At 39.4% G+C, this 144,179-nt stretch overlaps 1 protein-coding gene across 1 annotated transcript; it reads left to right on the top strand.

Annotated features, from left to right (window-relative positions):
- Nucleotides 1–69,434: 69,434 nt before the first annotated feature.
- On the top strand, nt 69,435–110,357 carry Herpud2 (HERPUD family member 2). Its single transcript, XM_051196915.1, has 8 exons — nt 69,435–69,726; nt 86,884–86,961; nt 89,439–89,552; nt 90,950–91,101; nt 104,874–104,996; nt 107,945–108,268; nt 108,903–109,017; nt 109,471–110,357. Exons 1-8 carry the CDS (start codon nt 69,580–69,582, stop codon nt 109,630–109,632), a joined length of 1,215 nt encoding a protein of 404 aa, XP_051052872.1. The 5' UTR covers nt 69,435–69,579; the 3' UTR covers nt 109,633–110,357.
- Nucleotides 110,358–144,179: the final 33,822 nt, after the last annotated feature.

Here is a 144,179-nt window from a genome sequence, read left to right as displayed (position 1 = left end):
TGAGGTCAAACCTCAAAGATAAAAGATTTGGATTTGAGTTAGTAATTTCCCATTTGATGGAAAATTTTATCTCTGAGAATATAGAGGATCAGTGCTGAGAGGGTGGCCATGAGACCACAGAATTAGAGGGTAGGCCAGCGGGCCAAGGGACCATGGAGTAAACTCTCTGAACTGGCTGCCTGGAGAAGAGTGTCTGAATTCATTCTTCATATGTCACAACTCCAGCATTCCTCTTCAGAGCCTAGACTTGGGCTTCCAGAAGTTGAAGCATTCAAGTTCAAGCATCTGTTGTTTCTGGATGGCTTTAAAATTCCACTGCGAACTCAAAAATGCTCAAATTGCAAAGCATGTCCTTCTGCAAAGTTTGTTCTTGGTGTTTTCCCCCCTCTCTCACGAATTTTCCAAGAACACTTCATTTGGGGCTTTGACTTCTGTTTTGTTTCTCTCCATCTAGCAGAGACAGAATGTATTTCTTCCACACAAATCCCAGTTTCAAAGACAAAATCTGGGGCATGGAATGCCTTTCTCTGCTGAGTTTATCCTTTATGTTCTTGGAATGCTCTGGAATGTATGTAAATACTTTTAAAAGTCAAGATTCTTTAAAAAAAAAAAAAAAACTGTTCTTGGACTTACCAATGCTTGGCTCTTCCATTTCTGCTAGTACATTGCAAATTCCCACAGGAATTTTTGGAAAAAGATAACCGAAATCTGATAACGACTAAAGGGCACATGTGACATAAACGAGCTTCTTTTTCTGAGACCTCTTTGCTTGTGTTGTGGCTTTTGCCATTCCATGAGACTGCAAGCAGCAGATGGCAGGATGCATTCCTTATTCTGGGAGAACAGCCTGAAGATCAAGCACTGATGGCTGGAGGGTCTTGCTTATCTACCCCCAACCTACGGAACTCATTTAGAGGTAGAGATGAGCAAATAGTTATGAGTAGTATTTTGGAGGAGACTAGTCGATTGCCAGAACAGCTGGAGTATGAGGTCCTTTAGAAACCATTGGAGTCGGGTTATTGATATAGTGATTCCCACTTTTCAGAAAAATGACTCTTGGCATTGATTTCCCTCACAAAGTCATAAATATAGAGAAAAAACCTTGCGAGATTTTTTTTTCCCTCTTAACTCAGTAATGACCATAAGTTAATACCACTTGTGCTGTCCCAAAACCTATGGTTATAGCAAAATAAACAAACCCTCCAAAAGGTCTTGGCCCTCAGGGGGCCTTAGCAAGCTAGTAGTTAATTCTTGGATCCTTACTGTCTGTGCTACTCCCATAGCAGCAGACTCCTATTTTCTAGTCCTGTGGGTCATTAGCTCTAATCTTCCCTCGGCCCTTCTGACCCTTTTATCTCCAGATGCACACACAAGTTTTAAATCTAATCTAGCCACTGCCTTTCTGGACAGCCCATCACAACTTCTGGCTCTGCTCTTCTAAGAAGAAATTGTGATGTTTGGAAGGCTGCCCATCTTAGAGCATGCTCTGTGGCTTCCTATTTTCCAAGTTCTTTTAAAAAACATTGTGCACAACTTAAGGGTCTATTCCTTTTTAGAAATCATTACAATTCCTTATCTGTTGGCTGGAGAGGATAACATAAGTCTGTATTCTGCCTTTTATTATTATATTTGTAAACACTTAAAATAATCTTCTACTGGATTCCATATTCCTTGACAGAGCATTTCTTTTTATTTTCTCTATGGATGCCACAGGCTTGGCACTAAGAGTAGGAGACTGGAACTAGACCTTACACAAGGTCAACCTGTACCTGACAGCTACCTCTGTAGTGACTTGTATGACCATTGGGCTGCTGTCTGGTTCCTATAAGCATTTGTTAAATAATATTATGTATGTGAAACCATGGAACAGTGTGTTTATAGAGACAAGAGTATTGGTGATTAGAATTATGTATCTTTGTGCTGAATCAAGGAGAAAGTGTAACTGTGACCTTGACAATGTTTGGAATGGAAAGAGTGCTTCTATAAAAGCACCAAATCAAATCTCTTACATCATTAGCACATTTATACAAAATATGTGGCCAGAGTCACAGACATTTCAACATTGCTTTATAAGTTAACGATTGCTATTCATCCAAGTGACAAAGGCAAGAACAGCCCCAGCCTGAACAGTCTAAGTTTGGGATTGAGTCTAGCAGCTGGGAATGACCTTATGTTGTCTGGTGTATGACTGTCAGTTATCCTGCTTATCTTGGCAGTGTGGAACTGGCAAGGCTCTCTGGCAATGGAAGTCTACTGGTTCATGGAAGCCTTAGAAAATTCTGCAGAAAATATACATAGATCAATATGCTTGCTACTGAAAAGAAAGGAGGGGAGGAAGGCAGGGAAAAGAGAGAGAAAAACAGAGAGAGAGAAAGAGGCAGAGAGAGAGAGAGAGAAGAGAAAGGGAGGGAAAAGGGGAAGGGAAGAGGTGGGAAAGGATGGAGGAAGGCATAGGAAGAAAAGAAGGGAAAGGACAGGGAGGGAAGCATGGAGAGAAGAGAGGGAGAGACAAGAGCCAGACAGAGATTTTAAGATACCTTGTTCAGGATTTAAAGAGATTTGATTTGGGGGCGAGGATGGGAGTAGAGCAATGCAAGGTCTCTCTGTGTATTTGTATCCCAAGTAGGCCTAGAGTTTGCCATCATCATGCTCAAACTCCTGAGTTTTGGGGTTACAGCAGTACACCACCATGCTTGGTGGGACTTGATTTGGAATCTTCACGCTCAAGCTATGTCATTCAAAGTAGGTCACTTACCTCTCTTGGTCTCTGTTTCCTTATTTGTACAAAGATATTAAAAGAATACTTATGTAATAATATCTTCCTGAGGACCAAATCAAATTATGGCAGGATTGGTTTACTAGTTCACAGAAACCTCAGAGAATTTGAAGAAAATATACATAAGCCAATATATTTGATGCTGAAAAGTACAATAATTAAAAATAAGCAAGTTGTTCAGGATATAGTTAATAATTTGCTGCATTTGATCAACTCCTTTTAGATTATTTTCTTTAAAATGGACATAGATATATTTTAACTCTATTTGTTCCCTGATGATTGACAAATAAAAAAGGAAGGAATAAAGAAAGGAAGGAAGGAAGAAAGGAAGGAAAGAAGGAAGGAAGGAAGAAAAGAAAAGAAAAACAACAATCTACCTTCAATCCTCAGTTGATAAATTCCATTGCTTCAGATTTTGCCTGGGGAGACTCATATATCTGACTGAACATATAATTTTATATTTGTGTCATGAATTAACATCTTGCCAGTTCTCTCATATACATCCCCACCAAGTCATCAGTCCAGAAATAATTTGATTCTCAGCAGCTGACAATTGTATTCTAGTAAAGATTTCTGAATGAGATATATCCAAAGATTGAAATTAGTATGTGAGGATGGGGGCAGCATGTTTGCTTTAAATTCATTCTCTGTGTTAGTTAGCTCTCTGTTGCAGTGCCATATCCTGAGATAAACAAAATAAAGGACTAAAGATTTATTCTGGCTTGTGGCTTCAGAGGTTTTGGACCAGGGTCACTTGGGACTGTGTCTTGGGGTCTGTGGTAGGGAAGGCATCATGGTTTGCGGCATGCAAGGAAAGGGGTTTGCTCACTCCATGGTGGCATGGAAACAGAGTAAAGGACTAGAGTCCCAATAGTCCCTTCAAGGGTACAGCCCCAACCATCTAACCCATATTCTTTACCTACTGAAGTTTCTACATCCTCCTGGTAGAACTGACATGAAGGACAAGCCATTGGAACATTCCATATTCAAATTACAGCAACCTCCACTACCCTTTAAACTAGAGAGCACCTCCAATTTGACACCTGCTCAGCACTTCACTACTCCAGATATTCACGTAGTGTTACAGTTCTACTTCAGCCAGCTCTGTTCTTCTCTGATGTGGATCAAGCTGGGCGTGCAACAGCAGAAGCACTTCCACCAGCCCATTTGTGTGATGTGATTCTCTACTAGCAATGACACGAAAGATGAACATGCAAGGTCACAAGCTGCCACTGTACTGATCCATCTGGGGCATTAGGGTCACCAATCTCTCTCCAATTGAAAGTAAAATTGTTGTCTTCCTTCAGGACAGAATTCCAAGGAGGAGGAATATATATGTACCCCATAAACATACTCATCTTTTCTGAAAGATAATTAGCAGTACTATGCAGAGGCAGACATGATAATACATGCCTGCAATCTCAGTACTGGGGAGGCTGATACTGGAGCATTGTGAGTTCCAGGCTAGCTCTGCCTACATAATGAGTTGAATGTCAGCCTAATATACATGGTGGGACTCAGTCTCAAAAATAAATCATCAGGGAACACATAAAAACATGAGGTTTGTATAGATCATAGCAAAAGTCTCAAGAGAAGCAAGTCCTGGCCCTGAGGTAGCACAGCCCATGTGAAGAAAGGACTAGCAAGCATAACATGGTATTTCATTTCACTATAGTAGACTGCTAGGAAATCTCTGGAGGCCCTGACAGCTGCATCTTGTCTTTAATATGAAGCCAGGCAGGGGAAAAGAGAGACTCATAATTCACAAGAGGCACAGCCCTGAGAAAGCCACTCTTCATATCTGAACGAGACATGGTGGGGGGTTGCTGCTCTTCCAGTCCAAAATCAAGGATGCTTTTTGTCTTCCATCCTTTCTTTATCAGCTGTCCTCATGAAAAGATCATTTATAGGTTGTAGATGAGTACAGCAGAGCCAGCTTCGTTCTCCCTCTTTTCTTGCCCAGATGCTGCTGCCATGTGAAAAGACCCTTTGTTAAAGACTGAGACAGCAGGCATTGCTAGGATAATATCTTAAATCATTCGGAGGAGGAGCATTTTATCTTGAACCAGTGTGAGCCCCATTTTTGTTTTGAAAGTAGTTCTGCTGCTTACTTAAATATTTTTTTAATAAAATATTGATAGACTTGTGTGGCAATGAGGTGTGCTATATGATCTCTTTACAGCAAAGCAGAATTATGGAAAGCACTGGAGATGTTGATGGAGTGTAACAGGTACATTGTGTGCTTGCATTTCATGCATACCCCCATTGGAATCTTTGCAGAGTCCTGTAAAGTGACTATCATTAGCCTCTCTTTTAAGCATGATGGGTTGAAGGAATCAGCAGAGGTTTGTAGACAAATAAGAGCAATAGAAATTGCTGTAAGTTAGGAATGGGCGTGTGGGTACAAAAGTCCTACTTGTTTATTAAGTATATAGAGTTAGAAGAGGTCATATTCTGCAGGGACAAAATTCTAGACTTAATATTTTAGGCATGGCCAGGCATGGTGGAACACACATACAATCCTAATACTCTGGAGGATGAGACAGGAGGATTGTAAACTTGAAGACAGCCTGGGCTACAGAGGGAACCTAGAGGTTGTATTGCTAAGGTTCTGCAAAATCCAGAGTCCAGTTCCTGTGGAATATGCATTGATGAGCCAAATAAAGAACAAACCATAACCCCTCCCCACCACTCTCTTCCTTCTTCCCCATCTTCTCTCCTTCCATCCTTCTTTTTGGTGTATCTGCTTATTTATAGCTTGGGTTTGTCAAAAGCACAGTTTTATTGAATTCAAGGCCAGGTGCATTCTGACCATGTTATATATTAGTGAAAGAAAGCAGAAGGTATAAAAAATTACATTAGGATAAAACAAAAATAACCCCTCCCAACTCTTCACAACTTTATTTACTTCCATGATCCCTAGGTTAATTCAACTCTTTGAGGCATGAACCATGAAGGAGGAATCTGCCTTCAGGAAACATTGAATTTCAATAGCAATGAAGCATAATTTCTCATTGGCTACTGTCTTCTGCCTGCAGGGATTAATGGGGTCAATTGGAAGCTATTCAATTAGGGCTATCAGATTTGTGTCCCACTCTTGTCCTCAAGGACATAGGTCACTCTAGTTTTAGGGCACTTGAGCTGATGGTTCTGAAAGCTCCAACCTCTAGCTTAACCAGTCTTTGCCTGGTGTGAATGTCCAGAAATTCAGTGGATCTATGTTCTCAGCATGATTTTATTTACTGAGAAACTAAAATATTTCTGATCATTTAGTAGGCACTGTATACTTTAACTTTGTGTGTGCTATTGTAATATAATCTTCACAGAGTCCTGCACAGTAGTTATTATCAGCCCTTCTTATGGATGAATAAACTGAACAATAAAGAGGTTAATAGCCACCCCACCCACCCACCAAGTTCTGAAAAATTTAAGCTTCCTCTTCTCCATCCTTAGTTCATTCACTGCCGAAACTCTGAAGAAGTAATTTTCTTCTCAACTGATGGAATTTTAGATTTAATGAACTTTTAGAATATGCAGCCAAGCAATACATTTTACCTTTCAGGGATGATCTCTGGCCCTTTACTGTTTAACCAGTCAGTGGTCCTTAATCAGAGGTTAAGGACTACTTACCTGGTGGATTTGAATATCAGCTGAGCTCAAGTGAAGCTATGACCTCCACATCTCCCTTCTCTGTGTACCTGTGGATTGGAATGGGCTTCATATGGGACCTTTCGTATGTGAGATCATGACAGCTAAAGCAATTAATGAGCTGTCTTCCCCTTACTCTTGGAAACTAGTGCATGCCACTCGTGTTCTTGGAGCTCATTCAGGCTGTTCTCTGTTTACCCAGTCCACTCTATGGGTGGAACAGCAGCATCTCCAGTCTCTCTGCCTCCCATAAGAGATGCATTAGGCACTCTAATGAACTCTGGTGTCTCTAAAAAGCACCAGATTCTTGAAGCTGGAGGCTTGGGGAGAAAGTTGATGTGGATTCTAGTCTATCCCTGAGCTCCTTTGCTTTGGTTTTTTGCTCTCACTGCTCACTGCCATCTTTATTTCCCAAATGCCTTCTCCAAGTTGAGAAAGATAAAATTCTCATGTTAAGTCCCAAATTAATTAAATTACAAATTAAAATAAATTTGCTTTTAGCATTCTACTTCTCTCATTGAACCTTGAGTGGTTCCTTATACCTTTGGAAGGGTGCATTTTCCAGATCTTCAACTTCCTGTCTGCTCTTAGGTAAAACCTACCTGTGAGCCTGCATTGCCTTCACAATACCAGCTTTGTTCTCCAGGAGAAAGGTTCTTAGAAAGCTAGATATGCAGACATTGTACTGGGGAGAAATGTGCACGGAATGAGAAGCAGTGGGAGTCTGATCACAGAGCAGACCCTGTAAGTCTCCCTTGGGTGGTGAAGAAGCTCCAGCATCAAGGCTCCTCTTAGCAGTCCCCATGTTGGGGGGAAATGACCCAGTGTAGTCAGCCTTATTCAGTTATTGGCTGTGACCATACATAGAAACCAAAGGAATGCACAAACTGAGGGTGGGGGCTTATCAGTCCATCAGTGTCATTCTTCGACTGTTTACCAACCCCTGGGGGGATCATTTTCAGGCATTTTCCTTTAACCATTTAGCCCCTGTGAAAACATCATGGGAGCCCTGCATGGATATTTACATACTGTATGTATATTTGTGCTATATACCAGAAGGAGTAAATTTTTTTTCATTCTCCAAGAATCACTTTTTGTTATCTTGAGGACAACGTATCTTCCATTAAGAATGCATGTACTAACTGGGTGGTGGTGGTGCACTCCTTTAATCCTAGCACTTGGGAGGCAGAGTTAGGCAGATATCTGTGAGTTTGAGGATAGCCTGGTCTACAAAGCCAGTTCCAGTACAGCCAGGGCTGAAAACCCTCTCTCAAAAAACAAAAAACAAAAAACAAAAAAAAAAAAAAAAAAAAAAAAAAACCAAAAACAAAAAAAAACAAAGCAAAACAATGCATGTTCTAGATGAAAAGCAATGTAATACACAGGTACAGTGGTGCCAGGATTATTAAAACTAACCATAAAGGGCATTTGCAGCCTTGTGAGACATTTTAATATGGACTGAATATTTTGTTAGGTGTGACTGCGTTATTTCAACTGTTAAGGAATTTCTGTCAGTTTTATAGGTGTGGATAGATGTAAAAAACAAGTAAACACTGGGTTAATGTCTTAGTTCCTTTCTATTTCCATGAAGGGATACCATGACCAAGGCAACTTATGAAAGAAAGCATTTAATTAGGGGCTCATAGTTCCAGAGGCTAGTTGAGTCTGGGACAATCATGGCAGGAAGCAGAGCAGCAAGCAGGCAGGCACGGCGCTGGAGCAATAGCTAAGAGCTTTCATCTGATCCACAAGCAACAGGCGGGGGGGGGGGGGGGAGAAGAGACTGGGCCAGGCATGGGCTTTTGAAACCTCAAAGTCCACCCCCAGTGATACATTTCCTCCAACAAGGCCACACCTCCTAATCCTTCCCAAATAGTTCCACCAGCTAGGAACCAAGTATTTAACTATATGAATCTATGGATGCCAGTCTCATTAAAGGCACTACAGTTAGTGAAGACAGATCTCTTTATTAATGATGGATGTGTCATGCCCATATGGAGGTGAAATGAGTAACAGCATTTGTGTGGGGAGGTCTGGATTTGGCATACCAAGAGAGCAGACACAATGCAGTTTCTCTTCAGGTGAACTGGGATGTACTTGAGGACAAGTACAAATGTCAATAGAGAAGGCTCAGAAAATATTTACATGAATCCTTTCAGATTTGGGGTGCTTCATTGCCTGAGGAGTGAAGACCTGTATTATCAAATAACATCATGAAATATTTACCATCTTCTTTATTTATGATAGAAATATTAATATGCCAACTGAAAATATTCAGGGTTACATAACTTAAACTTTTCTTTTGGGGATTATATAAGCAAAATATTTGAAGATCTCTGGAATGGGATGATACATTTCAAGTGAAGTAAGCCAAATCTTCATGTACTTCCCTAGTCTCTTTCCCCCTGAGGAGCCTGGAGCTAACTATAGGCACATAACACACCTGGAAGATCTCAGGCAAAATAACAACCATTAACTTTTGTCAGGAAGAACCAAGTTTATTTCAGCAACATTTTTCTTTTCTTTTTCTCAGTGGTAGATTTCCACTGTCACACAGCTCGGTAGCAGGACTCAAGAATCTTACATAAAGATGCAGCTGCTTCCTGTGCCTTCTCTATCTGGAGTTTACAAACCCCACTCTTTGGTTCTACAGCCCTCCCACATCTCTGTTACTGCTTGCTGAAGGTTAGATGAGAAATCATTCCAAATGCTAAAGCATTAGGCTTTGTTTCTTTTCTTTTTCTTTCTTTCTTTTTTTTTTAATTTCTTTAGCTCTCTCTCTCCTTTCCTTCCTTTCTTTTTTTCTTGATGTTTCTAGTCAGTGTTAGATTGAGAAGTCAAATGTGAGGAGTCTTTTTTTTAAGATATGACTAATTATAGGCATGCTGTTTTATGGAAAGTATCTAGATAATTTCACATAGCACACTTTTAACCAAAATCTCTTTCTTAAGACAGAAGCATCTGGCATAATATATGTTCTTGTAGATTCCTGGTAAATCTGAGCTTTCCAAGGCACTTTGTTCTCTACTCTTCCTGGTCTTAACTAGCTGGTCCTGCATATCATTCATATTACTGATGACTCCTCTGGTTATCTAGTATTGGCCTAAGTGTGGAACATTCCAGAGAATTTCTGCCCTCAAGTCAGAAATGAAACTGTAACAAGGTCCACTTGTTGCAGTCTTGGGAGATGATTAGAACTGACTGTCACAGTTTGCTTGGGCTGTGCCCTCAAAATCCCAGGCTTTTCTCTTACTTTACCTAAGGCCTATATTTCCTGCTGCTTGCCAAGCAGATTCTTCTTGGTGGCCCATCATGATGCCAAACCCTAGATTTTTAAATAAAACCACTGTCCATTTTAACACACCTGGAAAGGGCTATTTAATTAGATATTTTCCATTGATACTTCCCATGCCTTGCTTAAAAGCTTTCCATGATTCAGCATTGTACCCAAGGCAAAATGTAAATCCTTGCCCTGCTATTCTAGGGCTAACACTCTAGTATATGGTCCATTTAGCATTGTCCACCCAAGTGCTCTGCCTAATTCACTCTTAGTCAAATGTTCCCACCTTCTGGAATGTTCTAGTTACTTTCTTCCATTTTTCCCTATAAATATTTAAATTTCTGTTTAAATTTACCTTGATTATCAGATTTCTACTATTTTTATGGCATTTCTGTTCAACTGTCACTACATTTTAAATTAATATTACAATAAGTCATCCCACCTATCCCCCATGTGTCTAGCCCATTTCTGTCTTATTATTTTATTATTATTATTTTATTTGTCTATTACCCATACCACTTACTACTGTACATAATGTGTTTGTGTCTTGTCTATCTGCCTACCCTCCTACCATAAGCACCATAAAGACAAGGATTTTTTTTTAAACATTGCTGAGGATCTAATTCAGGACCTTCTTTACCAGCGAGTTGAAGCCTTCACCCATGTATAGGGATTTTTTTCAAGTTCTGTTAATAAGAATCATGGTCTACTCTGGTTAGAATGGGCTGTAGTACATATCAGGGTCACAGTAGGTATTTAAGCATGAAATAAAAGAATGATCGAGCTCTACGAGATATTTAAGGACACTTACAATGTGTCAAACACTCACTTGAGATTTGAAGAACTGGTTATGAGACAAATTCACACTATCTTAGGGGGGAAAGGTAAACTCAAATGAAGTGTTATCAAACTGAAGTGGAGCAGAGTGAAGAGAAAAGGAGCCTTGTCAAGCCTCTACCGTGAGCTAGGTCCATTCACCATAGCTGGGATCCATTTAAGACTTACAGAATAACAGAACTAAAGGTTCTATTAGTTCTAATTTTGCAGATAAACAAAGATTGAGACTAAGAAAACTTAGATATTCTCTCCCAAAAGTTTTATGCAGCAGATGGTTAAAATCAGAAGGCATAAATCTAGTTCAGCTGATGTAGAAACCAGTATGCCTTGCAATATGCTGGGAAACACCTGCATTTGGCTTGACCTACAGAAGTCCTTATGGGGTGGATGATTTGAGTAATTTATGAGACATTTTCAACATAGAAGGATGGCAGGATAGTTACTGTCTGTATAAACTTCTAAGCCCACACAGCCCACAAGGCTCTCACACTCTTTCTCTGACCTCTCATTCCCTTCTAGAATACAACACTTATTCAATAAATATTTATTAAATATCTACTCTTTGCCAAGAAATACTTTATTCTCTGGTGCTTTGGAAGTGAATAAAACCAAGTCCTTGTTTCCATGGAGACTTTACTCTATAAATATTTTGTGTGATATTGTGAGAAAACAATATTTTTGGAATAGGGTGATGACCCCATCATATTCTAGTTGAGGACATGGGGAGATCTGTTGAGCATGCTGCATTTCAGTAACTACCCAGCTCACCAAAACGTGTTGTCATTGAGTTCAAATAAGATGAAAACACTGTACTGTGAAGCACCAGATACAGTAATTTGGTACTCAAGAACATAATGAACAACTATTTCACATGCCATTAAAACTGTAGTAATTATTACATGCTGTTAATTGTAAGAACTATCCATCTCAGAGATGCCAAAATATGCAAGAGTAATTATGCATTTTAGAATTGTGACTATATGGTATGAAAAAGCTATTCTTATCTTTCCCTGTGGTGTCTAACATATGGTAAATGCTCTGAGAGGAACGACTTTAGCAAGATACACTGAGGTAGATGATGTAAGTGAGAATCCATTGCTTAGAGAACTTTTAATGTTCTTTCTAGCTTTAGATTCTATGTTTCTTTTCTTTTCTACCCCAAACCCTCTGGCTAAGTTACTATGCAGCCATTTTCTCTTGTAGAATTTGGGAGCTGCAGCTCCATTTTCCCTGGGTGGGTGGTGAATGGAACCAGCATGCTAGCTCAGAACACCATCTGCAGTCTATTGTGTGTGAGAGTCATGAACTGTTTAACAAGACGGTGTGTCCAGTGAGCCTGGCTCTCCTCTTGATTTAAGCCTCTCCCTATTGATGATTTGCTAAAAACTTGGGCACTAGTACCTGGGGCTGCAGCACACACCAGCTGCTTGGGAAACTTAGTCAAGAGACTTGTGTTTGAGGTCAGCCTGGGAAACCCAGACAGATGTCTCTCAGAAGAAAGCTGGTACTTCATGAGAACATAGCATCATGTTTTGGTGAGCAGGCCAGTTACTGAGTTTTGGCAGGGCTATCAGATCTCCCCCATGTCTTCGACTAGAACACAATAAGGCCAACAATCTAAGCTAAAAACAATGCTTTCTCACAATACCATACCACATATTTATAGAGTAAAACTCCATGGGAACAAGAACTTAATCACATGGGCATTGCCCACCATGAACTAGATCTCACCTTCCTTTTCCTTCTCTCTTTTTGTTCCCCTCCCCAACTCACAGATCTATAACTGTGATTTTCTTACATCAGCTTCCTCCTTTTTGTATGACCTTCATTATCCCTCTCTCCTAAATAGTAGATTGTTCCCCGTTCCTCCAGAATTTAATTCTAAGGATTTTTAAATATCCAGAGAAGACAAAAACTTTAACAGCCTTATCCCTGCAATCTGCATTCTAAAAGTGACTTTTACCTTCTGTCCATTTACCCCACATCAGTTTTCATAGCCACACCTTGATTCAGCAGCACTCCATCTTTTTGGCAAATTTCAAAGGAAATGTTGAACATTTATCCTTTGTATCCCTAACAATTTTAGTATGTATATCATCAACCGGAATTTGGTATTTGTTCAGACACATTTTATCTTACAGAGTTAAATTTAAATTTGACAAAACACATGCACCTTTAGTGTATGATTCCTTGGCTCTGGACAAATGGAAGCTTCTATGTAACACAAATACTTAGCAATATAGAGTATATTACTATTATTCCAGAAAGTTCCTTTGTATCCATTCTTTTGTTCCAACAACCTCAGTGGCAACTACTATTCATTCTTTCCCATCATTGATTAGTTTTGTCTTTTTAGCATTTCATATTGATGTAGTCATACACTGTTCTTTGGATGTTCTTTCACCCAACATCATATTTTCAAACTTGGTTCACACTACTATATTTATCAGCTTTTGTTTTTTATGATACTGAGTAAAGGTCCATTGAGTGACTATTGCTCAGTTTATCTGTCAGTTAAAGTTGCTGTGAACACATCTGCATAAGTCTCTAGAAATACTTCCATAACTCTTGGCTATATATTTAGGAATAGAATTTTTGGGTCATATAGTAAATATTTGCTTAGTCTCAAACAAACTTTCAGACCTTTTCGCAGTAGCATAGAGAAATTAGAATAATACAAGTTCTCTCCTGATGGGGGATGTCCTTCTCTATATATCTTTCTCTTATTGGTTTATGAATAAAACACTGCTCATCCAATGAGCAGGAAGACAGGCAGAATGAGCAGAGGAGTAGATTTCGGGGAAAGGTAGGCAGAGGAAAACTGTGAGACAGTCGCCTTGTAGACCACAAAGGAGTAAAAGGTCTGGACATTCTCCAGTAAGTCAAGACCATGAAGAAATACATAGATTAGAAGTTATGGGTTAATAATTAAGAGACAGCTAGTCAATAAAAAGCCCAAGCCATCAGCCAACAATTTTATAATTAATATAGCATCTGTGTGTTTATTTGGGGCTCAAGGGCAGAGAGACCAGGCAGGACAAGAACATTCCGCAACACTCTCCACTTTTGTTGTTGTCAAGATTTTTTTTTCTTTTCTTTTCTTTTTAAGAGACCTAGCTGTTTGTAAACATTATGGCTTTAATTTGCTTTCCCCTGATGACTAATGATGTTAAGTATCTTTATTTCTAATTGGTGTGTGTTTGTGTGTGTGTGTGTGTGTGTGTGTGTGTGTGTGTGTTATATGTCCTAGTTTGGTTTCTATTGCTATGATACAACATTGTCCAAAACCAACTTGGGGATGAATGGGTTTGTTTGGCTTACAGGTATAGTCCATCATCAAGGGAAATCAAATGGAAGAACTCAAGGAAGGAGCCTGCATGTAAGAATGGAAACAGAGAATGGAGTGGTACTGCTTACTGGCTTGCTCAGATAGCTTTGTTATACATCTCAGGATTGGAGTATGGCATTGCCAATCATTAATCAAGAATGTGCCTCACAGACATGCCCACAGGCCAATTTTATGGAAGCAATTATTCAGTTGAGATTCCCTCTTTCCAAGTAATTGTAGTTTTAAGTTGACAAGAACTAACCAGCTTCTTTGTCAGTTATCTTCCTCTCTCACTTCCCTTATCATTTGAGACAGGGTCTCTCAATGAACCTGATATCACCACTTGATTACATTGGTGGCCAATGAGCTCTGGGAATCCATATGTCCCTACCGTTACCAATGCTAGCTCCACATCCCTTAAGTGTATTTTAAACCTAACTTCTTCTTAAGTTGTGGATCATGACCCCATATGAAGTTACATATTCAAACATGGGGGCAAAAAGAAATTGGCAACAGTAAAAGATCTCTGAATACCTAACAATCAGAATTTAATTCAAAATTAAACATGCAATGACCTAGAGGTATTTCTGGCAGTGCCCACCTGTGTTGTATTACAGGAATTTATTCAGCCTTGCTTTGGAATGCATAACCTGAACACTTTACATTATGCCTGTTATCACATAACACAACTACAGTGAACACTTCCTGACACACTTCAGCTCCCATTCAAACTGTTTTGTTAGAAATTGCAGAATTTTTATTGTATATATGAACTTTTCTTCTTTTTGAGTAACACAAGTTTGTTCTCCAAAGACAAAAAGTATCAAGTTCTTACATCATTGCATCATACTGTATTAGAATGTTAGACTTTTAAAAAATAGTTTTTATTTCATGTTTGAGTATTTACCTGCATGTATGTATTACACCATATGCATGCTTCCTGCCCTCAGAGGCCACAAGAGGACTGTCCTGGAACTAGCTCTTGTAGACAAGGCTTGTGCCTCTGCCTCCCCAGTGCTAGGGTTAATGGCGTGCACCACCGATGCCTAGAGAAAGATTACTCTTTTAAATTGCAGTTTGAGGATTGAGGAAAGGGCTCAGCTGGTAGAGTACCTTCCATGCAAGTGTGAAGACTGAGTTCAGATCCTCAGTGGGCATGAGGTCATACTTGTAATTCTAGTACCTGGAATCCAGGTACAAGAGCTCCTACAGCTAGATGGCTACTTGTCCTAGCTATGTGGTTGAGCTCTGGTTCCAACTGGGAGTCTTCTTTAATTATTTCCTACTTTACTCATTAAGGCAAGGTCTCCCATTTGGCTTGGACTTCCACAAGTACATGTGCCCACACACATATGAACATATTCACACATTCACACACCACACACAGAGACACATGCAAAAATATTTTTAAGCTATTTGAGTTGTTGTTATGAATTAAATAAAGTTGAAAGAAACCAAAAACATTAAATGAATTTTGACTTGTGGTTAGGATGAGTTTTCCAAAAAATTTCTGAAATTGCCCTAAACTTATATCTGTCATTTTCTACTGTGTATTTACGTGAAATACCATTCTCAGCATCGAAGACTGCAAAAGGAACATGTCAATCATCTCTGAAAAATGTTGAAAACTTTCTTCATACTGGAGTATAAAATACTTAGCCAAGATTCAACTATTCATGCAAAAATAAATAGGCATTCCATTTCATTTGTTTTCCCACTGTGCTAAGTGGTAAAATTATCTGTATACCAAATTTTTAAAATACTTTTTTATGATTTATTATCATATCTGTTTGTACTCTTATTTTATATACCAATATGCCTGAGAGTATATAGAAATTTGTTAGGTGAGAAGGGATAGTGAGTGGCAAAGTTGATGAAATCTGGTTTTAAAGTACGTTGAACTATCTGTGTATCATCTATCATGAAGCCAATCCAAGTTGACTTTTTAAGTTGTTTTTCTTTAGACATGGATGCACTTTACTTATTCTAAATACTAAGTCTTTGTGAAATACATGTTTGAAAGCCTTTTATTTAAGTTTATGCTTTGCTTTTACATTCATATATGATCTGTATTTTAAGCTTTGGCCTTATAATGTGGCTTCCGGTCACTCTAATGGTGTCAAAACAGTTGTGATGCATTGGGTTGACCATGAGAATGATGAGTTCCTCTCATTTGGTGTTCCTGAGGTGTAGCACAAGACAAAAAGATGCATCTAAGAATCATCTGTGTGTCTGGAGTGTCTTAGGGGGCTTTTGACCCTCTCAAAGCTGATCATTTTTGGCACTTTTGGGTGACAGCTATGGTTGAGACCCTACTGATGGTGCTGCTTCACTGTGCTGAGATCCAGAGACACAAGATCTCTAGTCAGTTTGGTGAATCTGATTTGCCTCCAAATGGGTTTGAGTTGCCAAGAGGAGCCTGCCCTCCATTTCTTTCTAAACTGTTTTCCCAACATTCTGTTGGGCTCAAAAAAGAGAAAAGGTTATGGAATCACACTTTGCATGTAGTATTATATTTGTTTCTGTATATGTACACATATTTACTATATATATATGTACATATATATATATATATATATATATATATATATACACACACACACATATATATATTGGTGTTTCAAGATAGGTTTTCTCTGAGTAGCCGTGGCTGTCCTGGAACTTGCTCTGTAGATCAAACTGGCCACAAACTCACAGAGATCCTTCTGTCCCTATCTCCCAAATGCTGGGATTAAAGGCATACACCACCATGTTCCTACTACATAATATCCTCTTGGTTACAGAAGTAATATAAACTCATTCTCAAAACTATGATAATACAATAGAAAATGGGGAAAGTACAACCGACCGTAATCTAGCACCTAGAGATAAATCATAACATTTTTGCCTGTCTTGATTTTCGGTCACTGCTCGCATTTTACCGACTTTGATTTTCTTCTCTTACCTGGAAAATGTTGAAAATATCCCCTCACAGACAATCTGTAAGAAGAAAAGACAATGCATGCTTTCTTTAAATTGCTGTTAAAGTATTTGTCAAAAAATAAATCTAAAATTAATGTAAGTTCATTAATTGATGCCATTAAACAGTATGGAAAGTGAATCAATGTTGAGGGACAGGCTAAAGAATTTTAGCCATGCTGGACAGTGGTGGTGCATGCCTTTAATTCCAGAAGAAGGTGGATTTCTATGAGTTCAAGGCCAGCTTTGTCTACAGAGTGAGTTTCAGCACAGCCAGGGCTACACAGAGAAACCCTGTCTCTATCCACCACCCCCCAAAAGGATCTCAGTCATCACCCTATACACAGTCTAAGCTGTGCTATTTCTTTTATTAGCACCTTGTGAATTTTTGGTGGTACTGCCAGGGATTGAATTCAGGGGCTTGCCCATGCAAGCACTCTAACAATGAGCCTCGTTCCTCATCAAACCTAGAGGGACAGGAAACAGATCAAGGTTAGAGGTACATGTGATGTGTGCTTCCAAAGGAATAAGAAGAAATGTTGAAATCATTAAACGGTTCTATATTATAGCTATGATGATAACAACAGTTATGTGTGCTGATCAAAACTCAGAGAGCTGTATACCACAAGGGTAAATTTTATTACATGTAAATTATACTTCAATAAACCTCACTGTAAACAATACCCCTTTCTATGTTCTGAATTTCCTCATTGACTTAGAATCAGTCCTTTTAGCTCCTCTCAGTTTCCTCACTCTATCTTATCTCTTTCAGATTCTTGGGGGCATTTCACCTTTTTGATGCTATTTTGAGTGTTTCTTTAGTTCTCCTGTAAATTGTTAGACTGGATTCTTTGTTCCCAGTTTCTCTACTTTGCTGCATATTTTATTTGCCATTTGAATTGACACTCTGTTGAGCCAGCCTCAGCTGTGCCTAACAAAATCTCAGGCTGTTTGGCTTGCTCTTCTGGTGCCAGCAGAGAAGTCTGCTTAAGGCAGCTAATTATAGTGAGTGAGATAAGAGAAAAGTTGATCCAGGGGCCCTGTGTCTTGGGCTAAACAGAAGTGCTTTAAGATCTAGGTTGTTTCTTCTCTGTCAACAAGGAACTTGGAAAAATTTTTATGCTCAAAAATAAACATAGCATAAGCTCACAGAGGAATTGTTAAGCTGCTTTTGGTAGCTCCTTTTAAAGTTGTTTCAGCTATTTGAGAATGTATGCTAATCATATATCCTGAATTTTCTAGGGCAGTCTAGATTTCAAATATTCCATTCTCTAAAACCTCATAAGTATAGTTAAAATAGCCAGTAATGGTGGTGCACCCCTTTGATCTTAGCACTCCGGAGACAGTGGCAGGTGGGTCTCTGTGAGTTCGAGGTCAGAGTTCCCAGACAGCCAAGGTTACACAGAGAAACCCTGTCTGGAAAAACCAAGTGTGTGTGTGTGTGTGTGTGTGTGTGTGTGTGTGTGTGTGTGTGTGTGTGTGTGTTTGTGTGTGTGTGTGTGTGTGTGTGTGTGTGCGTGCATGTGTTAAAAGTATTCACTCATTGTTTATTTATATTTCCATTCTTCAGTTATTTACTGTCTACCCATTATGGTGTGCCAGGCTTCCTAGAGGGCTGTGGAAAACTATTGAGAAAATTGCACCTGAGAAGTTAATGTCACTTAGACTGGAGGGTGAACAAGCTAACAAATGCATTCAGTTGCTTCAGGTAATAATTGCACATGGGTGAAGTTCAAAACACTTGTATGTCACATAATAGTGTGAGAAGAAGCTTAAAATGTTATTGTCTGTGTGTTTTTATTTTAATATAAGAATTGAACAGGATGCTCAAGAGATAGCTGATAGATTGGGAGTTAGAATCTTTAATGCAGAAATTATTTATCATTTATTTGATGCCTTTACAAAATACAGACAAGACTACAAGAAACAGAAACAGGAAGAATTTAAGCACATAGCAATATTTCCTTACAAGATAAAAATCCTCCCTCAGTGCATTTTCAATTCTCAAGATCCAACAGAAATATGGGTCATTATGGAGGCTGGTCAAGTGAAACAAGGAACACCAATGTGCAAAATTTTTGTTGACATTGGGATTGTAATGATTAGTGAAATAAACCACACACAGGTGGATGTTGTAGAAAAAGGACAAGAAGTCTGTGTCAAATAGAACCTATCCCTGGGTAATCTCCCAAAATGCCTAGAAGACATTTTGAAACTACAGACATTCTTTTGAGCAAGATCAGCAGGCAATCCATCAATGCACCCAAAGACTGGTTCAGAAACAAAATGCAGAAGAGTGACTAGCATCTTATTGTGGAGCTGAAGAAAGCATTTGAAACAAGACAGAATTTGGAGTAAATGTAATATTATGCTGTGATATTGCCAGTGGAACAGACACATTTGGATGCTGATGGACTTATGAGTCTAAAATGTTTTCCATGAGAAACCAAGCAACTTACACTGGTTTGACAGTGGTCAGTTCCCTGACCCACTGTCCAGAGTACCTGTACTCACCCTCCCTCAACACTTGACTACTGTTTTAAAGTTTGCCCTTCCTCAAATTTTACAAATATAAATCTATTTCAATTTTATACTGATTAAATCAGTCATACAGTATTGGATTAACAAAAAAAATGTAGTAATGACATAACACAATTTATGTGTCAGAAATAGTCCTATGACTGGCATGATAATACTACAATGACTACTGACAACAGCTGGCATATGAACTCTGCCAAATGCCAGAGTGAGCATTATTCTTCCCACTTCATACACTGGAAAGAAAGTAGATTCTAGAAGAGATAAGTGAAGAGAGGTAGAGCTGGTCAGTACCAAGCAGTACCCTCTTTTTCAGGACACACAGCTCTTCATTGTTGACCTGCTTTTAACTGTATCAGGTGTGCATTTGTTAAACTCTCTGAAGCCACAGAAAAGCAAAGTGAGAAAGGCAGAAGTGATTAGGATGCAGAGTAACCATTGTAATCTAATGTTTTGCTGTAGCCAGAGCAATCAGTTTCGATGACCATGGGGCCATATCTCTCACTATTTATGACCATTCTGGGGTTCCCATCTGCTTTAGATATACTAGCCCCATCCTAATGAGTTGCCCTCCTTGTGGAATTTCTTACTTCTGGACTTATCCAGCCATACAGGAGTCCTTTATCCTTTTTTCTTTCTTATTGAATACTCTCATACTGGAACTTTTATCAGAGCAATTAGTTTTGCTTGGAAGTCTCTAAACAGACCTCCTGCTTTCTCTCCTATCCCATTAACTGCATCTCTGACTCTCCATACACAGTGGCCCCTTCAGAAAGTCTATCCTTGCTGACCACCCCTGTTTACATATGTGTACATCTAAACCTGCATTGTCTCTTCAAGGAAGCCATCCCTAGGTTGCAATCAATCTATAGCTAGCTAGGTATGACCTGATTGGGCCACACTGTCTCCTCCAGTAAGCAGATTTAGGAAGGCAGGGATTCTGCAGCTTTACTCACTATTTTCCTACTCTCTAGCAATTCAGACAAAGAATAGGCACTCAAAAATAATTATTGAGGGCTGGCAAAACTGGGAACTCAGCCATGATGTAAAACCATTTAATCATTGCAAACTGTGATGATAATGACACATATATTCTCAAGCAGCTGAACAGCCTTTCAAAAGGCCCTACAAAAAGTAGCTATAACAAGTTCATCCATGGCTCAGTGATAGAACACCTGCTTAGCAGGCATAAATCTAGAGGTTCCATCCATAACACTGAAAAACAAAACTCTTGAGAGAAACAGAGCCTTTAGATCTGTCATTTCTAATGTCCTCACAAGCTCAGGGTAACCCATTCTGCTATATCCAGGATTCTGAGCTTCTTCTACCTTCTAGTTCTGTGCTTGTATACTTGTCTCTGATGTTGGGTCTCTTCCTGGGGTGCTGGGAAGGCAGGTTTGCTACTTTCTTCACCATGTGAGCTGAGCACAGTGCCCACAAAGCATATGCCTTCAATATATCATAGTTGATAAACAAGTGTGAGATCTACTGATTTAAAAGAGAGTGATTCAAAAGTCAGAGGGTAGATATTATCAAAATTGGCTCATTATTGACAGAGTCAATTTTATATAATTTAACAAACCATCTGATAGTGTCATTGACAAGTCTATGATGAGCAAGTCACTATTTCTGTGAACAATATCTAAAGAAGCATTCTTGCTCGCCTATTCCCCTTCCTGTAACACAGTTCTCTGGCCACCAAGGTAGACTATTTCAGTCCTAGGCAAGGGATGATTTCTGCACAATCAAGTTACCTGAGCCCTCTCTAACAGGATCTCTTCCAATGTCATTACAAGAGTCTTTTAATGAGTTCATGGATCCAAACATTTTCTTAAGACAGGCACAAGAGGGCTGGAGAGATGGCTTAGTGGTTAAGAACACTAACTGGTCTTCCAGAGGTCCTGAGTTCAATTCCCAGCAACCATATAGTGACTCATAACCATCTGAAATGAGATCTAGTGTTCTTTTCTGGGATACATACAGAGAGAATACTGTATACATAATTAATAAATCTTTTTTAAAAAGGCACAGGAAGAGATTTTAAGAGATTTGTCATAACTTGAGGCTATTATCCGGCTCTGCTTGGATTTCTGTCTCCTGGTTGGGACCTTGAGTTTCTTGGGGCTCTGACGAAGAAGTTGAGCTGGGTAGTATATTCACTTTGGCTCAGTGCGTTGTATAGTATACATGTCTATGTATCAAGTCATTGTTTGTAGTTCTTATACCAGAACAGCTCCCTGGGACTACCTCTGTTGCTCACATGACAGATTATTTGAATTGTGACAACAAGATGGTGGTCAATATAAAGGATACTTCTGTATCATATGCTTTGGAGCTGTCAGTATGGGACTATGGGTCCTGGCTTCTCTATCATCTGTGTTTTTCATGAAAATTACTTTTGGCCAACCCCTCCCCCATTCCAACTTCCCAGGTCTAGCTAGTGGAGACATCAACTTCTGGTTACTTATCCTAGCATATTTCCAGGTACCATCTGCAATACTGTCCTCTATTGCTTGACAATGTTTCAGTCAACACTGGGCCACATATGCAACTATAATCTCACATGCTTATAACAGAACTGAAACATTCCAACTGCTTTGTGATATTTAGCTGCTGTAATTTATGTAATATAATGTATTAATCAGCAATTTGTGGCAGTGGCAGTGTAGACAAACCCATTTCATTTCCACATGTTTAAAAGCAAGAACATATAATTATGTGTAGCAATAGGTGTGTGTGTGTGTGTGTGTGTGTGTGCACACACACGTGTACATATATGTAAAGGCCATAGAACAACCTCAGCTGTAATTTCTCTGGTGATGTCTACCTTTTTATTTGAGACAGTCCTGGAGATCAACACTGGCTTGGAGACCATCAGTGAGGCTAGGCAAGCCAGCCAGTGAATTAGAAGAATATGTCCATTCTGTCTCCTCAGTGTTAGGATTAGGAGGTGCACATTCCATTGCCCTTTCTATTTTACATAGACTTTTTTTTTGAGGGGAGGAGGTTAACTTAGGTTCTTGTACTCCCAAAGCAAGCACTTTACTGTGTTATCTCTCCAAACCCAGCTTATAATACTTGATAACAAAAATAAACCATGTCATTGGTTAATGTGTTTGTGACACTTTCATTATTCTAGAGTCTATATGCTTTCTAGCTATAATTAAGGAGCTGGAGAGATGATTCAGCAGGAAAGAATACTTGTTGCTCTTGCAGAGGACCTGGGTTCAATTCCCAGCACCCACATGGCAGCTAGCAACCATCTGTAACTCCAGTTCTGAGAGATCCAATGTACTTTGCTAGCCTCTGCAGGCACTATGTGCATATGCACACAGATACACAATGAAGACAAAACACTCTCACACACAAAATTAAAAGAATAAATAAAATTAATGTGAAACATCTTTGGTTATGTCTTTCAGGAGGAGCTGCAAAGGAAGCCACTATTGTCATAGGAGATGACAAAACTGCATCTGTTATTGTCCCCAGAGACTTTCCAGTGGGACAAGGTGCAGAGGGAGATGGCGACTACTTACCCAACACTGTGCGGCTGGTGATATATGATCTTTTTTTGTTTGGGATTTTGTTTTTGTTTGTTTGTTGGTGCATGGTCTTACTAGGTGTCCCAGGCTGGCTAGAAGCTAGTGATCCTTTGTCTCTGCTTCCTGAGTATAGGCTACCCAATTGTACAGTATTTTTTGTTTTTGTTTTGTTTTTTTTGTTTTTTCTTTCCCTTTTTTAAATAAAAGCAGCTTAAAGGTAAGAACAAAAGCTTTAAAAAATCACATATGCTATAACTTTTAGGTGTATAGGTCATCCCATCCAGTTTTGTGTATGCTTTGATGTTGATACAGTGAAGAAACTGTCCTTAGGATTGTCTTTCTCAGATCATCCATGCTAACAAACAAAATGCATAGGCTTCACCTGTCCTGATTGAATTTTGATGGGGCACACAAGTTCCTGTCAGGAGCAGTCTTTGTGGGGCTGCAATCAGAACCAGCCGAGCAGCTCTGGGTCTGTACCTGAGTGGAGGCATGTGGATGAGAGAAAAAAGTTCATACCTGAGTGGGGAGTGTAGATGAGGGAAAAAGGCTAGCTATAGACAATAAAGAAAAGACAGAGACAAAGAATAAAAGTCAGAGGGGCAGATTAGTCAATACTGAAATACCACGAATTTATTTTTATTTTTTACCACTTTTATATGTCTTATCCAAAAAGGGAAACACAGTATCATGTATATGGGACACACAGACTTTTCTTCCTCACTTATTCTAAGGGTTCAGCAACCACACCTTAGCTTCAATTTCTTTTTCCCTAGCCTTGAGGGTCAGGAGTAGCCACACCTCAGATTCAGGTATGTTGTTATTTAGAATAAGACAGTCAAACATCCTACTCTAACCACACCTTTGACCTTATGACTTGCTGAGGACAGTTTTGAACTCTCTGTCCTTGTGCCAAGATAGAATGCAGCCATCTTTATGGCACCCACAGGCTCCACCTGAGATATTGACACAATATCCATGGCAGAGCCTTCTGGCACCTTCCATGCTAGTCTCTGATTCCTTGCCCTCCTGATGTACCCTATAGAAGATGGCTCTTCAAGCCAATTGGGGTAAAAGGCTTGCTACTCTCTCACCAAGATTCTAAAGAACCTTCAAAACTTCCTGAACAAACAGAATTTTCCCAAGAGCAATGAAAGAATACCAACAGGGTAGGGGGTTTGGGGAAAAGGTAAGGAATTGGGTGATTTTTTAAAAAACTGTTGAATGAAAATCCATTGTGTTTCTGTACAACATTCATTATCCATTCATCTGTCAAAGGGCTTCTAGGTTGGTTTGATTTCCTTGCTCTTGTGACTAGAGCACCAATAAATATGGGTATGCAGTAATCTCTGTGCTAGGTAGGACATGGGGCATATGGCTGTGTGCCCGGGAGTAGTATAGCTATGCCACATGGCAGTTCTATTTTTAAGTTTTGAGAAACCTCCATATTATTTGTATAATAGTATTAATATGGGTAGTGAGAAAGGAGACTAAGAGAGAATAAAAATAGGTACTGAGAAAGGATGTGTGGGTGGGCAGCTAAAAGACCCATGTGACATGAAAGAGGAAAAGAGACTGGGGAGCTTTTAAGGAGACCAGGTACTAAGGTAAGGGCATCACATGTGTCATTTCTCAGCAGACCATTGCAGCATCTCCTAGTCCCGCATCCATCCTTGCCCTTTATTGTCCAGCAGTTTCCTCCAAGTTGAAACTTTCCTTCACACAGAGAGGAGGGCATCTGGTAAGATTCAGGCAGTTGGGGCAGAGAAGCTGGTTCAGTTGGTAAAGTGCTTGAAGACCAGCGTTCAACCCACAGAACCCATGTAAAAAGGATGAGTGTAGTGGCTGTGTTTGTAATATCAGCTTTGAGAATACAGACATAGAGGATCCCCTTACTAGTCATTCAGGCTAGCCTACTTGGTGAGTTTCAAGTCAGTGGGAGGCCTTGTCCCAAAAGTAGGGTGGATATCTCCTGATGATTGGCACTCAAGGCTGTACTTTGGCCTTCACATGCTTGGACATACACATGTACCCCCCCACACACACACACACACTCACCTGCACACATAAGTCTTAGGAAGCAAAACCCTCAGGGCTCGGTAAGCTTCTGAATATTACATGACTTGTAAATCCATGCCTGGATTACATAAGTACTAACAGTTGCTGTGGACAGGAGACTCTGACCTGCCCAGCTGCTATATTCCTTCAGGGAGCTGCAAGTAAGTGGCTTTCCTGAGTTCTCTCACATTCTGGGGTGCTCTTCTTGATAATGAAGCTGCTTCCAAGTCACCTAAGCTTCTCTAAGTAGACCTAGGAAATTCACTAAGCTAGACTTGGATGGAATCATGCGTGCTCAGTCATCAGTGCCCTTTCTGGAGTGAACTGACTTTCCAGAAGGAGTTCACGTCTTTCCAGAAGGAGTCACCCAGTACAGTTCTTCTCAATCCAAGAGCCAGAGAAGACCTATGAAAATGCAAGTCAGGCAAACCTACTGCTCAAGTCAACCCTGATCCCCAGTCTCCTACTCTGACTTCATTTCCCTTTATGCAGCCTCCACTTTCAGTGGCTTCAACCAGATTCACTATTACACACACACACACACACACACACACACACACACACACACACACACACACACATGGCTTGCTTGCTTCTACCTCAGGATCTTGGTGCAGACTGTTCCCTCTCCTGGAAAGCTGTCCCCCAGTGCCCACCTGCTGATGTTATATCACAGAGCTATATCCTCATTCAAGTACTCATTAGGCATGCCATCAAAAACAACAGCTCTCCCAAGCATACCCTAGTTTTTTTCCCTTCTAAAATAATGATGTGTTTGTTTATCCTTTTTATATAAACATATAAGCACTAGGGATTTCTTTGCTCAGTGCTGTGTATTTTTCTTCAAGGGCAGTACCTGACATATAGCAGGGATATGTTACATAGTTGCTCAGAAAACAGCTATTGGGGTGTTGGAGAGATGGCTCAGTGGTTAAGATCACTTGTTGCTCTTTCCAGAGGCCTGCAATTGAGTTCCCAGAACTGACATGGTGGTTAACAACTATCTGTAACTCCATTATAAGAGATCTAACATCATCTTCTGGCCTTCATGGGCACCAGGCATGCATGTAGTACACATATATGCATTCAGGCAAACAACTTATACACATAAAATAAAAATAAATACACCTAAAAATAAACAACACAATAAAAAATACAATAAAAAACAGCCAATGATGTAGACACTTGTATTTTGCCTTTCATTGCTGTGCCTAAATACTTGACAAAAGAAATTTAAGGGATTAAGTCTTTATTCTGGTACATAGATTAAGAATACAGTCCATCCAGGCCATGATGGTGCATGCTTTTAGTCCTAGCACTCTGGAGGCAGAGGCAGGCAGATCTCTGTGAGTTTGAGACCAGCCTGGTCTACAAGAGCTAGTTCCATGACAGCCTCCAAAAGCCACAGAGAAACCCTGTCTTGAAAAACCAAAAAAAAAAAAAAAAAAAAAAAATACAGTCCATCAGAGAAGCTAAGTCATAGCAACATGGTCTTGAGGTATCTGGTGGCACTGCACCCATAGTCAGGAAGTACACAGAGATGACTCTGGTGCTTGGTTTACTTTCACTTTTTTATTCAGTCTGGAATCCCAGATCACAGGACAGTGACCCTTACATTCGGGGGAGGGGGGTTTCCCTCCTCAGTCAAACCTCTCTGGAAACATCTTCATAGACACATGTGGAGGTGGGCTTCTGTGGTGATTCAAAATCCAGTCAAGTTGACAGTGAAGATTAACATCTCAGTGCTGTTAAGTTATGTGATGATGATCAAACTTACAGGCATAAAATCACTTTCCCAATTGCATGGTTAAGTGAAAGAGCAATGTTGAGTGGAACACATCTGTTACACAAGCTTGTATTCATAAGTGCCTCATTGTAACATGGGCTTTATCTTGCACAAACTGCTGGGCTCTGTGCAAAGGGATCATTTCTCACATATGCTTTTCTTTATGGCTAATCAGATCACTAGACCTTCAAATGGCCTTCCTGAGCTCGTGAGCATTTGTTGACTGCCAGAGATAGAGAACACTCGTAATACATGTGCCATATAAGGAAGTCCATTGATGAAGCATAAGAATGTGAACTTGTTGAAGTTTGCCTGGGGCTTCTGTTGTGGAAAAAGGCTGCTTGTTCAGCCCACAGTTGCCATCGTGGGCTAAGCCCACATGTGAGGACCAACAAGGCAGAGCTACTAAAAATACTGAAAATATAATTTTAGGATTAAGGATAGGCTGTCTGATACTCTCATGGTAGACATCATGGTACAATGGGAGTCAGGATTTTTAGGACTGATGACATTGTTTAATATTGAACTATATGTCAACACACTATTGGTTTTCAAGGCTGAGTTTCAAGGCTGAGTTTCTGAAGGTCCTATTCCAGACATGATGATATTAATGGATTATTTTTCTCCATCAAAAGTTGTGTGTATGTCTGTGTGTGCATGTACATGTGTATAGGTGTAGTGTGTCTATGTCAGTATGTGTGGGTATGTGTGCCTGTATGAGTGTGTGTGTGTGTGTGTGTGTGTATCTATATCTCTGTGTGTGCCTTTGTGTCTCTGTGTAAGCCTGTATGTTTGTATGCACACCTCGGTCTGTATATATTTTTGTGTGTCCTCCATTGTGATGAGAAGTAAATGAGGGAAGAAAGTCTCTGCGTAAATCATTAAGGAAGGGTAGTGAGTTGTGTTTTGAACAAGGTTGGTCTTGTTTTGATCATTTAACTCTGGAGTTGGAGATCCAAAGAGCTGTTAATCCTGTCCATTGTGATATCATTTTTGGAAGCTATAGCTGTCCTGAGCTACAGATATTCTGTTTATCACATTGCATCAAGGTCAATTTTTTCACCATATTGTGCTACTAGAGAATGAATCGAGAGCTCTGCATGTTCTCTGCAAGTGCTTCACCACTGAGCATATCCCCAGCCCAAGGCATTCACTTGTGATTCCCTATAAAGTCTAGAGTGCCTAGAAGTATGTGGCTTATTCATTACTATATCCCGTTTCTCTCTGTGTGTATCAAAGTACTTGAGACATAGTGCCTCCACTATTCCACCAAAGGCATTTGAAATCAGATTCTTGGAGTCACTACTGTTTCTGAGAAGATGTTCTGTGGAAAATTCTTCATTGTCTCATTGTCTGAGAAGGCTACTTAGTACTTACAGAAGCAGGAAGAGGAGACACTGATCAGAGCTGTCCCTTAGCCCCTCTTCACCAAAAGGTAAAAGAGACAATAACCTACCTTGAGACTGTTTGGGCTGCCCAGCCCATCACTTCATTGTGTTTCAGTTCTTAGTTTTGTGTGTCATATCATGGAAGAGCCAAGTTTCTAGCATCTCTAAATTGAGTTTTTGGTTCTATCAGCCGATATGCCTGTCTTCTGCGCATTCTCTGCAGAGCAGGTCATGCTTGTTTCCTGAAAAAGACCTACACACACCCAGCCTTGCTGTTCTGCAGAATGTCTGCCCTTTTCCCACCTACTGCTGCCTTATGGTGTCTGCCTCTGTGTTCTGCTGTATCCTTTATCCTGTGGCTCCAGCCTGCTCACACAAGCATTTATAAATGGGTTTTATCACTATAAAAATGGTAGGTGATGTATTTTAAGCATTACATATGCCAAGGTACTATTTATATGTTTTATTTTAAACTGACTATGTTGACCTTTTGTCTGCTGGTTCTCAGATCTATTTCACTGCACCCCTGTCCTTAGTAACTTTGTTTTTAGACCTGGCCAAAAGGATACAGTGGACACTGTATTGGAGCATGGAAGAATCAACTTAGGTGGATTTGTGCGTGTGTGCATGCATGTGTGTGTCTGTGTGTGTGTGTGTGAGAGAGAGAGAGATAGATAGAGAAAGAGAAAGAGAGAGAGAGAGAGAGAGAGAGAGAGAGAGAGAGTACAATACAGCATATATGTGGAGGTCAGAGGAAAACAACTTCCAGGAATTGGTTTTCTCTTTCTATAATATGATTTCTTTGGCTTGAGCTTAGGTCATCAGGCTTGGTAGCAAGTACCTTTACCTACTTAGTCATCCTGCTGACCAGGAGCCAGGATTGTTTTACTTTCTCCCTGCTTCAGATGGTACCTGTAGCATTTTGACCATATCTCCACTCCTAGTCAGATATCCCTTTCCTCCAAAGTTCCAACTGTATCTGGTAAGGGCTGCCATAGCTCTAGATCAGTGGTTCTCAGCCTTCTTGAAACTTTGATCTTATGTTGTGGTGACCCCCAACCATAAACTATTTTTGTTGCTACTTGTAAGTTCACTACTGTATGATTCATAATGTAAATATCTGATATGAGTCATATGACAGGGTCATTTAATCCCCAAAGATGTTGTGACCTATAGGTTGAGAACCACTGCTTAGGTGTTTCTAAGCACCCTAGTTTATAGATTATAGTAGCTTATTTCTTCCCTTTAGGCTCTAGTTACAGTAGCTTATGCCATTTCGGTGGAACTTCTGTCTTCCATTTCCTATTTAAATTCCCCCCTGCAGTAACTAGCATGATAACATTCTGGATTTATATACCATCACATATATGCATACAAAAACATGTGAGCATATGCCTTGCAGACACACATATGTACACACATATACATTGACAATACAAAAAAAGAACCTTGAGCATATGCTTGAAACAGTTAACAGCAGCTTTAAGAACTTGGAAAAGAAATAAAGACCAGATTGGTAGAAAGTTGCAAAGGTGTCTTAGCTTAAAAAAAATAGCTTTTAGGCTGGAAAGATGGTTCAGTGGTTAAGAGCCCTGCTTACTTTTCCAGAGGACCCAGATTTGATTAGTTACACATACATAGCAGCTCACAACTATGTGTAACTCCAGTCCTAGGAGATCCAATGCTCTTTTTTGGCCTCCAAGAGGGCAGCACATACAGGTAGATATACATGTGTCTTAGTTAGGGTTACAACTGTGATGAAACACCATGATCACAGCAACATGGATATTCAGTTTATACTTCCACATCACAGTTTGTCATTAAAGGAAGTCAGGAGAGGAAGTCAAGCAGGGCAAGAACCTGGAGTCAGGAGCTAATGCACATGCCACAAAGGGATGCTGCTTATTGGCTTGCTCCTCATGGCTTGTCTTATTACGCCTGCTTTCTTATAAAACTCAGAACCACCAGACCGTGGATGGTACAACCCACTGTAGGCTGGGCCCTTCCCTATAAATCGCCAATTAAGAAAATGTCCCTCAGGCTTGGCTATAATCAGATCTTAAGAAGGCATTTTCTCAACTTTAAAGTCCCTCTTCTCTGATGACTCTAGCTTGTATAAAGTTGACATAAAAGTAACCAGTAAATATATACATGTAGGCAACACACAAACACACACATTATAAAATAGCTTTATTGAGCATAATTAACATTTCTACAAACATTACATTTATGTGTGGATGTGTGTGACTTGAAATTTTATGGTTAGCATATGTCCAAATATCACTTATACAACATTAAAAATAAAGCTGAAGATATTAGGAGAAGAAATGGAGAACAGATTAAGTGTTTTAGCCTAAACCATAAGCCATGTATGGCAAGACTACAATATTCATTCGCTCACTCAGCAAATCTTACTATTTATTGTGTGCCAGAGACTGTATTGCATCCTGGCTATCCATTAGTGAGCACACAGGCATGATCTGTGCCCATATTATCTGCAGTAATTAAACATATGATGACACTAATGGTTGGTGATTGTAAGTGAATAGTTCTTCTTGCTCATAGTATTGAGAAATTAGGGCTAGCCTAATCAAGTAATGCTTCCTTAATGAAGTAGTTTATCAACTGAGTCCATTTCCTTTCCTTATTACCTCAGGGAAATGGACAGATAGAAGGGGATTGTCAAAGTCAGGGATTGCTTTCCTGATTCCTATTCTCACCTCTTCTTTACCTACTCTAAGAGAAATAAATAACAACAATCTTTCAGTGGGAGCCCATGTTAGGATGCCAGTTTGCTAGAAGCATATAGAGATTCTGTTGTGCATTCTAACTGGGCTACACATTCTACAGCTTGGCTACATCTCCAGCCCAACATTGTGTGTCTTACAGTAATTTACAAAACTGGCTAGCAGATGACTCAAAAGGTAAGGCTATCAAGGAGTCAATGGTGACTACTGGGCTTCAAGCCTACCTCAGTGGTAGAATATTTCCTTAGTGTGCTTAAGGCCCTGGGTTAAATAAATCCCAGGACAACAAAACAGCATCAGCACCAAAGCCAGAACCAAACAAAAACAAGACCCATTGGTACAAGGGTACCAATGTCAAGCAATCTCTAATCCTTTGATAAAGACAACTGATACCCCTATGAACATCCCAATGCAGAGCTGTCTTTATGGTAGGCAAGTATTCTGACCCTGAGATACACACTGAGCTTTATTTTACATTCTGAAAGAGAGCAACATAAAAATGTGGATAGAATAAACTTCTATTCATATATCTACTTGTATGCACTCCTTTGGGAAAAAACAAAGTTGAAATTTGTGCTAAAAATCTACCCATAGACAAGTTCCAATCTTCCTAAGTTTTGCGTTTTTCTCCTTTTGTATAATCTGATTCATTTATTTTCCTCTCAAATTTTCCAATTCTTAGGCATTTTGGTGATGGCTATAATCTCATTTTTATTGTAAGTCACCAATGTATCTTATTGTAAGGCACAATTTTCCCATAAAATTAGGTTAGTTGCAAATTTGCTCATTAATTGCAATTATAGTTTACATACAGGATGTTTGACCAATCTCTCCAGACTACATAAAAGCAGGTTACATTTGCCTTTGATGTCCAACTTACAAAAGTACGATAGGCTTTTCGCTGGACCTCAGTGCCCTCTGGCTATTTCTGGGCCTTGCCAATGATGTGTGTCATTCATACTTAAAACCTGCTGCTATGAATGCACTGATGTACCCACTCCTTCCCCTCCAGCTCTGGCTCCTCCATGTCTGCATGCTGTAGGGACACTGACAAAGTGTCTGTGCTGCCAGTGCGCACTGTGAAAGCAGCACTGATAGAGGCAAGGACTCGGCCCAGCATGGCCAAGCCTGCCAAGCGGGCCAGCCCTGGGGTTGCAAAAACAGAATGGGGTTTTATGTGTACTCCGTGGAAGTGTAAGATCAGAAATGGTGAGGCTTGGGACTGCGTATCTGAAAGGTTTCTTGCTAGTAGGTTCCTCACCTTCTCATCTGACTCTGGAAATAGTTGGGAGGTTAAAGATCCCAGTGGGAGGATCATCTACACCCTCACCAACACTTCTTTTGGTTCTTATCCATCCTAGCAACTTATGCTTGGCTTCATTCTTTAACTCACAAGATTTCCCAGCCATGTCAACAGATTCACACAGATAGTCTTGTGTCTGTGGTGGGGGTATGTGTTACAGGTGTCTATGCAAATGCACTAAGATTATGTTCAGCTTGCCAAAATAGATTCTGTGTAGTACTCAGTCACTCACATTCACAGGAGATGTTGGATTTTAAATTGATTGTGAGAACTGTCCCACCTCACAGTGTCTTCCTCAGAGGTAAATACATGAGCGCTCCCAGGACCTGTGCAATGAGAATCTGTTGTTGTGAGAGGCCATCACCAGCTCTTCCTAGCTCTTGTAGCAAGCAGAGGCATATAGCTGAGGTTTCAGGGCGCAGCTTTGTGGTTTAGCAGTGTTCTTGCTGGCGTGAGGTTTGCCTCAAAACAGAGCTTCTGCTGTTTCCTGGTGTGACAAGAGAGAGGGCTGGGGTGTGAAGTGGGGCTCATGACATTTGCCATTACTTCTTCTCACACTTACTGCATCCTTCCCACCAGAGATTTGGGCGTTTTTGTTTTGTTTTGGCTTGGTTTGGTTTTTAAATCAACAAAACATTCTCTTCAGAAGTTTTAATACAATTGATTTTTAGTGAGTGATTAGGCAGGAATTTTATCCCACACTTACTGTGGATTCACTCAGCTCCACTCACAGCAGAAACTACTACTGATAAGCAAACAGTCAGAGTGGATGCTTTGCTCAGGGACACAGAGCAGATCTTTGCTTTGATCCACTACACTGGCCCTCTCACCTCCATACAGTAAAAACCTGGGGCTGCTTTCACTTGATTAACCAGATTGTCCTGGGTGCACATTTAATTTAATTATAGCAAAGTTGGTAGGTTGCTATAAAAGTGGTTTCATTAATGAACAAGAATTCTAAAGGTAACCTCACTGAGTCATAATGTTCATTCTCTGAATGGAAAGCTGGGTTAAAAAGCTTTAAATCCTTCAAAAGCAATGCAATCTTTTTCTTTTTTAAATTACAACTGGTTACATTTATAACCACTAAGGTTAAATATAGAAATATGTTTTGTAAGAAACTGCCAAACTGTCTTTCAAAGTGGCTACACTGGTTTCCTCTCCCACCAGCCACCAGCCATGAATGAGCTACTCCACAACTCTTGCTATTGCTAGGATTTTTAGTTTTGGCCATCCTAATAGACACACAGTGGTATCTCATTATTGTTTTCATTTGCATTTCCCCTGATGAATATGATGTGGAACATCTTCTGTGTACTTATTTGCATGTGAATGTCTCCTCTCTGGTGAGTTCCTCCGGTTTTAGGCTTATTTTTCATGCCATTTTTTTGCTTTCTGACTTCCTTTATACTTTTCTCTCTTTTTTCCCTTTCCCTTGGGGGTGTGAGATTGACCTCAGGGCCTCCTGAATGCCAGGTAAGTACTCTACCACTGAGCTACATCCCCAGCCCTTGCTTTTTTCTTATTTTATTTTAAGAATTTAAGTACAGAAACTTAGAAATAGAAGAGGAGCTTTCTACTACATTAAGATACACAAGTACCTTTAAGAGCTACTTTGTAGTAATTAAAATCTAGTTTTACAATTTGTCATTGACTGACAATAAAGAATTGTTTACTCTAGGAAAAATGTAAAGATATGCAAAGTTTTGATAATCCTACAGGGCTGGGGGTTGTCAGACTGATGGTTACAGGTTAGGAATCCACACCAGGTGATGGGGAGCTAAGAGGCAGGGTGGTTAAGAATCCAGGTGTTGGGTTTAGAGCCCCAGTGTTATAGTTTATCAGGTACAACCTTGGGCAGATTGTTCAGTCCTATGGCTTTCAGTTTTCTAATCTGGAAGGAGTGGGAAGGATTACTTCCTGAGATGTACTGAATTTGGACGCTCTAACCCCCAGAGTGGTTGGATATGGTACTCAGAAGTAATGAAGATTTAAGGAGTCACTAAGAGTAATGGCCTGGTCCCTAGGATTGCTGTACTTAGGAAGAGACAGTGACTACTCTCTGAGGAGCACAAAGCACAGGCTGAATGAGCCTACATCGAGAATGGGTGCCCAACCCTTTGAATACCTTAGTTTTGGACTTCCTGTATCTAGAATCATGAGAAAGCAGTCTGTATTCTGTGGTATTTTGATAACAACCTAGTAGCATTATTGAGTCTATATTGTTCCTCGTGTGGGAAGAACCCTGAAGGCATAGCTTGGGGGGACACTGTGCCCTCCCTCCTGTCTCCCTCCCTCTCCTCTCCTTTTTCTTCTCTTTCCTCCCCTCCCCCCTCTTCTGGCCACCACAAGTGAATGAGCAGCTTTGCTGTACCAGGTTCTCTCCACAGTGACACTGCTTCATCCTAAGACAATGGTTCTCAACCTGCGGGCTGTGAACCCTCTGGAGGTCACATATCAAATATCTTGCATGTCAGATATTTACCTTACAATTCATGACAGTAGCAAAATTATAGTTATGACATAGCAATGAAATAATTTTATGATTGTGAGTCATGAGGAACTGTACTAAAGGGTCACAGCATTAAGGAGGTTGAAAACCACTGCTCTTAGACCAAAGGCAACAGAACCAGCCAATCATAGACTAGCATAACCCTGGAAACAGGACCAAAATAAACCTCCTCATAAATGTATTGTCATAGTGGTTGAACTCACTCTCTCTCTTTTACACACACACACACACACACACACACACACACACACACACACACACACACACGGGAATAGTTTTAGTCACGTGGTACCAGCACTGGGAAGCTCTATGGAAGTGTCGCCTGGCATTGTTAACTTCAGACCAGTGGTCCTGTGATTACACAGTATGTACACATAAACTGGACACAAGATAACTGAGTCTAACAAATATTTGAGAAACTAGTTTTCAATTAGTTAAGTGGGGAGACATTTTCATTTGAAGTCCAGCCAATCAGGCAGATAAATGAAAACATGCCAACCTAATTTAAGGCCAACATCTCAAGGCTTTCTTCCTTCTTCCATTACTTGTCAAATATTTGGATTTATGTCAGTTTAAGAAAAGGCATGCTTCTTCTTTCTCACTAATAAAACTCCAAACCAATAAGACATAAGTTGTGATAGGTCTTGAGGGAAAGTGAAAACAGAACAGGAAATATCTATACAGATAAAGGAAGCCCATAAAACAGATGGTACTTGTAACTGTAGGAATTCTCAGCTTATATGGCTGGGAATCAAGGTAAACGTCATTTTTAAAGCAGCAGATGCCAGAAAGCATAAATGTTAGTCTTTAAAGAGCCTTAATATATTCAATATTCAATTTTGCCTAATATATTCAACTTACAGATACCTGGGTCCTTTAATTTTCTGATAATTATGAAAATTAATTCAAGGTGATTAAATAATTTTCTGTGAAGGCCAGGCAACTATGAAACACAGCTAAATTCTTTCGATAAAGTTTGAAATATGTTTTTTATTTTCAAAGCATTGCCTTATAGGGGAAGAGGGAGAGATTAAGAGGCTGGAGAGCAAGCAGAAGAAACAAAGAAGCAGGAAAGGGGGAAGAGAGGAAAGGGGGGAGAGGGAATGGAAACAAGGACTTAGAAAGAAAATTCTATAAGCAAAGTAGTTCCATAGGTCTTGTCACATTCATCAACAAAGGTGCTCTGGGAGAGTGGAACAGTTTGCCCCATCCTCTTGGAATGTGTACGGGCTCATCAGCTGTGTTTAGTGTCATCTCATCCAGACCCAGGGGAGAACAGCTGTGAGCCAGTGTCATAAACATCATAGCCATCCAGGTGTGGAGATGTAGTACTCCATCTAATTATGTCAGCAGGATTTTCACTTGTGAATAATAGTTCTTCTTCTTTCTCCCTTTAGTATATGGATGAAGAAGGCCATGCCAGAACTGGGGGATTCAATCTCATTTACCATTTGTTGCTCTGCAAGTAACCTTTGTAGTGGAAATTACTTGTGGCATTCAGAACATTCATGTGGGGCATATGACAAATTGAGAGACATATACCCAGTCTCCTCCTTTCTTCTTGAGGGTCTCCTCAGGGGAACTATGCCCTTGTAGATTTCTGTACTGTAGTATTAAACAAGTAATGTTTAAACAAAGTCAAGGGCTGAGGAGATAACCCAACCCAAAAATGCTTGCCACCAAGCACAAGGACCTGAGTCTGACCTCAAGCAAAATCCACCTCACATGTGGACCTCAGCTGGGAATCTCTAATGTGTGTGTTCAACTTGTAGTACCTGTAGAAGCCAGAAATACAGAAAGAGGTCAGGAGAGGGGTAACTTAATGGCAGGGGGATAGTAGAATGTAGATAATATGAAAGCAGAGAAAGGAAGCTGGGATGAGTTTAAGCAGGGAGAGAATGAGAGGATGGGGGAGTTAAGGGGATAAACTGAACATAAAGATGTGTGAAATGTCATGTAGAAGGATGCTCTCTTGTAACCCAGTGAAATATATAATAACAAAAAAGAATTTGAAGGAAGATAACTTGCAAGGGAGTATATGCTGCTCTTAGATGCTATGGGTTATTAAACAAAAATCTTTATTACAGATGTGGGTGTCTCCTTATAAGTTGTTGGTCAGGAAGGCCCAAGAAGCCCTCAGCTAATATAGTCTCCTGCTAATCTTCTTGGTTGCCCCTAAAGCTAGATGATAAGACTCTATTACTGAAAATAGTACATGCCTTAGTTGTAACACATAAGGAAGTCAAACTGTAATTGACTGGATGTTTCCTTCTCACTGGCTAGCTTTCATAGTGCTAGGTAGTGTTATGCAGGCTTACTGATGAGCTATGAATCCTTTGAACCTTTCAAGGGAGATATGAGCACATTTGTGTAACATTGGCAGGGTTGTTATGTAACCAATCACTCTCTGATAGTTCCAATCCATGTGGAAATTCATGTCTCATACTATGAACTCAGTTAATTACCCATTTTTGGGAAAGTCATAGGCCCTAAATAAGAACTTACTACTATTTTATAGCTAAACTGTCATAGCATTAAATTACTTGGTAAATAGTTATATTTATATCCACAGAAAAAATGCTACTAAAGCTGATTGGTGGTTGCCTTTAATACTAGTACTTGGGAGGCAGAGGCAGGCAGATCTTAGTGAGTTCAACCAGTCTGGTCTACAGAGCAAGTTCCAGGACATCCAAGACTGTTACACAGTGAAATTCTGTCCCCCCCAACCCCCAAATGCTGCCATCAGCCTGCATTAGTCTAGCTCCTATTGCTGTGATAAGGGCCATGAACAAAAGCAACTTGGGAAGGAAACATTTCACTTCATCAACTCCAAGGTTACAGTTCATTATTAAAGAAAGCCGGGGCAGGAACTCAATCAGAAACCTGGAAGCAAGAACTGAAACAGAGATGGTGGAAGAATGCTCTTTACTAGCTTGTTCTTCATGTCTCACTCAGCTTGCTTTTTTTATACAACCCAGGTGCTCAGGAGTGGCACCATCCACAATGGTCCCTGTCACATCAATGACTAATCAAGAAAATGCCCTAAAGTCTTGTCTACAGGCAAATCTAATGGAGATATTTCCTAAACTGAGGTTTTTTTCTTCCAGATGACTCTATCTTGTGTCACACTGACTAAAAGCTAACCAGCACTCAGTCCTAATCAGAGAAACCTCCTTTTCTATTGATCAGTGGTAAATTCAGAAGCTCATGGCTTCTCCAGCTGCTGAGAATAAGTGATGGTTGAGTGCTTAGCTATAAATAAGACATTTATACCATTCTCTCTAATGCTCAGGGATGATTGCAGAAGAGGGGATGGAAAGAATGTTAAGAGCCTGAATACAGGGGGAAAGGCTGTAAGATGCCATCTTTTATGTAGGATACAGCCACTGCAATCATGTACTCACAACACCTACAGTCACTTATACTGTGTCTACACAGAAAGGGACTGTCAAAACTCAAGCTTGGATGGGGAAAGGGTTCAGAAGGATAATGACAAATTATGGAAGAGGAGAAATCATTGCCTTTAGTTATAGACCCATTATGATCCCATCAAACTTCAGTGGATAGTTCCAAACCCTGATTAAACACAATGGGTCACAAAACAAAACAAAAAGACATTAATCAGAGGAAGGGGTTGATAGGGAAGAGGGGATATTGTTAGGAATGGGAGGGAGATAAGAGAAGCTGGGGATGGGAGTAGTCAGAATATGTTATATACACATTTAAAATTGTCAAAGAATAAACTTAAAAAATACCTGAATGCAGTTGTGTGTAATAATAATCCCAGCACCAGGGTGCCAGAGACAGGAGATACCCATGATTCACTGGACAGACAGCCTAGCCTATTTTCTGAGCCCCAGGTTTTTGTGAAAATTCTGTACACCCAAATCAAGACAGATGGCACTTGAGAAAGAACAAATGAGGTTAACCTCTGAATTTCACATGCACATGTATACATGTGCAGAAACACTTGCACAAACACATACAAATCCAACATGTGTTCACACAGACATATGTGAAAATAAATCAATGAGTATGTATTTGTCGTCTACTGTATAACAGATGATGAAGCAGTAGAAATGTCCTTCTGCCTCATTGAGCATGCCTTACTACACTATAGATTCCTGTGCATTTTCCAAATGTTGTCGTATCTTCTGATACACCTTGTTCCCCAGATCATGCTTATGTCAGAAAGTTGGAGTAAATTAAAAAAAAAAAATCTTAGACTAGAAAAAAATAATCTGAAAGGCAGACATTACATATGTTTATTTAAAAGAAATTTTTTTCAGCCTGACCTAGTGACTGTGTCAGTTACTCCTTTTTATTCTAATTGTCTTTATGCATATGAGTGTTTTCTCTGCCTGAATGTAAGTGTACCACCACATGCATGCTGTGTCTGAGGTAGCTAGAAGTGGGCACTGGCCATCCTGGAACTGGAGTTAGAGATCGTTATGTGCTCTCATGTGGGTACTGGGATCTGAACCTTGGTCTTCTGCAAGACCAGCAAGTGCTCTTAACCACTGAGCCATCTCTCCAGCCCTGTATTGGGTACTTTTCTTGTGATAAAAGACCATGACCAAAAACAACTTACAGAGGAAAAAGGCTTTTTGGCTTACAGATTCCATAATGGCACTGGAACAGGAAACAGAGACCTGCACATAGGAAGCAGAGCAGGTGTACTGGAAGTGCAGCAAGGCTCCAAACTCCCAAAACCTGCTCCAGTGATGTACTTCCTCCAGCGAAGTCCCACAATATCCCCTAACAGTGCCACCAACTGGAGATTGTTTAAGTATCGGTGCCTGTGAGCCTGCGGGGTGGATATTTCTCATTCAAACCAGCACAGTAGCTTGTGCCTGTCATCTTCACATTTGGTAGACTAAGGCAAGAGGATCAGGAATTCAAGGTCATCCATATATACTATATATGTACACACACACATACACACACACACACACATGCACCTGTCTGTTATGGGATTTCCTAACCAGCTCTGCAACCACCTTGCCCCAAATAAACACACAGACACTATATTAATTATGAACCTGTTGGCCGGTGGCTTGGGCTTCTTATTAGCTAGCTTTGTCTTAATTATTAACCCATAACTACTAATGTATGCATTTCTACATGGTCTTATCTGACCAGAGAATGCCTGACTCGTGTCCTCTCTTCCTGGGCTCACGTGTCGACTCCTAGCCCTATCTATCTTCCTACCTGGCCAATCAGTGTTTTATTTATCAACCAATAAGAGAAGCATATACCGAATAACATCTTCCATCACCTGTCTCTAAAAAAATTATTTCTATAAAAAAGTATCTTAGTTACTTTCCTATTACCATGAGAAGACACCAAAGCCAAGGCAATGTATATAAGAAACAATTCAATTCAGAGCTTGCTTCAGTTTCAGAGTGAGTCCATGACCATTATGGTAGTGAATAAGGCAGGCAGGCATGGCCCCAGAGCAGTAGTTGAGAGAGACTTTTCAAACCTCAAAGCCTACCTCTTCTCACAAGGCCATACCTCCTCATTCCTCCCCAAATAGTTCCAACTAAGGACCAATTATTCAAGTGTGAGTCTATGGGGGGCAATCTCATCCAAACCACCACAAACAATAAACATTATCTCACTTTAACCTAACATTATGCTAGTCATGGAAGTCAAAGTGAAGCAAATTTCCAGAACAGACGAAGTTTATAACACCCATAGCCCCTGTGCCTTCTTGGGCTAAACCTTTACTGACGCTGGGTGTATACATTCTCTGGGTTTTAGCTATGACAGCCTCTTACCCTTGCACTTCAGAGGGGAGCATTTGAGACCTACTTGACAGGCTAGACCTTCATGCTCCATACTGTGTGTTCAGGAGCAGGCTATAAATATGTGTGCTTCCCAGTAATTCAGGCCTGCTCCATCTTCATTACCTCTAAGCAGACTTGAAACTTTCCTGGGTAATTAATGATTTACCCACCTATCCCCTGTTGTTGCTCTTACTAGCAGCACACTGCCCATTTGCCCCAAATCAGTTATAATCACCCACCCCCATTTTGAATTCCATTTAAGGTCAATGGCAATCCTTGGCTAGGGACATATTTGGGAAGATTCCTGTGACTTGATCTTGGTCAATTAAAGAAAAAAAAACATTTTAAGTGTGCGGCAGGGGGGCAGGGTGTTGGGAAGATGGCTTGTTTGGTAGAGCACTTTCTGTACAAGCATGGAGACCTGAGTTGGATCCCTGGCCTCTGTAGCAAGGCTGAACCAAGCCAGGGAAGGTTCTACAGTGTGACCCTGTTTCAGAAAACTAACAGTGAACAAAACATCACAGCATGGGCAGGGAGAATCACAGAAAACCTGCAAGTATTTCCTACTGTTAAAATGAGACTTGTGGTACTGTTCATAGAAACATAGGGAGCACAATGTGAAAGCTGCTGTGTTGCTGAGCTTTCTTTCTGGAAAGAACTGGCATTCTGAAGAAGGCAAGGCAGAACATGTCAGAAGTCTGTCCTCAGTCATGAATGCTAAGTTGTCTAGTCACCTGGCCATGAGACTATCTATCATAATCAAGTCTTCTTTGATCTATTTAGCATAGACTTCTCCTGCTTACATCAGGTAAACCAGAAAATTGTTGTTCTGGAAGGCTTGATATATCTGCCTATACCTACATAATGGAAGCCAAAGAATTTGAGCTGGTGGACTTGTGTGGGTTTCAACTGACTACTCTATAATTTCAGGAGGAAGAAAATGACATTAGTCATAAAATCACAAGATGGACGACACATTTGTCTATTTTTATTTAGAATTTTTATTTTGAGATAATCATAGCTTTGCATGCAGGTGCAGGAAGAAAGACAGATCCCATGTAGCTTCACCCACTTTCCCACAGTGTTAGCATCCAACAGTTAAAGCACAACATCCTTGGAGCTTACCATCTGTCCCAAAACAAGACTTATGGTTTGAGGATGAATTCCACAAAATCTCATGGGCTTTACTGGGAGAAATTTACAAAGCCAAAATAAACAATCAAAATGGAGAAGGGGCCAAGACTGTTTTCTGGACAGATGTTGGATGGGCATTCTAGGGAAAGAACTGTTTCCTTTGCTGATTTTTTTCTTACAGGATATGAATGACAACAGCCTAGTGGACAGGAAAATAATCAGACATTTGAGTAACATCATTCAGTATTTAAGCAGTAGTTTAGAGAAGTTGTCTGTGGGAAGTCAGCTGTCTAGCACCCGAAGAACTTAGGTGTATATGGAAGAAAGAAATTGGTTCAGGGAACAGTTTGGGTGTAACCTTGGTGACTTGCTGTCCAGGAAAAGTAGATGAGACCTATTAGTGTTGGCAGTCTTATCTGTCACCATGAGTCTTATATTCATTTTTATATTCCTAGAATGTGGTATGAAAGGTATCAGATAATTTAATGAATGTCCTTTTATGCCAATTCTTAGTGCTGCTAAAACATGAGCAACCAAGTTGTTCTCACCCCTCTTTCTTGGATCTGAGGAGGTTGATGTACATTGTCTTTACTTTGGATGAACCTCTCCAAAGAATTCACAGCTTTAAGAGAAGGCTCCCTAGATCCAACATGATCTCCTGAAATGGCATCCTAGTCACTTCCTCTGGCAATTCAAGCACCAGGCACTCAGTAACAGCAGGCTCTTCACATGGCATAGTCCTTCCAGAACACTCTTTTTAAGTTTGCAAGACTCGGGATTAGATAGGGAGCATAACTGAACTTTGACTGTTTGTAAACGTTTATGAAAATTCCATCTCTTACATAATTTCCTCCTAATTCATCACCAAAAACTTTGAAGATGCTCCCACAGAATAGTCTTATATCTGAGAAAACATCTTTGTTGAATACTAATGCATTTCATCTTCCCAACAAAGAACCAAGGAGTTTGAGACTTCTTTTGTGTAACTAATTGGAGCCCAGGATGATGGCACGTGTCTATATTCACAACACTCTGGAAGCAGAGGTCATTGTATCCTACAGAGCAAATTCAAGGCCAGCCTGGGCTATGTAAAACTCTGTCTCAAATAAACACAAAAAACATAAAGGCTGTATTTTGAGTAAACTATTTTAAGCTTCCTGAGAAACTGAAAATAACTAGAGGAATCCTTGGCTTCTGCCAACCCCACCCCCTCAGTAGTCTAGATTTGAAACTAGCAGCAGGGTGTGGTGGCACATGTCTATAATCCCAGCACTTGAGAAGCTGAGGCAAGAGGATAGCCAAGACTTTGAAGCATGCCTGAGCTACAGAATGAGATTCTGTCATAAACCCACTAAACTAACAATAAAAATCAATTACTCAATTAAAAGAAGAGGAGAAAGAAGAAAGGAAGGAAGGAAAGAAGGGAGGAAGGAAGGAATGAAGGAATGAAGGAAAAAAGACTATCAGCAGGAGTTGCCAGGCAGAGAACATAGGGTTGGTAAGAGCTTGCTACTTCTGCTAGATCTCTGCTATCAATTTACCTTCCTCACAGGTAATGAGTACTCAGCCTTGGCAATTATCTGGCCCCAAGCTCTCTTCTCCAAAGAACAACTAGTCCCAGCTCTGTTAAGAGAAATAAAATGATGCAACAAGCAAGCTGCCCTGTAAGACCTGTCCCTGGGATGTGGAACAAGTCATAAGTCTCCCTTAATGACTCCTTCTACCATGATTCTGCTTAATTTGCGGTGTAGCTATCACTTTAGAATGAAAAAAGAACCTCAACTAGGAGGACAACAGAACAGTAACTTTTAATATCTTCTGAAAGGGAAGGAAGTACTTTTATTACCTTCATCCATTGCCACAGTACTTTGAAAGGGAAAACTTCAAATAAATGGGGGTTTGGAAATCTGACCTTGGCTGGTATAAGAATAGAGAGAATCTGGTGCTTCTCAATTTCTCATTCAGGATCTCTGTGTTCCAGGAAGTGGTTTGCTCAAGTTTCTTTTCTCTATTTAGCTCTCCTGAATGCCAGCTTCAGTGCCCAGGCATCACTGCCAAGGATCCTGCTGATGCATTCAGCGGCCATTCAAAGAAACAGCCCTCCACACCGCCTCACATTTGGGAGTCTGTCTTACAACATAAAACAGGTGGAAGGACATTCTGCCTGGAGAGTTTTTCTGGCATGCTTTGTTGCTTCTATTGCCCAGGGCCAAGAATGACAAAAATCCTTTGTGTATATTTCGGGGTGGGAAAGACCAGATATTACTGTGCACAGCAGTTAACTTGCTGTTCAGACAAGACTCCTAGGGCAGCTGCTCTAACTTAGACAGCAATAACTCTCACATGTGGTTCTGCTGCCAGGATAGATTGATAGAAACTCTGAACAAATCATTTAAGAAATTATGCTTTCACGATAATGTTGAATAGTCTTGAGATCAACTTGCAGATAACTGGGTATTTGTTAGTATCATATCAAAGAAGTACAACAAGTATAAATCAACTAGGGTTGTGCTTAGACTTCCATTCCATTCGAAACATCTGCTTTTAGTAAAATCCTTAAGTTTTCTGTCGGCAAAAATTGGAAACGACACCAGACTTGAAATCCACAGCTACAGTTGAAGCAGACTTAACTTCTTATGTGCCAGTACTCACAGACTCACAGTCTTACTTAAAGTAGCATATGAGTCAGCTTCACAGTGGAATTAAAAACTCTAATTTGTGAACTATACAGTTTTTTTTAGCCAAAGTTTACTTATGCATGCTTAATTTTTTGTTTAACACATGTAAGTGTACACATGAGCTTTTAAAAATTTTCAGTGAAGGAAACATTAATATTTAGTTACTTATTAATATTTAAGTAGTTTTCAACTATTAAATAGTTATTTACACTAAAGAAAAATTACTTCAGTAGATAATAAAAACATGATTAGCTGAAATAATTCTTAGAAAGTGAATGTTTAACACAAAGTTATATGAATTTCAATATTCCCAGTTAAATATCCTCAAGACCTAGATCTTATCAATGTTTTGGTTTTAAAACAGTTTGATGGTTTTGCCTTGAAAAGGCCCAGGCCAAAATGGAGGAATATAATTACTCCTCTTCCAGAGGGAACAAAGGGCACTGATAATACCATTGTGGATCTTAAATCACCAAGGAAGCATAGAATTAAGACTGACATTGCTGGTCATGGTGGCACATTCCTGTAATTCCAGCACTCTGGAAGCAGAGGCAGGAACATCACTGTTAGTTCAAGGCTAGATTGCATTACACAATGAGTTCCAGGCCAGTAAAGGATACATAGTGAGGTCATGTCTTCAAAATAAAACAAAATAAAAATCCACTGTGGCTCATATTGACTTTCATTCTGTTTTGCTTATTTGGGGCTTGGGAGGTTGGTCAACCATTGAAGAGCTTACTATGCCAACAAGAGGTCCTGAGTTTGGGTCCTCAGACCACATGTAAATGTCAGGTCTAGTCCAGCCTTGTAAATTGGAGGCAGGGGATCTCCAGAATAGGTTGGCTAGAGAGACTTGCAATATGCTAAGTTCTGGGTTTGATTAAAAGACCCTACATCAAAAGAATAAGGTTGAGAACAGATGAAGAAGATTCCCAACATCAGCTTCAGGCCTCTACATGTGTATACATGTTCATGTGCACTTGAGCACACATGTTCACCTATACATATAAACATATGCAAACCAGAAGACTGAAAGTTTGAATGCTGCTGGATACTTGGACAGATTGACACTACCTACCATTTGGCTTGGCCTCTCCTTGGTACACCTGGGTCTCTCTTTTTTTCCCAGTACTGCTTCTACTTCTTCAGTCATAGTAGAATATGCTCTCTGCTAGTGTGCCAGATCTGTCCTGCAACAACTACTAATCTATGTCAGTCTTCTCTGTTATTCAAGATGCCCAAATGGGCACAACAGCATCTGCTAGTTCTGCCACCTACTTCCTGATTCTTCAACCCCCATGGTGTCTTCTGTCATCCCTTTTTACCTCTGTGAAAGCCCAGAACTGTAATACACTGGCTTTGTGCTCCTCTTGAAAGCTGCTAGCTTCTGGCTCATCTTCTGGCACCTTCACACTCACCCACCACACACTGCTAAAGCCAAACCACAGGTAAGCTAGGCTCTCTCACACTGAGGCCAACCCTTTACCCGACCCTTTGGAGCATGTCACTGATACTTAATCTTCCTGGAAGTCCAGTCTGAGCTTTCTTCTCTGTACCCTTTCTCGGTTTCTAGACTCAGGGCTTCAGGGAGCGCCTTCTCTCTTTTTGTTCTTGGAGTTCACAATGAGTAATGCCTCTCACCTCATGCTCCCTTTTAGTTTTGTTACAGAGCTAGGCTAGCTCAGTAGATTCCCAGCTTGGCCCAGATTTGCCTGGATGCTCTTGTTGCCACCTGTCTGTCCTCTCTCCATGATTACATCATTTTTTGAACAGGCTGACAATGAGGCCTCTACTCTGACTGCTTGTGGTATCACAATGAAAGTCCACAGATCAGAGAAAATGTTATTAAAGTTAAGCAGAGAAAATGGAATTAAGAAGGAAAGTACAATGGAAAAGGGATAAGGGAATCTAAGTGGGGTTATTAGAAAAAGTAATGAAGAGACATGGAAAGAAAGCAGCAGGAAAAGATGTGTAGGAACAAGATGTATTAAGATAAATAAATGCATGTAGCTGGGCGTGGTGGCTTTGATACCAGCAGGTGGCAGATGAATCTCTGTGACTTTGAGGTCAGCGTGGTCTACAGAGTGAGTTCTAGGACAGCCAATGATACACAGAGAAACCCTGTTTTGAAAAACAAAACAAACGAAAAAGATAAATGCATGTGACAACCAAGTCCTACCTACTCAGAGCCTTAACACTTGGTTAGTAACATGCCTTGTGCCCTATATTATCAAAAGTCATGGTCTAATTACTCACTCCAGTTAATGAGTAAATACTCTGGAGGTATTGATGAGAAAACTAAGAAAATTCTCCAATTCCATTAAATAGTGAAGTCCATGGGTATAAGGAAGATACACAGAAAAGGCAACTCAAAATTTTAATGTCTTTTTGATGGGAGATGTCCCTCTGTATGCTGTGAATATGTTTCTCTTATTGGTTGATGAATCAAGCTGTTTCAGCCAATGGACAGGCAGGATGTAGCTAGGCCAGAATTATAGGCGGGGCTACCAGACTAGGAGAATTCCGGGAAGAGGAAGAAAGAGTGAGTCGAGAGAGATAACACCATGTTGCTGCCAAAGGAGTAATATGCCAGAGCGTTACAGGTAAGCCACAGCCTTGTAGCAATACATAGTTTAATAAAAATGGGTTAATAATTAAGAGAGAGCTAGCTAATAAGAAACCTGAGCCATCGGCCAAACAGTTTATAATTAATATAAGCCTCGTGTTTATTTGAGACTAAACGGCTGTGGGACCTGACAGGACAGAAACTCCATCTCTATATATTTTTGTTTGCTTGTTTTGGTTTTTCGAGACAGGGTTTCTCTGTATTGCTTTGGAGCCTGTCCTGGAACTAGCTCTGTAGACCAGGCTGGGCTCTAACTCACAGAGATCTGCCTGCTTCTGCCTCCCGAGTGCTGGGACTAAAGGCATGTGCCACCAACGCCCAGCTCCATCTACATGTTTTCAACATAAATTTATCATACACCTTAGGAGATGATGTCACTGGTTTTAATGAAGTTGGATATTTTGGGAAGCCAAGTGCTAAAGGTTACATGATGAGGACAGTCTGCACGAAAAGTACTATGTTGACTTTCTAAATAAGGCAATGTAGAACAATTCCTCCTAGCAATTAATTACGGTTTTCTGCCTTGACAAAGGGTGGGTGTTGGTGGGAGGGGGAGGCTGCAAAAAGGCAAACTGTCACAATAATCAGTTTTTTTTTTTGTATTTTTGTAAAACTTTATATTTTTTCAAACACACCACTGGCTAAAGGAGATAATTTTCATATAAATTAACACCTGTGTATATCCCTCATCATACTTTGTTTTTTTTTCATACTTTTAAATTTAAGGAAAATAATGGTTTATACATTTTCTATGGAAATTATGGATACTATTGGGATTTTTGTGGGAAGAGGAGAGAGGGGCACAAAATTGCTTTTAAGCTTCTGATGTTTAGGAATAACTTCTCCCTCTCCCCTCCTACCTCTCTTTTTTCCCCTTTCTTATTTTTTCAGATGTTGGAAATTGATCAAAGGGCCTAATGTGGGCTAAGCAAGTGCTCTGCCACTGAGCTATATCCAGTTTGTATACTGCCCCCCTTTAGACAGGGTTTAGATATTTCAGGCTAACCTCAAACTCACTGTAACTCACCATGTAGTTAAGAATGACCTTGAGTTTCTGATCACCCTAACTCTACCCTAAGAGATCAGATTGTAGATATGTACCACAGCATCTGGATGTAATACTTTGGTGTTCTGGGTTTTTTTTTTTTTTTTTTTTTTTTTTTGGTTTTTTTTTTTTTTTTTTTTTTTTTTGTTTTTGTTTTTTGTTTTTAAATCATGCTCAACTAGTTTCTAAACTGATAGTAGTTTATAGCTATAATGATAAATTTTAAAATTCTCTAAAAGGACTGACATTTTAGTGTTTGAGAAAGGATTGAGGGGGTGATTCTGTAGGCAGTTTCTTTCTTGCCTGATCCTACAGCCGGTTAACTCCAAATAAACACACTGACACTTATATTAATTATAAACTGTTTGGCCAATGGCTTAGGCTTCTTATTGGCTAGCTCTCTCTTAATTACTAACCCTTTTCTATTAATCTAGGTATTTCTATGTGGTCTTGGCTTACCTAGAGAATGTCCAGACCTGTTACTGCTTCTGTGGCTACAAGGCCTCTCCCTGGCGGCTTCTCTTTGTGTCCTCTCCCCAGAATTCTCCTAGTCTGGTAGTCCCACCTATACTTCCTTCCTGGCTACTGGCCAATCAGTGTTTTATTCATCAATAAGAGAAACATATACAGAAGAACATCCCCCATCAGGGTTTTGTGGGTTATGGCTTTAAAATAGAGCCCTGTTGTTGCAAGGGAAGAGTTAAGAAACAGTGAGGGAAATGCCCAAAATCAGCTTCAGGTGACTTTTTATTTACTTATTTTTTTTCATGCAGAGCAGGCTGGCCTCTAATTCATAGAGATCTGTCTGCTTCTGCCTCCCGAGTACTGGAATTAAAAGCATGCATCACCACCTGGCTTTGCAAGGTGATTTTTAACTTACACAGTGGTAATCCTTATAATTTGTCCACATAGAACCCCTACAAATGTGATAATGAACCTGTGTAATTAAGTGGACCAGAAATTAGAAATATATAGCTACATAATAATTTAAAGTCATGTTTGCTCTGTCCTAGAAAAGTGAGCATTCCATTATACACTTTCCTTATAAATATATTCTAATAAAATTGACTTTACACAGAAAACAAAATTCTACTAAAAGTATATGACCTAAATATATATTTTGGGGTTTCATAATTTGTATTCATTTCATAGGTTAATCCTAATTATCATAAAACACCTGGTCTGATTAATTTGAGAGCTGAGGAAAGAGATAAACTGAATTAAATAAATTGTCTAAGGTTGCTATGTCAGAACTCAAATATAGGATCCCTAAATACCAGTGTGAGATCTCTTGCCTCATCTCAGTCTGAAGATTAGAAATACACTTACTGATCTCTGTATTTGTATGTGCACATGCATGTACGCATACAAGGGCATATACAGGTAGACATGTATTTCTGTGGGTGTTCATGAAGGTCAGGGGTCAACATTGTCTTTTGAGCCAACATCTCCCACTGGTAGCTGGGGCTTGCTTGTTAGGCTAGGCTGGCCAGCCACTGTCTCCCCAAGGGCTGGTATTAAGACATGTGCTACCACACTTAGTGAATCCTGGAATAGAACTCAGGTCCACATAGCTGTGAGGCAGGCAGTATGTGCTGTGTCCTGAATGGCTTAGTCTTGCAATCTGACCGTGGAGACTCAGGAGTGAAGGAATGATAGACACATATGGAAAACAAAATGTAGGATTGGGTAGGTTGTGCTGACTCTAAAGGAGGATACCTATTACACAACTACCAACCAACAACTCAGCTGTTTTATTATGAACAACACAAGGAGGAAGGGTCTCTGAAGGGGAGCAATCTCAGAAGAGACAGAAGAAAGGAGGGAGCTGTAGCTGATGTTTTATGTACACTGGTCTTAGCTAAAGGTCAGTTATTCATCAGCACTCCTAGTTGGGCCAGAGGAAAGTTTTGTCATTTACATTGGGTCTGAGGCATTGGACTCCTTGACATGGTTGTGCTCATATCAACAATACATATTGACTCAGGAATTAATCTGTTCCTCACACAGCTTTCATTCCCTATCTTCATAATACAAAAAGAAAAGAAGGAGAAGGAGGAGGAGGAGGAGGAGGACAACAACAACAACTTTTGGGAAATACTTAAATAGCTCAGACACTTTTAAAATCTGGTGGTAAAATCTGAAAATGTTTTTTTTCCTTAATCAGTTTCATCATAGCAAACAGATGAGATTAAAACCATGGCTGGTTCTGAAAATTATATGCAATCCCTCATTTTCTCTACTAGATGACACTTTTTGTATGTCAGAACCAGTGTTTCTCAACCTTCCTAATGTTGAGACCCTTTAATGCAGTTCCTTATGTTGTGGTGATCCCCACCATAAAATTACTTTCATTGCTACTTAATAACTGTAGTTTTGCTACTGTACGAAACAGGTTCCAATGCTCAGTTTTCAAGTAAATAAGCAAATGCAGAGAAAATTGAGCATTGGAGCCTATGGTGGTTTGAAAGAAAATGGCCCCAAAGGGAGTGGCATGATTAGGAGGTGTGGCCTTTCTGGAACAGGTTTGACCTTCTTGGAGGAAGCATGTCACTGTGAAGGCAGGCTTTGGGTTCTCATATATGTTCAAGTCATACCCAGTGAGACAGACTACTTCCTGCTGCCTGTGAGACAATATATAAGAATTCTCAGATACCTTTCTAGCACCATGTCTGCCTGAATGCTACTTTGCATCCAGCCATGGCAATAGTAAACTAAACCACTGAACTGGAAGTGAGCCACCACAATTAAATGTTTTCATTTAAAAGAGTTATTATGGTCATGGTGTCTTTTCACAGCAATATAAACTCTAAGACAGAAGTTGGTACCAGGGACTGGGGTGTTGCTGTGATAGGCCTGACCATGCTTTTGTTTGAAGGAATATCAACTTTGGGACTGTGGATTAGAAAAGCAGTTGAATGCTTTAAGTGCTGTTTAATGGACAATATTAGTGGGAGACAGTGGTGCTGAGGATGATTTGAGCTGTGGGAGCTGGCTCAGAGGTTTCAGAGGAGAGGAATTTTAGTATGTTGTCTAGATATTATTCTTGTGATATTTTGGTGAAAAATGTGGCTGCTTTTTGCTCCTGTCCAAAGAGTCTGCCTGAGGCTAAATTGAAGAGTTTTGGATTAATTCTGTTTGCAGAGTAAACCTCAAAACAACCTAGTAAAGACCCCATTATGTGGCTATTAATGGTAACTCTAGATTTATAATTAAAAAGAGCAAGCCAAGCAAGCAAAAATACAAAATGTAGAACAGTTTGAGGAAAAGGAACCAGTATGTAGAATGGAGCTAAGTCCTGTGTTCAAGGAGATAAACAGATTAGGAAATGGAATAAAGGGAGTGGTGACCTCAGGGTAAGATCCCACCCATCCAAATTTCCAACTTATGATAAGGAATTAAAGGAAAGCTTAGAGCATGGTGTGGTATTGCATGCCTTTATTCCCAGAACTGGTAAAAACAGAGGCTGGCAGATCTCTTAGTTCAAGCCTGGTCTGCAGAGCAAGTTCCAGAATAGCCAAGTTTAGACAGTAAAGGAAACCATGGAATAAAGGAAAACTGGCCATGTTCCAACCCCAGTAAGCAGCACAACTTGGCAGCTTCAGCCATGTGGTTCTAGAGTTAAGGATAAAAAGGGGTGAGGGGGCTATGAAATTTGCTTCCAAAACTGAGGAAAGCTTCTGAGACCAGACATGGTGTCAGGTGTGTCCCTAAATGGAGGCCTGTGGGTGCCATTGTGTGAAGCTGTGAAGTTGAAGCCCAAATTACCCTGGAGACCCCAAGAAGCTGGAGATGCCAGAGTAGTAGGATACCTGCCAAGGAAAGCTGCTTACAGGGAGTTGAGCCAGATCAAGAGAAAGAAATGTGTTTTAGTCTACAAAGCTGAAAGGAGTTGGAGATTTGAAGTGCTTTGACATTAGTCATGGGGACTTTGAGTTTGGAGTTTATCCATATGGTTTTCAGTGTTGCTTTGGTCCAGTATTTCCTCACCATCCTCCCTTCCCTCCATTTTGTCATGGTAATATATGTCCTATGACATATGTTGGAAGTATGTGATCTCCTCTTTGATTTTTATTTTATAGGTGATTACAGTTAAGAGATTGCATGAATCTTAGAAGAGACTTTGAATTTTAGACTTGTAAATAAGTTTGAGACTGTTATAGACTATGGGGACTCTTGAAGTTGGACTGAATGCATTTTTTCATTATGATATGGCTTCAAGCCTATGGGAGGCAGGAAGTGGAACTTGGTGGTTTGAAAGAAAATGGCCCGTAAAGGGAGTGGCACTATTAGGAGATGTAGCCTTATAGGGATAGGTGTGGTCTTGTAGAAATTATGCCACTGTGGAGACAGGCTTTGAGATTTCATATATGCTCAAGCTACACCCCAGTGAGACAGACCATTTCTTGTTGCCTGTGAATTAAGATGTAAGAACTCTCAGCAGTTTCTCCAGCTCCATGTCTGCCTGCATGCTGCCTTGCTTCCTGCCATGACGATAATGGTCTAAACCTTTGAAATGGTAAAAGCCACAATTAAATGTTTTCCTTTACAACAGTTGTGATCATGGTGTCTCTTCACAGTAATAGAAACCCTAACTAAGACAGTATACTTGGAACATTTCATGATTTAAAAAGAATGAGAGAATCAAGTTGCTACAGATGGGACTGAATATTTGCTAGGAAAGTACTCAAGTGCCTCTGAGCTGCACTCTCAGCCCTTGCAACTGAATATTCACAAAAATACATTAGATATTTAAGAACATTTAAACATATTTGGATTGTGGGGGATGTCCTTCTGTATGCTACGAATATATGTTTTTCTTATTGGTTGATTGGCCAGGCAGTAAGTATAGGTGAAGCTACCAGACTAGGAGAGTTCTAGGAAGAGGAATGGAGAGAGTGAGTGATGACAGAGATGCCTTGGAGCTGCTGAGGGAGCAAGAGGTTCAGGCATTCTTTTGTAAGCCAAGACTACATGGAGATACATAGATTAATAGAAATGGGTTAATAATTAAGAGAGTGGCCAATAAGAAGCCTGAGCCATAGGCCAAACAGTTTATAATTAACACAAGCCTTTGCATGCTTATTTGGGACTAAATGGCTCCAGGCAGAACAGAAACTTCGTCTTCATTTGGATCCAAGTTTTATTAATATAATTCTGCTTATGGTAAAAAAAATGATAACATTTAGCTCCATTCAAGATAAGTAGCCTAAATACAAATGATATTCTAAGGAATCTAGCCACTGCAAAGGATCCGATTCACAAAGACATTCTGATTCAAAAAGACAAAAAGATCCAGAAGTCATTGAACATAATGAAGCTAATGGGTGGATGTGGCTATTGCCACTGGGCTCCCACACTCTGGTCACATTGATTTATTTTTTGGCAGGAATTGTAATAATATTGACATATATATTATCCAGAAACGTAATTTGATCCACCCATTGGCTAGCCTATATCATCAAAGCTTCAAGTTACATGTGGATTTCTTTTCTGATAAAATGGTAGTTGTGAATCGCCTTCTATCTATGGCCAACCTATCAGATTCCTTATTCCACTCTTTTGCAAATAATTCTGTGAGTTACAGGGTATTAAATTATTTCCAGTCCTAGTGCTTATGATCCTAATTACTTCATATGTTTGAGTGTATCTAGAGCTACATATTATCCACCTTGGAACTCTATCTTTTGCTGAGAAGGTAAACTTGATATTTAAATCTCAGTTTCTCATTTGGAGTTCTGTCATCACCAAATTCTGTGTTTAGTTCTTCTATTAATAGTTTATAGAATGAAAAATGAATTCCCCTTTCATTGCTGTGTGAATTCAAATTCTTTTCATCTGACTTCACCATCCATTAGTTTCCCTGAACAGACAGGTAAATCAGCTTGCAGCCAACACTAAATTACAGTGAATACTAATGAAAGTATTCATATTTAAGGGTACTTCAAACTGTCACCATTTATATAATTTCTACAATGGCCCCCCTTTTAATGGAATGATTCACAATGATTTTCTTCAAAAATTATCTGTCCAACCTAGCTTAGCCAGGGCATCAAAGAAAACATAAAAACAAGGAAGGGGCCGGGTGGTGGTGGTTCATGCCTTTAATCCCAGAACTTGGGAGGCATAGGCTCCTGGATTTCTGTGAGTTTGAGGACAGCCTGGTCTATAGAGCTAGTTCTAGGACAGCTATGGCTGTTACACAGAGAAATGTTGTCTCAAAACAAAATAAATACATAAATAAATAAATAAACCAAGGAAGAGAGCTTTTCCAGGCAGTAGATGGTCACCAGGTGCTTCCTGTGTGCTTTGAAGATATATGGTCTTGAAAATCCCTCACTAGAGACCATCTCTGTAGGTGATGGTGTTTTCTTCTGCACATAATGCTGCTACCTGGTTGACACTTACTGTAAGAAGAAATGTAGAACTCCACTTCTATAAAAGAACTGCACTGCATGTGGTCTCATGTTTTTATTTGATTATTAGACTCTTAAAATGATAGCTATTAAAGTACAATAAGGTTTCCTTTCCTTGGTAAATGAAGTGTCCAGCTATGAATAAAAGGAAGAAAATATGACACATATAGAGAGAACTGTTTCTCAATAGACTATCTGGCAGTAAAATGCTGGGTCTTCTTAATTTAGAATTATGTGAAGCAACTGGAGACAGCTCAGCAGTTCTGGCATGGGATCTGGGTTTGAATCTCAGCACCTTATGGTCACCATGGTCCCTAACTTGAGCTCCAGGGGATCTGAGGTTTTCTTCTGACCTCCCCAGACACCAGACATGCACATGGTGCAAATATATGTGAGAAAAACACTCATACATATGGAAAATATTTTTTAAGTATAAAGAAAGGATATTGTGAATAAAGCTTTGCTCTCCATCTCTGCAAACTTCCACCAGAGATACTGAGTGGGGTGATGCAATGGAGACACCCAGCGGCTGGTGTGGTTAATGCAACAACAGTACATTTCACAGTGTTGGCTTCCTGTCTTCTGGGTGTACATTTCATCTTGAAAATCAACAGACATTAAATATATGTGTATTGAAATTTATTGACATAAAATAAATCATAAACCTATGACTTTAATGTCACTTAAAAGACTAGGCCTTCACCCAAAAGATGGAAAAATATATTTTAAACATAAATGTAGATTCCTTTTTCATCATTAATTGTGATTTAGGGAAGAATTCTTTAAGAACACTACTATTTGAAACTTGAGATTAAAACTTAAAACCTGAGGGTTGAGGAGATGGCTCAGTGGGTAAAGTGTTTTTCTTGCCACACAAGCCTGAGGACCTGACCTTGGGCCATAAGACCTACATAAGAAGCCAGCAGGGTGATAACTCTTTCTAGTCCTAGTATTGGGAGAGAAAGGTGGTCCATGGGGCCTGCTTGCCAGCCAGTCTAGTCTCACTGGCAAGCCTTATGTCCCAGTCTCTATTTCAGAAAATTAGGCATTTCCAGATAATTAAGAGCTAATTGGAGATGGTACAGTGGGTTAAAGTACTTGTTGCTCTTGGAGAGGATCTGGGCCTGGGTCCATTTCCCAGAACCCACATAATGTCTCACAACCATCTATGACTCTAGTTTTGGGAGCTCAGTCAATGTCTTCTGATATACATGCAGAAAAACATTCATACATAGAAATCTTTAGAAACAAAACAAAAAATCCCCCAAGGCGAATGTCTCTGAGAAATGAGACTGAAAGTTGACCTCCGGCATCCACCTGCATGCATACACACATGTACTCATGTGCCGGCTTACACATGTGTACCTATACACTATATGCACTCATGATACATAGACCCATATGTATATAAACACAACATATTGAAATGTCTCTATAAATCCACTGAAATTGTCCACACACAAAATATACTAATATCAAAGACTGTGAAAAACTTTTTTAATAAAGTACATTTTATTTTAAAAAGGAAAGGGCCAGTATGTTTGCTCATTGGTAGAAGCTCATGACGTGCAAGCTCACAACTTAAATTTGATCTTCAGATCTCACCTGAAGGAAAACTTGTGATGGTTGTCCTCCGACCTCCACACATGTCCACACATGTATATCGCACATACATATAAACACTAAAAGATAAGAACTAAGAAACTGCCGCTAAGTGAAAAAATAAAAGGGCTTAGCTTTAAAAATAGCTTTTATCATAACAAAAATTAAATAAATTCATTTAGAAGATTGAGAAAACATTAAAAAAAGTACCATGTCCACTCATTCCCATTACACACACACACATCTACATGCATTTCCTCATACAGCAATGATTTTCTAGGAACCTTACTGAACTGTTGCTAGAAGTTGGATCATGTTTCCCAATGGCCCATGTTTCCTAGGCTTGCTTCTCAGTTATTGGAAGAGGAAGGGCCCCCTAGGGGCATTAGAGGCTTCATCAGTAAGCCTCATAATGCATGTGGGGCACTGCAGGTCTACTCTGCTTTCCCTTTCACATCCTGCTACTGAAGTGTTGGGCTTTCCTCTGCACATGTGTTTACCAGGATCTACCATACTGTGACAGGCCCAGAGCAATGAGCAGCAGCCATGGACTTAAATGTGAGCCAAATTAAACCTTCCCTTTTAAACTTTATACCGTATTTGGTTATAATAGTGGGAATTGAAGACAGTTTTTGCAGTATTTTACTCCTTACATTATGAACAAGTTCTTAATATACATTTGTCTACATATAATTTTAAAAGATGTATAATTTTCCTCTGTATGGATATGTGAAGTTTTATTTAACAAAATAAAGCTTTGATGCTGGGCATGGTGGCACATGCCTTTTATTGCAGCACTTGGGAGGCAGAGCCCAGCCTGGTCTACAAAGCAAGTTCCAGGACAGCTCGGGCTGTTACACAGAGAAATCCTGTCTGGGGGTAGTGGTGGGGGCAAACAAACAAAAAACTTAGCATTAAACTCAGGGCTGCCTGCATACTAAGCAAACACTCTTAAGCTACATTTTCAGCACTTTTTAATTTTTTCTTTTATTTAGGAGCAAAATCTTACTATGTAGCCAAGTCTGGCCTTGAACTTGTGATCTTTCTGCCTTAGCCTCTCAGGTGACTAGAGTTATAGTAGCTAAATACTGCCAATATAACCAATGTTCTACATTAATTCACTGTTCACACTCCTCTTAAACTTAAGAATTGTTTAGAGTGAATATCATATACACCTTTAATGGTTTTAAAATTATGAAATATAGCATAGTTACAGTACATATACACTGTGTGTGTGTGTGTGTGTGTGTGTGTGTTTGTACAGAGGTAGAACTCAGAACTTTGTGCATGTTAGGAAAGTACTCTGCCACTGAGTTATCTCCCCAGCTCTACATATATACAATAATAAACAAGCTGGGTGGTGACATGAGACAAGAAAGGCTGAGACAGGAGGACTACCATGAGATAGACACCAGTCTTGGCTGCAGAGTGGCAGTCTCTCTAAAAACAAGCAATAAAATAACAAAACAACCAAAAAAGTGTATCTACCACATAAGTCATGAAATGCAGCATCATGATGCATCCATCTCTCCTGGATTATAGTTTGCTTTTGAGAATTTGAGCTGCATTATTAAATTATTGCCCCAAAGCATAATATTCATTTATATTCCTGTAGAGACTACATGAGGCATCCTGTTTATATAAGGGCTATAAGGTAACTATGGCTTATTGCAATCAGTGGTAAAAAAAAAAAGTAGATTAAATTTTATCCAATTTCACATTGACATTGCTAATGTTGTATCTTTATTCCTACAAAGCATTTGTAAATAGAATCCTGGTTACTGTGCAACCTTGTGATATTTAGCACAGGAGGCATTTATTGGCATATACCAATCTGTAATGGAGGCTCCTCTAGACCAGAAAGGTAAGCAAGTGGGTCAAACCCAATGACAACATCTGCCTCTCAGTGCAGGAATGGGATCTAGTTCATACTATTGAATCAACTTGTCATTTTTCCTTGAACTGCTTACTTCCCATTGTCAGAGCTTGGTGAGGGCTTAAGAGGAAAGGTGTCCTAGTGCCAAAGACCAGTTCTTTCATTGGTAAGGAACATTGATTTCCAAACTATGCATAGTTATAGAACTATGTACATATATATATATATGTGTGTGTGTGTGTGTGTGTTGTGTGTATGTGTGTATGTATATATATATACATATGAGTGTGACCATATAGAATAAAATTTGCAAATATACTTTAAAAAGGATTTATTGAGACAGGCTTTCATGTGTAATAGCCTTGGCTGTCCTTGAACTTGCTCTGTAGACCAGGCTGGCCTTAAACTCACAGTGGACCTGCATCTGCCTCCAGAGTGCTGGGATTAAAGGTATGTGCCACCACCACCTGGGAAATTTAAAAAAAATTTATTTTATGAGTGTTTTTTTTTTTTTTTGCTTGCATGTATTTATATGCAACACATGCATGCACTGCTCACAGAGGCCAAAAGAGGATGCTAGATATCTCGGAGCTGGAGTTACAGCCTAATATGGGTGCTGGGAACTGAACCTATGTCATCTGCAAGTGCAGCAAGTGCTCTTAACTACCAAGTCATCTTTCCAGTCTCTACAAATACACTTTTAAGCCAAAAAAAGACAAAAACAAACAAACAAACAAACACCCCATAAAATTCTGTATTACTTTAAAAATTCTGTATGTATATAATATATATATATATATACACATCCAATTATATATACATATATATATATCCAATTAGAAAACAAGAAATAAGAATTACTGCCTTAGATTGGTAAGAGCCCATAATAAATTAAACATTTTATAAAGTTATAAAAAACTTTCAAACAAAATTGTAGTCAATACAAAATCCCTTAAAGATGACTTCTATACCATAAGATCATGCCTCCAGAATGAAGATTTCTAAAGGAAAAAAATTTAAAGATTTATACGTATATAGATGTGTCCACATGTATGCAAGTTATGTATGTGTGGGTGCCTATGGAGGCCAGAAGAGGTTGTCAGATTCCTTTCAGATGAAGTTACAGGCTGTTGTGTGCTACTCAATGTGGGTTCTGGGAACTGAACATGGGTCATCTGGAAGAGCAGCAAGTGTTCTTAACTGCTGAGCCACCTCTCTAGCCCTTTTAAAGAAATTTTAATGATAACTTGGAGAAACAGTTTAGAAATAGGATGATCAAAGAATATCATCCCACATGAACTGGTTTTGACTTTCTGTAAACTTACCTACTGCTGTAGGCTCTTTGTCATCCTTATAAATGTCTCTGGTTCATAAGAAGGCTGCCTCAAGATTTCCTCATCTTTGAGCATTATGTTTTGATCTGTAATTTGCAGTGGAAATGAATAAAAGATGTCTGTGTTAGACAAAGAATGACTTTCATCGACACAAATGTTCCAAGCATGTAACACTTTTAGAAAATCCTAGACACATGTACAATAACTGTTACCAGATTAAAGTATTGTTTGCCAAAGGAGCTGCAAGAAGTTGGCTCTGTTAAGGCCAATCCTTAAATTTGAGACCATGCATAAGAGATAAGGATTAGGCAGAATGCTGAATCTTGTGGCTATTTTTCCTTACTTTTCTGGGTGGATAAGAAGCAACTTGGTAATCAGGGTGTTGTTTTCAGATGCACAAGACTCCTAGCAGATGTAATGTGTTACACCATGCTTTGGAACGTTGTCCATGTGGCAATTTTTAGTCTTTCTGCTTAACTCTGTATTGTAATCCCAACATGTTCAACATGTTCCCACACACTCTATTGTTTATCACCACACAAGAGAGAGGACATAAAATAGTCATACAACAGCTCTATGTGACTGTACCTAGAGTGATATTAAATAGAAATGAATGGGAAGTTAACAGAATTATAAGGCTAGTGTTCAATTAATTACTAAATTATTGATCCTTAACAAATTATTTATTTCTCTATAGCCCATGCAAAATGAGAATTATCATCTAATTGATAGTATTTATTATTGTGCAAAAAGTATTAGGTGGGAGCAATGGTGATATAAAGTTCAACATTTAACCAAGTAGGAGACAGGCATATTAATGAGCTACCATACAGTTAACTCAAAATTTCACTTTACATAGAAGCATGGAAGCCTCTAAGGATGTGGCAAGGGTAAGTCTGAAAGTGGCATTCAGGGTTTATCTTGAAAGAACTCAAAGAGATTATCCTGTACTAACACCCAGCACACTCCACATCTGCAATAGAGGTCCCATAACACATTTTTCTTTGTATTGCAGTGATTTTGGCTATCCATTCCTACAGCAGAACTAAGCATTCTTCCATGGCATTAAAGCTATTAAACATAAATGCCTTTGGGGATAAACTTGTGCATTTTTGAAGGATGACTACTGCAAAGGTTATGCTCAAGAAGCTGTCCCAGCATCTTCTAACACTTGGAATTCAATAAATTTTCACTAACTTGCATTTTCAAAGGCTCAGTTTACAAACTGTAGGAAGTCATGGAGAGCAATATACAAAAGAGATAAATGAAGTAAAATATGTGAGCTCCACTGAGAATGCTCTCAGAAAAATTTGGCATTGCCTCTTGACTATTTATATAACTATTTAAGTGGTTTGTATGGTTTTAGAAATGTTTTCAAGATGAGATAAAGAACATAAAGGGTATATTTGGATCACTGAATAATCAGAATGAATAAATGAAATAGGCTTCTAGTATTTGAAGCACTTGACTTGTTATTTCCCATTTTTTACCTTTGTCAGTCGCACTAATCCATATTTATTTTCCTGATTCTACATACATCTGGCCTTAGAAAGACAGTGTCCTTAGAATTCAGTATATATACCTTTGAACATCTGGTGAGCCTCCTTCCTCTGCCTTTTGAGTACTCAGAGACTTGTGGCATTGTGCCTGGTCTAGCCTTAGATTTTAGTTGGGAAACCACCACCATGATAAGGACATTGCAATGGTGATTACAAGTCAAATGGGAGACAGCAGTGGAGAGTGTGATGGAAAGAATGAGGCTGTCCTCAAGAATGGCAGTGGGCTGGGGATGGCACAGGCCTGAGTATGACTGTGCATGCCAGCCAAAGCTACACAGTGAGATCCTGTCTCTACATAGGAAAAAGAAAATGATCCAGTGGAGAAGTAGAGAATTGCAGGTATGAAACAGACAGCCAGTAAGTCTGGGGACCATCCTAGTTCATGTGTCTTACAGGGTCTGTTTCCATACAGGGCAAACTGAGTCTCATTTGAGTTGGAGGAAAGGCACTGGGTAGATGTTAACATAAAACATGGGAGAAATTGTGGAAAAGAGTGTGGGAAGGAAAAACTAGGCAAACTTGTTTGCATTTGGAAAATGGCTCCAGCTTACTTTAATATATATAGCTTGCATGCTTTTCCTCACTTTATTCTGCTCTTAGCTGGCAATACAGAAAGGACTGGGCACCTCCCTCACTCTATTTGTTTTTATAGTCACTGAGTGCTTGCCTCATTTTCTCCTACTGGATTGTGAACTCCTGGAAAGTAGATTATCCTTAGTTCTCTGTAACAGCAACTAGTGCAAACACTACCTTGCTTAGAGCTCTCAAGCTTCTCTGACTCCAAGTTCACATTACACCTCTAAAAGAGGTCCACTTTTTTGTTTTTGAGATGCTGTCCCCTAACTTCAGCCACATCAGCAGGTTCATCTGAATGGCATCATCGCCTTACAGTGTACCTGGTCTAGAAGGGAGAGTGATTTCAAAACTTCCTCAGTGTGGGTCCTCTCACTAATGCCATCTCAGCTCTTGCAGAAGGCAGTCCCTTACTCTGCAGCTGAGATACAAAGCAGCTCAGCATTATTTCGTTAGTCCTGCCATGCCAGGAAAGCTGTTGCAAATGTGGGCTGCTGCTGACTTCAAGCTCATCCAACAGGAACACCACTTTTGCTAGTAGAAAAACCTTAGAAGTTTTGAGTGACTTGCATTTTCAGGACTGATAGTTTGAGCTGGCTCAAAGCAAATGTTATATATCCAAAAATTGGATATAACTGTGCACCCAAGTCAGAAACTCTTAAAAAATTGAAACTAGGAGTGGTAGCATTTATTTCCAGTACTGTGGAGGCCAAAGTAGGAAGATTTCTTGAATTCAAGGTTTGAGACCAGTTCAGGCAGCACAGTAAACCATACATACATAGGCCAAAAATAAAATTTGTGTTTGGTTTTTAATAGTATCTCTCACTCCATGTCCACAAGAACTAAAACATTCATTTTCAGTTATAACAGACATATTCTAGACTCATGCTGTGGCTGGGACAGGGACTTATTTTCTTTCTAGAACTGCTCAAGAGCACAAGAGTCTAAGTTTGGCCATTTTACAGCTATTGTAATAGCCATAACAGTCAAGGACAACAACACTGAGCCACATGACCATTTGCTTCATTATCTCACCACCAAATTCAGAGGGAACTCTAATTGAAATACCCCTATATATCAGAGGTCTCTAGCACTACATCTTCCTGGGAAAGGACTCAGTGAAAGGATACGACTAAATTGATTCTCAGTTTGTCTTTATGTGTCTACCTCCTGAGGTCATCCCTGAAACCAATTCTGTAGTAGTCCAGGGTGAATAATAAAAAAAAAAAGACATATCATACAATATTTTGAACACAAAGGTTCAATTAAAAGAATTCCTACTTATTACAAGGAAATGGAGGAGCGAGCAGATGGCTAGAAAGGAACAAAACACTAAGGAATACAGGAATAATACATATAGAGATAGGTCACTACCCTCAGGACTATGGCTCAGTCATACAGAACCTCAGAGAGTGTGTCCCACTGGATATCCAAAGTTCTGTGATTATGCAAAGCTACTTAATCAGTGAGAGGGGCACTCATGGTATTCCATGGGGAAGCCAGGTGAAGGGGTCCAAGGAAGCTATCTGTGAAGCTGCCTGCAAGTTTGCCTCAGGATGAACTGGATAGACAGCCATGGGAGCTGTGGTGGAGCCTGGTGCTGAAAAAGTTGCAGATTACATGCACTGAAAGAGCCTGTCTAAGTAAGCCAGGTGGTGGTGGTGCACACCTTTAATCCCAGCACTCAGGAGGCAGAAACAGGTGGATTTCTGTGAGTTTGAGGCCAGCCTGGTCTACATAGTAAGTTCTACTCTTGAAAAATAGAAAAATAAAACATCAGAAACAAGACAAAACAACAACAAAAAAGAAAGAAAGGGAAGGTAAGAGAAAGAAAGAAACAAAGAAAAGAAAGAAAGAGCCCACCAGAGTCTCTTGCAGAAGACAAATCCCAGAACCCACATTGGCTCACAATAATCCACAACTCCCGTTCCAGGGGATCTATCTTATGAATTCCTCAGACACTCACATGACATAACACACACACACACACACACACACACACACACACACACAAATACAAGCACAACACTAATACATATAAAAATAAATTCTAAAAAAAGAAAAAAGGAAAAGAAAACATACTACCAGGTAGAGATCTCTCCAATGCCTTCTATTGGCAGCTTAAGTTCATGCCAGCTAGCAAAAGTAAGTGTTCATATGATTGACTATTTCTTAAAGCAAGCAAAGGAGGGCATATCTGAAATCTTACAATAATGTTAACTGGCCACTTTTTTAATTGAAAAAAAAAAACTCATAATGAGAACTCTATTTCACTGGCCTCTGAGAAGCACTGTAAATGAGCCAGATACTGTCCTGTAGGTAAATGGATATATGTATATAAAAATACAAACCTGTAGAAGGTTCAGGAGTATGTGTGCCCTGCATGCCTATCTCTGCAGGAAGATTAGAGCTACTTCCCCTCTGCTGGCTAGGGTGATAACTCTCCTCTTGTTTAAATTTAATGTCATATTTTTAATTGTATTTGAATGCTGCTTTTCAGCAACAAAAACAACAGACATTTGAGAAACAGACAATAGTTCTAACTGTAGGACTAAGACATCAGTGAAGCATCTGAAAGCCTGTCAGCAGAAGGGAGGGTAGCTGTGAGCCACTGGCATTCTTCCTGGACAGTTATACGCAGAAGGAGATGAGATGTGCTGCACTTTAGTCAAATATATTATGGTAGCTTGCCTGGAACGAGACCAATACACTCCATTTCTGGTTCTCAAGTCTATCCTCTTCACATCTTCTCAGGGCTAGTTAATGTGATCAGCACAACAGAGGTGAACAAATGATTTACAAGGTCTCTTGGACATCTTATTCTAGGGAAATCCAGCTGTCATGTGTGGGACACTCATGCAGACCTGTAAAGAGGCCTAAAAAGAGAAGAACTTAGGCATTAACCAATAATCCCTACCAATTTACAAGAGGTATAGTCAGATACTTGCAAAGACGGTCCTCTTTTATTTACTGAAGTTTTAGATGACTGATTATCAGCTGATGCAATACCATTAAGACCCTGAAACAGAGCCATTAAATAGCTCACAAAACTCTAACTCACAGTGCTTTCAGGTAGTTTATTTTATAATAATATTCTCAGAGAAAAGAATATGTCCCCCCACACATCATAAATACATGTGAAAAGAGTTTAAGAAGAATACTTTTTATTTTGTGCTAAGGATGAAGTTTAGTGACAGAGTGTTTTCCCAGTATGCATGAGACCGTGCTTTCCATCCATAGCACTGATAAAAAGCAAGAATAAACACATTTTGAATTAATCAAAGGAGAAGAGTAGGCTTAACAATGAATGCAAACACTGCAGACTTTAACTCACTTATAACAGCTGTGGCTGTTTATGCAACTGGCCATAATACACTGAAAACTAGGATTCTCCTTCCTCTGCAAATGTTTCCTAGCCCTTCAGAAATGTGGGAAGAGTGCCTGTGGTATTTGGGATGCTGATCTAGCTGCCTCTAAAATGTTTCCAGAAAGCTTTTCTTATGATGTGTCTTGTTAGCTATGAGTATATATATATATATATATATATATATATATATATATATATATATTTATATATATGTATGTATGTATGTATGTATATTTATTTATTTATTTATTTATTTGAGATGATGCCTCATTAAGTTGCCCTGGTTTTGAACTTTTCTTAAAATATTAATTTGGTTTTTTAAATTTATTCTTTGTGTCTTTCACATCATGCCTCCTGATTCCACCCATCTCCCTCTCCACCCCAAAATAAAATAAAATTTAAGGGAAAAAAGAGGGGGGGGGGAGGAAGAAAGGGGAAAGCTGTCATGGAAGCTGCAATGTGACACAGTGAGTCATTCAGTAAACCCTTTAATCCATGTATTTTTACATGCAGGTGTTCATCAAAAAGAATCACTGGTCTTGTTTTGAGGCTCCTGGTCTCTGCTGCACCATCAACACTGGGCCCTCACTGGGACTCTTCCTGGACATCCTGTTGCTGCCTTGTGTCATGGAGATCCTACAGCCCTGGGTCCACAGTACTGATAATCCCTCATACCCTCAACACCCTTTGCTCCAGCAGATCACAGATGGGGTGGATGTTGGAGGGGGCCAACCCATAACCCTGGTTCTGGGTCTGGGTAGTTGCAGGGTTGGTGAACCTTCCAGTTCTTCTCTGTCTTAGCCACCTGAGTGGGCTCTCCAGTTTTGCCCTGGCTAGCTCACTCCTTGCAGCAATGAGCACGGGGCAGGGCCAGTTCTCTGACTTTCATGACCTTCAGGTTGGTTCTCCCCCACCTACACCTTCATGCCTAGCTCTACTGTGTTGCCCACGTGAGGTGTAAGGACCATTCTCCCAAGTGCTGCAGCTGATGAGGGGGCAGGGCCAGCTCTCCTGCTCTGCTCTGACTTTAGGGCCAGTTCTCCCACCTGCCTTGGGTATTGATGGGGGTTGGAGGGTTGAACTCTTGAGCTCCAAGAATCCTCCTGTTTCAGTCTCAGCCCCACAGCTGGGATTACGGGTGTGTACCACTGGGCCAGCTCTTTTCCATCTTCCATAAGACAGTTTATATCAAACACCTGAGACCAATTAGGATTTTTAAAAATCACCTGAGACCAATTAGGATTTTTAAAAATAGTGCAGAAATGAACTAATTTTGATATACAGGTGTGTTGTGTGTGTGTGTGTGTTTTAAATAGCCCTGCATATGATTGAAACTTGAGTAGATATTTTATGGCACAGCATCATAAACTAAATAAATAAATGACCAGGATGGTGAAAGAAGCCAGATGGCCAATATCACCTTTGAAACCTGCAACTGCAAGATGTCTTAACACAGAGCCATTTATCCCAAAATAAATCAATCAACCAACCAGCCAGCCAGTATATACCAACCAACAGCCTCAAAGTATTTTAAGTTCCCCGAAGGTACTTCAGATTTTAGATACAAAGCCTTGATTTTCTACAAATTTTAAGAAGAAACTAGAATCTCACAGAATACATCAAATATACTTCTTGAGCTATCCTTGCCCTCTATCTTGAAGATTAAAAGAATTAAAGTAAGCATTTCACAATTATGGGAAATCACTTTTCATTATTTTTTTAAATTTCTTTTACCTTTTTTTTTTTCTCAAGAGTTTTACCCCATGGTAAAACCCACTAGCTTATGTGTACAGGAAAGTTAATATTGCTGAAAAACATTAGTCAACTATCACAAAATTTTTATAATCTGTTACAGCTATATTCTTAATGAAGATAACAAAACCCACCAAGAACCAAATAAACAAACAAAAAGCACGGGTTTACCTTAGACTTTGTCTTTAGTAACAAATTATAAGTGATGCAAACAATTGTTCTTTTGCATTTTCCAAATTTTTATCTACCGCATATAAAGAGATTTTTAAATGGCATGTTAGTGCCATAAAAGCCCTTTACCAACTGCTATCATTTGGTCATCCCAGACTCATCCCAAATTCCAAGTCAAACAGAACCAATATTCTGGGACCACCATTTCCAATATTATTCTATACCTACACATTTTAATAAAATGGAATGTTTACATAATGTGCAGAATTTGACCCAGTTCAACAGGAGCAAAGCTATTTTTAGGAACCTTCTTAATATAAGTTCATAAATTTTAAAATCATCTCATATAAAACATAATTTCTTGATCATTTTGTTTTAATGTCTTTTGTCTACGCTAGTATACCTTTGATGGATTCTATTTACCACTGTGAAATGCCTTAATATCTTAATAATTATAAACATTTTGTCCCTAATGTACATCTTATAGTGCTGCGTGACAAGGTTACATCAACTCTAAAGGAGTCTTGCAAGCTCAAGTCATAAGCCTACTTGACAAGAGCTGCAGAATTGGTTGGTGGGGGTTGGAGGAATTTCCTGGATCCAAAAGGATTCTGACATGAAACAAACCTTTTGAAGACAGATCACAATGTCGTTAAGGACCCAGCCCAGCTCTTTGTTCTGCCTTTTTTTTTTTTCTTTTTTCTTTTCCTTCGTGTTTGTTTCTTCATGTTCCTCATGAACGTACAAGCGCTTCAAAGTCAAATAGTCACGAGCTTCAAGGGAATCCGAAAAAATGATTTTAGCTAGAATCAAGGTCCCATGGGTGACTGGGCAAATAAAGAGCAGTTTTACAGAAAACCTGGGGTCTAGAGGGCTATGGTCACAGTGCAATGGGGATTTCACTCTAACCAAAAAACGGAATTTGAGGCAGTACAGCTACAATATCAAGGGTATTCGGAATGCTGCGAACCTTTAATACAGTTGCTTATGTGTGGTGACCCCCAACCATAAAGAATGAATATATATATATATATACATATATGTATATATATATATATATAGTGTTCTGCCTGCATGTATGCCTGTATGTCATAAGTGGGCACCAGATCTCATTATAGATGGTTGTGAGTCACATTGTGGTTTCTGGGAATTGAACTCAGGACCTCTGGAAGAATAGCCAGTGCTTTTAACCTCTGAGCCATCTCCTCAGCCCCCACCCCCGCCCCACGTTGCTACTTCACAAGTGTACTTTTGCTATTATGAATCTTAATGTAAATATCTGACGCACCACCCTTGTGAAGGGAGGTCGCGACCCACAAGTTGAGAACCGTTAATGTAGCGGATTCCGCCCCTATTAACCAACCAGTGAAGAATTTCCCCTTGGTTACTCACTAATCCAGTGGCAGCTTCAGCTTGAAGTCCTTCCTTAGGGCAAAGGAAGAGACCGGCTCCTGAAAACCCCTCCCTTCAAGTGGAACCCGGGAGCTGTGAAAGTGCACACGTCACGAACTCTAATTTACTGTCGGGACTCCTTAACCACTGCAAAAATGAACAGGGCAGGGTGCGACAGTGGACTCCCCCTTGCCCTGCCAGGTCTAAACTGCGAACAGAAACTAGCACTACCGTCCACCTATCACGTCCCACTGCACTGAACACACAGTTGACGCAAGAACCTGGCAAACTTTGTGAGAATTAAAAGGGACTGTGACAGACGGAGGTTTGACAGACACGCCTGGCTTTACACTCACAGTAAGACAGGGAGCATCCTCGGAGACGGCTAACTAGAGCTTCCTTCACAAAGCCGGGGTGAGCTCAGGTTTGAGCCCGAGTTCCCCACACGACGTGGCACTGTTTTGCAGGCAGCTGACACCGGGGAAAATGAGAGCCTAAGTTTGACTCAGCGTCAGGAAGGATATGATATTATTAACTTTGCCGAGCCAGCTCGTGGGGCGGAGCACTTCCTCCACTTTCGGGGGTGTGGTGAAGGGGGGGGTACGCCAGCGCCAGCCGCGCCGCCAGTGGTCGCGCCTCGCCGGGCCCGGGGAGCGCACCGGCCACTCAGCGGCCCAGCAGGCCTCGCGGGCGGGGCTGACCCGGCCAGGCGAGAGGGAGTGCCGCGAGCGTGACGCACTTCCGCCCTGCGCCTTCCGGCTTACCCGGGACCCAGACCCTCCTCATAACAACAATTTTGGGCGCTCGCGCGGCGCCGCTGCCCCGTCCCCGCCCTCCTCCTACCACCTGCCGCCCGGCCGCGCCTGCGGCCCAGTCGCCCCCCGCCACCGCGCCGCCCCGCGAGACCGGGAGGGCGAGCGCCGCGGAGTCGCGGCCTTCCTTCTTTCGGGCTTGCTGGGAGCAGCATCCTTGCTTTCCTCAGGCTCGCTCTCGGCCGCGGCCTGCCTTCCTCCAGGCTCGCTCTGCGGTCGCGGCCTTGCTTCCCCCAGGCTTGCTCTCCGGCCGCCGCCTTCTTTTCTTCAGGCTCGCCCTGCGGCGGTCGCCGCCTTCTGTTTCCAGGCTCGCTCCCCGCCGCCACCTTCCTCTCAGGCTCGCTCCCCGGCCGCCGCCGCCTTCAGCCGCTCAGGCCGCGCGGGTGCTCGCGTAGGGCCTTGTTGCGTTTCAGCTCGGGGGTCGCGGCAGGGGCGGGGCGCTGAGCGGTCCGCCGGGGCCTGTCCTTCGCGTCCTCCCCAGGTCGCCTGCCCGCCTTCCTCCGCAGTCTGGAGCCAGGCGGAGCCCAGACCTGGCGGGGACAGCTGCGCCCCCGGCCCGGCACCCAGAGCTTGCCGCCCCCACCGCCACCGTCCATCGTTGGTACCGGCAATGGCCTTCGTATCGCCCGATGTGCTTGTGACTGACTTGGACCCAGAATATTGAGAACTCACGTCTGCCCCCATCCCAGCCTTGCCCGCTGTTAGGGCTTAGCTGCAGCGCCGCTACACTGTCCGATTTGGAGAGCACCATGGACCAGAGTGGGATGGAGATTCCGGTGACTCTCATCATTAAAGCTCCGAATCAGAAATACAGTGACCAGACTATTAGCTGCTTCTTGAACTGGACCGTGGGGAAACTAAAAACGCATCTATCTAACGTGTACCCTAGCAAACCAGTAAGTGTAAAACTGGACGCAGCTGCTCTGATCTGCAGCCTCGTGTGCCTGATGCCTCCCTTCTCCCAGCCTGCCCTTCCTCGCCAATCAAATAGGTCTCCATCGAAATACTCTTGGTTCTGAGGTTGCAGGTGTCTCCTGAGTAAACCATCATTATCTTCCTAATGAGGTTCAGTTAATTAGTGAGTGTACAGAAATACCAAGAGACAAGAATATGCAGTTATGGAAAAAGGGACCATCTTTCATGGAACTTACAGTCATCTAATGTGAATGTCAGATGCTACTTTTGTTTGATTTTGAGATAAAGAATCATAGCCCATATCAGAACTTTCATTGCTTCCTAGGCTAAAATTCCATTTTAATTTTAAGTACCTGACTCAGGATTATGTTCATGGTGAAGAGAATATTTTCCTCTTTTGGAATAAGTATATGACTTAGGGAAGATTGACCTCTAACCATCCCCTCATTGCATGTGTTCTAAGTTGGGGATTCACTTTGTTTCTTTCCCCACTTCCCACCCCATACTTCTGAAGATACAGGGAGACGTGCCGTTCTTCCACACACCCCAGCCGTTTGATGCCTGTTTGTTCTTTGGTTATATCATGTTTTGCTCAAATCAGTGTGCCTTTGTTTTCCGTTCTTAACTGTGTTTTGGTATTGGAAAGATAAACAGAATGTCATCATTTGTCCCTAAAGTCTGATTTGAAGGTATGTAGTTGGTAAGTCTTGGAATAGTTTAGAGAAGTATGTCATATAGAGTGTATTAAAGTGAGGCTTTCATATTCTCTATTGTATAACTTTTATTCAGCTGCTAAATCTTATATTTAAATAATAAAGAGGCTTGTTTTTAGGGTGGGACATATTTTGGCGTATTTACCACCAGCTAGTTGGAAAGCAACTGTTTTTTAGGCCTGTTTTGTGCTTCTGAGTATGGAAGATTTTTATGAGTTAAAACTGTGTTTATTGCAGTATTGCTTAAGATTTAGACTTCTGGAATAACCACTGAATTATTTTACTGCAAAAGCCGGAGTGTGTATTTTGTTGTTGTTCATTTTAAACTCATTAGGTATTAGCTATATTTGTGACACACATATTTTTAGTATGGGGGAACACTGAGTAGTTACTTGAGTAGTTGGAACAAACTAAAAAACTTAGAACTTTTACTTATTCAAAGCTTAAGATTGAAATTGAAGATTTATACCAGGATAACAATTCCCTAAGAAATTGTGGTTTATAAAATTTTTCTATTGCATATTATTGTTTTTCCACATTTTTGAAAGAGAAAGTACCTTGTGAGAATAGTCATAATTGAGAAACATAGATTTCATAACACAGTCCAAATACTATTCTAAAATCCATTCTTAGATCTGTATATAACTGTGTGGTATGTACTAAGGTGAGATCTATGTGTTATACCATTACACCGTTGGCCTGCAATATGTGGATCAGGAGTTTGCATTAAGCCTAATGTGGTGTAATCTTAGCACTTGAGCAGGATCAGCAGTTCAGGGTCATTCTTAGCTGCATAGTGAGCTTGAAGCTACCTTAATCCTGTCCCCCAAACCAAAACGAATTTAGTACTATTTCAAAATTTTTCTCTTAAAGACAAAAACAAAAGAATTATGTGAGATAGAAATGTGATACCTGTTTTCTGTATGTGCCCAGGGGTAAGCCTGCTTGAGGCTGGAGGTTTGCCCTTGCACAGCTAGTCACTAGTGGAGCACTGTTGGTGCATCTGGACACTAATGCCCGAGGAGGAGATCACTTGCAAAACTGTCTTTTCTGGCTTGCTTGACTCACAGACACACTGGAAATTTCTTTTGGAGGCTGCATCACATGCTATAATAAATGACTTAACCTTGTAACATTTCTCTAGTAAGTCTTTTGAGTGGATTATAATGTCCTGTCAAGTTCGTTTCTAGGTTGAAAATTTTGTGTAATTATTAGACTTGACAGGTTTCTGTTCTGACTTATCTGAAATTAATTTGAAATATCACAATTGTTGAATATCTTCAGTTAGTGGTACCCTGGAGCTATAGAATACATCAGCTCTAGGAATTGGGAGTCATAAACATTTTCTTTGTAAGGTTATTTAGAAGTCAAACATTTTGTAATGAAACAAGATTATAACGAGTTTAAGTCCTTGTGACTGTCCTCAATGACTCACATTGGCTTTTTAAATGTGTTTAGTGTTGTATCGTATGTGTGTATTCATGTGTACGTGTTTCACCTTCTTTCCAAGACAAGGTCTTACTGGTTTGCACAGCACGATCTCAACTTTTTGGGTTCAAGTGATTCTCCCACTGAAGCTTCCCAACTACCATTCAATCAGTTTATGTTGCACTGATGACCCTAAACCCTTTATTATTATAAATAAGCAATAGGGTTCTAAGTAAAAAGACTAGAAATTTAGTGGGCATGAAGGGACAGATATTTTCTAGTTTAGAATTTTAGACATTTGTCATATATATGTGAAATATTTATGTGGAATTGTGCTCTTGGAATTCAGATAACTTCCAAAGATACTGGCGGTTGGTTTAAGAACCAGGAGGTTTACTAGTACTTGTTATGTTGATAGTGTTTTAGATCATTATAAAATGTATTCTAACAGGACATTTGCTGTTATTGATGGATTTAGTTTTTTAGTTCTGAAATTGGCCTGAAGTATGAAATAATCACTCTTAAATTTCAATAATTGCTACAGGATGTTGAAGAGCCCTGTTGGAAGGCCACTTTTCCTTGAGTCTCAGAGTCTAATGTGAACTTGGATTTAGTTATCAGAGATGAAAATGCCAAAGTAGCTGAACCTTGAATTGTTCAGTAGAACTCACTATTCAAAAGAAATTAAAATACATAAAATTCACCAGTCTAGTTAGCACTTTCCCAGCTCTCCTTACTTACTGACATATTTGAAAATGGTAGGTAGCTAGAGATGGAGTTGACTTACCCTGAATTTGCTGTTGAAGGCAAACTATTCCAGTACATGGGGTCAGACTGCTTTGTGACATGTGTCTTATCTCTGTGTACATTTCCTCTGTCTTTGCTGTTTATTTCATGGTGGTAAAAAACTAAAACAATTACTTCCAGTACTTAAATCTTCTTTCTTCCCTATTGGCCAGAGAGGCTTGTGCTAGCTTTTCAAGCTGTTGTTTTACTTCAACATTCTATTGGAAGTAAAGAAGAAAGAGTAGAACCAAGTGCATATAGAGATTCTGTTCAGAGAATATAATGGTCTGCAATCCAGAATGAAGTTTTCCTTTTTTTTTGATGAAGTGGTGTGTTGTCTTTTAGCTTTTGGAACTTTTGTGTTTGTAATTCCCTATTACTTTATATAGGTCATTAAAAAATATAGTAGTTTGAGCACTTCAGGACTGTTGATTTCAAGGTGATAGAATCCATATACATGAATACTTTTTACTTGATAAGACAGTTGTCATATATAATTTTAAGAAATTTAAGAGAGCTTCATGACACCTAGCAGTATGGCTCATATTTTAAAAATCACCTTGTGAACAAATGGTATACTGTCAAATTTAATGTGAAGATGATGAAAAATAGAAATTTGAAGTTTTTAATGATTGCTGACTAAAATTTACTTAAGTATTTCATAGTCTTGTCCTCATGTCTCTTTCTTGAAAAAATGTAAAGTTTTATTTAATAATGTATTAATGTTTTTTGGGGATTCTAGAGTTTTAGTTTAAATTTCTCTTTATGTAATACTGATTTGTCTAAAATTCTTTTATTTAATTGCTTTGATTTTAAACTGCCATTTAAGCCAGACGTTCTACTAAAATACTTGATGTGCTGTGTAATGTTTATTTGTGGTAGACACCTTGTGACGTTGGATCTTTTGTGGATGAGGAAACAGACTTGATGAATCTTTTGCCTAAAGTCATAAAACTCTTAAGTAGAATTGGGATTTGAAATCAAGTTGTTCTGACTTGAAAGTCAAGGCCCTTAGCCATATCTGTATATACACACATACACACAGACACACACTCAGCTATCTACAGTGAAGTGAAGGCTGCCCTGTAATGATTTGACTGTATCAATTATATACCTGTAAACAGAAAACAATGAATTGAACTATTATGAGATGTTTGGGAGTGGAGAGATGGCTCAGTAGTTTAAGAGGTGCTGGGATTCTGATGCCCTCTCCTGGCCTCTGTGGGCATCACATACACACTTAGTACATAGGCATATATGAAGGTAAAATACCCATACATGTTAAAGAATTTGCTTTAATTTAAAAAAAGATATACATTTGGATGCTATGATACCTAGAAATTACATAGTTGAGTAAGGCATCCTTATTATTGTGCTAACCTAATTGGCTTTATATGTGGTTATTACTGTTTATTCTGGTAAACTATAGGAAGACTGTGGGAATCATAATATTTTAGGACCACAGAGTGTGTTGCTTTGTTCTGTCTCCTTACAATCTATTAATTTCTATACTTTGGCATTCTCTATTGCACATACATAAGTGATTGAACAGCCTGTGAGTGGAAACCTTTAATCAGGGAATATTCTTGGGGAATTCCAGATAATGTATTTTCTGAAGATTCAGTATGCTGGTTATTGCTGTAAGGAGATAGAGGCTAGAGGCTATTTGGTTAATCATGTTTCCACTTACAGTACTTCTGAATCTCCCAGAGCTTTAGACTGAGAGAATTTAATTAGAGACCTGCTTAAGAATTTACAAAATTGACTTCACAGAATTCATATTTTGTGTGCTTCCTTGTATTTAGCTCTTTAAATCTATTTGATAGTTATGACTGAGCCATGTATGGGAACTGAAATATAATAGTTTCTATTTTCAAAGTACTTGCATGCCAGTTATTAGAATTTATTAGTCAGTTGAAGAGTCATTATCATATATGAAAATCTATATATTTTAAAGTTCAAAATTAATATTTTGAAATTATGCAGAATTTGATTATGCTGAAGTTGGGCATAATGGGGTCATGAGTTAGTACAGAGGGATTTTTTTTGTCTTTTTGTTTTCCATTTTTTGAGACTTTTTAAAAATCACTTTATTCTGATTAACTTACAAATGGAAGCATCACAGAGCGAGTTTAAGGAATTACTCAAACACTTGCACAGTCACAAACTATACATCTCAGTAAAGTTCTGTACTTTTAAAATAGCCGTTCTTTGCCTACATTTTATCATTCCTTATTACCTGCTATTACCCTCTCTTGGTCTCCTTTTTAAAGTTTATAATAGGTATCACAGTGATACCTATTTGTTTACATTATAGGCTAGGATCCACATATGAGGGATAACGTGTGGGGGTTTTGTTTCTGAGTTTGACATGATTTTCTTAAGCCATATATGAGAGACCCATTTAGTCCTTTATCTGTCTATACAAATACACATACATACATACATACATATACACACACATATATAAACTTAAGTCTTTTCATACTGGTAAATCTTTTGAAGCATGAAAATATAGTTGATTTTGTAAATTTATGTGTCAGACTGGTGAATATTTAAATTTTTCTAGATTATTGTGTATGCACCATGTGTATATCTGGTGCCCAAGAAGGTCAGAAAAGGCGATTGGATACTCATCTTTCCAGGGCACACACCCTGAGAAACCTTTGTCCATATGAGGCCCTGTATCCAGCTTTTTTTCCATCATGTCCCAAATAAAACCATCAATGTGAAACTGTCAGTGGATTAGTTTATCAGAGTCTGCACAGTCCAGTCCTAAATGCCCCATCTGCTGACATCCAACCCAGTGCATGGATCTACAGGGGACATTTCAAATTCAAGCCATAACAAAACAAAACAGAGTCTATACTTTTAGCTGTGGGGAGGCAAAAAACAAGATTCCTAGGGCTTATTGGCTAGGCTGTCTAGCTAGGTTTAGTGTTGAGTCCAGATGTCCAGATGGTCCCACATCCTCCCTCCTCTCTGTCTCCTCCCTCCCTCCCTTCTCTCTCTCCCTCTCCTTCCCTCACTTCTCTCTCCCTCTGTTCCTCTTCCCCTCCCTCCCCTCCCTCTCTTTCTCCTTTCCTCTCTCCTCCCCTCTTTCCCCTTTCTCCTTTCCCTTCTTCCCTCTCCCCTCTCCCTTCTCCTTTCCTTTCCTCTTCTCTTTCCTTTCCCCTTCTTTCCTTCTTTTCTTTCCTTTCCTGTCCTGTCCTGTTTGTTTGTTTTGGTTTTTTGAGACAGAATTTCTCTGAGTAGCTCTGGCTGTCCTGGAACTCACTCTGTAGACCATGCTGCTTTGAAGTTAACAGAGATCTTCCTGCTTCTGCCTGGTATTAAAGGTGTGTACCACCACTATCCAGCTAGATCTGTTTCTCTTCAGACGTCTTAATATTTATTCTCCAGAAGAGTATTTATTCTTTTGACATTTTGTTAAATTTTTTGCTTTGGCTTTTGTATATTAAGTGGATAGCAAAGTTTTTTTCTGACCAGTTATGTAAGGGGATGGTTGAATAGAATAGTTTTACCGTCCCAGCTTGTTAGTTAGCTGACCTTGCTTTACCATACATGGCCACAATTTATCTAGGGAAGAAGTGTACTGATGGGATTGACTGACTGTTGGTTGTAGGAGTTAATAGTTAATTTTACTGATTTTTGTACTGTAGAGCCATAGAAACAGTTTAGTACCTCTGACTTGCTGTATGCTTGTAATTCCTAAACTTAAAGATAACCATGTAATTTACTCTGTGGAAAATTCATTTTTGGTATGTTAAGTTACTAAGATCTGGGAGTTGGTATATCTACTAGCATCACTTGTCTTAATAGAGAAGTAGATTTTCTCCCTCCCCTATCTTTAAGATTGTTTCTCGAGAGCTTCATACAATGTGGTTTGATGATAATCACCCTCCAGAGAAGTGGGCTTTCAATCAAGGAAAAAGATAATGATGAACTGGTCATATCACATGTTCAAGTTACACTTTGAGATCTCACATTCTGTAATTCCTTTAATGCTATAGATTATGTCGAAAGCAATTAGTTGTGCAGAAAGTTATTATCACCTGACTTGCTTCATTTTTCAGTTCAAGGATACTTAAGTTGAAGTGATTTTTTTTTTTTTTAAACAAGGAATAATTTTAGGTCTCACCTAATTTAGGCATATGAAAACTTCTTTTTTTTTTTTTTTTCAAAACTAAACAATTCACTTTTCTTTTAAAACTTAGGATGATCTGAATGCATTTGAATATTCAGTTGAGAGTAACAATGGTATCTAAATTATAATTCACATACTATAAAGTTTATCATTTAAATTGTACAACTCAGTGTCTTTTGTATTTTCATAGTTATTGCTGTGCCTACATGCAGCACATTTCATCAACTCACAAATACACCCCTTACCCAGTTAGTAGTCCCTCCCTATTATTTTTTTTCAAGCTATTGGCAACCACTAACCTTTGTCTCTGGGTTTGCCTGTTTAGAACATTTCATATAAAGGAAACATATATTGCCTTTATATCTGGTATTTTTCACTTACCATACAGTCATGTTATGACATGTATTAGAACTTCATTTCTTCTTATGGCTGAATATGTCATTATATGTGTATGCTTGTACTTTTGTCTTCATTCAGTAGTTGATGGATATTTGGTTTCTTTCCACTTTTTGGCCATTGACAGTGAAGTTACAAACATTCTTATACAAGTGTTTAAGTGGTCATTTGATTTCAGCTCTGTGTGTCATATACCAGGGGATGTAATTGGATATATGTACTGTGCCTTAGGGTGACTATTTCTCACTTCTGAGCAATTGTAAAAGTCTTCAACAATAGCAACACTGTTTTATATCATCAGCTATGTGTGAGAATTCTAATTTTCCTACACCTTTGTCTGCATTTGTTCTTATTTCACATACTCTAGAGGGTTAACCTTGTAATTTTGTTACATTATTGCATTCTGCTTTGCTAAAAATTGATGTTTTTCTTGCTGTGAACTACTAATTTATGGGGAAATGCTAAAATATTAATGCACAATTGTTCCTTGATAATCTAATATTAGTGAATCATATGTAGAAATTAACCAGATGAATTTTGTTGTAGCAAGTGTTTCAAAATACCCATTGTGATTAATAGACAAGGAATAATAATATTCCTTAATAATTACTTACAAAATAGTACTAAATGAATTTTTCCCCAGATATTTGCAAACTGTTCTGAACTTTAGGTATTTCATTTAACATTACATTTAACATATATTTAGTCAGCCACAGTGCCAGGCTCTGGGAACAACATAATGAACAGAAGGGGCATGGACCTTTTAATGTGTAACATTCATATTTCTTTTAGGGACAGAAACATTGGCGATTGTGGTTTGTTTCAGGATAGAAAGAAACAGGAGAAACTGTACTAAACTAAGTTGGTCAGTCAAAGGCCATGTTAAAGTCAAGATAGCTCTAAAATGATTAAAAGCTACAGGAGCTGATAGGGAGTACCTCAAGCAAGGTGTTCAAGTTGGGAAAGAATTGTGGAAGCTAGGTGAATGCTAGCTTGGCTAGAAAGTGGAGGAGGATTGAAACTACTAGACAAGGTTGGAAAGAAACCAGAGGTCAGGATTGGCTGCAATTAAGGAATTAGAATAAATAGGTCTGTGAGATGGCTCAATGGATAAATTTTTTGGAGCTGGACATTGGTGGATCATGCCTTTAATCCTAACACTAGGCAGACCTCTGTGAGTTTGAGGCCAGCCTGGTCAACACAGTGAGTTCTAGGACAGCCAGAACTACACATAGAAAAACCTTGCCTTGGGGAAAAGAAATGGAGTTAGTATTAAATCCCATGTATTTTAGAATGGGTCAGGATTGATTGGTATTTTTAAAAGATCACTATAGTTTCTGACTTTAGTGTGGAAGCAAGAAAACTAGTTGAGAGGCTGCTGTAAAAGCATAGGGTAAGATAATGTTGGGTCACTAGCCAGTAGAGATAGGAAAAAGTAGGTAGAGCTGAGTGGATATTCCTACAGACTTGATGCCAGTTACGTGTAGGAGGCAAGATGAAAGGGGACAACTAATGACAGGTGGGTTAAGCATAGGGAAGAAAGACTGGGCAACTGGCATTTGGTGTCCATATTTTTTTTTTGCCTGTGAGCTGCCAGTTAAAACAGACCATGTCACATATCATGGGGTGTCTGAGAGAAACAAAGCACTTGGATGGAAAGACACAAGAAATTTGCCTTTTGGATGGATGGACAGTTGAGCAAAAGGCCATAAAGGTCAAAGACAAATGATTCCGTTGAAATGAGAATAGACCCTTTACTACATCTTACAGTGTTGCAAATGGAAGACTGTCATGTTGTCTTGTAAATGGCACATCCTTTTATTGGGTACTCCTGAGTCTTACCCTCAACCTGTTAAAGATTGGTTAGCCATTGTCTCAACTTTCTGTTTAGTATATAAAAACATTTAGAAGACTTTTTTGGGGAAAGGGCATTCTCTCTAGGCTATTAGCTTAGTCATCGGATGGCATTTTTTTAGGTTAATTGGGACATGCACTAGTTTACTTGTTACTTTTTGAGGCAGGGTTTCTCAAACTGTCTCAGGCTGTCCTAGAACTTACTCTATAGACAAGGCTGGCTTCAAATTCAGAGATCTGCCTGTTCTGCCTCCCGAGTGCTAAATGGGGTGTGCCACCATGACTGATTAGTTCTTAAATTTAATCATTATGCATATTTTCAAATGAGAGACCCATAGTTTGGAAGCTAGGAGTTCTCAAAATACTTGATTTTGGGTTCTGGGAACTGGATTTGGGTCCTCTAAACTTTTTTTTTGTTGTTGTTGTTGTTGTCTTGATATAAGCTAGGGTTATCAGGGTAGAAGGGTAGAAGTAACTTCCATTAAAAAAAATGTCACCATTAGAGACATTTGACTTGTAGGCAAATGTCTGTGGATCTGTGGACATTTTCTTGGTTAATGATGAATGTGGGTCAACCGTGGGCAGTGCCACTTCTGAGCAGGTGGTCCTGGCTTGTATAAAAACAAGCTGAGCAAGCCAAGGAGAACAAGTCCAGTTAGCAGCATCCACCTTTGATCTCTGCCTCGATTCTTGCCTCCAGGTTCCTGTCCTTCTTTTTTCATTGATGGATGGTGAACTGTGGTTGTAAGATAAATTAAACCCTTTTCCCCTCAGGTTGTTTTAGTCAATGAAAAGCAAACTAATGCAAGCTATATGCACACTTAACTGCGGAGCCATTTGCCCAGTCCCATGAGACAGTCCCTCTACCTGTCTTTGTCTGCTGAGCACTAGGATTGTAGGTGTTTGTAGCACGCATAATGAAAACTCAGACAGATATTGGGGTTCAAGCTAATGGTTAGATAAGTGAAGCAACTGGCCACTTGCTCTTACCTCTACCTCAGGCTGAAAGTGGCTGTCCTGTCCTCAGTGTGGTTGGAGACTAAATCTTTCACGAGACCCCATTGGTTCTTCCTTTTATATCTCTTTAGTGCTGGAATTAAAGGTGTGGGATCTCAAGTGCTGAGATCACTTTTGTGTGAGCCATTTCTCTTTAGGACTGGATCAGTTTGATGTAGCTCATTGTGTCCTTGAACTAACAGAGATCCATCTATCTGCTTGTCTTTTGACTCCTGCAATTAAAGGTATGTATCACCACTACCTAGCTTTATGGCTTGTGGCTAACTTTGCTTTCTGTACCCTCAGGCAAGCTTTAATAAATCATAAATAATATATTTCCACAGGTATTTGTTGCTATGCCTGGATTTTTATGTTGGTGTTGGGGATCCAAATTCAGGCCTTCATTCTTGAATGGTGGGCATTTTATTGACTGAGCTATCATCCTAATCCTAGTACTTGTGTTTTAAACTGAGTAATATCATAAAATATGTTATAACTTACAATGTAGGTTTTTCAAGCATGTGCTTCTGGAGACTGGTGTCTGAAGCTATTGCTTCTGTGAAAATTTAGTCTCAAAATGAACTATACTTTATATGTTATTAATATATTGTATAGATTAGTGGCTTTTACTGGAAGTCTGTGGGGATCAGTGGTCTTGAATATTGCATTTTCTAACATTTTTATTTCCTGCTTTGAAGCCATAATTCCTGACTATTTCTATTACTGACTGTTACATTTTAATAAAAACAAAGATAATCTATAGAAAGAAAGATAAGTACAGGTAGGTCACTTTCCTTAGAAGTAGTTGGTAAACATGGCATCCTTCCACTGAAAATCTGAGCTGAAATCATTTAAGCTTTGGACATGGACTTTTTGCCAACATCAAATATATTTGTGTACCGAGAAGGTTAAAGACTTCTGTTGTTACTTACAAATGTCATTGGAAATGGAGACTTGAAAATTATTTTAGTATGGGTCAAGGCTTTAGTCACATTTGTTTTCTGTGTCATTTGTGCTCTTGAGCATCTTGAACGTTTCCTTGATGTTACAAAATATTTTAGAAAGACATACCATTTTGTAATAGTTTCACATAGTCCTGTTAGTTCTTCATGAAACCACATAATACAGATACCAGAAATTAGTATGTGGATTTGAATGGCATGTTCTGCTTTAAGAGGTTGATGTGCATTCTGTTCTTAGACTCCAGCCTGTGCAGTAGATACTGTTGTTATCCTCCTTTTGTAGATGAGAAATGCAAGGCACATGTTTCCTGACTTTTTATCTATCCGTTTGTCTGTCTACTACACCCCTCCCCCCCCCAGTCTATGAGTCTGGTTCCTATACACAAGACTAGTATCAAATCAGTGATATTGCTCTTGATAATCTATAGTTTTCTATTCTGCAATGCCAGTTGTTTTTTTTTTTTTTTTCAATAGGTTCTTCCTTTTGGCATACAGATATTAATTCTTCAAAACCAAACCAAAACAAAACAAAAAACAAATATGCAAGAACCAAAGAATACTAGACCTTTTATAGATCCTACTTCTCTCGTCCTTTTTCTCTCCTGTGGGGCAAAATGCCTTGTTAGTTTTATACATTTACTGTTTCTCACTACATTGCTGTCTGTTTGTTCTTGAGTCTGTTCCAGTAGGGTTTTGTTTTTGTTTTGCTTGTTTTTGGTAGCTGTTGATCTAGCAAGATTGTTTTCACCAGCATTATTAGTGATCTTTCTGTAGGGTAGTTTGTGGGGAACATGGATATAAATAGAATAATATGAGAGAAGTTCCCTGTATACCAGAAGCCTGGAAACATTTGAGTAAATATAAATAAATGTAGTATTTAAATACAATAGAATATTATGCATTTGTCAGAAAGAATTCAGAAGCTCTTTGTGTCCTGCTTAGGTATTATCTACAGTATATACTGAGAAAGCATGGCATCAGGGAGCATGTCTCCTGCCTTTCATGTAAGAAGGAAAAGAGAACTGTGCATTTGTATAATGAGAAGGTACATAAAATTATAGGGGGAAGGAAACGGGGCTATTTACTTGACAAAGGGCACTTATAAATGCTTATACTGCTGACAAATGTGACTCATCCCTCCAGCAACCATTAACTGCCCATAGCTATTCAGGAAGGAGTGGGGTTATGAGCTCCTCCCCATCCATGACAGAATGTTGATGGGCCCAGTCTTGTGCAGGTAGCCTCTGTTGCTGTGAATTTGTGGTTGACTGGCCATATCATGCCCAGTAGATAGCCTTTCACACTTCTTTCCATCCTTTGGTCCCTACATTCTTGGTGCCCCTTCTTCCACCATGTGTCCCTTATGGCAGGAGGTGATACGATGTTCTGTTTCAGACTGAACTCGAAACAGCTTAACAACCTTGTATTCTTAGCCCTTTGACCAGTTATGAGTCTTAAGTTCACTGTTTCCCACTTCATACAGAAGCTTTTCTGACCACGACTGAAAACAGCATTATTTTAAGGTTGTAAACATAAATATTTAAAAGATAGCCTGACACTGTATACATTTAGCAAAACAACAGTAGTGGATTCCCTCCCAAGGCCTATGACCTTTTTAGCCAGGAGTCTTTCATCAAGTTTACATCATCAGACATAGATTATTGCTGTGGAGGGCCCCACATCCATCAGAACCTATAGCAGTATGTCACTATCACACCAGTGGAATATTTTGCCTGTCAGGTTGTTATTGTAGCTTCCAGGTGAAGATCCAGGTATTTTGACTATAGTGGTATGTGTCTTAGGATAGGGAGGGAAAAGCTATAAGAAATCGTAGATTTAATTCAAATCATTAGTAACAATCTTGTGATTAATATCTTGAAATTATAAGTAGTATAAAACTATTTTCAGATAGCATATAAATGCCATCAACAAGTATAGTTTTAAAGGTGAGAGAAGATACAAACAACTAAAAACTTAAAATACAAAATACTAGTCTGAATTCAGGGCTTAAGGTGTGTTTTTGTTTTGTTTTTCTTTTGTTTTTCTGAAAAATAACTTATTTTATAGTTTTGCTCACTGAACATAAAATTAAGTACTACAAATTCTCAAATTTTGTTTTTAGGTACCTGATCAGTGGCAGTACTAGGCCTCATTAGAAAATCTAGAAGCTGAATCTGGGGCATTTTGTGTCTGAAAACAAGGAGACTGTTAGAGTAGACACAGATCATGTCAAATGACACTAGAGAAAACTTTAAGGAATTCCTAATGGTCAAAGATGGTTCAGTCTGAGGATTAAATGGAAAAAGAAAGTGTTAGCATTGAAAAGCATAAAATTCGGTGAAGTCATAATGACACTAAAGGAATAAAAAAATATCAACACCTCACTGGTGACTGTGGAGGTTGCTTGGACAGTCACCCTAAAAACTGACCAAGGAAGTATTTGTACATTGTAGTTGTTTTCCTTGTATAAACTGAGTAACCAAATAGTTAATGAGATAAAGTTCTAGAATGATCATACTAAAAACAAAAGGAATTATGGAATTAGAAAAATGAGTTTGCTATTCCTAATGAAAGAATGGAGTGACTAGGTATGTAATTAATAAGGTAGATAAGACATTTACAAGGGACAGATCAGTGTGGCAAAATCAGAACCACGGATCAAGTTCAGATCACTAAAAGCCACCATCCTAATCTACATGTGCTAGTGGTACAGGAAGTACATACCTCTGTTACAAAGTACTCCTGTCACAAATCTTACTTCTGAGTCTAATTAGCCCTCCACTTGTAATTACTACAGTATGAAGTACCAGGAGGGAGGATACACTTGACCCAAACAGGACAGATGAGATGACTTCTTTCAGAAATACACAGGAAAAATGAAAAAAATAAAAATAAAAAGTACAGATGTTTGGGGGTGGGGGTAGCTCAGGTGGTAAGATATTTGCCTAGCATTCATGAAGCCCTGGGTTTGTTTGATCCCTAGCATCACATGACAAGACATGGTGTCACATACCTGTAATCCCAAGTGCATGCAAGGGGACCAGAAGTTCAAGCTTATTTGCAGCTATATAGGGCACAGGAGAATGAGAAGACAAGGTCATCTGCAAGCTTGTATAGCAAGCTTGGAACCTACTTAGGCTACATGGGCACTTGTCTCAGATCATAAATAAAAATAAGATAAGAGACATAATTCAGTCTTGTGTGTGACTCTTGTTTGACTTTTGATTCAAACCATCTCCAAGAAATGAAATTTGAGTTTCATGGTTGAATGTGGCAGTCTTATAATTATTAAAAAGCAAAAGCAAAACCCTAGATGTTGTACCAAATCAAGTAAAAAGAGAGATGCATTTGCTCTAATGTAACATCTTCTAGAAGTTTTGGGGGAGGGTAGGGAGGAAAAGGTAGATGAAGAACTGTAGAGTGTCAGTTGTTGAGTACTTGAGAGTTCTTTAACATGGCTGTGGTTCTTCTCATTCTGTCCACTCTGTTAGAGAATTTTTATATTGAAATAAAGAAAAAAAGTCATGCAAAAGAGCTGTTTTTAGGCTGTTTTGGTACAATGCAAGTATTTACTAATTAAAAGTTTAGTCTGGTGAAAACGATAGTTTATGATGCTATAATACTTATGAACTTTAGGATTTATTTAGTCAGGTATTGACCAAACTTACTTAGCATTAACTTGTGCATATATATTTACCATTCACTGCCTGTAGTTTACAGATTAAGAAACTTGCTTTCTCCTAGTATCACAGTATTCAATACAAAATACTTCTGTGACTCCTGCTCACCAAAATGTGTGATGATTTCTCTGAAGACACCAGTTGAGTGTCATCTAATTGAGTTCCCTTCTGAAGATGTACTGTCAGACCTCATATCTAAGTACTGCAGGTCTGCCCTCCTCTTTCCTTCTTCAGATGGTGGTTTACCAGGTAGTAGTATGTGCTTCTGACCAACTGGGCTTCTTAAGATCCCCTTCTGGGGTTTGGTAAGGTAGAGTGGTTCACAGAACTCAGGGAAACACTTTCCTTATATTTACCTACTTACTATGGAGGATAAAGATTTAGCTGGATAGCCATCACAAAGAGCTGCAGAGGATAAAGTATGGGAGAGGAGGTGATGGGGGAATTTCTATGCACTCTTTAAAAAATAAAAGTTAATTTTATTTTAAATTTTGAATTTTATATGAGTTTTGGTTATATTTAACCCAAATCACTTTCCTGATCCACTCCCTACTTCGATATCCACATAATTTTGTGTCCTTTTATTTATTTATTTTTTTTAAGCCCTTCAAGACCAGATTGTGGGCATTAAACTCAAATACCTATTTGCCATACAGGATAAAGGATTGAGCTGGATAGCCAGCTGGGCATGCTGCATAGGGTGAAGTATGGGTTAAGGGTGGTGGAGAATTTTTAGGCCCCCTCCAGCCATTCCAGAGCCTCACTAATTATTTCCCTATTGCTATCCAGAAACTCTTGGGACTCAAGAGTTAGAAATAGGTATGGTTGATTAAATCGCTGACAATTGGTTAGTTCAAACTGGACCCTTTTTCTGGAGATCAGGATAGGAAGTGACAACTCTAATAACAGGGCTGGTTCCCCTGGAAACCAAGCCCCATCCCAAGACGTTTGCTCTCTAGATACTAGTTATTTCATTAGCAAGCAAAATCTAGAGTTTAAGGATTTTAGGGAGAGAGGTTAAATGGTAGGAAATGAGATGAAGACCAAATGTATGTAGAGCTCTATTCTGTTTTATGTGCTGGTTAGGGGTTTCAAGACTTGGCAAAAAAAAAAAAAAACAAACAAAAAACAAAACTAAACATATATTTGTTTTTTTTTTAAATATAGGAATTTACACTTTGCATTTTAGAAATGCCACACTAAAATCATGTCTTTCAGTTAAGCATCTTGGAAGGATTAACTATGTTTTTCTAGTTTCTTTTGGTGTCTAAGAATTCCTGAACTATAGGTCTCACTCATCATAGCAATTTCTACTATGACTTTCAAATGTATGACTTTTGTCATAGCCAGGCTGAAAATACACTTTGTTTGAAATTGTATTTATGGCTTGGATTGGATTTTGGATTTAACATTTGGCATAACTAATAAATTGTTTTCATGGAGTTCAAGGGACATTTGAAATTAGGCCTTGTGGGGACTAACAAAGCACACTAATTTTAAATAATGTTAGCAGATTTATCATGAAATACCAAAATGTAACAGAGCTAACCAGAACTTACTTTCTATTATGGGTTACTTATAGAGGTAACAACTGAATCTCCGTGCATTTATGTTGATTTTTCCTTTGTTTTTGCTGTTTTGAACATGTGTAGTAGATATTTGTAAGTGGAAGAAGCAGTTAAAGCTAGATTAATTAATTAAACTTGCCATTAAATCTAAATGACTTTCAAATTAAGACCATTATGTTTACAAGGAAGAAAATAAATAAATCTGTATATACTTTATATTAAAAAATACTGACAAAAGAGTTCAAAATAACTGGTGATCTTGAAAAATTATCTTCTACTGATTATTGATAGAAGACCCCTTTCCTTTATGGACTTGAAGCTTTTTAATTAAGAGCACTACCTTACAGTTGATAAAACAAACTTCTAGTTTACCTTTTTGTCATGTTTTTATGGTGATGATCTGCATTTTTTATTTATAGATATGCTGCCATTTGCTCAGCTCCTAAATGCCTTAAGCAGAACTTGGGACACCACAGTTCTTAAAATATCAGTTTTCTGCCTTTTTGCCATCAAGGAGAGTTTAATTTTATCCATATTTAGTCATGCTTTCCCCAAACTTAAACATGTATAATTAAAAAGCTTAATTCTTTCTTTTATCTCATTTTCAGCTGACAAAGGATCAGAGATTGGTGTATTCGGGCAGACTGCTTCCTGACCATCTGCAGCTGAAAGACATTCTCAGAAAAGTAAGTTCTCTTTCTACCTTGGAAGAGTGGGAGAAATTGTCTTCCAAGTTTGTCTCTTCAGTTGAGTTCATAATCCCTGTGGGTAGCAGAACAGATACAGTAAGTCAAGAGGTAACAACAGGACAGAGCATAGACATAGCTTGGCTACTAGTTTTGTGTGCCCAGTTGAGCTAAATCTGAAGTTTTTGTGTTCAGAAGTTATTTATATTAGGATGTTTTCAATCTTTTAGAAGAAAACACTGACTTGTCAATACTTTGAGAGTAGTGTTTACAGTGGTGAAAGATTGGTAACAGCTCCTTAAACCCATTTTTAATCAGGCTGTATAACATTTTTAATAACAATGGTGTGAGTTAGGAGTTTAATTTCAAGAAAGGCAATAGGAGCATCAGAATTTAAGTGCTGATGCTCAGACAGTGCTAAATGTTTCAAGGTAGCTTTTTGACAATTATCTTGAGTGCTAATTACTTAATGGCACCTTTTATTTCATTGACCTTTGTGATGTTTTTACATTTAGAAGTTTTTTATACTTTTTGTTTTTGAATACACCAGGATTGGATAGTGTTATATTTTGTATTTGGCTATTCAACTTCACTTTTAATGCAAATATTTCTGATCTGTTTTATTCTGTTTATGATCACGTTGGGAAACATAAAATGTAATGTCAATCCATTTCTTCTGCTTGAGTGACATTTAGCTTTGCCAGTTCAGTTGCATGATTTAAAATGGGCTGTAGTGTTTTACCATCTGTCCACCTAAAAAAATATTGCAGTTTAAAGCACAGAGATTTCTCATAGCCTATCCCAGCTGTCATCCCCCAGCTTTAGTGGTACATGTGTTGTGATCTGTGAGCATTATCACTCAAAATTTTACATACTCAAAGTCACCACTCTAGGTGATGCATACTCTGGATTTTGACAAATGTATAATTACACATTTTCACTATTATGGTATGGTATAGAATAGTCCTAAAATATGCTTACCTATTCTTTTTTTTTTTTTTTTTCCACTTTTTTTTTGGTGCTGGGACCATGTGCAGGACTTTGTACTTGCCTAGACAAGAGCTTTATCAGTAAGCTACCCTGATGTTTTCATTTCGTGTTTAAAAACTGTTAATATTATCTGCTCTTTAAGCACAGATGCATTTATTGTTCATTGTTTTCTGAATAACAGCCTGAAACCTGCACATGGATATTCTCAAAAGACTATTGCAGACCTTATGTCAAGCACTTTGGGCAGTGTTACATTTAAAATACTTCTTTGCATTTTCTCTAAAGTTGTTTTCTTTTCAGTAAAATGTTGCTATTGGCTTTACAAACTGTTTAGTTATAAAATGTTCTCTGGGTATATTCCCTGAAGGTGAATGGATGGTGTGATTAGTATGGCCTTTGACCCTGGGTTTATGGGGAAACACATTGGATTCTTTTTAGTATTGCCTGTTTAGAAGCTGAGAGCAACTAGTTTTGGCTTTTCAGTTTTAAGCACATGTTTTCACCTATGTCTGTTATTGTACCACATTGCACTGGTTTGTGTGTCATTGGGCCCGGATGTACTAGCTTGGTTTGTTAACAATATCATAAAGTTTCTTTAAGGTTGCCCTTGGCTTTCTTGAAATCACCTCAGAACTGAGCATAAGTTTGGGTTCCTGGTAGTGGGTCAAGCCTTATCTTTCTCACCCCAGGCGTTTTTCTTGACTCCTGCCCACCCACCATTTTGCTTGTTCATCATAGTTCTCTAAAAATGCTGACTCATTTCTCTCCTTCATTGTTGTCTGTTGCTGTCGTCTTTTCTCGCTTTCCAGCTTTATGTCATGTGTGTGTGTGTGTGTGTGTGTGTGTGTGTGTGTGTGTGTGTGATCTCACTAAAGCATAAGGATCAACCTGGTCATTATTTAAAATGTTCTCTCTCAGCCATAGTTGTAAATTTGTGGAAATAATATGGAAAATTTATAGAATATGACTCAAATATATGGTCTATATATGTGTATAAATGTTAAAGATTAAAAAAATGTAGGCTTAATGTGGAAAGCAATAAAATAACTATACTTCACCTTGTTAAAATTAAGCTTCTTTATTCAAGTAACTGAAGTATTTCTGCTATTCAAAATTTGTGGGTCTGAAACTTCAAGGTGACTCTTATATTGTTAAGACAGTATGCATTTTTATATTGAAATAGTAGTTTGTGTAGATAAAATTTTGTCCTATTTGTTTCTTCAAATCTGCTTCATGTGTGCCAAGTACTCTTAACATAATAATTATTTAGTGTTAAATCATTCTTCAAGCTTGGAGAGAAAATATTGAATTCAGAAGGCTACAAAGTATTAAAATGGCAAACATCTCCAAATATTGAACAGTTTATTATTAACAAAATGACTAGGCTATGAAGGAAAGGAATTTAAGTCTTGAGTTCAGTGTTTCAGCTTAGCTAGTGACTTTTTGAACTGTAAATTTTCCTTTAATATGATCTTCTTTAATTTTAGCAAGATGAGTATCATATGGTTCATCTAGTCTGTACTGCTCGGAGTCCTCCCAGTTCTCCAAAATCCAGTGCCAGTAGAGGAGGTCATGAAGCACTGGCATCCAGCTCCAATTCTGTGAGTTACTGTGAGAGGAGTAAACACTCAATTTCTCTGATTTTTGTTTTCTACCTCTAAAACCTAAGTGGAGGTCTGGGCTATAGTTCCATCTGTCTATAAGAGGCTATAGTTTAGTCCTTATCACAGCAAAGAGCAAACATGCAGACAAAACAAGCTAAACTGAATAAAAAATAAAAACAAAAATAAAAAACATAACACCCAGAGTTTGTAGCTTTGTTTTGTTTTATTTCTGGTCATTGCTTGATATTTTGAGAGAGTCAATTCTTTTATGATTAGATTTTTTTTTAAAATTATTTTCAAACTTTGAAATCTTTAAATCATGAAAACTTAGGGGAAATTAAACTTATCTTCCCTCTGATAGATTTTGTAACTTCATAACACTCTGAAAAAAATTATATATCCTAAGTGTGCTACCACCACCTGGCTATGAATACCTTATCTTAATGTATTTATTAAATTTTTTTAATAGCCTTTCTTAGTTATATCCTAAAGAGCCAGACTCCTTAATAAAATATTTGATATCTGTTTTCATGAACTAACTAACTAACGTCTTAAAGAAATCATTTTGCAGAGGCCAGTGTGCTTGTGGTTTTTCACTGGACAGATAGGCTAAAAGACACCCTGCCTATCAAGAGGCTGTTGCAGTTTTAACAAATGAAGAAGGATTTAAAAATAATGTGTCTAACTTTCCAAGATATATAATCTGTATAATCTATATAAAATGTAATTATGTTTTAAATATGTACAACACTTGAAAAACTGTTAATTGTTACTCACTGAGGAACTATACCAAGCTGTACTTATTGAATCATTTGAGCATGAGCACTAAAATTCTCATTGGTATTATTTTGGTTTGTAAAAACAAAATTGTTTATGACATTTATAAACTGATAAGAGTTTAGGATTGAAAAGTCTAAAAATCTAGGCCAGCTGACCGTAATTAACTCTTTAAGTTATGTTCTTTGTTAATGCCAGATACAGCAGGGATTTTAGGTCCCTGATTTTCCTCATTCTCTTAGATAGTGTTACCAATATCTGTTAGAAGTTATCTGGCATCTGGCATATAGTAACAGTTTAAATGACTAGAAATTAGTGGCATTAGTAGACACTTTCTATGTGTCAGACATTGTGACTTTGCTTGCTGTAGCTTAATCTGCATAGCTTAGTATGTAACTTTTTATAGGTTGTTATTCTGTTGTCTAGTTGATATATACAATATTACTATCACAATCTTGGCTTTTTGACTCTGGTTTCATTAAAGTCGAAGTATGTTTTATTGGACATGAAATTAAAATCAGTTTTAAAAATTAGGGTTTTTTTTTGTTTGTTTTAGAGGGATTTTATGAACACATGTTTAGGAAGACATACTAACATTTTCTGTTTATTTGTTGTAGAATTCAGATCATTCAGATTCAGCAACTCCGTCCCCTAGTCAAGAAAGTTTGTCATCAGTTGCTGGTTCTTCAGAAGGATTGAGACAGCGTACCCTTCCACAAGCACAAACTGATCCAGCCCAGAGTCATCAGTTTCCATATGTAATTCAAGGGTGAGTGAAAGTTGGGTCATTATTAGGGCCCTCTAAAAATAACACACACACACACACACACACACACACACACACACACACACAAATTTTTTTTTCACTATAGCATCTTTCTGATTATTAAAGTACATTTGAAACTTATTTACTTACGTTTCAAGTATTTCCACATGCTTTATTTACAAACAGATGAAACAGAAATAAAATTAGGCAATTCCTGAAAGTGAGAAGCTAAAAGAAATATAACAATAAATACCTATAGAAGGTAGCAGAAAATATTAAATACTAAGGATATTATATAACAATAATATTTAGTAGATTGGCTAAATTAGTAGACAAGTTTTAAGTTTTTTCTTTTATTTTTCAAAACTTCATGCATGTACACAATGAAGTTTTTGCCACTTATAATTTACCCCCATGCCCTCTTCCCCAATTTCATGTATTTATTTGTTTTACTTTTTGAAAAACCAACTGCTCTGTACAGAACTACAGGAACTGATGTATATATAACTCATTAATATGGGATATGATCCTCTAATCCTGTATTTCCCTGAATTTCAACTCCCAATGTTCCTTACGTGTAGTTGCAGTATTGAACTGGGCTGAGGTAGGGTTGCTGTCTTGGAAAAGGTTAGTGATTCATCTGTGCTTGTAAATAAATAATGTCATGACTGAAAAAGCCAATTCACCAAGTCCAGTTAGTGTTTCCTCTTATATGCATGGGTGTGGAGCTATACACTGCATCGTGAGAAGCCTAGTAATAGCCATATCCTCAATAAAGCATGGCTCTCTATACCCTGGCAACTATCCATTGTCAGTAGCTCCTAAAGGGCTGTGCCTAGAGATCTTTTGGTTGGGTTGATCTTGTGTAAGTCTTGTGCAGGTAACTATAACAGCTATGAGATCATGGTACTATTGCTATGTTATTCCAGAAGTCTGTTCTGTAGCAGCCCCTAGCTTCTGCCCCAGCTCTTAATATTCCTCCTACTTCCTCTTTCAAGATATTGCTTTAGCCTTGCTGTTAATATAGATGTCCCAATTAGAGGCACTGTGAAAGCTAGTCAAGCAAGGAGGAAGTTTCCTGGTGAGTTTGAGACTGATTTCTCTATGTCCTATGTAGTATCTTCAACAATAGGTTCTTACCATGTAGTTATGGTGGTAATTAAAAGCAGTGACTATAACTTGTGTTGTTTGGAACCATTTGGTCCTACTTGACAAATAGCTCTTAGGGAAGCATCCCATGCTTTGTACTGAAAATTTCATTTAATAACCCATATGCTGTGGGAGTGACATTGTCCATCCATGCTGAGTAGTTCCAATTTGAAGTTTTAATTTTTAAATTGTATTTTGAAATTAGCTTTCTAACCAGTGGGTTTCCTTAATACTTTTTCAAACCTCTTCAGTTGTAGTTAGCCTACCTATGGTCCCTCTTTTCTCATGTCCCTCCTCATCCCTGCTTAATCAGTGTTCCTCATTTTTTTTCACATGTGTCCTTCTAATCTCTCCACTTGTTTTAAAAGTTGGCTTTGTGATAGTAGGCCCCTCTGTGGCTTTTGATATCCCCTTCCTTTGGGTCAGCCTTCTCTTTCACCCCTGATTTTCTCCATACTCCCATACCTCTTTGCTTAAGCCTTCCCACCCCTAGCTTTCCTCAACTACTTACTTGTGTTCCATTATCCCTTCTTTCTTATTGTCCCTCCACCCCAACCCTACCCCAAGGCTTCTTTCTGCTTCCCTGCCACCTACTTGTGTTCTAAACTAAGTACACAAACAGAGAGAACACGTGGCATTATCTTTCTGGGCCTGAGTTATGCCATTCAGTGTAATTTTTTCTAGTTCCACACATTTACCTACAAATTTCATGCTTTAATTTTTCTTTGCAGCCGAGTAGTGTCCCATTGTGTATAAGTACCACATTTTCCTTATTCATTTGTCTGCTGAATAGAGTAGTAGTGTAAGTGTCTCTGTAGCAGGGTATGCAGTTCTTTGAGTATAGGAGTAGTGTGGCAGGATCATTGGGCAATGTCATTTCAACTGTTTTGAGGACTTCTAGACTGATTTCCAATGTGGATGCACTGGTTTATGTTCCCACCAACTCTTAAGAATCCTTGTTCACCAAATCTATCCCAGCAGTTACTGTCCTACTGTGTTCTTGATGGTGTCTATTCTTGCTGGGGTGAGGTGGGTTCTTAAAGTGGTTTAATCTTCATTTCCATGATGTCTAAGGAAGTTGAGTACTCTTGTGTTTTCTAGACATTTGTATTTCTTTTGAAAATTTTCTGTTTAGTTGTATAGCTCGTTTTTAAAAACTGGATTGTTTATTTCCTTAATGTTTAAAGGCTTTTGTTTTTGTATATTCTACACACTAATTCTCTGTTGATGAACAACAGCTGGCAAAGATTTTCTCCTGTTCTGTAGGCTGCATATTCATTTGCCTTAAGTTTTCTTTGTTGTAATGAAGCATTTAATTTCATGTTGTGCCATCTGTTGCTTGTTTTCTGTGATACTGAGGTCCCATTCAGAAGCACTGTAGCACTGACCACGCCCATTGGGGGGTGGAGCTATGGGCGGAGGTGACCTGAGGAAGGAGGTCGGAGGGGGCCAGGAAGGCGCTCTCTTTCTGGCGTGACTCGGACAGGAGAGGATCGGGTTGAATTTCCTGGTGTTCATCTGTCTAGGTTGTAAGTTATTTCTCCCTGAATAAACATCTATTCGGCTTATTTGTTTATCCTGATCCTTATTTACCGCAATAGTGATACTGAGGTCCCATTCAGAAAGTGTGTGCCTGTACCTGTGAGTTTAAGTGTGGTCCCTACTTTTCAGCGGTTTCAGGTAGCTGATTTATACTGAAGTCCTTGATCCATTTGGAGTTGACTTTTGTGAATGGTGAGCGATAAAGATCTAATTTCATTTCTCTGTATTTTGAAATCCAGCCTTCCCAGCACCGTGTGTTGAAGATGCTGTCCTATTTTCTAATGTATATTTTTGGCATCTCTTACCAAAAAAAATCAGGCCACTAAGTTTTGTAGACTTTTCTCAGGGAATCTCAGTTCTGTTCCTTTGATTGATCTATGTGTCTTTGTGCCAGTACCATGCCATTTTTGTTACTATAGCTCTGTAGAAGGATTTGAAATCAGATATGCTATTTCCTGTATTATTCTTTTTATTCAGGATTGCTTTGGCTGTACTTGGTCTTCTGCACCTCTTTATAAAATTTTATATTATTTTTCTGTTTGTGAAGAATGATGATGTTGGAATTTTAATTGCGATCATTAAGTCTATGCGTAAGCTTTGGTAGGATAGTTATTTTCACAATATTAATTTTTTTAATCCATGAGCATGAGATATCTTTCTGTATTGTATTATCTCCTCAGTTTCTTTGTTCAGTGTCTTAATTTTCATTGTAGAGGCCTTTGTTTAGGTTTTTCCTCCTTCCCTTATATGACTAAAGTGAATAGGATTAGTTACCTGATTTCTTTTCAGTCTATTTGTCGTGGGTATATATGAAGGCTATTGATTTTTATGTGTTAATTTTGTTGCTGCCACTTCATTGAATTAGGATTTCTTCTTTTAAGGGTTCTATTATGATCACCATACTATCTTCTTATTTTTATCTCTTATTTCCTTCTCTTGTCTTTTTACTCCAGCTAAGATTTCCAACTACTATATTGAATAGCAATGGGAGAGTGGACATTCCTGCCTTAGTCCTGTTCTTAGTTGGAATATTTGAGGTTTTCTCCATTTAGCATGATGTTGACTGTAGGTTTGTTGTATAACTTTTATTATGTTGAACTATGCTTTATCTCTAGATAATCATTGACATTTATCATAAAGAGACGTTGGTAAATGGTCTTTTTGTTATGAGCCTGAGTTTGACCTGCCAGTATTTTAATGAGAAATTCTGCATCTGTGTTCATTACAGAGATCTATCTGTAATTTTATTTACTTATTTGTGTGTTTGTTGTGGTGTCTTTATTTGATTTTGGTATCAGGGTAATATCAACTTCACAAAAATATTTTGGGACCTTCCTTTTCTATTTGATGGAATAATTTGAGTAGCATTGGTGTTAATTCTTCTTTAAAGTTCTGTCAGAGTTTTACATTTCCTCTAGTAGAGTAAATGTACTTATCATAGCCCTTTTTGTTGTTGGTTTGTGTGTGGGGGGTTGTTATTACCTTTACAATCTCATTGCTGATTATGGATCTTTTAAAATTATTTAATCTTGGCTTAATTTTAATGTATTAATATATTGTATGCATATAGGAATTTGTCCATTTCTTTTAGATTTCCCAATTTCATGGAATGTAGTCTTGAAAGTATGTCTTTATAATTTTCTGAATTTCACTGGGTCTTAGTTAGGGATTAAGGCACTGTGCTTTGATGAAACACCATGACCAAAATCAAGTTGGGGAGAAAGGGTTTAATTTGGCTTATACTTTCTTATTGCTGTTCATTGCTGAAGGAAGTCAGGACAGGAGGAACTCAAACAGACTTGACCCTGGATGCTGGAGCTACACAAAGGCCATGGAGGCATGCTACTTGTGATTTGCTTCCCCTGGCTTTCTCTTATAGAACCGAGGACCACCAGCCCAGGGATGGCACCACCAACCATGGGCTGGGCTCTCCCCCACTGATCACTTACAGCTGGATCTCATGGAGGCATTTCCTCAACTGAGGGTCTTTCCTCTCTGACTCTATCTGTGTCAAATCGACACAAAACCAGCCACTACAATTGATATCTATTATAATGTCTCCCCTTTTTTCTTCTGGTTAATTTGGCTGTTTTGTCAATTTTATCAACCATCCAAATCTCTATTTCATTGATTCTTTGTATTTATTTATTTTTGTTTCTATTTTCCTGATTTCAGCCATGATTTTGATGATCTCTCTCCATCTACTCTTTAGGATATATGATGGGATGTGGGAGGATGAGGGAACTTTGGACTGGACTGAGTACTTCAACCCTGGGGAGTATTTACTTGACCATGCCAGGTGTTGGGCTGGACATTTATTTATGTATCTACTTTTATAGTTCTATAGAGAATTATAGGGTTAAAGTGCTTTTTAGGAAGTTTGTCATATATCTGGATCATCAGGGCCTCTATTTCAATCTTTAATACTCCTGTTAATCTATAGATTTTGATTTAGTAGGTCTAATAGAACCCAAGGCTCTGCATAGTTATTTATTTATTTATTGATTGATTGATTGATTGTTTTCCCAGAGACAGGGTCTCTGTATAACAGCCCTGGCTTTCCTGGAACTAGCTCTGTAGACCAGACTGGCCTCAAACTCACTGAGATCCGTCTGCCTCTGCCTCTTGAGTGCTGGAATTAAAGGTATGAACCACCACCACCCTTCTAGAGGCTCTGCATCTTATTAACAAGGGCTCTTGGTACTGATGCTTCTAGTGCAGGGCCCACTCTGAATAACAAGCCTCTGGGTAACAATGTTTTCATTTGTATTCATTTTATGTATGAAAGAGAGAGAATGGGGGGCATGTACATGCTGTGGCAGATGTGTGGAGGTCAGAAGACAACTTGCAGGAGTCCTTTCTCCACCCAGTGAGTTCTAGTGATTGAGCTCAGGTTGTCATCCCTGGCAGCAGGCGCGTTTACCCTCTGAGCTACCTTATTAGCCCCTTTTCTGTTTCGCTCATTCTCATTAATTTAGACTTCTGAAGAGTGGTGGGTGAGGAACAGTATACTTCTAAGAATACAGAGTTTAGCAATCTGGATTTAAAAAAAATCATCATTATTATTAAGTGTTTTGGAGTGGAGGTCGGAGGACAACTTTATGGAGTCATTTCTCTCCTTCCACCTTTACTGGGTTCCAAGGAGCTCAGCTCATGTCATCAGGTTGCATCAGTGGATGGTAAGCATTTTATCTGCTGAGCCCAGCACTCTGTTTTAGATTTAATTTTATTTTATATGTATGAATCTTTTGCCTTCCTGTACTGGATTCTTGAACTGGAGTTGGGGACAGTTGTGAGCCTCCGCATAGGAGCTCATAGTCAAACCTGAGTCCTCTGAAAGAGTGGAAAGTGCTTGTAAGAGTGGAACCATCTCTTCAGAGTGCCTCTGGCAACTTCTTTTTAAAAGTCTCCATGGATGTTTCTGATTAGTGAGTCTGATAGACTTACTAAGAATTGAGGCATGTGAAACCATGCTTTCTGGGGATAGGCCAGATGTGTTATTCAGAGTCTGCAGAGGAGGTTTTCTAAGAAGCCTCCATTGCATCAGGTTTCTTCAGACAGGCAGTTCCATAGGAAATGTGTATGTTTTCCTAAAGTGAATGTTAAAATGGTAACAAAACTACATAAATTTGCAATTCACTTAGGGAATCTATTGCTAGATGAATAAGTCTATTGCTTGATTTTTAACTAGAATGGAGGTGTAGTTTAGTGACTGCACAGATTTCAAGTCACACTGCCTAGACTTAAATCCTGGCTGCTCATTCACTAGCTTGGATCGGTCTCTTCCAATCCTTACCTGTGCTTTAGCCCACTCCTTACCTGTGGATGATAGGAATTACCTTACAGGATTTCTGTGTGGATTAATAATGCATGTAAAGTGTTTGTAACAGGCACATGGTGATATACTAGCAGTAACTTACAAATTCATTGTTTTTAGGTGAATGTTGCATATTCAGCAAGCATGCCTAGTATTCTAAAACATTGAAATGAATAAATGCCATCACTCAAAAATAAGACTTTCTATTTGGAGGGAGTACTTTGTGATTACAAAGCAACTGATAAAGAAGTTCAGTAAATAGAGCTTCTAATTTAACAGTGATATACTGTCAGTTTTTACTTATGAAGACTTCATTTTCCTTTTGTTCAACATTAATGTAGTCCTACCCTTAAATGTGCAGGAGCAGTGATATAGTAGCTTTGGAAAAATCTAATATCAAAGTAAAAGCTCTGCTCTCCTTTCCCAAACTCCAGTACCACAGTGCCTAGCTAATCTGTAGTTGTCCACCACAGAGGCAAATATTCTCTGTCTCTCTCTAGTGTGCTTGTTAATGTTGCTGATGTCTATGTCTTACTACCTGAAGCTTCAGGGTTTTGGATGGTTCTCAGGAACCTGCCACCTTCACCAAACATGGGAACTTAACTTGTAGAAATCTGAGGCTGATGATTAGAGTTCCCTTTGTTCTTGGAGAAACATGAGAAGGACACAGAAGACCATGCTCTCACTACAGTGGCTTACAAAGTCCTATTCACAGTAATTGATAGACTGTTTTTAGACTCATCTATTTAACTTCAAAAATTGCTGACTACTTTATTAGACTCCCTCTTTCATAGATTCAGTTTCTCTCTCAATTAGTCACAGCTTTGTTTTGCTTTTGAACTGAAAACCCACTTGTGGCCCACCACTCAGAAATAACCCTTTCTGAAAATTTTATGATTATACTTCCATATTTTTCTCTGCATGCATTGAAAATTGGAAGGTCATAAATTTTATTCTGTCTTATAACTTTTTAAAAAACAGGTTGGCAATATTTTCAGATCTATATAAAATTACATTTGATCTGTCTGGTTTTTCATTATTTGGTTGTTATTTATTTCCTCCTCTATGGAGGCAAATACTATTATTTGTTTTTGCGGCATATTACTTAGTGTTCAACAAGACATTTTTTTGTTGTTGTTGTTGTTTTCTTGCTCACAGGTCTGTTAGTCACCTAGAACACCTCTGCTGAATTTAGGCTGTAGATTGAGTTTAGGTCTGTTTCATGTTTCTTGTTGGTTGATCAGTAATTCCTTGGGATGTAAGAGGATAGGCTAAGACCTAAACTCTTTTAAAGCCTTATGCATGTCACATTTATTATTCATTATTATTATTATTATTATTTATTATTATTATTTGCATAAATAAATAGTCATATGACCTCTCAGTAGCAGCAGAGTGGTGAAGTATTATAGTTATAACCAATGCTATGTGGGAAAATGCTTAACAACTGTTCAATAGAAGAAAAATTAAGGCCCTCAATTTGTTTGTTCCTATGATATAAAAATGCTTAACCTTGGCTAATTTCAAGATATGAGGGGCATGCCTCCATTTCAAATAAAGGTATACTCTTTTTAAAATGACTGTGTTCCCCACCTGCAAAAGTTATAGAGACTATGTAACAACAAGCCCAGTGCAAGGCACACACTCCCCCCCCCCCCCATTCATTATTGATCAGAGGAACCCAAGAGACTCCCAAAACAATATAAACTTGCCATTTGCCTGTGTTTGCCTTCCGGAACTGAAGGTAACAGGCTAATGTTGAAGATACCACATACTTTGGACATAGGACTTGGAATTGTGCTGGATCTGAACTGCAAGCTTCCCCTTGAGGATGAGCTTTCATAGTATCAGAGGAGTATGCAATGCAAACTGCCAAGGAAGAATGGCAATCAATAGTCCTAATCTGCTTTAATATCTCTGAACTATAGTAATGATCAGCATGACAAGCTATCTCTAAAGGTGCAACAATGAATTGTACTGATACCTTGGAGGTAACCATTAATTGTCCAGTTGAACTTAAGGCCAACTCAATAGGAAGCAATTCATGTCTGGTATTATAAACCTAGCCCATTACCTGTGGCTGGTGAAAACATGAACCCTAAAGGAGACCCCACTATTGTTTCTATTTTAAAACAATGTAATTTCTAACTGTATTCAAAATACTTACACCCATAGATAAGTTTAATACTCACCTCTCCTCAAAGAGGAGAGGTGAATCAGATGGAGACCATTACAGAAATCTATAACTAGTCAATGTACAGAGAAAAACTAACCATAGTTTCTCAGCCCCAATTGATAATCTGTAATACAACCCCTATGACAGGCTCAGGTAATACTGTGGAAGATGCAGAAGGATTGTAAGCCAGAGGCTCAGGGCATCTGCTTCGAGATAATGCTGCCATCTGTGTATAACAGGGAAGCTGCACCCATGAGTTCTTTATGGAGTGGTAATTTCTTAGTTTTATAAAATGTTATGAGTCTACTATTCAGTCATATTTTAAGAGATCTACTTCATTCTGCTTCTTCCTGTTCTCTCAAAATATTTAATTTTCTTTTACTGTCTTCATTATTTTTTATCTTCCCATTTTTGGTGGAAAATTAAAAAAAACTTATATATATGTACCTTTACATGTATGTACTCAAGTATATCCTCATTCTGACATTAACAGGAGCATGTTATACATATTTTTCTATATCTTGTTATTTAAGAAAATATTGAAGAGGTCAGTTAAAGACATGTATAGAGATACTGATTTATTTTTATAACTACATAGTAATTCAGTAAGTACATGACTATAACACTCTTTTATTGACAAATATTTGAATTGTTTCCAGTTTTGCTATTAAATAGTTGCGTGATAGATAACTTATGCATGTATCCTTTTTTGTTGTTATATTTTGGCTGTCTCATATTTTGGATGGATTCCTAGATGCACAGATGGGTCAAAGTAGATAGGTCAGAGAGAAAACACCCTCAAACACAGAAATTAGGAACAGTTTCAACATGGAGGTGAGTGCCAAGGTTCTCTTCTGCTTTAAGTCAATGACCTATCATCATAGTGTCCCATGTGTCTTTGTTAGTGGGAAAGGATGCTGGAAGTGTTAGGAGGCTGCATAACACGTGTATGCAATGACTCAAAGGCAAAGATGTGAAGTTTTGTTTTATTTTCATATCTGTTACTTATGTAAGCTAATTTTCAAAAGCAGAATTACTTAGACAAAGATATAAGAACATTTTCACTCTTTAGAAATTGTTCTGTAAAAGTTTATTTCCATTCATATTGTCACTAGCAGTGAAAGAAATGTATTTCACGTGTTCTCTGTCAGTATTAACTGTGTGTGTGTGTGTGTGTGTGTGTGTGTGTGTGTGTGTGTGTTGCTAGACATCAACAGGGTCTGGAATATTACTAGACATTTTTATTTAGTGTTTTCCAACAAAAGCTATCATTGCTTTAATTTTGTTTCTGGGAATTTTTATGTAAAAAATGTTAATGACGATTAAAAACTGCTTTTTCTGAGCTGCCAGTTTCTTCTGCATTATCTGTGACTTAATACTTTATCTTAGAATTACTGGAATATATGGAAAAGGTAAAAGCCTTTCCCTCCATCAGTAATTTAATAAATCACTTTTCTCAGTGTGGAAAATTTCTTTCACTTGTTACTTAATGGTATAGTATATTAAATTATTATCTTAGGGTTTCTGTTGTGAAGAGACATCGTGACCAAGGCAACTTCTTCTCCTCCTCCTCCTCCTATCTGGAGGACCCAGGTTCAGTTTCCAGCAACCATAAGGCAGCTCACAACTGTCTGTAGTTCTAGTCCCAGGGAATCTGACATACTCACACAGACATGAAGGCAGGCAAAGCACCAACTCATATAAAATAGAAATAGATAAATCATTTTTTAAAAGAAAATATTTAATTGGGGTTTGCTTACAGTTTCAGAGAGTTAGTCCATGATCTTTATGTTGAGACAGTGGTGGCAGCAGGCATGATGCTGGTGCAGAGCTTTACAAGGAACAGCCAGAGAGTTACTGGACCTTGCATGGGCTTTTAAAACCTTAACACCCATCCTCAATGATAACACTTCCTTCAGCAAGATCACTCCTGCTCTAACAAGGCCACATCTTCTAACCCTTCTCAAACAGTTCACCAGCTGGGGACTAAGCAAGTGTGCAAATATGTGAGCTGATAGGAATACTCTCATTCAAATCACCACAGTTGTATCTTTTATTAGTTTTTCTGTTCCTGTAGGTTTCAATAGTAATTTTGTTATTTAGTATCAAAAGATTTGTTGTTGTTGTTTCCTGGAGAGTATTAAACATTAGCTTCTTATCTAAACATTAGTAAACATACCTGAGAATTACAGTATGCTAGCTTGAGCCCAGAATGTATTTTAATGATTACATAGTTTAGTCATATTTAATAATGTATTAGAGAAATAGGGAATAGAATATCATGGTCATCTTAGGGGAATTTGTGTATTTTGGTAATATATGTTTAATAACTGCCTTCTGCTCTAGACTGTGTGTGTGTGTGTGTGTGTGTGTGTGTGTGTGTGTGTATACAAATATGTAGACTGCACATATATTGACTGTCAAGACCTGAGTTAGAAGAGTTTGGAAAGGCTCAACTTTTATGGGCATATTTTAAGTTGTATTAGTATTAGTATTCTAATACTAGTCCAGGACATCCACCTAGAAATAGAGCTCCATACATTTCTACCATTAATAAGAAATATAATTTTAAACATATTTATTGCATCAATTTTAGAATGAGAACACTGGATTTTCTCTAAGATCAAGGGAAGAAAAAGTGAAAGAAAGTAAGGAAGAAAGGAAGAAAGAAAGAAGGAAAGAAAGAAGTAGTCACCCTTTAAAATTCTATAGTTTTCAGACCTGAGGAAATTGGATTGGGTCCCCTGCACCTACATGAAATCCAGGCACAGTGCTAATGTCTGTAGGCCCAGCTCAAGCTGGCTCCTCCGCCATTCTAGATGAATTGGTAACTTCCAGGCTCAGTGAAAGACCCTTTCCCCCAAAAATGAGGTAGAAAGCAATAGAGGAAGGCACCCAACATTGACCTTTGACCTCTACATGCAGACACATTTACATGCTTGTGCACCTGCACATATGCACATGCTACATGAACAAATGTGCACACACAGGTACACACACAAAAAGACAACATATTTACAAATGTTGTATTTACTTGTGTATGTATTCCATAGTTGTTTTAGTTTATACAAATATATCTTGAAAATATATTTACAATTTTCATACAATATATTCTGATCACAGTTTCTCCTCTTCCAACTCCTCCCTTGTCTTCCTCTATATCCCACCCACCCAAATTTACATATCTTTCTTTTTCTGTGTCATTAGAATACAAATAGGCATCATCATCATCATTATCATCATCATAAAAGATAAAATAAGAATAAACTGGAATAGGATAAAGCAAACAAACTATTAGAAGAAACAAAGCCGAAGCATAAGAAACACACAGAGATACAGAGACATACATTCACAGAGAAAAATATTTCTATAAAACCATGCTATAAACTGCAATATATAATAGGAAAAAAAGAAAAAAGAAAAAAAATAAAAGTAATGCCCAAGACAAAGCATTATGAAAGAAGGAACTTCCAACAATACCATTGGGTTTGTTTTGTGTTGGCACTCTACTGCTGGGCCTGGGGCCTGGGAATAAGAGTGAGACTCCAGTGGAGTAAACTAGTTTTTCACTGAGTGGTTATCAGTTGTAGAAGATAGCTTTTGGGTTAGGAATGGGGGCTTCTGTCTACTTTCTCTCCCAGTGCTGGAACCATATTTGGATTAGAACCATGTAGGGACACTGTAAGTTTATGTGTGTGTCAGGTCTGGTATGTTTGTAAGGCCTTATTTCCTTGGTGTTCTCCATTCCTCTAACTGTCTTTTTGCCTCCTCTTCCGTAGACTTCCCTGTATCCCGAAGGGGAGGGTTTTGATGGAGACATCCCATTTAGGACTCACTGTAGTTTGTTGTGGGTGTCTGTGTTTGTTCCCATCTATTGCTGGAGGGTGCTTTGCTGAGGACGGTTGAACAAGGCACTGGTCTATGAGAACAGCAGAATGTCATTAGGAGTCATTTTATTGCTAAGTCTTATATTACATGGAATTATAGTCTTATTTAAGGGGTGGTTAATAAAAACAACGCTGGCTCAATGTAACTTACTTCATTGTTATGACCAGATGTCTGAAAAGCAATTTAGGGAGGAGAGGTTTGGTTTGACTCTCAGTTGAAGGGATACAGCCCACCATGGTGGGGAAGGCATGGTTTCATAAATGTGGGGTAGTTGTTCACAGTGGGTCAGGAAACACAAGAAGTGCAGGAAATGGGCTGGGCTGTTAAACCCCTTCCCTGGCTCACTCTTTCCAGCAAGAGTGTATCTTGTAAGGGTTGCATAACCTTCTAAAACAGTGCCACCATCTGGGGACCAAGTGCTCAAACACACGAGCCTGCCTGGGACATTTTGCATTCAAGTCACAGCTGAATACAGAGTAACAACATTTTGTGGATTCCCTTTCAAAATTAGGGAAACTGAAGCACAAGGAAGTTAATGACAACTTTCCACAAGTTCTACTGAATTGATAGAATTTTAACTTATTTAAAAAAAATTCAGAAGAAGCCAGATGGTGGTGGCACGCGCCTTTAATCCCAGCACTCACGAGGCAGAGGCAGAGGAGCAGAGGCAGAGGAGCAGAGAGGGGGCAGTGAGGCAGAGGCAGCTGGATCTCTGTGAGTTCCAGGACAAGCTACAAAGCTACAGAGAAAGCCTCAAAAAACAAAAATAAAAATCCAGAAGTATGTTATTCACTCTTGGTTCTTTAAAGGACAGTTTACATTTGAAATGTTTGTATTTTAAATTATCTCTCTGTTATATTTTTAATAGAATTTTACTACTTGGCTGTGACTCAAAATAATATGTCATGAGGTTTATTTTATAGCTTTGATTCTTAGAGAAAATGTACTTAAAAATCAAAGTATTTTTGGCTTTGTTCATGCTTACTCCATATTTTGTGGATGACTTATTTTGTCTATATATTGGGCCCAGGGCCAACTTAGATAATATATATTGTGTTATTTGAAGAATATTGGAAATCACTATCCTTTCAGTAATATTTAAAGATCCTCTATCAGTGATTGACTTACAGTTCATAAATAAGTTCAAAGAACTTTGTTTTAGTTTTTGATACATTAAAAGTCTCCATTTATTCTTTATTGCAGAAATGTGGACCACCAGCTTCCTGGGCAAGCTGTGCCACCTGGGTTCCCAGTGTACCCTGCTCTCAGCCCACTGCAGATGCTATGGTGGCAGCAGATGTATGCTCATCAGTATTATATGCAATAGTAAGTCTGTTTGAGTTCACTCTTGTAGCTACTCTCTTAATGGCTTACTGTTCTCTTACTAAGTTGATTTGGGATTGCATTCGTTGTGTCATCACTCGGTTGCTTCAAAATTACTGAGTATGAATTTATAAACTTCTGAGAAGATACTTATTTCAGATTACTTGGCTAGAATGAAGAGAAAAACAATTTCCCTTCATTTTACATTAGCTAGGTCTGCTCTTTGCCCCCTTCTTCATACCCCTGATTTCATTTAGCAATGTTCAGATACTTTTTAAACATAATGTAGAAGGCCAAGAAGGGAGTTTTCTTGAAAGGCTGCAGATCTACATGGAGGCAAAAAGGTCAAAGGAAAAGGACGATAGGAAGTGTAGGGCTCAGGGTGGCACATATGGTCACTGCTTTCATTGTTGACTTTGGCCAGAGAAACTAGGCGTCTTCTCATCAGTGAGTCATATCCCTGCTTTGTTCTCTCATTCACCCTCATCCTGTACTCTCATCTTCCAGCTGTTTTTTGTCCTCTTCTGGTTTGTATGGTCCTGTTTTTCTTCTCTCTCTCTCTATCTTTCTCTTTTAATCTTTCTTATAGTTTCCCTTCTTTTTAACAGTAGCAGTCATTGCTCTGATTGACAGATTGAACCACCTATTTTGTGCCTGCTGACACCCAGGAATCTGTCCTGGCCAGTATCCTTAGATTGCTTTCTTCTGTGGCTGTAGTTGCTAACGCTTTCTGTGTTGCTGCTTGCTTGAGAGGTTTCTAGAATAATTGCTTTTGCTCTAAGTTCAGAACATCTAAATTTTGTTTCCATTCTTTACCAAGTGCCTTGTCTTTGTGACTTCCCCTATTAGTTGTTAGGAAAGCTCTTGGCCTTAACCATTTAGATTCTAGATTTTGTTATCCCTGAACCCAGTACTTTACAAAAATAACATAATTACGTGCCTGATTTTTCTTTTTATTCTGCTTCCAAAATTTCAGTCAGATCTTTTCTCATATTAAATCTGTTTTACTTCATATTAGTCTACCTTTCTATTTCATGCTTTACCTTATCTTGCTTCAGATAATAGTGCATTAGATGTTTCTTCTTTTTTTTCTTTTGCTCTAAATGTCTACTGAGTTTCTTGCCTTCTATGTATCTCCCTGTACACAGCTTATCTGCTTTATGAACCTCTTATACTAGTGTTTGTTCAAAACTACTGGCTTCAGGGAGACTGTACTTTTTAATGTCATGGTGACAGCTATCTTGTAGTGATGACTTTATACTTAGTACCCTGCTTTCCACCTTTTGTTCTGTTTGTGACCTCCATGAGAACCATGTAAAAGGAGTGAGACTTTGCTGTCACTTAACTGTTGAGTCATAGTACTTTATGTGTGTCATTTAACTTTTGAGTCTCATGTTCTTAGCTTTAAAATACATGTGTCACTACTGTCATGAGATAAGAAAAGTTGTAGAAACAAAAGACTTATTTAGAAACAAGGTATTTGCAAATGGGTTTAAGTAGGTGTTTATATCCCAGGGAGCACTTCCTTAATTTTCATTATGTTTGTTGCCTAACTTTATTAGTAACTTAAGCATTTAAAAATACTTAATAGTAAAACAAAATACAAAATAGTAAAACAAGCCCCTATGTACCTATTTTTGAGCTTCAGTATTTACAAAATCATGTCAGTCTTATTCTACAACCTTTCCTTTTTCTTGTTATAATTTAAAAGCAAATCCCAGCCATGTTTTGTTTTTAGGGGAACCTTAATGAACAACTTATTCTAACTTTAATTTCCTTTGTGAGATACGGTCTCATGTAGGCAAGGTTGGCCTCAAAATGGCTAAATAGCCAAAGATGACCTTGAACTGTTGCTCTTAGAGTTTTGCCTCCCTAATCCTGAGACTATAGGCGCATGGTTGCTACCATGCAAGTTTTATGTGGTGCTAGGCATGGTGCCCAGGTCTTTGATGTCTGGTAGGCATTATTAACTGAATTACATCTCCAATCCTTTTTTTGATTAAAATAATGAAATTTCTTAAAATTACATATTTTTATTTTGTGTGTGTGCACATGCATGTGTACTGTGTCACATGTAGAAGTAGAGGGATACTTATGGGACTTGTTTCTTTCCTTCTACCATGTAAATTCCAAAGATCACACCCTGGAGGTCAGGCTCAGTGGCAGGTACCATAACCCACTGAACTGTCTGGGTAGCCATGTTCTGAAGTGTTCATAATATCAGCATCTTAGAGGACACAATTCTTTCTCAGATGACAAGAACCAGTAATCCTTAAATGGAATTGCCTAAAAACTAGGATTGGGGTTGAGGAATGGTTACCCAGGATCCACTTAATATTTAAACCCATATTTAGACAAGTATGTCAAGGTAGTTTTGAGGTGTTCATCCCATGTAGAAAAATAAAAAGAGCCATTAATTGAAAGATTTGTAGTTAGTCACTATCAGCTTGTAAACCGATTTACCACAATATGAATGTGGCCATTAGTATTTCTTCTTCCTCTCTGTTGTAGTCTTAGGTGACCTAGCTAAGAGAAAATCCTTTGCATAGCTTCAAGATTTCACTGGAAACTGCTAAGAAACATCGAGCAAGAGTGTGATACTCGAGATTAGGGTTATAAAATTTTTATGATACCTAAGACATTTTAAAAATGCATAGTATGCTATTCTTTGACATATCTACTGCCTTGTGATACCTACCTACAAGAATTATTGACTTTTGGGTTAATCTCTTAGTAAATATCTGCCATATTATGTCACTCAATATATATTTGTGGACTGAATGAAGTAATTCCAGTGTGGAACAAATTCTGACATAGATCAGATCTGATCTATGTCAGAATTTGGATTTCTAAATAAATTAAAATGAAAAAAAATTAAAAAATGAATAGTATGGTAAATATGGCAAAGTTGTTTTGTTTTTTCCTTTTTAACGTTTTGGTGACTATTTCAGTCAAGCTGCAGTTACAGCTCAAGCCACATCAGGTGCCAGTCCAGCCCAGCCTACTGCATCATTGCCTTTAAATTTGGCACATGTTCCTGGAGAAGAGCCTCCACCAGCTCCCAACCTAGTGGCCCAAGAAAATGTGCCCCTGAATGAGAATGTCCAAATGAATGCACAGGGGGGACCAGTGCTAAACGAAGAGGACTTCAACCGTGACTGGCTAGACTGGGTGTACACATTCTCCAGGGCTGCAGTTCTCCTCAGCATCGTATACTTCTACTCTTCTTTTAGTCGGTTTATCATGGTAATGGGAGCCATGCTGCTGGTTTATTTGTGAGTGACGGATATTAACTGTTCATGGTTTCTTTTAATTACTTCTGAAACAGTTTCTCTTTATAGTATAACGTGTTCAGTTAGAATGAAGGATTTTCAATATTGTAGGGTACCCAGCATGTTCATGCTCACTAAAAGATATTGTATAAGAATATTTATCAAATTTGTTTAAAAGCAGAGTATTTGTTTATTGTATTTTATATAAATTGTTAATTTACGTTCATAGACTTTCAGTTATTTAGTATGCAAGTATATGATAAATGCTTTCATGGGGATGTTCTTTTAAGTTATATTTATCAATAATAAGTCCTAGAAACATAGATCACACTCTTTTTCGTAAGTAGATTGCCTTTCCCCTAAGAGGCAAAGGAATATATCTAGTTATATTTCATTTTGAACAAGTTCCAAAAGATTTTGTGATTTAATGTGTCACTTTGAGCCAGTTATATCCAAGATAGGCTTTGAATTTGAATTTTTTTTTTTTTTTTGAGAAATCCACTAGCTTGAAGTAAGATACTTGTTTTTAATCATTTATAACAGTACCTCCAGTAGTTTCCCCCTGAGTGACACTATTTTGTAGTACTACAAACACAAGTGATTGTGGCTTATTTTCTCTCTTTATTTTGCTGAACAGACACCAGGCTGGATGGTTTCCTTTCAGGCAAGAAGGTGGTCAGCAACAGGTTCCTAACAATGTTGACGTTAACAATGATGGGCAGAATGCAAACAATCTAGAACTTGAAGAAATGGTAGGTTATTGACGTTTGTGTGAATTTTATAGGTAGATATTTCTTAGTTCTGTATGGGGCAGAAATTATGATGGATGCTTGGATGTTCCACAAATACCTGTGGAAGGCACACAAAGAAAAGCTAACATAGAAACTGTTGTGGTTACATCTGGGGAATTTAGCATGTAATACGGAGTCAGTCATATCCTCTGTTAGAGTAAGTGGGAAGGATTAGCATTTCTCTAAAATTAGTATTGACAGAAAAATGTGCCTGGATGAGAATTTCTTATATTGGCAGTTATTTACATATTAATTTTAGACTTCACAAGGATTTCTAATTGCCTCAGATCTGCCATTTTTCCTACACACTTAAATGTCTTCTTGCTATAGAAAGTATTTAGCTCTCCCCTCTGCTGTGATAAGTTGGTGTTTGTGGTACCAATTACTCAGGAGTGTGCTTATGTTGTTTGAAAGGAGCGTCTTATGGATGATGGACTTGAAGACGAGAGTGGAGAAGATGCAGGTGAAGATGCCAATGCAGTTCAAAGGCCCGGCTTGATGGCTTCAGCTTGGTCTTTTATCACCACCTTTTTTACTTCACTAATACCAGAGGGGCCTCCCCAAGTTGCCAATTAGACCTGAAAACCGTGCCAGCTGCAAAGGAGGGTTTGACTTTAGGAAAGTTGTTTAAATAACAGTGCAATTTAAAAAAAAAAAAAAGAAAGAAAAAAAAAAAGAAATGTATAACTTTCTTTTGATCATGTACAGAGGTCTTTTCTTTAAGCTTCTCACACATATGAATATTTTAAGCACAAATGGACTACTTAAGCGTGTGATTTTGTTTGTTTAAAGATCCTAACAGAACCTAGCATAAACAGTACTGGTCTTCCAGTTTGATTCATTTCAATTATGTGTAGTGCGCCAAGCAGAACCACTGTGTGTTGTTTCTTTAAAGAGCTGCTACACCTTTAAATGTCCACAGCTAGATGGCCAGCCCTTCAATGTGTACTTCGAATAAATATATCTATTTTCTGTGAATTATCCTGAAAGTTTTAAACAGAAATGACCTCATAGTTTTTAATAAAGAAGTTTATTTACCTAAAATGTGCTAGTAGCATCTTGCCCACCCATAAAGCAATAAACTTCTCAAAAGTCTTAATTTTCACATTTGAATAAATGATGGAAACTTTCTATTTTGAGGACACATGTCACATCAGTTGGAATTAGTATCTTAAAAGAAAAAAGGCAGCTCTTCATTGGAATTAAGTGATACAAAATGTTTGATATGGCAGTACTTTTATAAAATATGCTGGAAATTGCTCCCTGTAATTTTTTAAATAAAAAGTCAATTATGATAAATAGCCTTATGGGATGGATATTTATTCAAGTTCTTCAATACTAATTGACCTGCAGAAGTATGTTTAAATTTTACAAGTGTTTGGCATGGTCAGTTTGGTCTTCTTCCATTCTAAAGGGCACTTCTTAGTTTCCAGTTTAAACTCCTCGGGTTTGAACCTGAGGCACCTACAGGATAGTGGCAGAAGAATGCAGCACTATTGAAACTCTTGATAAGTTTATTTCCTTCTTTTGGGCGCTAGAGAGAAGTCCTGTGGAATCTGCTGAGGGCGCAACATTTTGGGGTTACTGTTGTAGTTACAGAGGACCCTACAGGGGGAAATGAGCAGCCGTCCTGTGTCTCAGCCCAGGCAGAGCCTCAGGAGGAAGATACTGGTCAGATTTGCATTGAAAGAGGTACAACTGCATTCTAGGAGTAGTAAATGTGTTGTTATTATTTTTAATTATTTTCTCTGTGTTGTTAATTTCTTCATGTCAGCCTTACTTTCCAGTAAGTCTTGGGGGAAAAAAATAGTAATGTCAGCTGTGTTTTGGAGGGGCCTATGTGGTGCCAAATGGCCATGGTGCTTAAAGATGGTTTTCAGATAACAAAAAACGGCTATACAGAAGTTCAGACACTGGTCTTTTTATATTCTTTACAATTGACAGAAGGGATTACATTTTCTCTGTTGAAAGGTTTTATGTGTGGCCAAAGGACTGGAGAGTTGAAGACATTTGCTCCACAGTTTGATCTACAGCGCAGTATACTACCTAGTTTCTCTAGACCTCCCACCATTTTACTACAGAAATTAGACATTTACACATAGTGGGCTATAGACCACTTTTGTGTAGTTCAGTGACAGGTTTTTTGGTGTGTGTGTGTGTGTGTGTGTGTGTGTGTGTGTGTGTGTGTGTGTTGTCTCAGTTAAGCCTCGGTTTCCACCTCACATTTTATTAGACTGTGGTGAGGCAGCCTTGCGTCTGTTGAATCTTGAATGGTGGCACTGGAGCTGCAAAACTGGACCAGGCTCTGGGAAGCCAGTGGAGCCAGCTGGCTCATCTCCACAGCTGAAAGGGCCAGCCTTGTAGACTCAAAGTGGTGGCAACTTCTGTGTGGCTGGTACAAAACATATTTATTGTCTCATTTCTCTCTCTCTCTCTCTCTCTCTCTCTCTCTCTCTCTCTCTCTCTCACACACACACACACACACACACACACACACACACACACACACACTGCTCTGGGTGTTCCAATATTTAGACATTTAGAAACATGTATGCAGAACAGGAATCCATGACAATGCTTCCTGAATGTTCTGTTATGGAGCAGTGCAGGCCTTTTAAAGGTCCCTGTGGAGCCTCTGCCCTCCTAAAGAGAGCAGAGCCATCACTCTGCTCTGAGCTCTCAGGCTTATTTCCTAGCCAGGACTCCTGGGAAGGAATCTTTGCCCAGCATAATGAGACTTTAGCCATACTGAAGGCTGGTCTCTTCTTATAGCATCCCCCATGGGTGCAGCTGACCTTGCTCTACACCTTTGGGTACATCCCAGAGGTCCTAGTCTTGGGGACTGGTTTGGAAATCATGTTGTCAAAGCTTATTTCCCAATTCTACTGCTGAGTTCTGACTGTTCCTCTGACCTGCTTTACAAAATGAGTGTATCTCTCCCTGCACATACTGTTGACAGAGTATGTGCAGCAGCTCACACCTGAGTGAGCCAAGGCTATAGAAGGACAGATGGGAAAACTGAACATGCATGGTTGTCACCAGGCACCATTCTCAGAGGTAATACAGAAGAGGCTGTGATTGGGCCATGTTGGCCAGTTACCTAGTCAAAAAGAGAATCAGCTAGAATGCTCTAAAACTACTGCTGATGTTCAAACATGCCATATTCCTGCTGTCCGCTTACGTTTTCCCTGCTGTGATAACCACCATGACCAAAAGCCACTTGGCGAGAACAGGGTTTATTTTTTATTAAAACTTACAGTTTATCATGAAGGGAAGTCAGGGCAAGAAATTGGAGGCAGGGACTGAAACAGACTATGGAGGATGTCTGCCTACTAGCTTGCTCCCATGGCTTGTTCAACTTGCTTATAAGCCACCTGGCCCAGGTAGCACTGCCCAAAGTTGGCTGGATGCTTCCAAATAAATCACTAATCAAGAGAATACCCTACAGACTTGCCTGCAGGTACTCTGACTGAGGCATTTTCTCAGTTGAGGTTTCTTTTCCAAGGTAACTGACTAGCTTGTGTCGAGTTGACAAAACACTAACCAGCGCACCTGCTCTATGCTAAGTGTACCTTCATTTTAAAACGTTTAAAATGGCTCAAGCTAACTTCCAGTGCTACTTCTGTTTTCCAGATGAGAATGTCGTATTTAACTTAAACAACTTGCCCCAATCGTGCAGGCAGTACACCACCATATTCTATTCTGCTTCATACCTTGCAATCTTTGCAATTAGCCAGTTATACAAATAAGGCATGTCAGGCTTCTTAGCTCTGAGCTTGTCTCACACCAATCCTTTTGAGAAAGCAAGAAGTCATAGTATTGTCTACTATCATGTTCCCAGGACTGTCAAGAAAGAAAGAGTGTTCCAGAGTTGGAAACAGTGATTGACATTTGCTGATGTCAGGGCTGGGAAACTGAGTAGAAATTTTAGTTTGTTAGGAACAGACATAAGAATTCAGGAGCCAAGTACTAACCTTCAGTTCTTTAATTGGATTGAAAACAGTGAAGATGCTAACTTGCTTTAGAAATTAATGATACATGGGTGGGGCTAGGAGAACTGGAGGGAGGGGAAACTGGTTGGGATGTATTATATGGCAGAAGAATATTTTCATTAAACAATTTTTAAATGGTATAAAAAAGTTAATGATACATTGAGGATAACTCTGTCAGTCAAGTACTCACTATGCAAACAGAGGGACCTGAGGTTGATCCCCAGCACCCATGTAAAAAGCTGGTAGTAGATTCTTGTGATCCCAGTGCTATAGAGGTGGAGACAAATGGATTCCTGGGGCTCACTTGACAGCTAGACAAGGCATTAGTGAACCCAAGGTCCCCAATGAGAGACCCTGCCTTAAAAATGAGGCAGATGACTGAGGCTAACGGCCAGCCTCCACGTGCACATGTGATGCACCTGTATATAAACACAAAAGCACACACAATGGTGGCAGGTTTCACTTTCTATAGTGTTTTCTAAAAGAATGCGAGAATAATAGAATATGAGACAAACAATCCAAAAGAACAGCAATCCAAAACAATCCAAAAGCAAGTAGGAAAACAGAATAGAAGCAGAGAGGAAACAAGTTTGATAGCTTGAAACAGCCATGCCTGCATCTAGCACATGTGAACTAAGTACTCCAGTTTAAAGACAGTGTCAGTCTGGATAAAGAACAAGAACAGAATGATGCTAACAACACCAGTTTAATGCAAGGGTACAGAAAAAAGGGCAAGGAAAGACCTATTAAACAAGGAAGAACTGGACAGAAGCTGGAGTGTTCACTCGAGTAGATCCTGGTAAGAAGTACATAAGGACACACAACATTTTAGCTAAATGGGCTGCTTTGCAAGTACAGGGAAATGCTTAGTGTCCTGTCTGGCCTTAAGAGCTGCAGAGGAGCTAGATTCAGTATGTGGGAGAGAAGAGAGGGTGAGGGTGAAGAAGCTGGTGTCCAAAACAAAGCAATTGGTGTCGTAGTTCTGGCTCCCAAAGTCACAGTTTGGCTATTTTTGGAAATCTGATCAATTCAGGTTGACATGGAAGGTTTTAACTTAGAAAAGGATATAGAGCAGTGGTTCTTAACCTTTTAAACAGTTTCTCATGTGGTGACCCCCAACCGTAAAATTATTTTGTTGCTACTTCATAACTGTAATATTGATGCTGTTGTGAATTGTAATATAAATATGTGATGTGTAGGATATCTGATATGTGACCCCCATAGGTTGAGAACCACTAGTATATAGGATGAGAAGGAATATATGCTTCTTGGTGCCTACTATGGATTCAGCACTCATGCATTTGTAGGAAAAAGTATTAGAAATGGCTAGGAACTGAAGAACAAAGCACAGTAAATGGAGAGGAGGTGTTGTGAGACCCCCAGAGCGTTTCCATGGAAAATTAGAGCGTACTTGCTGAGTCTTTGTGTGTTGTTTCTTGAAGATTGTGACCCTGTTACATGGCTGGCAGCGATGGGCAGGAACAGCAGGCTGCACTGTCCTACTCTGAACACTAGGTGGTGATGTAGCACTATATAGCTCTGTGCTATTGACAGTTTTTTTTTTTCTGCTCTTGGGGACCCTGATGCTACTTTACCTTAGCAAGAGAAAGCATTTACATAAGAGGGCACTTTTGACCTTGGTAATGTGATCTTCATGTAAAACTCCAGGAAAGCAGGAGACCATGGTTGCTAGTTATTCCTGTTTCTAACCTGGTCTGATGAGTCAACTAAGGCATTCACCCCCTCAGAGGGTTTTGTGAATGAGCTGGGATATCTAGAAGCTTGGTGCTGTGGAAGGTGTTCAGAGACAAGAGATTTAAAAAGTTCACTTATGTATAAGCCTTGGTGGGGGTGGGGGGTTGGGGAGGTGCAGGCTTTCTCCTACCAGCTATGTTTCCACCCTCCCCCATCTGCTCAGAGGGCTTGCTGGTGATTGAAGATTCTTCCTGCAAGAAAGCCTGGTTCAGATCCTCCTAGACACCTGGGAGATACTTTGAAGGGAGCCACTCTGGGGGTTCCCATGGGTTATTACATCTCTTAGAAGGACCCTGTTAGGAGAAACAAAGAGATCTGCCCTGTCAGTGAGGAGCCAGGGCCACTAAGTGCAGCCTGGATGATGGGTGCTTGTGGGACAATTGTTAACAACTGAATAGAGCCTGCAGCTTAGCTTGCCATAATGCTCCAATGTTTATATCATAGTTTTGACTACTGCACTCTGGCTATCTTCAATATTAGCACTTGAAAAGATTTTTTTTTCAATATTCTTCTTGTAATGTTCTGTAAATCTGAAGTTATTTCAAACTTGAAATAACAAAATTTAAAAATTTTACTTTTCCATGATTATAGAATATTAAAAAAAAATAAAAAGAGAGAAGATAGAGGTGGCCCTTGTACAGGCGGTACAAAGGTATTGGTTTGGAGATGGGGCTCACCAGAAATGAAATGCTTTTTTGAGAAGTTGGCCAATCATTGAGGATCTCTCTACACCAGAGTCAGTTCCTGGTGGTGGAAATGGACCATTGTTTTTCAGGCAAGAGCCATTTAAATATTGGACAACCTCTGCGATAGCACAAATCTAGTCACACGCTAAGCATTTACTCCATGAGACTCCAGCCCATGCCTAATGCCTCACTTAGCAGTTTTATAGGGAGATTTTTACTTTTCTTTTTTCTAATTTCACAATACAGGGATTTAGTCATTATTGCCTAAAATGAAAAGATCTAAGTCAAGATGGTCTTAATTGCTAAATGCTGTTTTTCATTTGCTCTTAAGATCTGAACTTAAATTTTTGGAGGTTTTAGATAAGTTACAGTGAAGCTACAAAAATAGTGGGTTACTGTCTGACCTCCCCCTGTTATCCTCACATTAGTATGGGACATTCGTTGCAGCTAATAAACCAATTTTGATATATTATTTAAAAGCTATAGCTTATACTTCTCAGACACCCTTGATTTTGAAAGGATGTCCCATTTTTGTTCCATAATCCTCTCCATGTTCTGGTAAATTTTCTTCTCTTGACTATTTAGTATATTTATAGCTTCAAAACTCTTAGACCATTTTGTTTTTGAAGACCTTGTCCATTTTGAGAGTTACAGGCCAGATAGTTTATGAGTTGTCCCTCCATTTTGAATTGTACTAACATCATGAGTAATTGGGGTTATGTGCTTGTAGGGAGACATCAGAAGTAATGTGCCATTTTCATTACGTTTTGAGGCACATGTCATCAGCAAGGCTTACCACTATTGATACTGATTGGATTACTTCACTGACGTAGTCAGTTCCCTCTCTGGGAAGCTTTATTACCTTGCTTTCACAGGGGCTTTTTGGAAACTGAAGGACTAGGTAAGTTCACTTCACTCTGAGTAGCGTGTGCGTACGTACATCATTAGAAATTCTCCCTCATGGAGGCTCTTTACCTGTCCATTTATTGGTGTCATCTGGGACTCATTCTACCTATTTGTACTTTGGATTTTAACCCAATTCCTGATCTGTTTTGTTGTTAACCCCCCTCCAGCTTTGCCTATTAGGAGCTCTTTCTGAGAGGTCTAAACTTCCTCCATTTCGCAAGCTGGGTCTAAGTTTCAGTTTTTAAAGCAAAGGACTACTAATCAAAATACCCCAAATCAGCCCCACAATGTCTCAAGGACAGTTCCTGCATCCTTCTTGATACTTATCCAAGTATGTCCAAAAATACAACATCAGCCAATTAAAAGTATACCAGTGTAGCTGCTGCTTACTTAACCAATTATGCTTGAGATGACCTACAGCCCCTAAAATTCCCCCTAGCTGTCTTTAAAAGTAGTATGCAAGCCCCTCTTGGGGTCATCGCCATTTTGTATAGGTGTTCAGCCCCTTCATGCTGGTATAGGAATATACACTTTGCACTTACATTTGAGTCTGGAATCTTCCTTAGCAATTTCTCTGACACATTTCAATGGACTCCTGCATCCACTGAGATACCTCACCACTGGGCTTTTTCTTCTGGGTACTTTCTCATGTCCTAGTGTTTCAGGCGTCTCCAGTATGAGAATCTGCCATTTCCCCCATGAGATGGGATCCCCTCTAGTGCTGGGACCCCGTCTAGGGTTGGACCTGTCTATGCAGGTCTTGTGCACGATGCCACAGTCTCTGTGAGTTCATGTGTGCATCAGTCCTGTTGTGTCTAGAAAATTGTTTCCTCAGAGACATCCATCATCTATGGCTCTTAGAATCTTTTCACCTCTTCTCTGACATTGATCCCTGAGCACTGAGGGAAGGGGTTTGGTGAAGACATCTCATTTAGGACTGAATTCTCCAAAGTTTCACTCTCTGCATATTGTCCTGATGTTGGTCTCTCTATTACTTCCCATCTACTTGCAAGAAGCTTCTCTGATGTGGGTTGAGTGAGGCACTGATCTATGGTATAGGAGTATGTTGTTAGGAGTCATTTTTTTTTCTGCTGTGTTCCTTTATCAGAAAAAATAATATTAGGCTTTCTCTAGACCTGTGATCTATCAGTCTCAGATTCTTGGCCACTTTAGCAGTATCTGGTATGGGTTTCATCTCATATAGTTGGCCTTAAATCCAATAAAAAAAAAGAAAAGTGTTGGTTCCATAACATTTATGCTGCTAATGCATCAGTATATCTTGCAGGCAGGTCATTGTTGTAGGTGTCAGTGTTTATAGTTGAATGATATTGATGATTACTTTTCTTCTCTGATAATGTGCAGAGTACCTTGCAACCATGAATGTTCCATGTTCAATGGTGTAAACAAGTATTGTCTTCAGAAATAACGCCTTGCTGGGTGTTGGTGGCCCACATCTTTAGTCCTAGCACTCTGGAGGCAGAGGCAGGTGAATCTCTGTTAGTTCAAGACCACCACCCTGGTCTAAAAGAGCTAGTTCCAGGACAGCTTCCAAAACCACAGAGAAACCCTGTCTCAAAAAAAGCAAAAGAGAGAGAGAGAGAGAGAGAGAGAGAGAGAGAGAGAGAGAGAGAGAGAGAGAGAGAGAGAGAGAGAGAGAGAGGGGTAAAGAAAGAAAGAAGAAACAGCCTTGACAATAGTCTGTGATGTTTGGCAGGGAGGTTTCATGAGACACCTTTGGCCAATGCAGTATGTAATCTTTTGGTGGCACTGAAGGTTTTGCATGGTGGCATAGTGTTAACTAATGGGAGCATTGTCCTATTATTTGGTGACTTCATTTAGATTTCTTTCATAAATGGATGTATTTTAGGAAGTTTCTATAGAAGTAAGTTTTCATATGTGTAGGGACTGGTGTTGGCTCAGGACCCTGAAGACCAATTTGTCAGCACAAAGGAGATTTATTTGCCCCAAAGGGCCAGGGGCCAGGGAATAAGAGGCAAAGACAAGAGCTAGAGGATGAGGGAGAGGGGGAAGGGAACAAGGGAAAGGGCAAGGGGTATTTGTCTCAGAGGGGCACAGCAAAGGGTGGTTTCTAAATAGAGAGGAATAGACATGGCCCATAGGCAAATGGTGTTTTATAAAGGTAAAAGAAGCTCAGTGTGAAGATGAGGTGTTAAATTTTAATTGGACATGCTAATGAGGTGAGCCAAAAAGAGGCTTTTGATTCCTGGACTTCAATACATTGATAGCTAGACTTTGATAGTCTGAGGAGGAGGAAGTGGCCAAATAAGGAAGTAACCTTGGTGACAGCTTTAGGAACATAATCTAACAGTATTTAACAAGGCAGAGGGGATAAGGAACAAGGGCAAAGCCTTCCAGAGCCACGTTTGCCATACTTTGGCGGGTCAGAGTTCCCTCAATATGGTTTTTCAAAAGTTTTTAGTGTTACCTGTCCCTCTATTTCCCCTGCTTTACCCTGCCCCCCAACCCTGTGCTGGCTAGTTTTATGTCAACTTGACACACAAACTAGAATTATCTGAAAGGAGTGAAATTTAATTGAGAAAATCATTCCATAAGATCCAACTGTAAGGCATTTTCTTAATTAGTTATTGATTGGAGAGGGCCCAGTCATTGTGGGCAAACCATCCCTGGGTTGGTGGTCTTGGGTTCTATCAGAAGCAGGCTAAACAAGCCATGGAAAGCAAGCCAGTAAGCAGCACCATTTTATCTCTTCATAACCCTGTATTCTATTTCCTTCTCCTTGAGGCTCCTTACTAGATACCTACCTCTGTAGATATATAGATTGTACCACACATATCACATATAAAACATGCAGTATTTACATTTTTGTGTCTGGTTTATCTACCTGGGGAAGATTTGTTTTTTTTTATTTTGAGCTTATCTGTCAATTTAATAATTTCCTTTTTATTAACAGGTGAGTAATATTCTATTGTGGAAATGCCCCACATTTTCTTTACTCATTCATCAATTCATGAATATCTAGACTATTTCCAATTTCTGGCTATTATGAGTAGAGCATCAGTGAACATGGACAAACAAGTTATCTCTGTAATAGGATGTAGAGCCTATGGGTCTGTGTTCAAGAATGGTGTAGCTGGTTCTTAAGGTAGATTGGTTCTCAGCTTCCTGAGGAACCATCACACTGATTTCCATAGTGACTGGACCAGGAGATTTATATAGGTGAGAGTTGAAGGAACTGACTGTTGATGATGAAGGAAGAATGCAGAATGACTGCCAGTAGCAGACAAAGAAGGTAGCAACTGCACAGCCACTTTAAGTACCACCCACTCCAAGATGCTGCCTCAGTACCATACTTAAACATGATGATGGAGTGTTTTGATGAAACTTGTCTATGTTCTCAGCACTTGTAAATGATGCACTAGTCAAATCCTTACTTTCTTTTTTGGTGGTTGGCTTGAATTAATTTTGAATAGCTACTGAGGGCCCTGAGAACTTAAAATACAAAGTATTTTCTTCCTTCTGATGGACATTCAATAGATTGCCCAAATTACTCTTCATTAGGTGCCCCATGTAGATGCCTATTGTTTCCAAGGATCACTCATGGCCTTACCTAATGAGATCCCTGAAAGGGCTTGTGAATCTTCAGGGAAGCTGAAGTCAGGATATCACTCAGACAACTTGTCATCTTATGGTTTTTTATAATCTTATGGCACTGTTATAATAGTGCCAATATTTTCTTCCTATATAGATATGTGTGCTTCTTAGCCATATTGTCTAAAACTGTACAGACAAGCTAGTGAGTTCTAACACAAGAGTCAGGAATGGGCTATCTCTTAGGGAAACAGGGCACTGTGCCAGTGGTTATGGTGATGGAAAGCCCTGTGCTAAAATGGGGCTGAATTACCAGCCTCTTCAGGGTAAAGCTGATGCCCTGTAGCAGTTCTTCCCTGTAAAGAAGAGATATGTTACTTTTGAAAAGGGCAGTTAGAGGGGCGCAGGTTCTCCCTGATTTTTATTTGTCCTTTTTCAATAGAATTGAAAAAAATCCTCTAAAGTGGTAGAATTATAAGATGGTGAACCAGTGTCTTCAGTTACTACCTGGGACTGTGAAGACTGTGTGTTTGTGTATAGTCTGTTCTACCTTCTGTAGTTTGTTACTGTACACTGAAAGTATTAAATGGAAATGTTCCCAAATGAACAAAGTATAAGTTTTGAGCTGTGCACTGCTCAGTGTTGTAATTGCAGTGCTAGTGTACCTGCTTAGTGTGCCTGTTGCCATCCTTCCCATGTTATCTCATCATATAGACACTATCAGCACATGTCAGCACATAGGTGAGGCTAGTACAGTACAATAGGAGATTCTGAGCAAGCACAGCCACAGAACTTCCATTGCAGCATAAATGATAATCACTTTGTTTTATTAGTCATGTGGATGCTTCTTGACATGACCACAGCTGCCTTGAGTCAGCACTGCCAGGATTGTCCATGAGTAGTCCTAGCCTGTTTCCCTGCATAGCTGTGAAGCAAAAGATAAAACCTCATGTAGGTCCTTGGAGTCCTATGTGATCTTTACCATCAGACCCTTGATCCAGGGATCTATTTCTCCCTTTCATATTATCTAAAGATTAAAGCAGGTACATCCCAGAGATGATATAGTTACTTTTGTCTAATCCATGAATAAATCTCTCTGATTCACATTTTGGGAATTCAATTGGTTTTGTTGCCACCTAGGACCACACTTTAGTCATTCCCCAGGACATTTTTTATTCTGTATAATTCCAGATTTGTCTGCCTTTCTTTTGTGTTGCTGGAGTTTCTTTCCAGTGAGATTTCTGTCCCGCCTGGTCCCACAGATGACTAGCCCCAAATAAACACACAAAGACATACTAATTTATAAACTGTTGGCTGATGGCTTAGACTTCTTATTGACTAGCTTTGTAGTAATTATTAAACTATTCCTATTAATCTATATATTGCCAGGAGGTTGTGTAAAATCAAAATGAAGCAAAAATCTTTGACACTGTCACATCCAGTCCATACTGGCTAGTTTAGACTATTACTTTGGAAAAAAAAAAACAATAGTGATGTAGTTATACTCTAATGTAGATGTCTTATTGTTGTGTAGCTATTTCCTCTGGATTGAATCACTCCCCAACTGGTGCAAGAAGGAGGACTCATAAGACGTTGGAAGCTAACAGTATGAAACTTAAGAAGTATGAGTAGTTCAAGGTTCATAGATCTCTCCTTAAGGAGGAGTAAGCAGTATACACTGTGTACATGGGGCCCCTGAGTAGAGCTGATTGCAACTTGGGTACACAACTCCAGAAATGAAAGTTTCCTTAGTTGTCATCCATGCTAGGGGGCTTTTCAGTGATGCAGCTGCCCATTCTCCTGTAGGCAACTCTTCACTCATTCTTCTGTAAGCCCAATAAAGGCCCGTTAGTTCACCATCGTGGATTTGGTGGGATCATTTATTTGTTTGATGCCTTATTTGTGGTGACTAGAAGCTTGTTCACATATCTCTAGGGAAAATCATGCAACACATTTAGAAAGAAAAATGTAGTCATGATTGAAGTTATGTATATTATCTTTTATTTTTATAGATTAACTTTTTAAAAATTAAAACACAGATTTAATGAGATTCAATTATACAGTCCATTGAAATACCTGAGCATACTATGTGTAAGGACTAAGGAGGAATGAGAGGGGAGTGGCTGCTAAGGGAAGGGGTTGTGCTGGTACCAGCACAGGTGAAGTTCCCCACTCTGCCCGGGGGTGGGGTGGGGGTGGGAAATGACCTCTAGTCTCCCACATGGTGTCTGGGACCTTGCACTGCATCATCTGCATTTTTATACAAAGATAGTTAGGCATGTCTTGCTGAGGCACTCCCTGCTCCCCTCTGAAAGAAGAAAACCATTTTCCCCAGCACAGCCAGTTTAAGCTTTGCTCTGTTGTTTACTCTCTTCCAGTAAGCAGCCGTACTTCAGAGCAGGGAGGCATTTTACTATGTCTCTAAGGTCTTTACTTGCCTTATAATTATTTCTCTTTGGAGACTGTCAGGGTGATGGAATCGCAGATCACACACACAGAGACTAGAAATAGAAAGAAGGGAAGACACAACAAAGATGTAAAAAATGCCCATAATGAACTCATGCATCTTGAGGAAACTTCTAATCTAATGAGAATGGATTTTGTTGAGACGATTGTACACCAACAATTAATTATTCATGGCAGAGCCATCATTAAGATTTCATTTTGTTTAAAGGCCTCTAAGTGACTTAGAAAATTGGGTTAAGCAGGAGAAGAATTTCAAGAAAGAGACAAGGGAAAGCTTTTCACTATATTGACTTTTTAAATATTTTCAAGATAGATATTATGAGTTGACACATAAATTATACTCTGGCTGAAAACCTCCAATGACTTGCCTGAAAAACAGTCCATGCATTGGTAGATGGTGTGCCAGCATGGCAAGTTGAAAGCAGGTTGATGGGTTTGTGGAAGGCTTAGTTATTTATTTTAGAATTCTATAATAATTCAATTGGGTATAAGTAGTAAGAGTCTCTGTGAAATAACAAGATTTTTGCAACCTGTGACATTTTGTGTCTTGTAGGAAGTGAGTTGAGTGTATACCCTGCCCATTGACAGTTAAGTGAAGTCAGGTATTATTTAGTTTTACAAAATGTTGTTGTCATAGACCCCATGACTTGCTTTTCTTTAAAGGAAAACATCAGAAATTGGTGTCACATTGAGTTTTTAATATGAGATTGATTTACAGCATAGAGTTAGAGATCTAGGGTGGACTCATGGAAAGCATTTCACACAGGATCAGTCCTTGCAGGTGCTTAGAGTTGTTTGTTGAATAAATTCAAGGCTTTGGTCTAGCCTTGTATCCAGACATGGATACTCCTATGACAGTATCAGATACATAGTAGGAATTCAGGATGTGTCACAGTTGAACTAGGATGAGAGCCTGTCTGTGAGGAGACCACCAGGAACCACGGTGAGAGAGAAAGCTGTACAAAAGGATGACTTATTCTCTGATGGGGAGTAAAGAATCCTGCAACACCTTTAATACAATAAGGGAGCTGAGTTGAGAGCTAGGCTGGTATGGGTCAGGAGGTAGAGAACAAAGAAGTCGGGGCAATTAAGGTTGAATTTTCAGTCTTGGGTGGTATCAGTATCCATCATAGACAGGGTTCTTCATCTTGAGACAATATGCTATGGGAGGGCAGAAGACACAGATAAACAAAATGTACTATATGATCACCTTAGAAAGGAGCCATTGCCATAATATAGGAATGAGCCCAGTATGGGTTTTTATTCCTAAAACTCTGTAGCATTTTACAAAAAGTCTTGATTAAAAAGAAGTTTGTTTCTTCATGCTTGTGGCTGCTCTATTCATAATAGCCAGAAATTGGAAGTAATTTAGATGTCCCTCAATAGAAGATTGGATAAAGAAAATGTGGTACATTTATACAATGGAGTATTTACATAGCAGTTAAAAACACATGACATAATGATATTTACAGGCAAATGGATGGAACTAGAAAAAAAATCATCCTAAGGTACACAGACACAGAAAGATAAACATGTATTCACTTACATGTAGATATTAGCTACAAAGTAAATGATAACAAAGCTACAATATGTAGATCCGGAGAGGTTAGGCATAGAGGAAGGGACTAGAGGGGAACACAGGAATCCCTTGGAGGAGAAAGTAAAATAGATTTTATGGGTGAACTTGGGCTGGGGAGGGGTAGGGGGAGCAGAGATGGGAGGATCAGGTGGGAGGGAAGAGGGGAGATGGGATTGAGGGAGGGAATTTGGAGGAGAGACAACTGGGATTGAGGGGCATTTGAGGGGTGGTATGGAGACTTAGTGCAGTGGAAACTTCCTAAAATATGTAAAGGTCATCCTAATGAGGTCTTCTACTAATGGGGGTGGAAGTGTCCAAATGGACATCTCTTGTAACCCAACAAAACTTCCAGTACCAGAATTGGGTTATATCCAACTGAGCTGTTGGCCTAAAGGGTCTCATGGAAATCCCCAAACTATCCAGGCTATTGGTAAGGCAATAGGTTGCTCTCTGCAAACTGACAGCAAGACCCACACAACTCATTAAACATGTAGAGGTCAAGCTAGTGCCTATATAGAACTTTCACCCCTTGTTCTAGTGTCTTTGAGATGTGAAGATACTCTGCAGGCTTCCAAAAGAGAATTGTAAGCACAAACTCAGGCACAAAACCTCAGGTGGCCATGAACCAACCAGAGACCTAGGATAAAACCAATACTATGAGTCTTGAAAAATATCTAACAGTAAAATGACCTCTAATGGTATTCTGCTATACTCTTAGACTGGTGCCTTATTCAGCCACCATCAGAGAAGCTTCATCTTGCAGCAGATAGGAACAAATACAGTGACCCACAGGCAGACACTATGTAGAGAGTGAGAGACTTGGGATCACTCAGCTCTAACAGAGATGTCTCCATCAAACCTTTCCCTCAGGGCTCAGGGAACCCAACAGAAGAGGAAGCAGGAGTGTGGGAACCAGAGGGAATGGAGGATGCCAGGAGAACAAGGCCCTCTAAATCAGCTGAACAAGGCTCATATGAACTCACAGAGACTGAAGCAGCAAGGACAAGGCCTACAGGGGTTTGCGCCAGGTATATGTAGCTTCCAGTGTAATATTTTAATGGAACTCCTGAATATGTCAACAAGTGGATCTCTGATTCTTGTGCCTTCTCTTGGGACTCTTTTCCTTCTATTGGCTTGCTTTGCCCAGCTTCCACATCATGGCTTTTGTTTTATCTCACAATAAAGAAAGAAAGGAAGGAAGGAAGGAAGAAAGAAAGAAAGAAAAAATAACAACAAAACCAAGGTGGTTTCTTAATAAATTTCCAAGGACATGTTTTATAGCAACTCTCTTCAGTGATGTAGGGGTCAAGTCAAAATGCACACAGCTTTCTACACTAGAAGCTTTAATTTGCTACAGCAGAAAGACTCTATGGGAAGTCTGCAACTCCTGTACTCTGCCATCAGCTAATAGCCTGTTTATGTGTCTTGCTTGGCTTCCGTGCTATGCAGAGACAGAGATGTGCTGTTTCCTTAGTCTGACAAACACCACAGCCAAATTCCACAACACAGTTTACACATTTCACAGAAGAATGTTTAGGCCTGGAACCTAAGTAAGCATCTTCCTCTCTTGAAACACATGTCTTTCCAAACTGCTTCCTTCATGTAGGGTGAAATAGGAAGTCTTTGCCCCTGAGTCAGCTTCATGGCCCTGACCTGGTAGAGCGCAAGCTCCTGGCCAAGGCAAATGCCCCGCAGGGTGCCTCTTTTCTGTGAGAGGCCACCCAGAAAGAATATATTTTCATGCCAGACAAACAGACACACTTATGTCTGTCAGGATCTTGCCACATTTCTCCTATGGCCTGGTTTCTTTCAGCTGCTTAGTAAACTGTGACTTCTTGCATTTAAGTCCCAAGAATGCTAGGATTCTGGCATCCACTAATAGTTTACAGTTAAGATTTAGATTCTTGGGGCTGGGAATGTAGCTCTATTCATACAGTATTTGCAGGAAGCCCTGGATTTAATGCTCAGCACCATCTAAACAGGTAGTGTGATTGCTGTACAATAATCCCAACACACGGGAGGTAGATGCGGGAGGGTCAAGGTCATTTTTGACTACGCATCACTGAATTTGAGGTTTGAGGTCACCCTGTGATACACTGAGACACCAAGACCCTGGTGTGGGGAGGAAGAGGGGAGGTGAAAGGAGAGGGGAGGAGAGGACAGAGAGAAGAGAGAAGAGAGAGAGAGATTACAGGGGAAAGGAGAGATTGGAGGGAGTAAAGGAGAGAGATAGGAAGGTGGGAGAGATAGAGAAACTGGAGAAAGTAAGAGACTGGAGAAAGTAAGAGAGGGAGGGAGGGAGGGGGAAGAAGGGAGAGAGAGAGGGGAAAAGGGAGGGAGGGAAAGAACACCACTGCATTCACTTTGAAGCATAGAATTTTCTGAGATTCCTCCTTCCTTGGCCTTATGGCATCCAGTCCTCCATTCTTTCTCACCTGGAGTCTTGGCTTCTGCTTATTACACAGCTGGGGCTGTAATTAATACTAAGGGTGTAGTGAGCCTTAGCATATCCATACAGGGATGTTCTAAATCTAATAAGAAAAGATAACAGAAATATTCAGGACACAAGTATCATTCCAGCTGCTTGCTAAAGCGTAGCACATAGGGAATGCTAGCATCAGTAATGATGTTCCTAACACCCTTAAGTCAGTCTTGAAGCTTGTGTTTATCTCCTACTCCTCTTAGTACCTATTGCCAGATCATGCTGGCCTTAACCTCAGGCCATTCCCAGGGTCTTTCCTAATGTCCATTGTTGCCAGCCTCTGTTCTCCCTTCTCTAGCTACTTTAGGAGCTTCCTACATGAGTGCCCTAGCTTTTCTTCTCATGAAATCAACTGGTGGCCCATTTCAAATGTAATTTAGTCATATACCTCCTTTGCTCAACAGCCTGGAATTTCCTCTCTACTACTTCTGTATTGGGATCAGGTAACCCTAAGGAGCCCTTACCTACCAAGTCATCTCATCAACCCTGTATTTACTTCTTTTTTTATTTAAAAAAAAAATATATTTTTTATTTTACATACCAACCCAAGTTCCCCCTCCCTCCCCTTCTCACACCTGCCCAACTCCCCCCTTCAATCCCCACCCATTCCTCATAGGGGGTAAGGCCTTCCTTGGGGAGTCAACAAAGTCTGGCATACCAACTTGAGGCAGGACCATGTCCCTCCCCCCTGTATCAAGGCTGAGCTAGGTATCTCAAATAGGGAATAGGCTTCAAAAAGCCAGTTCATATACCTGGGATAGGTCCTGATGCCACTACCAGGGACCCCCTCCAAACAGATTAAGTCACATAACTGTCACACACATTTAGAGGGTTTAGTTACCATGAAGGTTCCCCAAATGTCAGTCCATAGTCTGTGAGCTCCCATTAGCTCAGGACAGCTGTCTCTGTGGTTTTCCCTATCATGTTCTTGACCCCCCTTGCTCATATGATCCCTCCTCCCTCTCTTCAACTGAACTTCAGCTCAGCCCAGTCCTTGGCTGTGGGTCACTGCATTTGCTTCCGTAAGTTACTGGATATAAGTTCAATGATGACAGTTAGGGTTGTCACTAATCTGATTAAAGAGGAAGGCCTATTCAGACATTCAGACACCCTCTCCATTATTGCTAGGAGTCTTAACTGGGATCATCCTGTAGATTCCTGAGAATTTCTCTATCACCAGGTTTCTCCCTAACCCCATAATGGCTCCCTCTATCAAGATATCTCTTTCATTGCTCTTCTCCTCTGTCCTTCCCCCAACTTGGTCTTCTTGATCTCTCATGTTTCCATCCCCCATTCCCTGCCTTCTACCTTACTCCCAGTTTACCCAGGAGATCTTAACTAGTTTCTCTTCCTGGGGCCTTCCATGAATGTCCCTCTTAGGGTCCTCCTTTTTACCCAGCTTCTCTTGGGTTGTGGATTGTAGCCTGGTTCTGCTTTGCTTTACATCTAATATCCACTTATGAGTGAATACATACATTGTTTGTCTTTCTAGGTCTGGGTTACCTCACTCAGGATTTTTTTTTTTCTAATTCCATCCATTTACCTTCAAATTTCAAGATGTCATTTCCGCCCCCCCCCCCGAGGAGTAAAACTTTATTGTGTAAATGTACCACATTTTCTTTATTCATTCTTTAGTTTATGGGCATCTAGGTTGTTTCCAGGTTCTGGCTACAAATAATGCTGCTATGCACATAGTTGAGCAAATACCGTTGTGGTATGATTGTGTATCCTTTACTTTGGGTATATGACCAAGAGTGGTATTCTGGGTCTTGAGGTAGATCGATTTCTAATTTTCTAAGAACCTGTCATACTGATTTCCAAAGTGGCTGTATGAGTTTGCACTCCCAGCAGCAGTGGAGGAGTGTTCCCCTTACTCCACATCCTTTCCAGCAGTTGATATTTCTGAACCATTAACTTTCTTTTTATATTTCAATTAACCAAAACAATGATCACAATAAAAAAATAGAATAATCAATGAACTATGTAACATGCTAATACTGAATCCACATGTTTATGTCTGGTTTTGAAACTTTCTAATAGTCATGTATGGAGTTCTTTTTCTTTTTGAAACAATCTTATTTTACATAATGCAGATAGATCCATATCTATCCCCTTGCCAACACTTAGTTCAAAGGGATCAAAAATCTCAACATAAATCCAACCACACTGCACCTCTTAGAAGAGAAAGTGGGAGGTATCCTTGAACATATTGGTACAGGAGACCACTTCCTGAACATAACAGCAGCAGCACAGACACTTAGATTAACAATTAATAAATGGGACCTCCTGAAACTGAGAAGCTTCTGTAAGGCAAAGGACATAGTCAACAAGACAAAAGGGCAGCCCACAGAATGGGAAAAGATCTTCACCTGTGTTTACTTCTCAATCTATTCTTCTAGTACATTTGAGACCTTTGTCATTTTATCCACTTACATTTATGACAATGCCAGGTACATAGAAGGCACTCAGTGTGTGCTTCCTGGGGCTGTGAATGAGATTTTGTGTCTCTACCAACCATCTTTGGATTAGTCTAAGACTTTGGATCTCAAAGGCCTAGGAAAATGACAGGGAAGAAGTTTGTGGCCATTAGGTTTTTCTGGACACCATCTTCACAACTACCACTTGGAGTGGAACCAGGTCTATTTCTAGGCATTGGGATCCCAGCAGACCTTCAGAAGGCTAAGTGCAGACATTCCCTATCTATTGCTGACCTATTTGCCATGGCCAGAGACTCAGGTTGCAGCCTTCTTAGGCTCCTGTGTGTCTCTGGTCATCTGGGATCCAGCTCTCTCTGAACTGATCCTGATAGAAAAGTGAAATGTGGAGAAGGCCTTTCATTCTGGGGAAATGGAGTCTTGTCTCCATCTCAGCCAGGCTGGGCACTTAGAGCACATGCAGTCTGAAGTCAGCTGTGTCTTTTTCTTTTTTTATTCTCTGAGATCTATAAATTATGTCTGTCAGGAAGCTGAACATGACTCTCTCTTCTCTGAGCCACAGTGGAATAAACTTGAGGTATCCATGCATCACTTCGCTAAAATTCTACTTCCATCACCAATGCAATTCTATGATTGCCAGTAAAAATAGAAAACACAGTGATACCTGGATGGAAGGAAAATAGGGGCAGGAAGTGGTTTGCAAATGTTTGAGTGGTATGTGTTAAGATGCCCAGGATCTGTTGTGTTCATTTTTCCAACCATCCTAGCATTGCATGATGTGTCTGTCCTTCCCTGCTCGCATTTCCCACCTCTTCAGACACATTGTCTCCTTTACACGTTCTCAGAAGCAGATCTTTCTGGTATAGATGTCTACCATGAAATGGTCATCTTTCCCACAACAAAACAAGAGGTAGGTTACAATCCCCATCCCTAATCCTAGTCATTTCCTCAAGGTACTTTCTATATGGTGCAGGTTGGAAAGATGGCTCAGTGATTAGGAATGTTTACTGTTTTTCCAGAGGATGCAAGTTCAGGTCCTAGCATCCATATCAGGCAGCTCTGGCTTGCAACTCCAGCAGATCTAATGCCCTTTTCTGAGCAAATGCCACATGTGCCAAATGTGACAAGTTTTCTCTCCCTCTCTCTCTCTCTCTCTCTCTCTCTCTCTGTCTCTCTGTCTCTCTCTCCATGTTTTAAAAATGGATAAGTGGTTTTCCCTTGTGATAAACATAATGACTGTCTAAGTATTAATTGACATTTAAATAAATAAAATTGTGCCTGACCCTTGAAGTTACTATGTTGTGGTTAAAATGAGATTGTACTAGTTTAAAAATTTTCAATAAGATTTTAGGAAAAAAATGCCTAGAAATATCACTGAAGAGAATAAAAATAACCAATAAGAAAGCTACTGGTTTCTCAGAGTTGAAGCCAACTTTCAGGGTACCACTAAGAGAATCCAATCTGTCCCCAAATATTGTACCTAAGGGCCCCAAACAGGCTGGATGACCTACTAATAAAGACAACACATAAAAGTCAATGAGGGGAAGCTCTACAGGACACCTAGGATACATAACCTTTGTGATATAGCAAACAAAATCAGAGTGGGTCTTGTATGGAAAGAGAATAGTAACCATGGGAGAACACTGGGGCCTCACAGTATGTTGCATATCTTACTGATGGTGCTTAACTAATTGATGTCAGAAACTCATTCAGCTCTAACTTAGCATTGTAAACCACCTCAGAATAGGTAGGGGAGAGGGAAGACAGGGCCAGTGAAAAATTCCTATGCCAGGCTTCAGTATAAAACATTTCAAGCATCATCAAGAGTAGAGAATACAGTGAATACTTGGGTTCCCATTACTTGTATGCAATAATCATTAAGGTTGTGCACTTTGTCAAGCCTCTCTCCTTCTCTCTGGAGAAATGATACATATACATTTACAAGACTCTGTCCTAAGTCTTTCCAGACTTGTAAATAAAACTACTTCAGTTCACCTGCAAGCACTTCAAGCCAGAATTACAATACACTGTTCCCTAAGATCCATTCCACAGGTCTCCTCCCTCTCCATAGGAAATGGTAACACCATCCACCTGCAGATCAGCATGAAAAATAAACAAAAATCCTGGGCTAACAGTGATTCCCATGTATTTTTGCAAGCATTCCATTATATGAGAACAGGAGATCATATTATTTGTGGAGTCCAGGGACAGACCTCCAAAACTGATTATGGCTAGCTCCTGTCAACTTTTAGAATCTATTTGAAGTTGGAACTGCTCTTACTTTTTCGTTTCTGTGAATGAAGGGGGACCAGCAGTTTCTAGAGTAAAGGGTGCTGTGGGACCTTAATGATCTGGATGTGGAATGTTGGAGGCAGAGTGTCAATCAAGACATACTACAGCCTTACATCCTGCTATTCAATATTATCAGCCCACCCAGGAAGAAGCTAAAGAGTCAGCCAGTTTTCTTTGGTTACAGAATCCATCCAGTATTCCCATTTGACACTGGTACTTCAATCATCATTGATTCTCAAGGGTTCTGTGTCCTCAGTGAGCAGCTTGTATGCCAGCCTGGACCTATTGTAGGCCTGGGTCTATTATTCTGTATCCTACTCAAAGCCAGACAAATGGAGTAACATACACAAATGAGGTATATTTGTCCTACATTTTCTTTCTTAGTGGTCGGAGAAGACAGGGACAGCAATATGTCTTTCAAGTAGGGATGGCTATATCATTATGTCCCTGACCCCTAGACCCCTGAAGCTTTCAGTGAATTACAAAAGCCCTTGATTTTTGTTGTTGTTGTTGTTTAGAATAGGCACTTACCAGATACAGGTGATGTGATAGCAAGAAAGACATAAGCAAACTCTGTGTATACCAGGACTGGGGAATTGGTATAATGTAGGGAAACTGCTGGCCCTATTAATCCAAAGGAAGTCATATTTTGTGGTCTTTACTAATGCCTACAGAGAAAGTAATGTTTGCCACACCAATAGCAGTGGGTTGGGGGCCAAGAGAAGTGTTGATTTGCTCCAACAATGAAATGACCTGGTTATGTTTGTGAACACACTGTACATGCTGGTGTGTTGAATGGGGTTTTGGTAGGGTTAGCATCTCTACATCTTTCTTGGTCACTTCTCTATGCATTCCCTCTAAGGGCATGAGAGCATGACCTTGCTTTGTGGTTATTATTTTCAGAGGTAGAACTTCTTCTAGGGTCTTTTACTGTGACTTTCCTATAATAGCCTAACTGTGAAGATCAAATGTCTGTTGCACCGTTCCCATCTCTCACACAAAAATCATCTGTTGGGGCACCCTGAGTTAGAAGGGTACTGGAAGGCATGTTTAGCTTAGCCAAGTTGACATATAAAACAACTTAAAAACAATTCAAAACAGATTATCAACATCTTCACAGTTTACCCAGCTTTAGAAAACTCTTAACATTGTATTATTACCATCGTGGCACTTGGGGACTTTATAGTTGAAGAGAAGAAAGCACAAAGAGATACCAGAAGTTGTAAGTGGGAGCCCTGCAGTTTATACCCAGCTCCGTCAAACTCTAAAATTATTGTCCCTTTCTATATATTCATTCTTGCTAAGCTGTAGGGAGTTGGGAAATTATCTATTGTACTTAAAAGGACTTTATTTGGTACATAGACACATGGAAAATTGTTTTCATTTTAGTTATCACTATTAACAACGAAAGTCTCATATTTGACTAATAATTTTCAAATACTTTATACCTTTTAATGGCTTTGTTTTAGCTTTTGTTTTTCTTATGTGATTGTTGCATCCAGATCATGTAAGCTAGGCATATGGTTTATGATTGAGCTACACTCTCACCCTCTAACACTTTAAAAAAAAACTCTCAGTTCTTAAAAAAAATAAAGGTCGAGCCTTGGGTTTAGAGCCTTGGGTTGTAGGATGGGTTACACACACACACACACACACACACACACGCTTTTTTTTTTTTTTTTTTAATGGCAGGGAGCCTTCAGTTCTCTGTAACAAGTACGGTTTTTCTGCCTGCCGCCGCCCGGTCTTGTCCTGCCGCCGCACCAGCCCCAAATAATACACAGAGACTCTGTATTTGATATAATCCTGTTGGCCAGTTACTAGTTTCTTATTGGCTAGCTCTGCCTTAGTTATTAACCCATTTGTGTTAATCTATGTATGTCCACGTGTTCTTCTTACCGGGAGCCGGCTGCCGCATACTGCTCTCTCCAGACTCTCCATCTTGACTCCTCCTTACTACTTCCTCTTTCCTCCTTGTCTCCTAGTCCCTCCTATCTTCCTTTCCTATTGGCCAACAGTGCTTTATTTATTAACTAGTATGAGAAACATATACAGAATGACATCTCCCATCATCTCCTCTTTTCTGTCTAAAAAAAAAAGGGTTTTAACCTTAACAGCAAAATATATCACATAACAGTTATCAAATAAGAATCACAGTTAACAATATTTAGCCCATTAACATTTAGCAAGATTTAAGAAAATATTCCATCATCTATTCTATCTTTGTGTGTCTAAAGTCTATACCATAACTATCTGTCTTCAACTCCTTCAAAGACCACAGAAGGATAATATATAAACTCTACAAATGACAGAGACATCTTGCCTTTGTCAGTCACCTGAAGTTCTTCTGTAATCTTCCATCTTCAGCCCATAGGCCATAGTGTGTCTGGCAGACTCTCCAGCAAAGCAGAAAACTATAGCAATGTCCATCTTGAATCAGCAATCGCTCTTCTGTGGGTCCTGCATGTCTAGTTTATACAGCATAAAGTCAAACAGTCCAGACAAGAGCAGTATCTTGTCCAAATGGCTAGTCTTGCCATACTGGAAGCAAACTCCATAACGAGTTTCTTCAATGTCCATCTTCCTTTCTGGTGCAGGTGGTATTGCCAAGAGCAATTATGTCTCACTGTCACAAAAACCCTAAACCATTTTAAATGCCATATTCTGTAGGTCTTTGAAAGGTTTGAAAAATGCCTATCTATCTCAAATACATCTCTGTATCTTGAAAACCTAACTAACTTAACTCTAAGCTTTGACTATCATAGGTAATTATCTATAATCTGTACTACATTATACAATATGTTTCTGAATGAACTATATAAACACAATACCTAAACAAAAGGAGAATATACACATAACAAAATTGACCTTAAATTGTATCAATAAATGAAAATCCATTCCAATACAAAGTATCCATATCTATACCATAATTCCTTTTTACCTTTAAAAAAAATATTGGTTGAGATCATTAACCATTTATAACCAAGTCCATTTAAATGAAAACAAACATTTATAAACAATATTTGGGAATTTGGGCGTCGTTCTTTCCAAACTACTTCCTGCTGGTAAAGGGCGCTGTCATGGGGGAATCCTAAGAAGACGCAGAAATCCTGGTTATAGTCTGCGAGGCTGCTTTGTCCAAGCTGTTTTGAATGTTGGATCACCAGCGACTCTGTTTCAGGGGGTCTGGCTTGCTCAAACCACATTAGTCTGTAAGGAATCCACAGCTTTTCATTTTCTGTGGAAACAGAAATCCTTTTCCCCAGTAACTTGTCCTTGAACTTAAATGTTGGAGTCAAAGCATTTTTAAAATATATAAATTGAATTAATCCAGCAGCATTTCCTTTATCAGTTGTTGTTATTTTCTCAGCAGTCAAACAATGCAGAGACAACACAATAGCATACAGTAACCAGATTCTCTCAGAGCTTTTCATCTTTTTTTTTTCCAAGCCTACGTATTTTTTTAAAACACACTGTAAACTTTTAGCACCTTTTCTTAATGTGAATCTGTCTTTACTGTAAATCTTTATCGTTTTCTGGCCATGAGTCTTTATCTGTTAAACAACAACATTGTTAAAATGAAATTCTTTGTTGTTTCTGCCACGGCGGCTATTTTACCGCCAGCAGTGAAAGCTGTGCTCACTGCCTTGGTCTGCATGCTGCCGGCTTGGAGATGTGCTCACTGCCATTGCAAGCTCTGATACACACCAATAAATTGTTAGCAGTGCTTCTTAAAAGCCATGCGGTTTTTTTTTTTTTTTTTTTGCCGCTTATGTTGAGTCAGGAATCTTCCCTTAAAGGAGCTGCGCAAATATCTGCTTATCTCTAGCAAAGCAGAGTTCAACTGAGAAAAATGCTGCTACCATGAAACCTTCCTTGTCTCTGTTCTTTGTTTCTAAAACCCTTTTTGAAGCTTTTGTTAACCTTTAAGTGGAAGTTCTTACTAGCCACATGGGCACCATTTGTAACGAGTATGGTTTTTCCGCCTGCTGCCGCCTGGTCTTGTCCTGCCACTGCACCAGCCCCAAATAATACACAGAGACTCTGTATTTGGTACAATGCTGTTGGCCCGGTTACTTGTTTCTTATCGGCTAGCTCTGCCTTTAATTATTAACCAATTTCTGCTGATCTATGTATTTTCACATGGCCTTCTCTTACTGGGGAGGCGGCTGGCGTCCAGCTCTCTCCAGACTCTCCATCTTGACTCCTCCTCACTACTTCCTATTTCCTCCTTGTCTCCTAGTCCCTCCTATCTTGCTTTCCTATTGGCCAACAGTGCTTTATTATTAACCAGTATGAGAAACATATACAGAATGACATCTCCCATCAGTTCTCTTTAAAGTAAATTTAAATGAGTATTAAAAGAAAAGGGATACTGAAGTTCCAAAAGGAAGACAGCCAGTTCACTTTTGGGGTGTGGGGAAAATTCTGAATTTTTTAGGTAGCTCTTTCAGACACTGTTGCAACCACACTTCCTGTCTCAAGGTAGAACCACTGTCCTCGAGAAAGCAAACTTACCCATAACATCAGGGAGGGTCACTAACTGGGGAACACCCTGAACATTCTTAAGCATTAAGTGAATCAGCTTCAATTTGCCAGATAGATGGGCCGTTTAGTGGTTCATAGCAAAATGTAATAAACTAAATAATTGTGGCCTTTAATGTAATCTCATACAATCCTATTACATCTCAATTGCTTTTTTGACCCTTTCAGGATAGCTCTTGTCTTAAAAAACACACACAATCTGCAGTTCTGAATGTCTTCTTCCAGTGTTATGCTGAGGAAATCAATTGATCAGGACTTATTAATATCCCACTCTGTCTTCCACTTGTGGTGCATGCTGTGCTAGGGAAGGCATGACTGCATGCCCCCTGGGAGTAATAAATGTTTATCAAGTGTTGTTTGTGAAAAGCTCCCCATTTCCTCGTTCCCACCACTTTTAGTATCTTAACACCTCTTATTTCTCTTAAATTAACAAACAAATCCAACATCAGATCTATTGCTATTTCATACATCATTAAAAGTGTGAGGAAAGCTGATTTCCACAGAGGTTTTTGTGCTAGAAAGAAGCAGCTTGTGGAATTAAGTTTATAAAGTGTGCGAGGGTGACAACGGTAATTATGCATCATGAATAGAGTTATGCAGCATGACACTCAGTGGACAGGGGATTGAATCTACAGTCACTTTCATGTAAGTTTGCCAGTTGGCTAAGATAATAATAAATTCTTGTGTTTACCCAAAAGTAATTGAACTACCATGTACTGAGTGTATTTACCAGGCTCAAAGATACATTTGAAGTAAACAAAGTGGGGGGAGATACCATGACTGTCCTCTGAAAGCTTGATAAGGATGGATGCCAGCCTGAGTAATTTGGAGCCAGAAGTAAGCAGCACCTGGACGGAGGTGTTGTAGGCTCTGCAGGGAAATCCAGGAGGAGGGGGAGGTAATCAAGGTCCTCAGGGTGGAGTGGGAATTCCAGGCCTATAAACAAGGGGAGAGTTGCTCACAGCGAGTCCTAGGAAGGAGATTAATTGGAAACATGCAATTTGTGACATGTTTGTGTCACATTCCCATTTGTGACACAATAGCAAAATTTACCCTTGAGATCTGTACAATAGTTACCTCTGCCAAATCCTAATGTTTTAAGTAGGTTTAGAATTTTGTGTTAAGCCATGTTCCTAATTATCTTGGGCTGCACATGCTGACAAAGGGAATAAAACCTATTTGAAAACTGTTATTGTCCCTGAAGAATCACTGTGCTTGAGATTTATCAGGGCTACATTCATTTGCAGCTCCTATAAGCCTATAGTAGTACTCCCAACAGGCAATGATTCATTTGCTTAAGCAACAGGAGTGTGATTTTTGCCCTCTAGATCTGGGAGGAAGACCCAAGGAGGTATTTGCAAGTCTGGCTTTTTTCATTTCTTCCATCCCTTCAAGAGGATTATGTAAAGCCTTAGTCCTCAGATGAATCCCTCACAGTTAAAGACTGGGGCTGCAGCTTCAGACTCAAGGTCATGTCACAATCAGGAAGAAAGAAGAGGAAGGAAAGAGTAAAGGGATATACCACAGTGGAGCCTGCATTTTATTTATTTTTATTTTTTATTTATTATTTTTTCTTATTTTACATATCGATCCCAGTTCTCTCTCCCTCCCTTGCCCCTTGACTCCTGGAACCTGCGTTTTAAAAGCTCTTCTGGAATTTTCTCCTTGAGACATCATGTTTCTGGTGAGCATGGTTACATGGCCATGACATGTCAGTGCTAAAGAGCCTGAGAAACAGCCTTAACTCTCCAGCCAGATCCATGATGGGTGACAGAGAATGGGTCTCAGGACCATTTGTGTGTGGTGAACAAATGTAGCACACAGGTCTCATGTGTAACACGGAGCTAAGCCAAAATCATATAACCATGGGCCTAATGGAGGACTGTATCTTGAAGAGGCAAATGCATCTCTTATAAACCCTTCATTCTGTAGATGAACCAACTCCACTTGAGAGCCTGAAAGACTTGCTGAGCCACACAGAGGGAGCTTGTGAAAGCGGAATCTTGAACTTAAGACATCTTGTTGCAGTCTTAGGTGTTCTCAATTATGTACAATGATCTGTTAGCCTCTGGTGATAATTTATAGTTTGTGTTAGTTCCAAGTTACAGTATACTTATGAAGTATCCTTATAAAGTTACTGAAAGTTTCTATGGTTATATGACAAGAATAGAAATTAGTAAGAAACAAACTGAGGAAATAGCACAACATATAACTCATAAGTAAATTATTATCCTTCAGTATGAGAAAATTGGTTCCAGAGTGCCACCCCCAAGGCACCAACATCCTCGAATGCTAGTCAAATATGTAAAACTTGTATTGTTTGCCTGTACCTCAAACATCATCTCATATACTTTAAATCAATTATAAATTATTTACAATACCCAACATGTCTACATGTTCAGTTATATTATGCTGTTTAGGGAAAATGACAAGAAACATTGGTCCATGTTCAGTTAAAATACAATTAAAAAAATTCTTTCTAACTGAAGTAGAGTTGAACCATAGATGTAGAACACTCACATACAGAAAGCCAACTGCATGGATAAGCTATCTAATTTCAGTGCAGGTATTTTGGTATCTTTTTTATTCCTAGATTTTGTCTTTTCTAAAGAGAATTCAGCTATTTAGACAGTGATTTCCTAACCATTCCCCATGTCTTTAGAAACATGGATGGGGAAAAGCCCACAGATATATTTTTCTCTCTTTTGTAGTGACAAAGTCTGTTGTCCAAATATGTGTCCTGTAGTAAGAGAAGCCCATTGGGCATCTATTATATGACTTAGTTCATGGAAAAATTATCAAAAGCACTAATTTGAAGAAATGTTATATGACAATGTTACAGTGCCTGCCTCAGGAAGTGTGTGTGAAACATTGGCTTCCACTTCTCAACATGAATGTCACACGTAATAGATACAGACACAATTATATGTTTTTGTGAGCACACGTTCATACACATGACTCCAGGTAACCTTGTGCCTACAACATACCTAACATGACATCTGCAACATGTAAACATATGAACAGAAATTTTGTTTCTTACTTTTTTCTTTTATTTTTCCATTTTCTGTGACTTTCTAAAAGCACCAGTGTGTGTACAGCATCAGTTGGAATGAGAACTGCATTCTAGATAATGTAAGTGGAGGGACAGACTAGTGCCTACTATATGGACATCTATCCATCCATCTACCTATTTATATCACACAATCTTTGAACTTTTAAAAAATTAATTAATTAATTAATTTTTATTGAGCTATACATTTTGTCCCCTTCTTTCCTCCCCTTCCCCCTCTCCCATTCCACCCTCTCCTCTGCCCTCCATACTCTCAATTTACTCAGGAGATCTTGTCTCTTTTCCTTTACTAGGCAGATACATGTATGTATCTCTTAGGTTTCTCTTTGTTACCTAGGTTCTCTGGGGTTGTGGCCTGTTGGCTGATTGTCCTTTGCTTTATGTCTAATATCCACTTATGAGTGAGTGCATATTATATTTGTCTTTCTGGGTCTACGTTTCTTCACTCAAGATGGCCTGCAAATTTCAAGATGTCATTTTTTTTTCTTTTTTTTACTACTCCATTATGTAATGTAAATGTACCACATTTTGCCTTATCCATTCTTCAGCTGAGGGGAATCTAGGTTGTTTCCAAGTTCTGGCTATTGTAAACAATGCTGCTATGAACATAATTGAACAGATATTCTTGTGGTATGAGTGTGCATCCTTTGGGTATGTGTCCCAAAGTGGTATTGCTGGGTCTTGAGATATATTTATTCCCATTTTTCTGAGAAACTGCAATACTGATTTCCAAAATAGCTGTACAAGTTTGCACTCCCAGAAGCAATGCAGGAATGTTCCCCTTACTCCACATCCTCTCCAGCATAGGCTGTCATTGGTGTTTTTGATCTTAACCATTCTGATAGGTAAAAGATGGTATCTCAGAATTGATACCTTAAGTGTCTTTGGGCCATTTGAGATTCCTCTGTTGAGAGTTCTCTTTTTAGATCTGTACCTCATTTTAAAATTGGATTATTTGCTCTTTTGATGTCTAGTTTCTTGAGTTCTTTGTATATTTTGGAGATCAGTCCTCTGTTGAAAGTGATGTTGGTAAATATCTTTTCCCATTCTATGGGCTGCCATTTTGTCTTGTTGAACATGCCCTTTGCCTTACAGAAGCTTCTCAGTTTCAGGAGGTCCCATTTATTCATTGTTGATCTTAGTGCCTGTGCTACTGGTGTTATATTTATGAATCTTTGGATTTTCTACAACAAAACCATTCTTGCAAAAAGAAGGAGTGTCATGTGTATCTCCATTCTCCCTGCAAAGATGATTCACTCTCTTCTTTCTCTGCCTTTTTCATTTTTCCTGAACTTTTTCTCTGGCAAGGAAAATTGTGGTGGAGTATTTGTTGGAGGTTGCAGGGACAGGGCCACTGAACCTGTGGCCACTGTTTTAAGGTCTCACCTTTTTACAGGAAGGCATTGGTCTAATACCAAGACTGGACACTGGCTCAGGTACATGCCCCCTAATAACTGGCTGACTTGCCCTGAAATGTCAGTCTTCCATTTTCAGCATCATCGTATGTACAAGCAAGTGAGCAATGGAGAACAAAATGAGATCAAGGAGGTTGGGTAGCTGTGTCTGTTTTTAAAGGTCTTGCTCAGTGCTGTACATGGTGAGGTGGAAAAGCAATACCACTTTAGTGCTTTTCAAAACATCTGGGGAGAACATGCTATATCCTTGGACACTTGAAGAGAAAGTGTCAAGTATTGGTATTTGACAGCTTCTCTGTTCTTTGTTTATCTGGCTGCTCATTCAACTGAGCACAGTGCCCTGGAATCTTAGGCTCAGATGTATTCCGGACTCCAGTCCCATTGCATGACCTGCATATATACCTGTCACAGAGCATTTAGCCTTTTCAAATGCTTTACCGTATGCAATGAAGTTAGAGGACAAAGGTTCCTTCCCAGCTGAGCAGGAGGCAGAGAAGGGAAGCATGTCTTATTGTGTCTGGTATGCAACAGGGATCACATGGTTCTTTTCCTAGACCCAATCTGAATTCCTATTTCTTCTTTCCAGACCCCTGTCAGCATATATTTTGGAAACAAAATGACTCACTGGCTTTCTTGAAATATTTCCTTTTTCTAGACTCAGGCAGCCAGCCGAGGGAGAATGTTTGCTAAGTGGGGGAATTAAGTAGCTCTGCCTGCACTCTGCTGATAACTGCTGCTGAAATCAAAACACAGCAGCCTCATACCACTACCGGAGCATACTGGGAAGGCATGGCTATTTCTGGGATGAAAAATGTGAATACCAACTGGTTCATTTTCTACAGGCTGGAAGGCCAGGGCTTCCTTACCGTCAAGGCTGGGCGGTAGGCTGAAGTGTATCAACTAACACCTGGCTAGGCCTTACCAAAAGAATTAAAATGATACAGACCTTTTCAGGATGAGATGGGAGGCAGCAGCAGGGCAGGACATTATGTCATTTATTTGTGTTTTACAGACTTTACATGTGATCGCAGGAACATTTATAATCTTCTGTCTTATTTGACCTATACTTGACAAAATGTGTCTATTACTACAATCAGATTCTTGTGGTTTTTAGATGTAAGAAAGCATCAGCTCCCTTTTGCAAGGATCTGCAAGAATCAGCAGTGGGTACTCTGTATCAGTCCTAATGCAAGCACAGTAGGAGGAGGGGAAACAGTACCAGGTCCTTCAGGACCCATAGAATCATGTTGCAGCCCAGTTCTAGGCACTGTGGAGCTGTGTGTCCTTGGCTGGGCTAAGTGAGCAGAGTCTCAGGTTGCTGGGGGAGTGGGAATAGTACAAATCCTCCTGTGTGGCCTCAAGGACACAGTTCCTGCTAAGCCCTCTCCAAATTACTATACATAGTGAAGGTGTAGAAGCATTTTACTCTGGTCATTTCTTAGCAAATGCTGATTCTTTCAAATGGTGTATCTTTTAGTTTAGTTAAAATAAAGCAGAAACTCTGTGCAGGAGATGGAGTCATTGTCTCAGTTTCTTAGGAGTCAGTGTGAATAAACCTCAGAACTTTCATGGGGCAGAAGATGTGGGGCTAGAGGCTCATGAGAACAATAACTCTAGAGATGACGCCTGCTGCTACTGAAAGACCTGCAGAGCGTGGACCCTCATGCCCCGACTCAGGAAAGGTGCCCCCCCCAAAAAAAATCACTCATGAGAAGTGGTCTTGATGTAAAAGCATGAGGTCTTTTATATTCCAAGTGCACTGGGGTCCATAGTCATATGCCACACAGGGGCAGAGGACTGAGGAGGATCTTGAGAGCAGAATTGAGATAGCTTTTATAGGATTACAACAAAACCCGCACATCATAAACCAATGATCTCATAGCATCCAGAGCCTGAGCTTGTGACGACCAATCAATTTAAACCACCCAAGCCTGCGCTTTATAGACCAATCAGTTTCCTATAGCATTCCTGCCGGTTCCTGGGTGGGGTGACAAAGCTTACATACTCACATGTCCTGTCGTAAACAGCAAAGAATGTGACCTTTCGCCTATTTACTGGCTGAGGGCAGGGTCTGGAATTTAAGGTTTAAACTTTTAGCTTCCTGGGGTCATTGGAGAGTTAGGCTGTATTTTTCCATCTTTACACTACCACTGCCAAGATATAGACAATTTAAACAGTCAGGTTGGGGGAACCCTGGATAGCCGATTATAGGACTAGGTTTGATCTAATAAAACAACTGGAGATCAAAATGCAAAGCTAGCCACAGCCATAGAGACAGGCAGTGGTGGTACACGTCTTTAATTCCAGGACTCTGGAGACAGAGGCAGACAGATCTTTGTTAGTTCAAGGCCACACTGAACTGTTCGAAACTGATCTAGTCTAAAAGAGAAACAGAGCTCACACAAAGGTGATCCCAGCACTTGGAGTGACAAGCCTTCAATCCCAGCACTAGGGAGGTGGAGACAGAAATGATATGACTGGGCAGAGAGGGCAATATAAGGTGGGAGGAGACAGGACCTGAAGGGATTGTAGTCTGAAGCTTGGTTGAGAGCAGAGCAGTCTGCATTGCACTCTGAGGATTCGTGGACACAGGATCATGATGGGAGATGTCATTCTGTATATGTTTCTCATACTGGGTAATAATAAAGCACTGTTGGACAATAGGAAAGCAAGATAGGAGAGACAAGGAGGAAAGAGGAAGTAGTAAGGAGGAGCAAAGATGGAGAGTCTGGAGAGAGCTGTATGCGGCAGCCGGCTCCCGGTAAGAAGAACACGTGGACATACATAGATTAACACAAATGGGTTAATAACTAAGGCAGAGCTAGCTGATAAGAAACTAGTACCTGGCCAATAGCATAATATCAAATACAGAGTCTCTGTGCATTATTTGGGGCTGGCCCAGCGGCAGGACAAGACCAGGCGGCGGCAGGCAGAAAAACCATACTCGTTACAGGATCAGCCATTTTGGCCTACGGTAGAGGTAAGAGCTGTCTCTGGGTTTTCATTATTCATGCTACAGAGATTGGTTCTTACTGTGGTTTCCCCAGATGTACGGGCAGAGGGAAAATGGTCTAGACTTGACTTGAGATCTCTGTAGCCAGTGGGTGTGGCCCAGAGCAGTGAGTTATTTGAGGGAGCTTCTGCTTCCTGGATCTGGGATATCAGAGAAGCATGATTGGGAGCTGAAAACTAGGAGGATGGAGTTTGGTTTAGGACAACCTTAGTATTCTTTCTGATCAGGGACAGAATCTATTTTGCTTCCTGTGGAAGGGGTTCCACTGCACAATTTCTCAGGCTTTTCCTGGCCTCTCCCTGGTGAAGGAGGAATGCCTGGAAGGACACAGCCCAGTCCCTCTCCTTTCTCTATATTGTCTTTGGGAGCATGAATATCAGTTCAAAACCTTGGCAGGCTCTTCTCCGGAAGTCAGCACCTGTCAGACCAGTTCTGCCCTGAACTGAGTAGCACAGCTGTGAAAATCTGAGATTCCCCTCTGCAGCTCAGAAAGTGCTAAGCAGGCACTAGGGAGGGAGGGTCAGGAGTGGGGGGTAAGGCATCATTTCTCTCACCCAGCTGTGAACTCAACAAATACCAATCTGCCTGGCAAGATGTGCCAATCTATGTGATAGTAAACAACTTTTATGGCCGGTACTCAACTGCTCTCTAATGTATTTGAGGCCTGCTCTACAGAAAGGATCCTATACCTGGAGCTGTGAACATCCCCTTCTCCCTCCTTAAAAAAACTAAGCCTCAGTAGATTATACACCCTTATGAGGACTGTTACTACTGATATTTAGCTAAGTAGACATAACAGCCTTCTAAATATCTACACAAATACCTATTCTCACCCAAATCAGAAAAGTTTCTATTTGTAGTGAATGAATGTATAGTGAATGCAGAGACTCCTGGTTGCCCAAGATGCTGAGAAAAAA

The sequence above is a fragment of the Phodopus roborovskii genome, unplaced genomic scaffold (assembly GCF_943737965.1).
Source record: "Phodopus roborovskii unplaced genomic scaffold, PHOROB, whole genome shotgun sequence".
Classification (NCBI taxonomy): domain Eukaryota; kingdom Metazoa; phylum Chordata; class Mammalia; order Rodentia; family Cricetidae; genus Phodopus; species Phodopus roborovskii.
Note: the sequence above shows the minus strand (reverse complement) of the source record. Positions and strands in the feature narration are given on the sequence as shown.

Bases quoted from the DNA above. Each gene is read 5' to 3' on its own strand.
- Herpud2 (XM_051196915.1), top strand. From the start codon at position 69,580: ATGGACCAGAGTGGGATGGAGATTCCGGTGACTCTCATCATTAAAGCT. The intron at 108,269-108,902 runs GTGAGTGACGGA...TTTGCTGAACAG, and splicing joins GCCATGCTGCTGGTTTATTT to ACACCAGGCTGGATGGTTTC. The intron at 109,018-109,470 runs GTAGGTTATTGA...GTTGTTTGAAAG, and splicing joins ATCTAGAACTTGAAGAAATG to GAGCGTCTTATGGATGATGG.